The sequence below is a fragment of the Myiozetetes cayanensis genome, unplaced genomic scaffold (assembly GCF_022539395.1).
Source record: "Myiozetetes cayanensis isolate MyiCay16 unplaced genomic scaffold, myiCay2020 scf29, whole genome shotgun sequence".
Taxonomy (NCBI): domain Eukaryota; kingdom Metazoa; phylum Chordata; class Aves; order Passeriformes; family Tyrannidae; genus Myiozetetes; species Myiozetetes cayanensis.
Genome location: NW_026087510.1, coordinates 6705487 through 6843538, shown reverse-complemented (window position 1 = coordinate 6843538; position 138052 = coordinate 6705487). Strand labels below are relative to the sequence as shown.

Here is a 138052-nt window from a genome sequence, read left to right as displayed (position 1 = left end):
TTTATTATTATTTTAACAGTGTTGTTCAAAAAAGTACATGATTTATCATTTTAAAACCCCAAATATACACCAAATATTGTGAATTACAAGTTACTAACATTTTCCCCAAATCTTGTTGGCTCAAGTTGTGGTAAGGGTTTAAAGTTCCATCTTAATGGAATAATTCTTCATAAACCTCAAATTCTTGCTCATCCTCACACATTGACAGTTAAGGTTTTAAAGCTTTAAGTGTCTCTTCATCCAGTACTCTAATTATAAGGAAAAAAAAAAAGCATAACAAGCTTCTAAAAATCAACCAAGTAACTTTTCATGAGGCTCCTATTTGTGGTTCCCTCAGAAAGGTACCGGACACACAAACTCAGGAGTTACTGCCAGCACTCTCAGGGGACTCTAGTTCCAGTGTCTAGAGCCAGGGAACATTCAAATACTTAAAACATTTTGTCCTCTACCTTGAAATCCACTCGGATTCTGTGGACTCCATCTGTAGGTGGCTTTTGCTTCGAACTGCTGCCGTTAGTCAGAGTGCTGAGCAAGTTCAGCGTGCTGCTCTCTGGCTTGCTTAGAGGAAGGGGCTTTTCCTGGTCAAGCAAAGGAGCCTGCATTAATCCCGACCCCGGACATCAGAACTTACCCAGCAGTTATATCCGATGCTGTAGGTAACTCACAGACAAACCCCCAAAGCAGCACAGAATTAATGAGTGTGTCGAAGCTGCAGGGAAGTGACCATTCTGCAAACCATTCCCTAAGAGCATTCCACACGCAATTACAGTTACAATTCCATGTACTGCACTTCCCTCTACCATCACGTTGTTCTCTCCCACCAGAGCGTGGGTTGGCCTTTTACTGCAGTGGGGCAACTCTGGGTGTAATCAGGCCTTATGCACTTCTCCCTCATATTTAAATAAGACTTTTTATTTTTTTTTTTAAGATGGAGCTGTTTCTGAGACAAAGGTAGTTCTATTTTTTAGGGAAAAACTAGCCTCCAACCCCCAAATGCACAAGTCTTAGAGATCAAAATAACACCTAAGACGAATCTTAGGCATAGACCGGGTTTTTCTGGTATCCACAAACAGCCAACAAGGAAAAACTCAACATCTTTAAGAACCAAATAAAAAAAGGTATCTGCAAAGGGTTATGCAATATGGTTCTACTTTCTACACAGAGAGAAGTTCCAGGTCCTTGATATTTTATTGACTGTACAAAAAACTGTATTCACCTTTTCTTTTGGTTTCTGTTTCACAGGGAAAGTTGGACGGGGAGCAATTTTTTTCTGTTTGCTTTGTTCTGTGCCTAGGAAGGGGGGGAAAAATTATGAGTATTTCAAGTAACTAACAGCCACCTGCAGAGAAGAAAAGGGAAAAAAATCAGCTGGGTAACATGCGATGAGTTTCAGACTAGAACTTTTCCACCCTCTTCTGTGGCTGCACCTCACCAACTATGAGCAGTCTCCTGGAGGCATGACTAGGAGAGTTTGCTCTGCTAACAATCTGGAGCACTGTGGGTGCAAAGCCACAGAAATCCCAGAGCTGCCTGGCTGGTCACTGTTCATGCTGCTCTGCACTACATGCAATAGAGGACTACGCTTTTGTGTTAAAGATTACATCCTCCTGGTTTCACATTCAGATTGGGAAGCTGACAGACTTAACAATACTGAAAACATACTTCCAGACTGCCGCAGCTACATGACTCAGTTCCAACCAGGATGGCCACCTTTCTGCCTGCCTCAACATACTCTGTGGTTCAATAAATAGGAAGCCAGTTCTAAGCAAAATTCTCAAAATAATCTGCTGTACTTTCACCACACCACAAAGCATTTATCATATTTAAAACCCAACAGTTTTTACTGGTATTAATATTGTTACTTAACATGACTCAAACATATTGAGGATAAATAGTCCCATTTACCTATTTCTGGCTGGAGAGTCTGCTTTTTCTTGGGCTCAGAAGTGCTAAGTTTAGGTGCTTCTTTTTTCAAAGTTCCTGAGCTCGGTGGCTGAGAAGGAGGGAGCTGGCCTTGCTGGGATGTCTGTTTGCCAGTCTTTCTGGTACCAGATGTAGGGACCTGTTTGGGTTCCGACATGGGAACGGAGGAATTCCCATCCTCATGCTTTTCCTCAACAGGCTTACGGGCAGGCTCACCACTCTTCTTCCCAGCACTGTCTTCTCTTGGTGCGACAGCTTGAGGACCTTGTTTCTGTCCAGAGTCCAACTGGGTTTTTCCAGAATGGCTTTCTTTCTTCTCATTTGTCTTAGATTTCTTCTCTTTCTTTTTTGCAGCTAGGAAGAGGAATCACAGAAAAGCAAAGAGACAAAATGGTGTGCCTTCAAATAACTTGCTGCTTTTTAGAAACAAGGATACAGACACTTTGATTCAGAACTTTGTCATTCTGTCATACAAAAGAAGAAACTGTACTCAAAAAACAAACTAATGTACTTGGCTTGTGCTTCAGTCTGTATTCTTATACCTTGGACCCCTATTCTGAGACAGCAGTAAGCAACACCCTCCTGCAGTACCACAGATTCAGAGCTGAGAGCAGACTTTGTGAGGAAGGAAGGAAAAGGAAGCAAAATGAATCAAAAGGAAGGAGGCAAAACTACCAGTCCAGTGCTGAGAAACACAGGGGAGTACAAATGCTGTCAGCACCCACACTTCTCCTGCCCCTTTCACCTGCCACCAGCAGTGCAGCAGGGTGGCTCCCTGTAAAATAACCTTTATAAGCTCAGTGTAGCCACAACAACAGCACGGAAAGTAAAACCTATGAAATGAAAACTTCCCTCTTGTGCTTTAGCCTACCTTTAGCTTGCTTCTGGAGATAAGCTTTTGAAGGCATCCACTGTAGATTTTGACACTTCCTCATTCTAAAAATAAAGAAAACATCATGAAATCAGATGAAAAACGCAGACATTAAGAGGGCAGTCTATAAATATTCAACATGAAGAACTGTAAAAAAGATTATCAATATAAGCACTAATTTTGTTCAGACAAAATCAGGTAGTCTTGGAGTGTGCCCGGTTTAGGAGACCAAGACTTTCGTTAACTTTATTCCCTATTTGTCTTATACTTAGCATGTAATGCCTTTTGTATGCTGGGCCAGGATTTGTTTCTGCATCTGTTTTTGTAGCAGGGCCTGTGGCTCTGAAACCCAGCCTGAGGCCTGGGTAAAGCTGCTGAGAGCAAGACTCCTTCCAGCTTGCAGAGTGCTCTCACACAGCAATTCTCAGAGCAAGGCTTTATGAACAGCTCTCATACCACAACAATCTATTGGTGTTGCTTTAGCTGCTGTCCCTTCAGACAGATTATCTAGCCTGGTAAAATCAATTTATTGCAGCAATTTAAAAAAGGTTCAGTCTAAGGGATATGTACAAAAAATGACAGGAGAAATCAAAGAAGAGTAGTATTTCTTAATGATACCTAGAGACATCTTTGATATACAAAGTGTACATAAGCCAGATAAGCATCATCTAGAAAACACAAGCTCTTCATGAATCCAATTTGGAAAATAAGAGATAAATATTTATGTGTACATTGCCTCCCTTGCAAAATCCCACAACAGAAGCCACTGGTCTCACACCAAACAATTCTCAATGCCAGTTTTGTCAAACTGGAGAGAATAAACCAGAAGTGAATTCCAGAAAAAGAGCTCATAACAAGCTCACCTTGATTTTGGATCTTGACTCCTAAACTGTTCATAGTCCCCTGCTTTGATCCAGCCTCAGCCTAGGCCAAGCTTACTCCAAGCCCATACTACAGGGCAAATCTGCTGTTCCTGGCCTGGAGCGAGGGTACACTTATCCCAGTTAGTGCAGGGATAGCTTCTCACTTACTTGCAGCACTGCTTCTTTATATTGCGCCCACCAAACTTGGGTTTGTCTAGACAGTTAGTGCAGACACCACAGTCCTCTGGAACTTGACAGCCCGAACACTGCCCGCAGCGCCTGGAGCGCCGGCCTTTCTTCACCGGAGGTTCTTGCTGTGCCTTGTTTCTGGTAACTGGCTTAATGGGCTTGATAGGTGGAGCAAGAGGTTCAGCCTCTTCTGAGCCAGCTATCGATGACTTATCTGTCAAAAGAACATTTCTAATGTGAATTTGCTGATGTTAAAGAATGTTTCAGGAGTGTCTAATTTAGTCCATGAAGCCTAAGTTCATGTGCAGAACCACACAAATGCATGTCAGTGTGTGTATACACAGGTGTGTAGATGTGTATATGCACACACACCTCTCTGCAGAACACAAGTTTGGTGCAGAACACAGATATTTGACACAATTCCCAATGGATAAAAGGATTAACCCTGCTTGAGTGGCACTGTAGTAGAGAGCCTGGAGCTCTGTAACGTATTTTCCATTGTTAATCACTTGAAGTCCTCACTGTAAGCAGTCAACAGAAGCTGACTTTGTACAAACCCACAAAAACTAGAAATCCCAACGCACCATCATTCCCCATGGAAGACAGTATCTTCTCCCGCTCTTCCCACGGTAAGGCACTCAGAGTGGGCATGTCATCAGGAAACACTGCTCGCTTGCGGCCCAGCGCAACAGCTGCTCTCCTGCAAACATGTTTTATTCGTGGTCCTCGGACTGATGTTTCTGATGAATCACTCTCTTGCCCCTAGATTTCAGAACATGAGAACAGAGAGCATTCCTAAGAAAGGTACCAAAACGAGGCTGAGAAACATGTAATGGAAACTTCTAAGCAGAAATAAACTACATCTTAGCTTGCACTTTGTAAGAATCGTGATAAAAACAAAGATTCAGCCTTCTAAGCCTCAGCTATCCAAGAGAGGATAAATGCAAGAGAACACGAGGTTTTACTCAGGTGGGAGTTACAAGGTAAGTTTCTGCCCACTACTGGAAAACCAACTTATTCATGAAGCCACGTTATCAAGGCACTAACATCACAAATATCAGAGTGCACTAGATTTGGACCTGCACTCGGTGCTAACTGATCCTGCAGAAGCCAGAAGTAAATGAGGCTGTTTGAGAGCTTTGCAGATGCTGGTGTTTCAGATGGGGGGGTTGTGTTTACTAGGTGCTAAACAAATGCAGCATTTTAGTGCCATTTTCCATGTTTTGATCATAAGATTCTGGAGTATCTCCCAACAAAAGAACTACCCCAAACAAGCAACTGTGAGGGCCTGGGCTTCTGCTACACCAGGCCAGACATACAGAAGCAAACACTTTTTCATTTTGGAGACACCAGATGGAGAATTTTCTATTGAAATATGTGCTAGTGATTTTCAACACTAGTGATGTTAGGAAAAGTAAAAGTTTAAATAAAAAGTATTCCCTGAAAGTGTATCTCACCTCCCTTTCTGGCAGGTAAAGAGGACTGCAGAAAAGGGTGGGTTTGGTGTGGGGGAAAAAGAAAAGAGGAAAATGGTAGGAAGCAGTCCCCCAAATCAGATGTGAAATCCCAATGGATTTTCCTCTCTCTCATAAGTGACAGATCACTGTGCAACACTAAAAAACAAGAGACTAAGCAACAACTTGCTCTTCAGAAGCCAGCCTTACACTCAAGGAGGGTCCACAAGAGAGACACTGCATTTTGCTGAAACTGCACTTTTCAGAGACAGTACTACTCTAGACGATCACTTTGCTTAGATTTATTCTGAGAAACTCAATAAGCAGCTATGCCATACTGGTCTATGAAACACACGCAGTTCCCCCCTGAGTTCACTACACAGCAGTTTCCTCTTCCCCTCAGCTTCTGCCCAGGGCTCCTTGTTTTCTGATCATTTGCCATCTGTTGCACTACAGCTGCTTCGCTTGGCACATTAATTCTTCTCGCTCAGGATACAAAAGCTAATTGTGACTTTCAGAGTAAGTTCAAAGTAAGATGCACTCTAGCAAAAATTCCAACTTGGAAAAAGGAATACCTGTGCTTTTGGCTGATCCGCTTGTTTGAGGGACTTGCTCTTCTCAATCTTGTACAGCTGGGCTTTTGCCTTTTTCAGAAGACTGGCCACCCTCTTGTCAGTCATTGGCAGTTTGTCTGCTTGAGCCAACATAGAGCTGATGGAGGAAGTGGAATGTTTAACAGTGCTTGATGAAGGAGCAGAAAGACGCAGAGCTTTTTCCTTCTCCAAAGATGGTACAGTGGGGCTGACATCCAGGTCTGATTTGTCTAATCCCCCTCTACCTTTCTTGGATGTTTTGGTTTTGACAGCTGCCGTATCTACCAGAGCAGCAGTGGAAACATCTGCTGTGGGATCTACTGCTGTAGACTTCTTCCGCCCAGCAGTTTTTTTGGCAGACGATGATGCTGCAACATCTTCGCTGACAACTTTTTCTTTGGGCATTTTACCTACAGGAAACAAAGCAGAGCTACTCTGAATTTCTGACCCTTTTCTCCTTTTCTCTTTCCTTGACTCCCGTTTGTTCTCCTTTTCCCTCTCTCTGTCTTTCTCTCTGCTCTTGTCCTTCTCCAGGCTTTTGTCAGCATCTTTATCTTTGGAGAGTTCCTCTGCTGCCCTGTCCTTGTTTCTGCCTCTCTCTGTCTGGGGACTCGATGGGAACCAAGGGAAGAGAGGAGTAGGGCAACTGGATGAGAAAGGTTCTGCTGGAGCGCTTGTCTGCTTCCTCGGTCTCTGGTTTCTTTCTGCTGATTCGCCAGACTGTGATAAGGAATGAGAGGGAAAAGTAAAAGTTGAATTTAAGGCACTAGTGGTGAGAGAACTAACTGAAATGCTAGTTAATGAGGAAGAGACAGAAGACTGTGGGGTGAGAGTTGTCAGGTCAGAGGTACTAAGCCTCCCACTCCTTGTCCTCATGGAGTGTGAAGGAGATCTGGGTTCTGATCGGATGGGACTGAATGCTTTCCTCTTCCGCCTTCGAGAGGACACACCCGCAGCAGAGGTCCCTGTAGCGGCACGACCGACTGATGAGGGCAGAGTTACTGACTCGAAGATCCGGGAGTGGGCCTCGCTGGGCGTGAACCGGGGCGCTCGCAGCAGAGGACTTCTCTTGTGCATGTCAAACCTGGCTCCAGAGTGAAGCGAAAACAGACGTGTGGGAGCTGTGGCACCTGGTGTCGAGAAGCCAGATGCAAATCCAACGTCCTCCGGTGTCAGCGGCGGGGGTCTGAAGTTATCAAATATTGGTTTGCGAATGAGACCCTCTTTGGCATATTTTGCTGATGAGAAGTACTGTGGCTCTGACCTGGAATGTTTCAAGGAGGTCCACCTAAATGTCGGTTCTCGCAGAATTGACTTTCGTTTCTCTTGCATGGGCGCAGCAGAAGCGGGAAGAAAGGGTGAGGCTAATGGTATAGTTGGAGGCATAAGCCAAGGGGTATGGTCTGAGATGCTGGAAGCAGGCTGCAGTGGTGGGGGGGGAGTGAGCAAAGGGGGAGGAGGAGAGGAGGAGGATTGCTGCTGTGGCACACTTGGTAAGGCCGACAGCTTTTTTGCAGTCCTCTGGCCAAAACTTCTTTCTGTTATCGAAAATCTTCTGTTTCGCCTATCACCCTTATCATTTTCAGGGGACTGAGAAACAGGCAGTGGAGTGTGAACTTCTGGAGTATTGCTTCGCTCCTCAGAAAGTGTCTGCAACTCCTCGGAAGCCTGGGAGTCCGTAGATGTATCCACACTGGGGCTGCTGGACCGCGAGGAGTCCGAAGACATCTGAGATGAATGTTGAGAAGCGGCACTGGACTTTTCACTGGAGCCACAAGATGTAGCGCTGAACCTGCTGTTTGGTGTGGATTCTAGTCTGGATATTTTAATAGGAGGATCGTAGTCTTCATCCTCAATAAACCGTTTGGGTGTTTTGATAATCCGTGAAGAGATCGCACTCACAACTGGCATGATGAACTGTCGGATATTTTTGAGTTGGGTTCTCCCCTTCCTGCCCTGCAGTTTGGCTGCTTCTTTCTCAATCTTTTTTTGTGCTCCTTTTTTAGCCCTCTGCAAGAGTTGCTTAGCAATTGTGGCATCTGTCCTTTTGGTGGAAGGTATAATCCTAACGGGCTTAATCCTGCGCGGGCTCTGTCTGACAGCGGTCTTCTCTTCCTTTGTGAGAGGCGGTGTGCCATCCTTTTCTTTGCGAATCCTCTGAGGCTTCTCCAGCTGGGAATTTATGACTAAAGTTGAGGAAGTCTTTAACCGTTCAGAGGACGGCGGCCTGCCTCTCCTGCGCACAATCTGAACGCTCTTCCTCCCAATCTGAAGTTTTGCCCCAGGCTTAAATTTAGATTTCAGTGGGGAGAGCTTACTAGTTCTTAATTTCTTGATTTTAGTTGCTTGCTGAAATGTAGTGGATGGTGACCTTTTGACTTTTTTCAGACTCTCTTTTTCTTCTTTGCTGCCCTTCTGAATGTCTGATGTGTCCTTCTCTTGTGACAATTTGAACTTCACACTTGTAAGTGTTGGAGGTCTTCCTCGTCTTTTTTCCCCACTCTTCGACTCCTTCTTCTTTACTTTCTCCATAGATGTGGTTTCAGACTTGCTCGAAGGGGAACACACAGACGAAGAGTCTGACAGTACAGCTGAACTTCGGTCAGAACTGCTCCGGGGCCTCCCACGAGGTTTCCGTGGACTAGATTTAACTGAGAGGGAAGTAGAGAATGCAGAGTACATATTAAATTGCTCCAAGTGTGGGAACAGCATTACCCAGGTCACACAAGTATTTACTCAGCATCAGTCACACTGTCTGCACAAGTTGCCAAAACATTTCAGATAATCAACAAACAGAAATACAATTTTATCACTACATGTAGAGAGTAACTTACCAACAAACCTCTTCTCCCACATAAGATATCATGGAGATAACTTTCTTAAAAATGCAAGCTTGCCTTTTCCCAACAACTAAATACGCAATGGCACAAACCCAGTACCAACCTCATGTTGGGTGGGGGCAATAATTCTCAAGGGCACATGCCACCTTTTAAACACATTAAAAGTTTTTTTAAAGCAGATCACAGCTGGTTGAAAAAAAAAAATCCTTCTTCTCTAGTATGAGTCAAACCTCTGACATGAGGTTTACATGAGGTTTCAAATAGTGGTTTCATCAGTATGACTCTTTTTCTCAAAGTTTCCCTGATACTTTACAGATCAGACATACTGAGTCCAAAACCAACTGTGCTGAATCCAAAGACTGGGGTGGCTTTTATGGTGGATGAGATTTGATGGAACAAACAGAAGAGGCACAGTAAAGCCATCACAAAGGAAAACAGAAAGTCAACACCCAATCCTGCAACTTGAACTTACCTGTGGGGGACCTGGTGGGACTTCGTACTTTGACTTCTTCATCTGAACCAAAACCTAGAAACTGTTCATCCTGCAATGAGAAAGCGGATGGAAGTTTGAAGACACGGATGATAACACTACAAAGAACTTCCCTGTGATCAAAGCACAAAAGGATTCTACAGGATTTTCCTTCCCCAAAGAAAATACTGGCATTTGTTCTTCTAACAAACAATTGCTAAAATAGGAAAAACAACTTTTATATACACATACAGAGTAGCTACAGTTTACAGCTACAGAACAGTCAAAAAGAGTTACGGTGAAACAAAGGACAAATACATACAGAAAAAAACCCTTAATACATAAAATCTGCTCCTCCTATCAAACCACAAAGCTCTGCTCTTGTAAGCTATTATTCAAACCACCCTAAAGACATAATTCAGCAAAAGAAGTGTTTCCGTGTTTATTATTCTAGTACAAACATAGCTCAACTTCCTGCAAACTCATGTAAATCCTCTCTTTTCACTTCAGATTTGATCTTTAGGAGAGATGAAAACATGACTTATGCTGTGAAGCTCTTCCCTCTGACAGAGGTATGAGGTTAAAGCCTCCCTGTCTACATTGGGCAGATGCATCAGGGAGTCTCTTAAGTGTCAATCCCTTTCATCTGCCACCCAAATTTGTAGTGACACTTTTTTTTTATATATGTCGTTATACCTTTCCTATTTTCACCTCAAGTATTTATGTTGGCTAGTCTTAACTTTCCTATCAGCTTTTAAAATGGAGATGTCACTTGCTGCTCTTCCCTTCAAAGCACTGTGCGATGTGGCCGCATGCTGAGCTTTGATAAGGGCAGCCACTGTGACAACAGTATCCTTGAAGTGAAAAGGGGCAACACTGTGAAAGGTGAAGGTGATCTGTGCAAAGAAGTAACATTGTTCCCTCATGTTCTGCCTCCTGCTTTCTACATGGAATTCCTACTTCATCTACTTCCAGAACAGACCAATAAAGAGCATCTGAGCTACTGACTACAGTCTGGTTTAAAAAAAATTGAACCACCTGCACTGAGACCCACACCTGCGTCTATAGGAGAGTTGTGATGTGATGAAAAGCAGCAAGGTTTTAGATCAAAGTATTTCTCAAAATTTTCTGCCTGGTTTCTGTCTGATGAGCTCCAGTATAAACAATTCAAATACGGTAAGTGTTCTGACCAGGCAACCATCCAGGTTCTCAATGCAGATAACTGCTCTGGCCAGTCAAATACAACATGGTAAGCACTCACACGCTGCTGAAGGAGGGGGTGGCCCTGCCCTTCCTCACATCCCTGCTGCATACCTGCTCTCTGCACTCGCAGCAGTGATGCCAAGGAAACCAGAAAAAGCAATGATAAAGCAAAATAGAAGAAATAAAATTATGCCAAAAGGCATTGCTTCTGCCTGAGACACTTGGCATCACACAGAACCCCTGAAAGGTATTTCCCAAAAGGGAGAAGCCAGCACTTCCCAACTTCCATCCTGCAGCAACGCAAGTGGAGCAAGAGCAGCTGCGGGAGCACGACTGCCCACTTCCAACACTGCGGATCAGCCGCCGTCACGCCTGCCTGCCGCTCCTGAGCACGTGGGCTCGCTGCAGGATGTAAACACTGCTGCGCTGCACTGTGCTGCTGCGCTGCCTGCGTGGGCACAGGCAGGGAAAGGGTCCCGGCCCCGACAAAGGGAGAGGCTGCCAGTGGAGACAGGTGCGGGCTGAATGCTCTGAACGCTGAGAAGGCACGCAGAGAAATAACAATCACTCTAAGAACAGTCAGGTTTGGAAATGCAAAGGGAGCAGCCGCTCACCCTGTGCAATTTCCTGACTTGCACCAGTCTCCAAGTTCCTGTGGCTGCCATGGATCTTTTCTTCATTTTGTTATTCTGGGTCCTACAGTCATTATTTATCTGTGGCTTCTGAATCACTACTTGCCACATTTTTGACAACTGCCTGTCATAATCCATAGATTAGAACTGGCATTATTTTCAAACCGAGCTCTGTTACTTTTCCAATGGGATACATTTATTCTGGCTTTGGCCTGAGAGTCTGGGCATGATAGTTTTTTCCCCATTGCCTATCAAGCAGTCACCATAATTGTCTATAGCAAAAAGGCTCCCTCCACAAAACAATCACTTTTGCTTCATTTACAACCACAAGTAGCATGACTGAAACATCACTTCCATTTGCTTGTTCCGTGACATTCATGAGTGTATTGATGGCCTCAAAGTGGTCACTGTCACCACCTGAGAAGGCAACCCTGTCAGAGATCAAGAAAGCCACTAAGTACCACTATGTGTTTGCCAAGCTAACCCATCCAGTTGGCCATCACATATCAAAATGCAGCTTTGAGGCAAACAAGGCAGGAACAGCTTCCCTCCAGTTTTTCAGAAGTGACTATAAAGCATGACAGATGGAGAGTGATTAAAAAACATAATGATTTTGAACATGACCTCATTTACCTGAAAAAGGATAATGCAGTACAAAAAAGGTCACTCATGATTATAAATAAAAGGACAAGGGCAGGTGTGCCTCATGCAACACATGAAGCCTAACCAGGTATGCACAGGACAATCTCTCTGGGCAGCAAAGCTTCCATGTACATCTCTGACTCAAACATTACACTATCCCATCTGGGTTCAACCTCAGAGTTGTGAGCAGATGAGGAAAGGCTTTTCCCCAGCTACTAAAGAACAGAGAAGTCGTAAGCAAATGTCTATCACAACACTTTTGAGCAAAAGTATGTTTCAAAGAATTTCCAAGTAAAGATCTTGGAGGAAAATCCACCTTCAAAGGAGAAACTACTCTGCAGGTACTGACTGAAGTTCTGATCTCTGTCTGAGGAATAACAGTATAACACATACTACTACAGATCTATGAAGTTGCAAAGGACTGTCACCAGCACTAAACCAGCAGTGCAGCTGCTCCAATCAGCACCAGAAAAGGTTTATTTAATTTTACAATAGATTCACCTGACCTATACTTCTCTTCCCATTCCTCATCCTGGGTTTGGCCCCAATTAGGCAGACCTCACCTTCTCCTAAAGGGATAAGCTATTTTTAGAAGCTCATTCAGATGCCTGCTTAGTAACTACAGCACAGTATCTACCAGACTCCTCTGCTTTCAGCAGAGTAAACACCCTTGAAAGTTGGCAATTCGAGACAAACACGAGGTACACTCTGCTGGTGTTAGGAGAGGAGTGGAGTCACCTGGGAGTTCAGGGAGATGCTTCCTAAGCCACAGCTTGTGATGCAGCTTCAATAATAAGCAGCAGAGCAGCTGGGGTGACCAATATGCATGGACTCAGATGAGGGTCCACTCATCCTTTCATTGTTTAATTCAACAAAAGCTCAGACCAAGAGTGATGCACAGACTTTGCTGGGGCTTCCCCTCGGAGCAGCAACAACCTACAGAGCACATCCTGAGAGCACAGGAGAACTCCTGGCTGGTTCCCCCCCACATGACAACCCCCAAATTACAGTGCTGCAGCTATGCCCTCGGGAATCACGCACAGTAATACAACGGTGATTAGGATTGCAGCTTCCGGAGCCCCTTGGATGACACCTAATTTTAGAATTTGAAAGTGCATGTTGCTCTTTATGGGGCTGAGGCTCAGAGAGCGCCTGTTCTGACAGTATTACTGAGCATACAGACCTGTCTTGCCAGCTTGCTAGAAGGAAAATGAGAATATTCAGTGTTAGGAAGTGACAGTACATCCAGTCTCGCTCTCTGGTCAAGCTGCAAGCAGGAGATCAGACTAACTTACACCAGTAGCCCACTAACAACACAACTGGTCCTTACTTTCCATAGAGTCCCGGTTCCATCCTGGATGAGAAATTCTGAATTATGTTTTCTACTCTGAACACAAGAGAAATGCTTATTAGAGCTCCTAAAACACTCTCATCCTGGTTACAACAGGCTTTCAAGGAAGAGGGTCAGTCAAACCATTACCTAGAAAGATTCAGCTTGCAGATGACGAGAGAAAAGCCTAGAGCTGCTGTACTGATGCATTAAAAAAAGCCTTTTGTAGTGGCAAACTCATCTTTCACTCCTAAAGAAATATATTTCCTAAAGAAATATTATTTAAGTCAAACTATGCTTCAGCTCAGCTCCGGGGGAACTGTAAACCCCTTTCTAGGAATTCCGCATCTCCCTCACCATGTGCATGTACAGTGGCACTAGTGACAGGCAGGGCTCTACATCTTCACCTCACACATTAAACACCTGGGCAGTTTTACAGCAACTGATCAACATAACACTAGGAGAGGAAACTGTGAGGCAAACAGAATTTTAATGCCCTGGAGGAAAGAAATTATCCATACTTCCAGCTCAGGCGTGACTGTGGTGGCAGTATGGAAGCTGCTCCTCCTGCCCAACACATGGATCTAGTACCATTTCCAAACAAGCCAGCCATCAGCAAACATCCACAACCGGTAGAAGACTGTGCCTATGTGTAATTACAGTAGCGATACCAGAGGCACCACCATCACTACCACATCCCACTGCAAACCTTGGGCATCTGCAACTTTCAGCCAATGCAACTTTTACTTCAGGTATGTGCAGGAAGCTCTAAACTGACAGGCAGACTAGATATTTAACAACTATGTGTATGCTTCTTGTATACCAAACACTGACATAACGAATCAAGAAAACACAATCCAATTTTCCTTATTCCTACAGTGCCACTCACGGAGAGTTGAGGGGCCAGTACACAGTACAAACGCTGCTGTTCAAGCAGTTACAGCTTCACTGTGCAAAAAGTCCTGCTGGCAAATCTTGTGGTGCTAAAATCAAGTATCAGAATGTCACTCCTTTAACACAAGCTGGTTTTAAAATAACTCAGCACAACACTGAGCTACAACAGAAGACAAGAATTTGTACAAAGTGACCTGAACCTGGGGAGAATGTCCTGACACCCCAAAATTCAGGTATCTTTTAAACGAGAAATAAAGTTCTGCTATGTACTGTGGCTAAGGAGACAAGGGAAAAACTGAGTCTAATACTTGTTCTGGACTTCAACATTTTTCCTGCATCAAACTTTGATGGTAATGCCCAAATTCAACAGGTGCCTATGCACATGGGAACGAGGTCCAAAAGAAAAAAAAAAAGCACATAGAGGAGAAGTTGCACATGAAAAGATAACAGAGTATTTCCCCTAATCGCCACAAGCTCCTGACCTCCAAGCAATCGCTCTAAGCTTATTCCCAATGCAGAATGCCAACTCAGTTGAAGACTGTAACTGGCCTGGTTCAGGTAAGACCCTCAACCTTGTGGAAGTGAACAGTGTGAGCACCAGGCAGTTATTGAGAGGGCATGGTGGGCCCTACTACAAAGGGATCTTCTGAAAGCCCCCTTCTAGTAGAACATCTCCGCCCAGAGCGGGTACCACACAGGTTCCCACACAGCTGCCCTGTCCTCTAAAGAGACCACTGGTGGCACCCATGTGCTGACTTCCTACATGTGCCAGAGCTCTTTTCACAACCCTACTCCCACCCCACGGAAAACTTGTACTGCAGGACAGAAAAGCTTGTGCTACAGCTTCTGGTGACCAGCAGCGGCTGTGTGTTCTTCACTAGGACCACAGTAAGTGCAGAGTAACTCACTGGACCAGAGAACTACGTCCTTGGATGCAAAAATGCTTTGTTTCTTGAGTATCACCAAAGGAAAGGAACCAACTGAGTTAACTCAATCTGAATATTTGTGAGGATCCGCTCTCTGAGTACACCCGAGAGCAGCAGCACATGCTGTAAATCCAGAGTGAGGGAAAGCACCTGGGGTCTGCCCCTGCCTGGCTCACAAGGGGTCAGGTAAAGCTCAACCTACAGACACCAAGCCACAAAACAATGTTTATCATTACTTTCCACTGTATGCAATGTTATTAGACAGAAGGTTTTAGCAGCTAAATAGAAAAGTGATGAAAGAAGCAGAGTTCTTAAGATCCAGGAGACCCTGTGCTCCATAGCTGCCACGCCTAGAACACATCCAAGCTATTTGATTTTAATGCAAAAATGCCCTAAAGGCCAAACTCACACATATATCTCAAATATGTTTTGGAGCTTTTTTGAAATGCAAAAATAAACTTTAAGACAATTGAAATTAAACAAACAAACCACAGACCAATGTCATCTTAGAAAACAAAGAAAAAAAAGAAACAAAGCAACTTGCCTACCCCCACATGAAAACCTCCCAGGTTGTTAAGTCTGTGGTCAGCCTGGTTAGCCAGATCTCCATCATTTCTGCCCCTGAACTAGTGCTGGTGAGATATTAACTGCTTCCCAGAGGACCTGGTGAATTCCACCGAGCCATGTCTACTGCAAACAGCAAAATGGACAAATATCCCAAAGCACAGCCCCTGAGAGGGCAGTGCGATCCACACCCCAAAGTCCGTGTAGGTGAGGGGAGGACTGTCCCCACGCTCAGCTCTGCCCGCGCAAACACAACCCCGCTCCTCCCGCACCGCGGGAGCTGCTGCTCTGCAGCCCAACAGTTCCTTCAGCTCAGCCGCGAGTGAAGAGCTCCACTTCATGGCACCCAACAGAAAATGCCAAAACGAAGCCGGAAAGACACAGGAAAACCGTATTTTTATGTGTGTTTTAATAAACTCTGCTTCGGCCAGCGATGGAAAAGGAAAGCAACAGCTCTTTAAATGGACAAAATACAGACAAAGATACGCTCACCCACCCTGCAACTAACATGCTGCCTGGACAAGAAGAGACAGAACTGGCCCTTCAAAACCCCATAGAGCCTCCTGATACAAAGGACCCAGGGAATTCTCTTGCCGGCGCAAGGACGCAGCCAACGAGCGACGCAACACAAGAACTGGGGGAAAGGAACGCTGCAGCTCGTAGTAAGTAACACACCCCCATCATGTCTTCCCTGTTCTGTCAATAGGTGGGTTGTTGTCAGACTCCCGCTACGGCTGCCTTAGAAAGGCTTACAAAAAAAAAAAAAATTAAGGCAGGAAGAAGAGCAACTCAGAAAAAAAAAATAGAAAGAAAATAAAAAAGGAGAGCCAGCCTTCCGTGTGCCAGCAAACGGCCTCGCATCGGCCCGCCGCCCCGGTCTCCGCCTGGGCATCCACGGCGGCGAAAGGGAGGAGGAGGATGATGAAGAGGAGGAGAGCCGGTGCGCGGCACCCACCGCCGGGCCCGCAGGAGGGGCTGACAGCGCGGCCCCCCCGAGCGGTCGAGCCCGAGGAAGGACGCGTCACCCCGCCGAGCATCCTCCGCACGAGGAGCCCCGCGGCCCCATCCATCCTACCTCACTACCGGCGGCGGGGTGCGCGCTCCGCATCCCATCCCCTCCCGCCCCGCCGCGGGAGCGGCGGATAATGGAGGCGGCAGCGGGGAGGACGCACCGGCGGCAAGTCGCGTGCGCGGGGAGGGACCGCGGGGGCGGCGGGACCGGGAGCGGGACTAGCACCGCCGCCCGCCAGGTCCCACCGCCCCCCCCGCGGGGCGCGCCCTTTGTGCGGGGCGCGGGAGGTGTGTCCGGCGGCGGGCGGGCTGTGCGGGCAAGGCTGGGTGGGTGTGCCCGGGTGTGCTCGGGCCGCCGCCGGGGATGCTGTGCCCGGGACCCGCCCGCCCGCCGCGCCCCCGCCCCCGCCCCGCCGCCCCGCTCACCTCTCCGCTGCCCGCCTCGGCGCCGCAGGCCGCACGGAACCGCCGCAGGTTGATGCCGATGGCGGCCGAGACCTGGAGCGCCGCGTCGAAGCCGGGACCGGCCGCGGCCGCGGGGCCCGGCGCTGCCCCGCCTCCGCCGCTTCCCGCCGCCCCGCCGGAGCACGGGCCGCCGCGCTCGCCTTCGCCCGCCGGCGCCGCCGCGGGCTCGGCGGGTCGCAGGCTGTGCACGGCCGGCACCCGCAGGCGGGACCCCCCCGGGCCGCGGCGGCCCCAGCCGCCGCTGCCGGGCCGGGCGGGGAAGCGCCACCGACCGCTGTGCGCCATCTTTACTGAGAGGCGACGAGCCAGAGAGCGGGGCCGGGCCGCGCCCCGCGCCCTGCATATCGCCTCGCCGGCCCGCGGAGGCGCTGCATAACGGCGGGCGCAATGCAGGTTGCGGGGCTCCGCCATCCCGCCGCCCGAGCATCTGAATAAGCCATGATCGATCAGTGCTACCCCGGCATAACGCTGGGCGATATACAGGGCCCTGGGCCCGAGACACAGCACGGCCCCCCGTCCTGGATAGCGCAGTCTCCGGCCGCCGCGACCCCTCATAGCTCGCAGGGCCATGCAGGCGCGGGGCTGCTGGTGGGCGAGCCCCGGAACCTGCGTGCCGTATAACCACTTCGCAAGAAGCCGGCATAACTCCGTCGGCGATGCAGAGCGGGAGTGCGAGCCGCCGGCGCCCGGGACAGCGTATACGATATAGGCGGCTCCGCCTGCTCCCTGCATAGCGCCGGGCCGTATGCGGGGCGCGGGGCGGCGCGGGGCGCGGCCCCGGCATGGCGTGGCCCGCAGGCCCGGCGAGGGCCCAGCGCCGCCGGGACCCTCCGGTGCCCGCCCGGGACATCGCGGCGGCCCGAGAGGAGCCGCTCCCTGCGGGGGCACCGCGGGCCCGAGCTGTGGGACCGCGGGTGGATGTCTCCGCCCCACTCTCCCAGCCCCGGCCGTGCCCTACCTGCGGCCCCGCGCCCGGCCGGTGCCGCGTCCCGCCGGGTGCCACCCCCGGGAGGGAGGTGACGGCGATGGCGGCTCCCTCCTGTGCAGCACTGCGCGAACAGGGGTAACAGCCAACAAGTGCCCGCTGTATTCCCTGAAAACAGCGCTGCAAACGCACGGATCGGGTGTGAAACCCTCTGCTTGGGAATATAAAATACCTATTTTCCTTGGAAACCCGTCAAATAAGGGCAGGGAGGGACCAAGGAGAGGAGGGAGGCTGTTTGTCCCTGGCAGAGACAGGACACCCAGCAGGCATAAAGACCCCCTCCAGGGTCCCTGTCGGGCCGTGCCAGGCAGTTGTGGTGCCCTGGCCAGGCTGGTGGGAGAAGGGAGTGCAGAACCCAGGCTGGGCAGGGGGCTGGAAGCACAGGTCCTGTTGCTGCTGCTGTTGCAGACTCCCTCGTGGAAGCCTGGGGAGTTCACTGAGCCTCAGTTTTCCCATCTAGGGCATGAAGGTGACCTATAACTGGTTATGACCCAGAGCTGGGACAGGAACCCTTCTTTTTAACAAGAAAAACTGCAAAAAACAAAACCAAAAACAAAGCTAAAGCTTTCCGTTCATTGATGCTACACCAGCCTCCTGGTCACCACATCTAAAGAATGTCAGATCACCTGCGCTCCCTCTCAGCAGGTCACAAGGCTTCTTCCTGCTGAGATGAAGAACTGAGAAGGTCAGTTCTGCTGCAGGGAGAGGAGTAAATGACCTGCTCCTGACACAGTCACCCTAGAGACATCAGGGTCACTGGTGTGCACAACTAAAGGCCCAGAGGAGCCAAGGAGCAGCTGAGATGATAGCATCATCAAGGAGCAATACTGACTAGAAACCATCTCCCAAGACAATAAAATCAGTGAGGTCCCATCCAAACTGTCTGCTGGCTTCAGAGAACTACAAATTACTTTCTGAAATGTGTTATAGTGCAGGTGACTCCCCAGGTTTTGTACAGACCTCTACAAGACCTGGCTTACAATGAGCAAGGTGGTGAAACCCTGGGCAGCTCAACATCCAGCTGGTGGGGAGCAGAGGTGACACATGCAGCAAAGCTCTGCTTACCTTCACAGGCTTCCACTCCACCAGTCAGACCACAGACCTGCAGAGCTCCCTATAACCATGCTACACTCTCTCTGGAATAAGCCATGGAGATTGCTTTTGATAGCTAAAAAGTACTGGCATTTCTCCTTGGTTCCCACTAGCTGATGGGAAGTACGTTCAGGAACAAATGGAACATTTTCTTTTGCACTCTGCATTTGAATTGTGGTTCTCAGGCCTCCCCCAGTGTCGCAGCCGGAGCACAGTGGGTGCCCCAGAGCAAGCAAAGCGGTGGTGACCAACAGTGATGTCACTAAAGCAGCTCTGGTACCCTTGGGACTGGCCCTCAGAGTGCCAGACATGGACCACAACAGCTCAACATGGGCTTCTGGCTTTATTGTGGCAGACCCTGTGACAGACCCGGCACCGCGGCGCTGATGGCACTGCCCAGGTGGCTGTTCACACGTTGTACCCGATGATGCCGCCCTTGCCGATGATCTCCCCGATGTAAAACCACATCAGCACCTCTGTGGCCACCAGGCCGTTCCTCAGCGCTTCCTGAAAGCAAACAGGCACTGGTCAGATCCCAGACTCCCAAAACAGCTCCTCCCTTGCTCCCACAGTCATATCTATGCCCTCCAGCAGGGCTGGGACTTTAGGAGTTCTCAAGGTAATAACCCAGGAATGGAGCAGAATGTTTGCCCTGTTCAGCCACCCCTCAACACACCAGGCCACAGAGATCTTCTACAACACCCAGCACAGTGTCAGCTGTCGTTTGTGGGTTTTTACAGTCCTTTCAAGAATCAGAGCCCATTACACATGGGAAGAGCATTAATTTCAAAGCCAACCGATGACACGGCTGATCCAGCTGCCTAAGGATACTCCCTTCCCTGGGAGAGACAACTGGGGGCCCGAGGAGGGCAACCACAGCCTGGTCAGGGCAGGGAAGAGTTAAGGCAAAGCCGACAAAATAAAACACTTTAAACTCTCGGGCCCTGAATTCCTTCAGCTTCAGGTATCATTGCCAAAGGCCGCACTGCTTCCCAGGCCGATACCAGGGCACGGCCGCACCCCATCGGCCCCGGCGGTACCTTGACGGTGAGCTGGGCCAGGCGGCCGCTCTGGAAGGCCCGGACCAGCCCCTTCATGCCGTCGATGGCGCGGGGGATCTCGGCGGGGGTCGGTGGGACCAGCTCCACCTTGGCATAGTGCCAGAACGTGGCCAGGCGCGGCTTCGAGTAGGTCACGGCGGCTGCGGGAGGGGACACAAGAGGGGACACAGGAGAGAGGGGAGGGTGTTTTCCCAACGGCGGGAGCCCGCGGAGCTTCCCCAGGCCCGGCCCCCGCCTCCCGCAGCCCCTTTCCCCATCCGCGCTCCTCGTCGCCCCGGGCCGTTCCCCGCTCCCGTCCCCATTCCCCGTCCCTCACCGCCAAGCAGCTCCGGCCCGCGCTGCACGAGCCGCTGCACGAGCCCCTGCGCGGCCTTGGCCATCGCCGCTCGCTCAATGTCACCGCCGGTCACCGCGCACGGCAAGCGCCGCGGGCAGCCCGCGCCAAGGCCCCGCACCACGTGAGCGGGGCGGGCCGGGGCGGGGCCGCGGGTTCGAGTCCCACCCGGGGCCAGCGCCGGCCCACTCGCGACCCAGTCCCTGTCTACAGCTCCCGGCGCTGCCAGACCTCCACCACCAGCTTTAAGATCATCTCTAGGTTTTATTTCCAACGCCTGCCGTTACCAATGATCACTTGGGAAGTATACCCTCCTACACCCCTGGCCTTTACAAGGTAAACCGTCCCCCTCCAGTCTGTCCCCACATCCTATCCTGGGGGCAGCTGGAGGCATCACTTTCAGGTAGTGAACGGATGGTTACAGTTTAAACACACAGAGGGAGGCGTTCGGTGTCACTGGAAAAGAACGTGGCCAACACCAAGAACAGGTAATAGAGGGCGGGGGCACCAGGCCATGAAGAAGAGGCTGTGGTCTTGCCCCGAGGCAGAGGCTCAAAGCTGCAGTGCAGTGGAAAGTCTTAGTATTAAACAGTGAGTCTGGAAAGGAAAAGAGAGAACATGGGCTGGAAGGGAAGGTCCAAGGAGAGACTCCATAGGTGGTGGCAATGCACTAAACGTGGTCGTCATCAGGGTGGCAGCTCCAGCCATTTCCCCTGCATGGCATTGATCTTGCCTGTGACGGGAGGGCTTGGGACAAGATCAAGGGTTTCAGTTCAGCGTGTCCTCCAGCTCCTCCTTCTGCTTTTTCCTCTCTGCAAGCCACCGCTGGATCTTCTCTTTTAGCTCTGTGTTTGGTCTGATCTGGTCCATAGTGAGGGGGCTCCGATTGAAAGGATCCGTCTGATCGCTGAAAGACAAAGCATTGAGGAGATTATTTGGATACTCCTGGCACTAGAGATAAAAAAAAAGGGAGACAGGCCAGGAAAAGTCATTGGATAAGTGAAATAGACTCCCACAAGTATCAAGCAGGAGGGCTGTGTCACGCACCTGAGGAGGTGTCGGGCTATAGTCGAGCGGTCCACAGTGACGCGGGAGGAGGGCAGGATGACGGGGTCTGACATAAGTGTGCTCATTATGGGATCCAGGAATTCATCGCAGGCATCTGCATAAGTCTCCTCTTCCTGCTGCTGCCTGTCTGCAAGAGACTGGAGAGCACAGGGACTTTGAGGGACTTGGCCTCCCTGTTCTTTAAATACCAGGGAGCACTCACAAGTCTGTACGGGCAGCGTGCCCTCCCAGCTGCCCCATCTGAACAAAGCCCCACTCCCAGAAATCCACCTCCACAGCAATACGCAGAGGGAAAAGGACACAGGGAACCAGCTCCATCTTTTTTTGTACATTAAATTCCCTCCAGTGCTCACCTTGATCCTCTCAGCAAGGTTACTGAAAGACACTATCATGTTGCCAGGCTTGTTGATTTTCTTCAGAACCCGCACAGTCTGGGCAAAGAGTGTCGGTGAGTAGGAGCGGCCATCCTTGGGGACTGTAGCACAGAAGTTTTCTTCATCCCTGCACCACAGGTTACAAGACAGCAAAGGTTTAAGAATCCATATTTACAGGGCTGAGAACCAGTCCCCACAGCAGCCACTTTCCCACAGCAAAAAACTCAAAGCTAGAGGAAAGCTAAAGCATAACTAAGCATTTCTCCCACAATACCCCCAGGATGGTCCCAGCCACCCCACAGGCTTGCACCCCATCATCACCTACCCAAGGTTTAGGTAGATCGTGCAGATGTCAGACACGAGCTGCTGTGGCTTGAAGTCAAACTCACTGAAATCCTTCACTTTCAAAGCTCCCATTTTAGGCCCAACCAGGTGTTGCAGAAAGTAATTGAGCATGGAGATGATGCGCTCGGCGAGGAAAGGATGCACGAACAGGGACTTGATTTCTGGAAAGGAAAACAACAGTTCCTTCACAGCAGTTCCATCCTGCTCCGACCACGGTGAAACCAAGTTCCTGCCCACTCTTTCCAGGTCCTGGCAGGCCACTCTTCCTACCTGAGGTCAGGAAAGCCAGAGTGCCAATGGTTTCATTGGACATGATGTTGTGGAAGCGTGCCAGCTGCCCAAACATCTGCAGGCTGGACTCCTTCTCCCGGCGAGCCTCTGGGGACAGGCTGTCCCACTCACCCCGGTCCTTCTCAATCTGCTGCACTTTGATCTTGCTGAGGTACTGCAAAACAGAACACTCAGGGGGCTTGGTTGGATGGCAAAGCCAAGGAGGTCCATAAACACTCAAAACAGACAGGCAACACCCACATAACCAGTCTTAACTGCTGGCCTCAGGGCAATCAGTTCTTGGGCAGGTAAAAGCTCCCCAAAAAAGCCCTTTCTATTAGCAACAGCAGCTCTAAAAGGAGTGAGAGACAGCCATTGCACACCAGGGACATCAGGTCACCTGGCACTTGCCTTGTAACCCCAAAGGACAACTGCCTGGAGACAAGAGGCTTTTATTAGGATAAAACACCTGTGGAAAGGCCAAGCGGAATTGAGAATCAAAACTCACAGTGATTGTTTAAAGCCTGAGTTTGTCCAGATTAGCAACAGTCAGATTTTCCAGCATGCTTTCTGATGGATCTGAAAAAGCCCTTTTGCTCCTCTTGGTTCTGAGCTGCCTCTTGAGCCCAAAGGAGGGAAGGGTGACATGCAGCCAGGGCCCCAGGCCCCCTTTCCTCCTGCCTTCCCCCTTTCTCCCAGGGCAATGGCCACACCAGCCTGGAATTGCTTCCTGCAATTGTCTACCACACAGATTCACCAGGCAGGGCCAGGCAAGCTGATCCTGTTCTGGAGGTCAATACCATACCTGGCCGTCTCCAGGGAGTGAGAACTTGTTTATGTGATGCTGGTGATGCTGGAAGTCCTACCTGTATGGCTTCATCCAACAGGAAAATGGCATCATTCATGAGCAGGTTAAGGAAGCGCAAGAAGAGAGGGGGGTTCATTGCCTCCAGGTTCTCTGAGGCATAATCAGCCAAAGCCTGCAAGGAGTGAGCAAACAGTGAATTCTGTGTGTTCCGGTGGCAGGACACGGACTCACGTGGTCCATACAGTGCTGCACACGCACACAGACACACACACATGCACCTCTTGCCTCACCTTTATGCTCTCCCGGTAGGAGTCGGTGCCCCACATGTACCTTAGGATGGGGTACATGGGACGGCGGTAGTTAAACTTCTGTTCGAACTGGTGTGGGTCACCTGGGCACAAGCCAAAGAGCATTACAAGTGGACATTCCCCCACAAGTGTCCCAGGCGTCCCACAGGGAACACAACTCTTCCCCTTCTGTGCTTACCTGTGAACTCAATGTCCACAAAGACCTTGATGAGTGCCTCAGCCAGGTGGGCGGCGTGCTGGTAGGAGCAGAACACCCGCTTGCGATGGAACACGCTCGAGACCAGCGGGTTCTGGGCCTGATCCAGGTGAGGCATCACAGCTTCCAACACCTCTGCCAGCTTGGCTCGTAGGTGAGGATTTTTCATCCTGCAAGACGAAAAAGAAAGTGAATCCATGATGGCATGAGGGCTAGTGTGTGGAACTGAGCTGTTCAGTAATCATTCCAGGAGCTGCACCTGTCTGCGCTTGAGTGCCTGCTTGCTGCAGACCATCTGTAAAGCCAGCCCTGGGTCAGCAGCTCACTCGCATGCACTCAACAGCACAGTGAAATCTCAGGCAGAGGCCATGGAGCTTAGGAACAGCCAAGCTGCTGCTCCCACCCTTCCACAGCAGCTTTCCCCGCTCACAGCCCACGGCCGCTCGTCAGCTGGAGCTCCTGAGCAAATCCCCCTGACCATCCCAGCTGCTTTCCCACTACCCAGGGTCCTGCCCCCTATTTATCCTGCCAGTTCAAGTGCTTTGCCTGCTGTCCAGCACCAAACACTGAGGCCACGGTGTAACTCTGTTGCACCTGTGCGGCAGAAGCCAAACTACCTGCCCCAGGTGACACCGTAGGGCACTGCCAGGAAGAACTACAGCCTCCATCTCCCAGGGACATCAGGAACAGTGAGAGCTGCCTACCAAGGGAAATCTCCAGCTGCTCCTGCTGCTGCCAGGAGCTGTGTTTACACACGTGAGCATAAACAAATGAACAGCAGAAATGCAGAGTATAGAGTGATACCTTGTCAGGAAGATCGACAGAACTACTCAGTTCTGTTCAGTGGATATCATAGAGACACTCCCAACAGATCAATCCCAGGAGCTTCCTTTAACAAGTACAAAATGGCTGTAGCTGTCTAGGCTCCTGCATCATACAACCAAACACATATTTAAACCCCAAATCCCATGTGCACCTTGCATGAAAGCACATGGCCTCCAGGTAGGGCTTTGTCCCCTTTGTGCCTCCTGCGGGCAGAATTCAGCATTTCCAAAGAGTTCAACCTGCTTGTGGCTGCACAAACCAAGCCTAAAAACAGCTCTGCAATTTCCACTTCCTTGTTCCCCGTGGGTGTTCTGCAATGAACACCCAGGGCTGCAGCTAGGGCTGTACCTACCTCTCCACATCACCCATGAAAACAGTAACGAAGTGAAGGATGTGCTCCAGGGAATCAGCCGAAGTCTCCAAGATGTCATCAGCGAAACGCCGCAGGAAAATGAAAAAGTCACCCAAATTATCAGCAAAGAATTCTGCAAACAGAGATTGTAGGTGAGCTCCTCCCCAGGCAGTTCTGTCCTTTTCCACCCTCCTATCTACTTTCCCCTCACCACCTTAATGCTGATTAAATTTCAGTAACTAATGAGCTGTATCAGAACCTGCCACAAAGGAAGCCCAGCCTGACAACATCCGTAACACCTGCGATTCACTTCAGCTCTCCCAGAAGTCAAGTTCCTTACGGGGTCAAGCTGGCAGCTGTCTGCTGATCACATACTGTCACACAGCAACCCCCAAGGGAACAATCCCAAAACACACCCTGAAAGGACGATTTTGAACGGAGAGAACAGTAAATCAATGTGGTATGTTGTGAAACTTTGCCACTCGGCCATGAGTAGGACCTTTAAAAGGTCAGCAGCCTCACTACCCTCAGGATGGCCCTGAAACAGCCCCCAGTTTTATACGAGTGAGCCTCTTCAAAGGTTGTAGCGCCATGTCCTGCCCTGGTCAGAGAAGTGCTTCCTAAGGCAGCTCTGGCAGTGCTCATGGACAGCAGGGGTGGCACAAATCCCCAGCAGGACACACCTGGCACGTAGGCCAGCGTGCTGTGTTCCACCTCGGGCAGTGGGAAGCTCAGCTCCAGCGGCTCCGTCCCCTGGTTCCCCATGGCCAGCTGCACCAGCAGCACTGCCATGGACACCTGCAAGTTCAGGCAGTTCTGCAGCATCTGTGGCTCTGTCATGGCTGTCTTGGTGGAGAGATAGATGGTCATGAGGCGCTCAAACTGCTCCCTGAGGCTGTCAGCAGCAGGGCTGGAGCTCTGCTGAGCTTCTCGCCATGCCACTTGAAGGCGGTGAAGACTTTGGTTTATCTTTACCATCTGGTCGTGCAACCTGCACAGGAAAAAAACGCAAGGAGGAGCTGAGAAGACACAGACAGACATCCTGCCTCAGCAATGCATAAGCTGTTGAGAGACTGCTCCATGCCAGCAAATCCAGGTAATTTTCCGCAGGTGCTTTGGTGGGGGCTCTGGCAGTGCCTTGGAGAAAGGCTTGTCAGAGCCTGGGAGAATAAGAGATTCTGTGAGGGACTGTGGCACCTACGGAGTGGCCTGGGGACCTGGCAGAGCTCTGTGCAGCACTGAGCTCCCTCAGGTCACCAGTCAGGGATCCAGCACACCCGAGCCCACATGTTCAGTTTCCCAGCAACGAGCCACTTGCATAATAACTTTTTTGTCAATTTCTATATTTAGAGAATAAACCAGAAGGGGACTCTGCTTGGATCAGCCGTGACCTCACAGTATCCAGGCAACGATTTGCAGAGGGAAGCTGAGAAAAATAGCGAGTTCTGGTGTCCAGAAAATCCTTTCCTGGAAGCAGACATCCACCTCTCATTCCTGTTTTGTGCACAGTTCAGTTACTGGGACAGTTTGGGTCACCCCCAGTGTGCAGGTGCCTTTCCATCAGGCTACTCTCCAGGAGAAAAGGGAGGTGCCAGAGGCCCCTGCCCCGAGGAGAGAGAGAATGGAGCAACCCACAGACACTCAGCACTTGGCTGTTGGTGCCTATAAATAATGGGGAGCTTGTAAGATTGTGAGCAAAGTGTTTTTCTGCAGTCAATTAGGCTGAGGTTCAAACAGCAGCTCAACTGGCCACTCTGTATTAAACGTATTTACTAAAATTTCCATGGCCAAATGCAGGTGGAAAACAGCCCTGGGGCAACTGAGAGCAGGTACCTGTGAAACCCCAAGTGCAGGGTGTACTGCGTGAGCACCAGGTTTTCTGTCACCAGGTTGTAACTGTTTGCAAACTCCGGCTCTTGCTCACTCAGAGCAGGGATCAAACATGTTTCTTTTTCCAAACCTGGAAGGAAAAGCAGCTCTGTGTCAGGCCCTACCCAGCAGTGCTGATAAGGAGAGAGCTTGAGATGGCCTCTGCTGAGAACACAAAAGGGCTCCTAGTGATGCTGGCAGTGTTTTATTTGTATTCAGCTCTCTCCTATCCTCTCTAATCACATCTGTAACTCTCCCTTTACTAGCATCCATTAAGAGAGCACTACTGGGAGAGGTGAGGATCTGAGGAGTGCCCCCTTCCCATTCCCTTGCTCCCCAAGGTTTGGCTGTAATACCTTTCATGTGTACATTCTTACTCCTCCTCTCCTCTTCATTCAGCTCCTTCAGGGCACAGTAGGTAGGGTTGAAGGTTAGCAGCCTCGGAGATTTGGGTTTGCAGAAGGGCTGGCACAGCTTCAGGAGGGCAGCCCCCAGGTTGAGGAAGAAGGCATCTGAGGCATACATCTGGAAGAAGATCTCTGGCATCTGGTTAGCCCAAATTTTGGTGCGGCCCGCGTTCGCATGGAGGCAGTTTCCCAGCCAGGAGAGAATCCTGTGCTTTGTCTCTGGAGACAACTGCAACAGGTTCTTCAGCATCTGGTAGATCTTCTCATGGAATTGGGCCATGAACTGTTACAGGGAACAGAATACAGTTGAGGGAGTCTAGCACCTTGAGTTAGGCACTGGCGTCTGTTCCACAAATGCCACCCAAACCTCTTCCCAAAGCTCAGGCCAAGGACTTTGATAAAACAAAGACACGAGTTACAAACACCTGAGGCAGCTGGCAAAGCTATTTCCATGTTCCAGCTGGAGACTCCAAAGCATTTTTGGGACTAGCCTACTAACAAGTCAGGTTATTACAGAGCCAGCAGTAGAACTCAAGCCCTGATACCATGTCTTGAACCCTCAGGCAAACAGAGGCCACTAAACACGGTGGGAAGCAGTACTGCCCTGCTTCATTCACCTGATGGATGTTGGATTCCTGCACTTTGATCTCCTGTGGGCTGGATCGGGATGGATTCAGAAAGTAGCCATGATTCTCCACCACGCCAGGGGTCTTCAACAAGCAGGAGATGCTTAAAATGGCACCAAGCAAAGTCTTCTGGTACATCTGCCCGTTGCTGGGATCCTTGGGCTGGATGTAGCCTGCAAAAACCTGGGAAACACGTCAGGACATGCTGACAGTTGTACAAAATCCCAGTAAAAAAACCCTACAAACTGATAGGTTTGGGACAGGCTATGAGAAAGGAGTAGAGGGGTAGGATTACACACACCAGGTGTTGTACTGCTGGTTTGGCCTCTGTAGGTCCTGTAAATGAGCTCCCAGTAGGGGCTCCTGCCCAGGCCGAGGCACCCACCTTGGCTATGTCCTTCTGCTTCGTGAAGTAGAGGAGCACATCGAGGTATGTGTACAGCAGGATCTGGCAGAGGTCCAGGTCCCTGATTCTTCCCAACAGGATGTCAAACACAGGAACCATGACCTCCCCGAAAGTCCGCACCTCCTCGTCCATTGTTAAGGCCTCTATGACCTCCTCGAGAAACTCTGCCATGTCTTCAAACTCTGGCAGGGTGTGACACAAGGCTGTTACTCACAACACTACAACAGCCAGACTGACCCAAACACAGCCCTCCCTTCTGGCAACTCCACATGCCCCAGGGCAGCCTCGCAGCACGGAGCCAGCAGCACGGCTCGGCCACACTTACGTGCCCCCCTCAGTGTCTCCAGCATCAGGTCCACCAGCTGCTCGTACACATTCTGGTTGACATAGATCTCCGGGGTGAGGAGCACCGTGCGGGTGTTGGACACGGTCAGGTTGCGGCAGCGCACAGCGAAGGGCAGCAGGTTCTCTGGGACCTTGGTGATCTGTGCAGGGAGGACAAGGCAGTGCTGGGGCCCGGGTTGTCACTCCCTCAGCTGGGTCACCCCGGAGCGCAGGGCTGGGTGACGGAGCTGCCCTCCCCCTCGGCAGGGTCCCTCCTGCCCTGCCCACCTCCTCCCGTGCCCTGCGGAAGCAAGCGTAGAGGTAGCGCAGGATGTGCCGCTCCCCGGCGTCGCGGTCAGCAGAGAGGTTCTGAGTGCTGGCACAGGTCATGTGGATCAGGTGGCTCCCAGGCTCCGGCAGCAGCAGGCGGGTGAACAGGGCCTGGAAAGCGGAGCAGAGACAGGCACAGTGACACAGCCCCACTAATTCTCCTGGAGGAGGGAGCCCCACCCCGCACAGGCTGACTGATTCCTGCTGGGAAGGGTTCTCTCTAGCCCTTGCTAAGCAGCAGAGTGCTGGGCTGAAAACCCTGTGCAAATCCTCCAGTCTCTTATGCAGCAACAGCAGCCCCACCAGGAGCCATTTCTACTGAAAACCTCACCAGGAACAGCTGACACAGCCACACACAAAACCAAGCGTGTGTGTGGACACTGATCACCAAGTTTTGTTTGGTTTTTGTTCCCCTTCCCACCCCCAGTTGATCTGCAGGGCAGCAAACCCCTGCAGCCTCTGGGAGGAAGGTCTGGATTCCCCAAACTCTTCACCTTTCTCAGCTTCATACCCCAGAAACCCCACAGGCATTTCCATCAAAGCTGCGAGCGGTAGCTCCACATCAGGCTTTGGGAAGGGATTTGGGACGTGTCCCATGTGCACTGTGAGAAAACACACTCAATTCCTGTGGCCAAAGCCTGCAGGAAGCCCAGGGCCCCACCTGCTCCACGTTGTCCATGTCCAGCCAGTCCTGGTCATCCAGGTCCGCGGCCATTTCCTCCAGGTAGACGCAGCGCGCTGGGATCCCGTTCCCGCTCTTCATGCTGGGGTCACCTAGAAAGGGCAGAGGGACCCGTTCCACCCACAGGGATGGGGACCCTGCAGGCAGGACCTGCCCCTGGCACAGCCCCAGCTGTGCCCCCTCCCCAACGTGCCCTCCCATGTCAGGGCTGAGCCAGCCCACCCACGGGGTTCCCAGGCTCACTGTTGTCCAGGGTGATGAGGAAGATCCTCTGGATCATGTGGTTGATGTTGAGCTGCTCACAGAGCTCCCGCTGCGACCGGAACGAGCGGCTGATCTCAGCCACCGAGTAGTCGCAGTCGTCCAGGCTCTCAGAGACGCTGTTGTCGGAGTCATCCTGGCTGATGGACGTCTCCTCGCCTGCACGGCAGAGCCCTCAGCGCCCCGGGGGACAGGCCTGCCCCGGGGGCAGCCTCGCCCCCTCCCCAAGGGACAGCCCTGCCCGGGGAAGCCGCTGCCCGGGGACAGCCTCGCCCCCCACCTGTCAGCTGCCGCAGCTGCTGCTGCTTCTGGATGGCGGCGAAGTGCTTGGCGGCCGCGACGGAGCCGAAGAGGGCGGCGAAGGGATTGCTGGAGATGCTGTTGTTGTTCTCCTGGTCGGTCATCTCCTCTCAGGGTCGCGCCATGCGGGGGGGCCAGGGCAGGGCTGCAGAGAGAGCCGCCGTCAGGGCTCGGGCGCGCTCCCCCGGTCACGGCGGGCCCGTCCCGCTCGCTGCGGGGGCTCCGAGCCCGGCCTGGCCCCGCTCCGCTGCGGCCCCGCCGGTCCCGTCCCGGTCCCGGTCCCGTCCCGGTCCCACCTCGGCCGCCGCCGAACAGCGCTGCGCGTCACCGCGTCGCACAGCAAATGACGTCACTACAGCGCGCCGGAAGTGGCTCATAGAGATGTATTCATGGTTCCTTGTTGGGGCGGCAGCGCCCCCTGGCGGCGCGTAGGACCAACGACACCTGCGGGGAGGGAATGGGAAGGGGAATGGGAAAGGGGATGGACAGGAATGGGAATGAGGATGGGAACGGGACAGGGAATAGGACAGGGAACGCGGATGGACAGGGAATGGGGATGGGAGTGGGACAGGGAATAGGACAGGGACACAGGAACAGGACAGGGAATGGGACAGGGAAACAGACAGGGATGTGGACATGGACACGAGTCTATCCCTGCTCAGTGGGACCCAAGTGTGTCCCGTGCTGTGAACCCAAGTTTGTGTCTATTGTTCGTCCACTGAGCTGCATTTGAATATTAATGACATGTGAACAGCGTGATTAATATGCAGATTCTGGTGTTCTATGTAATCAGTGCACATATTGGCCCTTACTGACCTTGCTCTTACAAACACCCGTTTGCAGCTGCATAAACACGGCAGAACTTGCCCCCTTTTTTTTTCCTTTGGTGGAGGTTGTGTCTGTGGGGGATTTGGGCTGAGGCCGCAGGGGAGGGTGTGTGAGGCCCCTGATGTATTTGTTTATATATGTTTATATCGCAGCCCCTCCCCTTCCATCAGCCCCCCCGCCCCCCAGACAAACGCTGCCGACGGCTTGGGCGCTTTGTCACGAACAGCCTTTACTCGCCCGCCGCTCGCGTCCCGCCTTCCTCGGTACAAAAGAACATCTTAACAAAAGCGCCGCGGGGCAAGGGCGGGGGGCTCGGCCCCGCGGGGAGGGTGGGCTATGGCACTGTCGGCGTGGGCCCCCCCCGGGCGGGGGCTCAGGCAGGGAAGCCCTGCTCCGGAGGCTCGTCCCGGGTGCCCTCGGCCACGCTGCCGGGGCCGCTCATCCTCCCCAGCGCGTCCTCGCCGGGCCCCGGCAGCGAGCAGGGGTGCACGAGGTGGTCCCAGTAGAGGCTGAGCGTGGAGTGCTCCTGCTGCTCCAGCTCCTTCAGCTCGTGCAGCTCCTTGGCGCTGGCCACCGGCGTCTGCACCTCGAAGGTCATCTCGAAGCGGCTGTAGTCCACGTGGAAGGCGCCTTTCTCCAGGGACATGCAGGGCTCGAAGCGGTATCCCCAGAGGATCTCATCCTCCGTGTAGGAGGTGCGGGCTTGGCACGTCATTCCTGTGGGGAGACAGCGGCTGAGCTGGGCCAGGGCACTGCCACGAGGCCCCTGCTGCCCCACGAGAGGCTTCCAGCCCTGTATCACCCACTGCCCGGCAGAGCCAGCTTCGGCCCCGGGCATCTCTTGGGCGGGATGCCAGTCCTGAGCCCAGTTTTGCCTGGCATCTCCAGGACTCCAGGAGAGCCGCCTGTCCCCACCCTGATCCCCGCCCCGGAACACTTGCCTGTGGCTTCCACGATGCCCTCGAGGATGATGATGATTTCGAACTGCTCCCGGCGCAGCGACTCAGCCGACATGTCCCAGAAGGGGCTGTGGCGGTTGATGACATGGCAGATGATCTGGGGCTCCACCAGGAACAGACGGTCCTCCCCCGTGTCGTAGCCCAGGTTCAGCTCTGACTGCTCCAGGGGAATAAACTCCCCCTCGGCCGTCTGCCGGGACTTGATCAACTTTGCCCGGATCTTGGCATCCACCATGTGGCTTTCCCGCAAGTCCCCCACGCGGAACATCAGGCAGAGCTTCTCGTCACGGCGGGAGATGACACAGTTCTTGCTGAAGATGAGGGTCTGGGCGCGCTTCTTGGGCCGGGAGATCTTGACAAACATGCAGCCCACCATCATGGCATCGATCATGGAGCCCACGATGGACTGAGCCATCAGCAGGATGACACCCTCGGTGCAGTTGGCCGTCACCATCCGGGTGCCGTAGCCGATGGTCCGCTGGCTTTCCACTGAGAGGAGCAAGGCAGAGATGAAGCTGTCCACGTTCTCGATGCACGCCTGCCACTCGGGATCGCCCTGGTGCCCAACGTCGCCCCGCACCCAGGCGTCGAAGAAGTAGATGAAGCCAAAGACCAGCCAGGTGACAATGTAGCACATCATGAAGACAAACAGGAACCAGCGGTACTTGAGGTCCACGATGGTGGTGAAGATGTCCGAGAGGAACCTCTTCTTGTCCTGGATGTTGCCCAGGTTCACCTGGCACTTGCCCACCTTTGTCACGTAGCGCTGCCGCTGCCGCTTGCTGCTCTGGACCATGGGGTTGTCCTCCTCCAGCAGCTTGCAGCGCCGGTTCTGCAGCCCCTCCGGGGTGGGGATGGTGGAGCTGCGGGCGGAGGTCTTGCCACGTGAAGAGTTGGGGATGTTGGCCATGCTCAGGGCATGCAGTGGATAAAAGCGGGCACCTGGGTCCTGCGGGGCGGGCGGTGGGCACCAGGACGGGCGGCCACGGAGGTGCTGGGTGGCCAGGCTCCCGCGGCTCAGCGGCAGGGACGGCTCACTGGGGGCGAAGCCGCTGCGGCGGGGTGTGGACGGGTAGTTTGGCATCGGGGTGCTTCTCTTGGCAGTGGCAGTGGCAACGGTGGTGGCAGCTTGCTGCCGGCCGTCCTCCACTGGCACCCCGGGGGCAGCTGGGACGTCGTGCTGTGGAGGGGGAAGGAGCCCATCGGTGAGAAATTGCCTCTGACAACAACCGCAAGCACCCGGCGGCACCCTGAGCCGAGGATGCCCCAGAGCCCCAGCGCGAGCCATACCTTCTGGGGGAAGGTGCCGTACCGGCTGGTGTCGGTGGGCGGCCGGGGCAGGTAAGCCAGCATGTGCTTGGCAGTGGGGGTCTGCGCTGCGGGGATGGAGTTGCTGCGGCCGCGGGGCTCCTCCGGGGCCCCCCAGCCGCCGGCGCCGCCGCTGTTGCGGGCGTAGGGGAGCACCATGGCGGCGCCGGGGCTGGGGCTCAGCCCTGGGCTGGGCGTGGGGTCCTGCCGTGGGGGACACAAAGTGGGGGGTTATTTTGGACACAGAGGGCAGTGCAGAGCTCCAAGCCCTCTCCGCATCCCCAGGGTCTGGGGGGAAAGCCCTTGCCCAGAAGTGCATGTGCCAGCCCCGGAGCTGTGCCAGGGCGGCTGTGGGCTGGCTCCAGATGGCTAAGCCCATTAGGGGCCATGATTGCATTGCAAGGCCGGAGAAGGAGCCATCCTCCTCCGGTGGGAAGCTGCCCTAGCAGCCGACAAGCTCCGTGTGAGCGCCGTGGCTCTGCTCCACACTTGTTCTGGGCCATGGCTGTGGCTCCCGGTTCTCTAAGGAGCTCTGAGCAGAAATGGATGGCCTCAGGACAGCCTGTGATAGAGATACAGATCCCATAGCTGGGCTCCTTGGGACAGGCTGAGTCCAGCTGGTCCCTGTGGGGAGATGTGATGAGAGGTCACATTCCTGGAAAATCAACCTGGAGTGCAGTGACCCACGGGGACAGGGGTGGGGATGGGGTGGGAGTGTGGGTGCTCTACCCCCTCCAAGCATTCCCTGCTTCTGCAGAGCGGCAGGACCAGCAGTGCAGTGATGGGGGACGTCAGCCTCCAGACCAACCTCCCAGCTCCCCAGACCCCTGGGCGCAGGGGGCACCCACCTCATGTCCAGGCAGAGTGGCTGCCAGCCCCAGAGACGTCGTTCTCGGCTTGTGGCTCCTGCTGCGTCCTGGCCACTGCCGGGCATCTTCCCACCGGTCATGGACAGGAATCCTCTGCCAGGCTGTGCCACTGTGGCCGGTGGGAGGGAAGAACGGAAGGACAGGGAGCTCGGCGGCGGCCACCAATCCTGCTCTAGCGGCAGAAGGTCACCCGTTAATCTGTCTCAATGACAGGCACAATTACCTTGAGACGATTTAATTGGAAGGAGCAGGCGCCCCAGTGCCTGAGGGAAGGAGCAGGAGGGGTTTCCCAGCCGATTTCCCTGTTCTTGCCCTTAGGATGATGCTCGCTGTCTGTTCTTTAGGGATGGGATGGTCAGCAAGTGCTGGAAAACATCCTCCCTCTCCTGCCTGCTCTGTGCCTCCACACTAAACGTGGTCTGTGCTCCCTCACCCTCTCCTTTTGGGAGCCCTCTGTTAAGGTCCCCCCTGACACTCACTGGGGTGGACCCCCAGAGCCAGCAGGACTCAGTAATTTCCAGTCTGGCTCCCAATACCAGATAAGAAAGACGCGGATGAAGGAGAGATTAGTCGCTAATCTCCCAGGGAAGATGAATCTGCAAGCTGGACCCTGCGGAGGGGACGCACGTGGGGGTGGATGGGAGCTGAGCGCCAGCACAAAGTTGGGATTTTCCTGATGCTGTGGCCCATCCTTTTCATAGAACCCCAGAATGGTAAGGATTGAAAGGGCCTTAAAGATCATCCAGCTCCAACCCCGCCACGGGCAAGGACACCTTCCACTGGACCAGGCTCCTGTAGGTGGGTTTTCCCCATCCTGTTTGCAGCAGGGAATCCCCTCCCAGACAACAGTTTCCTCACACACAACAAGCACCACAAGCCGTGTCCTGGGTGAGGTGCTGGGCACGGAGCAGGGTGATCAGTGCCCATCTGCAACCCGCTTCCCTCCCTCGGACATACTCATCTTCGACGCAGCTCTTAAAGGCTCCTTTGCATGTTTATTTGGTGACCGAATGAGAGTCGGGGCCTCCAACCGAGGCACCGACTCCAGAGAAGAGCCCGATGCCTCCTGTCCGCTGCCTGCATCCTGCCCCGGGTCCCCTCCCTGTCCCACCGCGGCCGGAGCTGCTGGTGCTGCTGAGAGGCGCCTTCCCTGGCAAGGCTCTCGCTTCGGGGTGGCCGAGGCTCGGGGGATTTGCATGCCTTGGCTTAACCCTGCCGGGCACGGCGAGGCAGCGGCGGGACCCTGCCCAGAGTCACGGCGGGGATGCACCCGGCTTTTCCTGCTGAGCCGGGCGTGCTTTTCTTTTAGCGTGGAAAAACCAACAACGGCTGAAAAACGACCGTGGCCACACCCCGGCGTTGGAGGAACAGGCTTGAATTCGCCCCCCCGGGCGGCAGACGCGGCCGGCGGCCGGGCGGACGCTGCTCCACAAACGTTAATGCCCGCGGCCGCCGCTCAGGGCGGCTAATCTGGGCCCAGAGGTTAGCTGGGCGGCAATATCATGGCCGGGGGCTGGTGGGCGAAGGCGCAGGCGGGGGGGATGCTGCTGGCTCTCCTCGGGTGGGTCAGCTCTTGCGTCACCACCTTTGTGCCGCTCTGGAAGAACCTCAACCTGGACCTGAACGAGCTGGAGGTCTGGAACATGGGGCTCTGGCAGGTCTGCATCACCCAGGAGGAGGGGGTGGTCGAGTGCCAAGCCCACGGCTCCTTCCTGGCGCTGCCCCCTGAGCTGCGCATCTCTCGCCTCCTGATGTGCGTCTCCAACGGGCTGGGGCTGCTGGGTTGCCTCCTCGCCACCCTGGGGCTGGACAGCTGGAGAGCCTGCGAGGACAAACCCGGGCAAAAGCAGCGTCTCCTGCTCGCCGGGGGAGCGGTGCTTGGCACCGCGGGGATTACCACCCTGGTGCCGGTCTCCTGGGTCGCCTACAACACCGTCCTCGACTTCTGGGATGAGACCGTCCCCGACATCGTGCCCCGGTGGGAGTTTGGGGAGGCCACCTTCCTGGGGTGGTTTGCCGGAGCCTTCCTCGCAGCTAGTGGGCTGCTCCTCGCCTGCAGCGCCCGCTCCACGAGCACCGCGACACCACCGGCCCCTGCCTGCCGCCAGCTCTCCAGCCCCGCGGGGTCCGGGCGGGGGCCACCACCCACACCCCAAAATCGCAGACCTGGTCATCTAGGGCCTCGCAGTGCCCTGCGTGCCTCATGGCTCTTCCCCCGGCAGGGAGGGGTCCTGCAGGGAGGGCTCCTGCACGTTCCACAGGATGATTTGCTAATTGCTACGGCAGCCCTGCCAGTTTCTCTCCTTTCTCTGTGTGCCTGCTTCACTTTTTCTCTGTTAAGGAGCAGCAGGTTTCCCCACAGCACTCGCTAAGCGAGTGTGGGAAGGCAACAAGCAACTTCGTACTGCTGGTGACACCGATGGGTGACATCGTGGTGGCAGCTCAGCACAGCAGCTCCTTCCCTGTGTGTCTGTGTCGCTCCGATGTATTTGCAATAAATTATCGCGGCCGTCAGCAGCGTGTGTCTGTGCTCTGAACGTGCAGCTGCATCTTGCACGAGGGGGATGCAAGGGTTGTGAGGGGCAGCGCTGTCGCTGCAGCAGTGCTTTCAGTCCAGGAAAGACTGGGGAAAAAGAGAGACAAAAGTGGAAAACAAGGGGGAGAGGGAAAATTAGAGACAAGGCAGCACCAAGTTTTACTCCTGCTGCAAAGGCAGGATGGCAGCGGCCGCGTGCCCTGCAGTAGCCTCATCTTCTCATGGCTAAGATGATAAAGCCGATAATTGACACAGACCTTTGTGTCAAAAGTTCCTCGACTGCATCATTTACCTGCACAGAGAAGGTAAGACTGGGGTTCTGTGGGTCTCCTTAACTGTTCCTTCCACATTTTCCTGATCCAGCTGTAAAAATAAAGGCTGCTTGCACACCTCTGCGACCAAGAGCACGGACCATCAGGCTGGATTAGTACCCAGTGTCCTGACAGGGGCCAGCATGCTGCTACAGCACTGGTTGAAAACCGAGTTCACCGCTGGTTTAATCCCTGCAGGCTCAAAGCCGCGGGCGCGTGACCCATCTCAAGGAAGGCCCAGCCGACAGTGGCATTCCTGGGGGAAGCAAAGTCCGCTCGCCTCTAAGTCCGTTTTGAAACCTGCACTTTGCTCTGCTGAAGAGGAGAGGAAGGAACAGGTGGGCAGGGATTGGGAACAGGAACGATTCCTGGCAGTTCTGATGCTTCAGCATTCAGGGCTGGGGGTAGAGCTGGTGGTGCCAACAGCGAAGGGGGAGAGATGAGTGCTCTGTCTTTCCGAACAAGAATCAAAGGGAGGTAGAACTGAGGGGTTGGCATTCCTGGCCATCGCCTTCCAAGGAGCTGCAACCCCTGCCAGTTGCCCTGAGAGGGCTGACCAGTTCAGGGAGCAGAGATGCTGTTTTGGCTGTAACTCCCTTGGGAAAGGGGAGGACAAGACAGAGAGCAAAGGATTCCAGCCTGGAAACACTCCTGTCCAGCCCAACCCAAATATCAGGAATGGACCTGGCACCACTCTGTACTCCTGACACTCTTTGTTGTTTTTTTCAAGCAGGCTTTGGGGCATTTCAGCTCCTGGCAGCAACACAAAGAATGGGGCAAAGACACTGTGTCATGACAATCAGAACAAAAGGACTCTCCTACTTCAGGAGTCTCTCCCCAAACCACATCCTTTACTGCCTGCAAGTGCACAAAAGCTGCCTGGCAATGCCAAGCGCTGTCTGGAAGAGAGAGTGCAGCTCTCAATAGGTCACAGCCTGGGGTCTGTGCTCAAGAGCTCCATGTTTTCATCCATCACAGGCTGAGCACCCTGAGCAGTGAGTTGGGGGCCTCATCCCACTGCTCGGTCATGACAACAGGGGAAAAGCTGAAAAAGCAGCACCCTGGTGCTACAGCACCCCAGTCCCTGAGGAGATACAGGTCACTGCTAGGACACCATCACCACCATTACTGTGGACAACAACAGTTCTACTTCATCATAAAGTCACTGGGAGAGTGCAAGATTCTCCCACAGGAGCGATTTATTCCTAACAGAGAAATGCACACCAACAAAATGGTGGGACCATCCCCAGGCAGCTCCGCTAATGACAACACATTCTGTACAGGAGGAACCTTAAGGCAGAACCCCAGAGTGAAATAAAGACACAGAGGGAGCTTTTTCATTCTAACATAAAACAAATGCTTTTATTGCACTGTTAGAAAACTCTGCATAGTCCCAACAAACAGGATCCCCCTCCACTGACTCAGAACTTTTGGCTTACAACAGCTGCCGCAGCTCAAACACAAGCACAGGGCACCCGCAAAAGGAAATGCCAACAGGGCACTTCGTTAACAAAGTCAACACAAAAACCCACCACCAAAACAATGGGCTGATCTGAGCCCTCACAGTTGTCATCGACACTAATCCAGCCCTGACACTCCACCCAAGGGGAGAAGAAAGTTTGCCTTCCAGTTGTGAGGGGAATATCCTTTGGGGTGGTGTGATTCCCCCGAGCCAGTCAGCTCCCACCCGGCAACAAACCCACAGCTCCGTCCTGGCTCCTCACTGCCAGGATTTGCCTGTGCCTCTCTGAGAAAGGCTCCAGCATGGTTTCTGGTGCCAGCTGGAATACAAAAGGCAAAAAGCCTGCTTGGCTTGACCACAACACGCAGCTGCGCGCACGACTGCCCACACGACAGTGTGAGCTGCCGCTCCTCGCTGCCTCCTCCTCACTCAGCACAGGCTCCTGCAAGCAGAAGCCTGGCTGGATTGGAACGTGCAACCTCTGGCAGTGACCATCCAAGGAGCTGTAAAAGCATCTGACAGCCCAGTAACAACGCGGAGCACTGCGCACAGAGGAGCCGGGCTCTCGTGCCATCACAGGCCCAGGGGCCGCCTCTAGAAAGTTGTCAGGACAGAAGAACCTCTGGAGCTGGGCTGGGCCCTGTGGTGCTGCTGGGGCCTGTGCCTCATGCTACAACAGGGGTCCAGGTCCTTCGCATTACTGCCTCACTTTCTGCCTCAGAAGTGCAATACTGCTTTTTATTCGCTTGTATTTACAAAGAACACAGCTCAGAATCCAAACTGTCCCCTCTCCCGCTCCAGCACTACCCAGTGGAGGCCCCGGGCAGGTCAGCAGTGTGACACTGTGTCACAGCAAGTGGTCTGTGGGCTATTTCACGGTCACGGTCGAGGCCCCGTGAATGGACTCCATCACGGCCGCAAAGCGGCTGCAGAGGTCGTAGGGGGAGTTGGGCCGGATCTTCGGGGGCTCTTTCAGCACAATGACCTCGGTGGAGCCGTCCAGGAGCCGGGGCAGCAGCTCGCCCAGCTTCAGCTGCAGCTTTGCTGTCAAGGGGGAGAGGAGGAAACGGTCAGTGGCAGCAGATGGCAGAGGGCTCCAGGCCATGAACTAATGGTCTGTGCCACTGTGACGCCTCTTGCAGACTCCTGTCCCCGCACCCAGAGCCGCCCAGCCCATCACCAGGGATGAGCAGCGCCTGCTGACGCAGAGGAGGCGTCACACCAGCTGCCGCTCAGCACGGCCAGTCCTCGTCCTGCCTGCCTACCCAGGGCTCTGCGAGGGAAGCTCCACTGCCACCTGGCTGCCAGGGGCCACGGCCACGTCCCACTGGGACACAGGAAAGGTGCTGTCACACCGGCTGTCAGGTCAGGAATCACTGGGCAACACTCAAATATTGACTGTGCATTTGAGGAGAACAGAACCTTCACAGCCTGTTCTCCTTCAGACAGGGCAGCTCAGCCCACACCGAGCAGGCACTGTCTGCTCCCAGGGAAGGTCCGTGCCTGGGAGCAGACACGTGGATGCCTCTGGAGTGCACAGTACAGCACAGGCACCTTGGGTGAGAAGAGCCAGCCAACAAAGCTCAGACAGCTCACGCAACCCAGGCAGGGTGAGCACTCAACTTCTGGTTCTTTAAAAACCTCTGGAGGTCACAGCCAGCCCAAGAATTGAACACTGGTATACTGGGATAAATGTATCCAATTTTAAATTTTACAACAGTATTCTGAGAATAAACCTCTATGTTTTTGCATTATTTTCCTTCAGCAAGTTTACCCTCTGCTAGTGATAAAAGCCTCAAACCTTTTTTACACACAGATCAGGGCAGGTCAGGACCAATTTAACTGAACAGAAATGACCTGAGGGGAATCACAGGAGCCTGATTCCAGAAGGAATTACAGAACAAGAACAGCTGCCCAGAACCAACGTTCAGCTCTACGACGACATACCTCTCTTCAAAACACAGAGATGCTCCGAATCTGCTCCCCCGCCACCTTCCACAACCCTAGTCTCTGATAACACCTGCTGCTCCCTCCTGAAGAGGAGCGTGCCATGCCACTGAGCATGTCCACATTCACCTGCCATCCCTGGGTACCTCCAGTCAGGGAGAAACCCTAGAGAAGACCCAAGCCCCCTGAGGGAACACTAAGACATCAGCTGTCCCATTTCATGGAAGAGAGATCCTTCTGCAGCTTGGTTTAGTGCAAAAGATTAAATTCTTCTATAACAGAATGCAATGGGTGATTCAAATTGATTTCTTCTCCCACAATGAGAAGGGCTGCTAAAGTGTGGATGGCAGGAATTCAAGGAAGTGTTTTAAATGGTCCTTTAATTCTTTCCCGGTTGAGATCCAGACACTGCCCTGCCCATGATCAGCACAACAAAGGTAAGGCCAGCAGCCATTCCCTACCGTCCATGTCTTCTCGTCCCAAATAGGAGCACCAGTGGTTCCTCATGACCTCGATGGCATCCATGTCCTCTCTGGAGATTTCAAAGTTGTTCATGAGGTGCATGCAAGGGATGATCAGCTCATTCAGGATGCTCACGCCCTCTGACACACGAGCTTCTTCAGAGCTGACAAACAGAGAGGCTGCCACCTCATTCAGCTTCTGGGGGCAAAGGGAGAATTGGAGACAGACTTGTAAAGAGCAAGCATGGACCATGGATAGCCAGGAAAGGTCCAGCTCATGCCCTGCACCAGCAGCCATGCAGAGAACAAGGACTAACAGCACCAGGTGCTGGGCTGTGGTGGAACAGCTGCCTTTAATCATGGGAACCACACCACAGAAAGCAAACTCGTAAATGTATATATTCATACACATACATGTAATTTTCTGTATCTACATACAGAATGCATATGGCTTATATACAACTCTGGTTTTAAGATGCCAAGATCTAGATCTGCCTTTTCCTGAATTTCCTGAGAGCTGTATGGCACGTTCTTTCATTGCATTATCATTATTATTTCCAAACTGCTGCTGGTACTCAGCAAGGGGCAGACCCACAGCAATAGACACAGGAAAGACAGTTACACTGGTCTTGGCTACCATGGTGCCCTGGCTGCTCCCTCCCCTCCTCTCCAAGAGTGAGTGCTGAGCTCCTCGATACAAACCAGGAGACACTTCCTTCTGTACAAGGCGATCAGTGACTCGTTCACACCTCGGTTGGTTCCCTTCAGCAGCAGCTTGGTGTTACTTTGGTAGGCGTAGACCAGGTAGGTGAGCGACTCCTGGTACCTGGGAGAAGAGGGTCAGCTCTGCAGGCCTTGGGCTCTGCCAGGGCCATGACTGCAGGCAGTCCCTTGGCTCACCGCAGGAAACCTTTCCCGCTGGGCCCAGCAGCACCAGACCTGATGGGAAAAGCTGTATTTCCTTGCAAAAGCACAAATGAACAGGTGTCCCATGACGAGCCATCCTTTTTGCCCACAATGCCTAATGAGCATCTTGGTAGAGCCCCTTAAAGCCAAGTTCAAGTACAACATTTTTGTTTGTGTTTATTTTCTGCACTGCTCCAGGAACTGCACTTTGAGAGAACGCTTCAAGTGCAGAAGGTCATGTTTTCAGGTCCTTCACAAATTTCTGGCTTCTAAACCCGTGCCCCAGGTGAGAAAACAGAACTGCTAACAGGGACTAGGTCAATTCAGGGAAGTTCTAACCTGCTCTTGTCCAGCCTCGTGTCAATTTGCCCACCTGAATTTGGTAGCTTGTCACTGTGTATCACCCCAGAATTCAATTCTGTTTCCACCCAGGAATAATTTCTGAAAGCCTGTTTATTTTCTGGATTAGAAAAATGGCTTTTCTGATTACAAATCTTTCCTAAAATGACACTGTTCTTTTCCATCCTGCACAATTTATGTAAAATACAGGTTCTAGAGAAGCAAAGAGGAAACCAAGGCCCTTTGGGTCTAGAGGACTCCAAAGTTCGTGTGTTTACACAAAGCATAATGTCCATTTTGAGACAATTTAATTTTAATACAGGGGTCCGAGGTGAAAAATCCCAAAGTTATGGCAGTCATTCCTGAAAACCCATCTCCGGAAAATAAAATATAAAGCTCAACTTCCCAGAGGAAAAACTTAGGAAAAACTCTCAGAAACTGTCAGACAGCTGGCCAGCAGCTCAACCTCATATTTGAAGTGTTAACCAAGGTCAACTCTCAGTTCAAGAAAGGGCTTTTAGCAGGTCAAAAAGAAAGCCAGTCCTGGCCTCAAACACAGGACTGAACACAAACTGGCCACTGTCAGTTGGAAAGAAATTCTGTCAGAGTGGCCTTCACTTTTAGCTACAGCTTATCTTGTCCAAACACACAATTAGAGGAACTTACTTTCTATTCTGGTAGAGCTCCAACCCCGTCAGCAGGTATATGGACACCTTACGAAAAAGGCTGTAGTCCTCGTGCCATCTCTGTCAGGAGCAGGAGCGAAGCAGAGCGTCAGCCTCACCCAGAACACCCACACGCAGTTTGGAGTACCCTGTGACTCTAAAGTGTGTCAGATTTTACCCTCTGAAGTGATTAAATGTCTCTCATAAGTGATATGTAAATGAATTTTGCCAAATGCAGACACTCCTCCAAGCTCAGGAGATTTCGAGTGTATTCCTTCTCCCTCAGCCCCCTCCTGCAGACCCCCACTGACAGCTGTGCAGTGAACCCTGGATTTGCCAGCACAGCTCCATGCTGTACTCCCCATTCCTCACTTCGGACAGTGCCAGTTGGGATAGTGTGAAAGATCAGAGGCAGCTCTCTAGTCCCTTACCTTATACTCTTCCATGTCAACGTCGTCAGGACCGATTTCTCTCAGCTTTGCTCGTGCCACCTTCATGATGCTGATGGACCTGCTCCATGTGAGCAGAGAAGAGGAAAAATCAGAACAGTGGCCCCGGCTGCATGCAGGTGGGAAAAGCCTTCCCTGGAATCCTGGGTACCCACCGCTCGTCATAGCTGAGGTTTTTGTCTGCAAACTGCTCAAGGAGGGTCCGTTCCACCACCTGCTGTGGAGCGTTGTTCTGCAAGAAGTAGATGAGCACGTGCTGCAACCGGGCGTCATTTTGGGGGGTTGGGGTCTCTTTGGAAAGCAGGTACAGCCGGGAGTACTCCTCGTGGAACGCCTGCCGACGGAACACACACACTGACACATCTACCTGTCTGCCTGTGGGAATGCCGCAGCAGCCAACAAGGAGCTCAAACCTGTCCTATTTGATGGGATTCCCATGGTGACACCAAGCCTGGTGATATTCCAGTGGTGAACGGAAGCCCACGAACATCTCAACTACAAACCAACGGCCCCCACAGCCAAGCAAAGCCTGCACATGAAGTGTGCGCTTCCAAAAGTGCTGAGGAGTCCAGATGACTTTGAGAGCTGCCTCAGACAGGTTTGCTAACCCTCCTTCAAGTGCTCAGGTTGCAAAAATCAACTGCTGCACACCTGTACCTGGAGGAGGTGCAAGAGTACCTCGTGATTTATATTCCCATAGATTACCAGCACAGGTGATTCTTCCCATCATTTGTGGCATTTTCAGTTAAATCTACCTGCCTGTAAAATCTAACATCAGCTTCAACATTCAGCAGTGCTTATGCTCTCAACAACCTCTGTTCATGCAGACATTTCTCGAGGACACATTTGACAACAGAGGTCACAGTAAGGGAGCATGTTTGGGACCAAAAAACCAAATTTCACAGTACTAAAAGAATAAGAAGGAAAAAAGTTGCTGTTTGTCCTGGGAGGAGTGAGTTCTTTCTTGGAAGCTCTAAAAGTTGTTTTGAACACAAAGATATGTCATCACAATAAGACAGCAGGAACTAAAATGCAGGACAAAGGCCATTAGCTAGAAGAAAAACTGCACAAATCATTCCCTTCGCATTCTTGATCTGTCAGTACAGCACAGATTCTCCATTCTAAGAAAACAGATACCCATACTATTGGATTTAGCAAACAAATCAATACCTTAACAAGCCCTGCTTCAGACCCATCGCGATCAAAGGTCTGGCGGGCTTTTGCAATAGCCAGGATGACACCTTGCATGGCTGGACTCAGCATCACCTACCACGAAAGCAGGAAAACAGACACAAACAAGAACAAGGAAAACAGTAACGGACAGAGAAAGAAGAGAAAGGCATGGTGAAGAATGGAAGAAACTTTCAAAAGATAAGGTTTAAAGGAAATCATATGAGTACAGGTGCGATAACTGGGGCTGTGACTTGCTTGCATTCTACTGACTCTATCGATCACGTGCACTTAACATGCAGGGCTTTTCTCAGGCATTTAAAGATCTAAAGGATGGTCACTCCAGGCCTAGAATTTGTAAATTAAACAAGTGAGAAGGTAAAGCCTGCTGGCCATGTCCCCTCTGTCCCAGTCAATCTTCCTAAGCCATATAAAATGAGAGCAGCACCTGTGGCACAGCAGCTCCTTGTGCCAATTTCACACAAGCATATGTCAGACATACTCAAGGAGTGACAGCCTCACTGTATGTGTGAAATTCAGCTGCACTTGTGAAAGAGAGAGAACTTCCAAAACACTGCTTGAACATGCGTGAGAATTGTTAAATGTTCAGATCTAAAAATATCAGTGGGTAGAGTGTGTAAGTTCTGCTGTTGGGGGTAAGGTCTTTCAGAGAGGGGACAAAACTGTAACTACAGCCAGCAAAGAAGCTTGTAAAGAAATTAACACAGGTGGGGTTAATTATGATACAGTTGTGTTGGAAAAAGGACTTAGGACCAACGTGCAGATCAATCAATCGAGCACTCTTACAGAGCTGCTTTTCTAATGGCATTTAGAAGTCAAATTATGGAACAATTTGGTCTGTCCAGTTTCCTTTCCACAGTGGGAAAATGCACTTTGTACAGGGCATTGTTCCTGTGACAGGCACTATCACACCCACCCTTAGGGCAGCTCAAAGCCAGCTAACTACAAAACTATGGACTAACAAGCAGCAGTAATTAACCCCTGCACTGGGATGTGTACCTCCTCATTATATCCGTCTGCATCAGATCTAACGGGAATCTTCCCCACACTGGGGATTTCCACTTCAGAGACCTGTGAACTAGTTTGGGCAGCAGCCTCTGCTTCCTGAGAATCCTGGGGCTGCTCTGCCTGAACTGTGAGGGCCGTTTCTCCCGCCTGGGCCTTCAGCGGCTCTACCTCCTTGGGCTGTGGCCAAGAAGAAAAAGAAGAAAGAGAGTAAGAAAATCCAAAGCAAAATACAGGAAAGCCAAAGGGGACTGAGTTTAACGTGGCTACAGAACTTCACAGAAATGGGAAAAGCAAAGGTCTGTCAAGAAGACAAGAGACAAGGGGCTGGGCCCTGGGCCAGGGCTCATCTCCTACCTCGCACAGAGCTGCCTCGACGCCGTTCTTCTCGTAGGCGTCGGCGGTGTTGGCGATGGCCTTGGCAGTCTGCTCCTTGGCAATCCTGGCGTGCTCTGAGGACAGGGAGTGCACACTCTGCTCACAGACCGATGACTGATCTGCCAGGACAGAGGTGTGATACTAGTGAGCACCAGCTGCAACACTTCTCTCTTGTTCTAAAACGTTCTGCAGCTTGTCCATGCAGTGTTACACAGCTGCTGCCTTCATCCCAGAGGTGAAGGCACTTCACTTGAGTGTGTGCATACCCCTTTCCAGTGGGAATGGCACATGTCATCAGGGATTGTCAAGTAATGTTTCCCACTCCAGAGAACAGCACTTGTCCACTCGGTATTTATGAAAAAAAGCTGGAAGTGAACTGAGATTAGCCCATGATGATTAAGTGAACGAGAAACAGCATTTCTGGGGACAAGCCTGGAAGGATGCACATGCAGAACCAGAACAGCCTTTTGTACTGCAAAGGCAAAGCCTCCAGCAGTTGCCTTTGCTGCTTCGCCCACAGCTTCTCCTGCATTCTGAGACATTTGTGGAAGGCTCCAACACAACGGCACTGGCAACCAGCTGGCTGTTACCGGTTCCAACAGTTTGCAAATTCAGAGTGGGACTACCTGGTCCTGACTCAGAGGAGAGGTCCTGCGATTCAGAAGCAGGTGAAGGCTCCATCTGAGGAATCTTGCAAGATTGCTCCTCCTCCCACTCCTCTGCCTCCTGCTCCAGGCGCCAGTTGTCCTCCTGGATGTAGTGTCTCAGTTCTGGGGTCAAGGCTTCCACTTCTTTCTGGATCTGTACAGCCTCTGGGCTCTCATCCTCATCTGGAGGAAATACAAGACTAGCATAAAGAAACACATTAGGGCAGGACATCACCCTTAGGGACTAAATACACACACAATATTATGGGCAGCCACAAGCAAATTGCCTGAGGGATAAATGGGGAAAACCCCCAACTTTCTACTGGCTTTGTAATGTAAGGTGATCCAGAAGCAAAGGTGCAAAAATAATGACAAATCTACAGAGTTATCTGAAACAAAACCTAGTTTTGTTCAACCGCTGGACAGCATTTAACACAGAGCAATTCCAGAAGCAGTGCCTGTTGATGCAGGTCGGACACATCCTGATTCAAGGGCTCCAGTCATACAGGGACCAGCACTGAACTGTCAACTGTCAACAGCTCAGCCAGAGGTGTCACACCTGCAGCACTGCACAGCAGGTGAAGGTAAGGATGTGCGTGGGTTTTATAGTTTGAGTGTCATACTGGTATTTCTCAAGGCTTTTTAGATCTACTTCAATATTCACTTTTAAAATAGCACAAAACCCAAGCAGCATCAGCTTCAGACAAAATCTAAAATTTATCAAAAGCAAATGGCAATTCTCTACAGCAGATATTTCTTATGCACCCATTGTAAAAGCAAAGTGTCTTTAAAAATCAACAAAAATTGCATTAAATAGGAGAAAAAACCACCCCACGGTTTCATTTCAGAATTGTCATAGGAAAACAAAGAACGAACTCTACACTCTCATCAGCCACATTTAGCAATGAACAGAATGACAGCTCTCCATTGTTTCCTTCTATTTATTACATCAAAATGAGCCATGGATGAAATTATTGGGTTCTTGTACAGCTGTTTGCCATGTCTAGTGCCGCGTGCACCGCAATTTCTCCACAAAACTATTTATACACTGGCATTGCAAACACACTTGTAAGTCTGAGCCACTCAGATACTGTTACCTCACACATGGGGAAAGGCTGCACAAAACCAGCCTGTTTACGTTCAGTGTAATGGAATCACCAAAGACCAAGCAAATCAGTCAGGAAACGTGATAAAAATGGGAGAAATAAAGAAGCAGGTGTTTCACACACCCTTGGTAAACAAACACTGCCACGGGAACTCTACAAAGAGTCAAAGCAAAGAACACCAACAATTCATGCACGTTGATCATGGCAAAAGGGCAGCCTGAGTTTGTATGCACATTAATAATGTATGAGGTGTTGTTCCCAATCTCACCTGCGTGGTTCTCCTTTCAGTTTTCAGCCCTATCAGGGATTTACAAATTAACTGAGTACAAAGCGATTATATCACTCCTATCTGAGGCGAAGTTTTGTGCTTTGTTGAAAGACAACCAATGCCATAGGGAAGCTGAGGAACACAATGATCACAACACGCAAACATCTCATTAACCAGTGGCTGTGGCTCAGTACCTGCACCCACACAGGACACCTGGTCACTGATGTACATCAGGCAGTAGGCACTGGCATTCCTCAGGCCTCCAAATGACTCTCGCTCCAGCTCTTCCCACGATGAGTCTGTCACCAAGATGTCGTTGTATTTGAGCCACCTTTTCCGAGGCTGGTTGTATATGAAGGCCCAGTAGTGCCCAGCATTTGCTTGGCCTTCATGGACCAGGACTGCGTGCAAACGATACGGAACCTGTGAAGTGACATCGACATTGTTCAGATGTGCTGCTGGGGACTGACTCTGCCTGATCTCTGTGCTGAAACAGCAGGGGTGTTCATAGGTGTAGCCTGGCACAAGAATCAAGCAATTTGATAAATTTTCCACTACAAACTAACTTTTAACAAAAGAAGAAACAAGATTTTCATAAATAAATCGTACTCTGCTTCATCACTAGAAACTTTACAATACATTGAAGAGGGCAATTTAAACTGACAGCTACTAACAAAAAGCAGTATCAGCAATACTGGTTTAATGATTAGGTACTGAAGCTGCATTTCCTACCTGTCGTAGGAGAGGGTCAAGGTACATTTGTTCGATGGACAGGTTGGTTCTGGCAATAGACTCCTTCAGATCTGCCAAGAACATCACCAATGAGAGAAATGTCTAAAAATTAATGACTACTCCTCAGGCTATTGCCAGCCCCTTTCATACCAAAGAGTTTGAAGCCAGCCTGGAACTGTAAGATATGCTCAACACAAGAGCTCAAACAAGGACAAGATTATTTGTGGTTCAGGCTGTATCCAGCAAAGCAACAGAGGGGAAACCAGGCTGGTATTCAGGAGAAAAATCACTACAAATGCATTTGGGGCCAACCTTGCACATCTTGTTTGATCTCATTTCTCCATCGCTGCAGACACGTCCGAACCAGGTTCAGCTCCTCCTCAGAGACCACGTGGGGAGCTGGATGTTCAGACAATTCTGCTGGTGGAATAGAAGGCTGGAGCTCCATATTGGAGTTTTGCTGTGGTGAGGAATTTGCCAAAAAGAAAGCTCCATCTTCAGTACTAGTATCCGTCCTTTCTAATATGCTGTGGAGCAAAATCCAAGAGTAGTGGACAGGTTTTTCTATCTTTCTCTTGTTTTTTTCTTTTTTTTGAAAAGAATACTAAATAAACCAAACAAAAATTACTCCTGAGCTGGAGCAGGAGTTCCCTTCCAGGGTGGTACAAAATGTAAAGGGAAAAGTACACTGAAAGGTGCTTCTGCCTTCACAGACCAAATTAAAATATAGGACAAATACAAGGGAAAATTCTTATAGAATTCTGTAAACACAGATCCACAATGAGCAATTTTTAAAATTCCTTCCATTACTACTAAGAAACTCACTCATGTATTTACTCAGCTTAATTTAGATTGTTAAACCAACCATGCTGGCCAGGGATATAATAATCCAATATTGCTGTAATTTACTGGTTGACGAAGCAAAAAAATGAATAGCCTAACCAAAAAGAGCATATAATTTAGCTCAGAATTGCTGCTTAGACAAGGAATATGGGGATGCTTTTGGACAAGGAGAAAGAACAGACTAGATGCAGTGTTCTATTTAAACCAACAGAACCAAATGACCAGCAAAGCAGGGACCCACTACCTGCACAAGCACTTGTACATTAGAGCACTGTGCTCACCAGGGCCCAGATAAATAACCCACTTTTGGAATGCCACCCAGGAGCATTTAGCTGGGAGTGAATCCTGTGAATCCTTTTTATTTTTGTTTACTGACCCATTTGGCTGTGAAAGCACATCCAAAACATGAGGCTTGGCTTGGGAGTGCAGGAGTGTTGTCTGAGAGCCCTGAGCAGAGGAAACAGCCACAGCTGGCTTTGTAGTGATGAACTCGAGCACATATTGCAGCATGTCAGGCAGCGGAAAGCGGGCTGGGCCAGAGCCATATTCCATGTACCTATGGAAAAAGGCAAGGAATGAGACGGGTTAAACCTCAGGGGACAAGAGAAGAGCAAGAGGGGAGAAAACTGCTGGGTTGGGATGAACACAGTTTAGCGAGGGAAGGGAGAAGAAGAAAAACCCAGGTGACCTGGAAAGCCTTGAGGCTGTGGGCACTGCTCAGCAGCAGCCACAAGCCTCGTGCTATCAGCAGGTTTTGGCCACAAACACAAAACACAGCACCAATCTGGAGACAATTAACCCCCTGCCAGCCAGAGTCTGTGGGGTGCTGCCCATGAAGCCTGGTTACACCCTGGCCTCTCGCTGCCCACCAGATGGCACCGGGGCTGCTGTGACACAGCACAATCCTCTGCTGCCACTTGGCCACAGAGCTGGCACTCTAAAATATCAACTGTAAGCGAGTTCCACGCTGAGTAAAAGGATTTTTACACAAAGCACCCGGGACATGAAATCTTCTGATTGTCCCCAAAGCAGGTCTTCCCTATCGATCTCCTTCCTCATCCTGTCAATAATGCTAAACTCTAAGCACGAGGGGATCTCTAATATGCACTGTGCTCTTTAAAGAATTCATTCCTGTAACAGTATCAGCAATATTCAGAAACCATAGCAGCCACAGGTTTGTTTTTGAAACCTCACTTCCCCTCTCCACACTTCTCAGAACAAAACCTGGTGCTGTTCCTCCTTCCTCTACAAGTTTCTCTGCTACTGGAAAGCTCATTTAAAAGGAAACACTTGCATACTTCCAGAGGGCACAAAAATGAAGCCAGCTAACTACTCACCTTTCTAGTTTCTGTTGCAGAGTCACCATTTTCTCCTTCAGTCTCTTCATTTCTTCTCTCTTTATTTGAATAAGCTCTTTATTGCAGTAGAGGTACCTTAACAGAAATATAGAGCCCCGCCAGTAGGGTTGAGATTTGTTTACTTCTAACATCCACAATTCTTCTGTAAATATTTTAGAATCTTTCCTTGCTCATCCAAACAATCTTTTAAATTTCTTCATTTACAATAAACCAATAGCTTTAAACATACCATACAACAAGGCAACTCACCTGTCCATATAAATAGTCTGGGGAAACTCTAGCTTGGTGTGAATTTTCTCTGGCTGTCCTAGTGACTGATTGAACTCAAATCGGGAGAGTTCAAAGGTCAGAACTGGTGGGAGTTTTGTAAACCAGCGCTGTAACAAAAGCAGAAATGCCCCCAAAGGGACTTGTTTTAAGATGACTGCTAATGGCACATTTTAGACTGATACCACATGATTATAGACTGATTTAAATGTCTCTGTCCTTAGGCACTGAATCAGGTTTTGTTTGTGAAGTCAAAAAGCCAAATTTTACAAGTTAAAAATTTATGCTTCCATTTTACAATTTTACTGTGAAAAAGCCTCAGAATTGCTCTCAAAGCTACTTGTCCTTGTCTGATGCATCCAGCTTGATGGATTACTAAGAAGTCTATCACCAGATTTCACAAATTAGCAGAGGCTACACACACTCTGCACACCAGCCAAGAGCCCACAAGAGAGCTCTTTTCTGAGATCATGTGCAATGCTGGACAAACCAGGAGTCCTCCCACTGCACTGTATTCCTTATCCTCTCTCACTCTAATTATAAACTCCTTGATTTAGGGGATTCAGAGATGACCCCCACTTTCTGTAGCTTCATACACTGTTTCACAGAGCCATGCTGAAAGAATAATTAACAGTTGAATTTACACTTCCTCTCTCTCCTCCTGGGTTCACAAATACTTTCATCATTCACTGCCAGAAACTTTTTTCACCTATTTTAGCTTGGCACCACCCATTCCATGCTCCCCTCTGGACTCGGGATGAGCACACTAAGCTCATTTTCCTTTGAGGGATTCATGTCAGGTGTTCTGCCACAATAAACCTCTCCCACACTAGAGCTTTGTGAGAAGGAGCCTACAACCAAAGAGGAGGAATGATTTACAGTCCTGTTGTCTGAAAGAAAGGTAAGCTCCCGTTAATCTCAGTGTTGCTTTGAGCTTCAGTACACTTATTTAGGTCCTCAGGAGACAAAATCACCTTATTCCCTATGTCTCCTCTCATGCCATCCATTAGCCACATCCTACGAAGTGAAATTATGCAGTCAGATTTCTCAGAAATTAGGCCAGACCCTTTTCCTTCTATCTATGCAGACAAAGAATGATTAAAAAATAACTCCACGATCGGTCAAATGTCCCTTAATTTTAGACAAAGGATTTGGAGGAACTAAAAAGGTTAGATTGAAATGAATCTGCCCAATGAGCTGCTACGTCCCTTTGTCTCCAGTGCCAGCCCACACCAGCTTCACCCACATCCCCTGTAAAAACACCTGAATGGCTTCAGGCAGGAACCAGGAAAACCCAGAACAAACATTTAAGTCCAAAGTTGGAACAGGGCTCACCTGCCCAGGACTTCATTTCTCCTTTGCTATTTTAAACCACAACACAATTTTCAGACATTCTCACAGAACTGAAACACCTCTCACTGCCCCACCTGCACCAGACACCTTTGCCAATGTCTTCATGTGGTTTCCCAGCCTTTCTCCAAGCTAACTGCAACTGCACTTACACACAGAGGATGCTAAATGTAATGGTGCACCTTCTAGTTTGCTGCAACTAACTATTTTATGACTGGTTTGTGATTAGTGAGATTAAAAAGAAAGAATAAAAATCATCACAGTCAGAAAATACGAGTGAAAGAAGAAAAACCCCAAACCACACACCGTATATAGAGAGAAGGAGACAAATTCCAAATGGCATACCATGGAGTTAAGCACTGTACTTTTACCCTCCGAAAACATGGAGGCAGTAGGTCTCCCCCTACTCAGGTACAGGTAGGCTTCAACAGAAAGAGAGAGACTTCATCACACTTGATTCAGAAGCAAACACTGACCTTTGCAATTCAAAATAAACTCCTTGAACTGATTACACAGGACAACATGTCTTTACAAATCAGCAAAGACTTAGTGTCTCACCATGAAACACTAAAATTTGAAGAGATTCTAGGTATCCAGAAATATTTTGTTTTTAATTCTTAGGGAACACTCACAGTTGCCATTTAAAGTTATCAGAGATACCTCTGTGCTGTGCGTGCTGCAGTTTTCTGCAGCAGGCAACCAAAGGCTTGACAAAAAGAGGTAAAACTAACCTCCTGTCCATACTTCACTGACTGAGATGCTGTCGCCTCATCCATCTCTCCCTCCACCATGGCTCCTTCCAAGCACTCACTCAAGTTCCGATAACCATTTACCTGAAGGGGATACTGACCAAAGGTCTCAATCTTGGAAAAAGTGTTGCCTGGATGATGGAAACCACACAAAAACCATGAGCTAACTCAAGAGAACAAAAAACTCTGCTTAACTCTGAAACACTCAAATGAGTAAAAAAGTTGAGTCTACCAAAGCCTTAACTCACCCTCGTGGACACCCTCAGTCAGGAAAGTCCCATAGAACAGCTGCACCATTGGGTTTTCAGATTTGTCCCCAGGGCTCCTGTTTCAAAAAGCAAAAGCATGCATTCATTTGCAGCTGGAAGGTGCAAAAAACCACAAGTAGTAATCTAAGCCTCTGCTTGGGAGTCTACAGGCAAAAGTACAGTTTTCTATTGAAGCACAAAATAGAGAGGAAGCTCCTTATCCATTTTCATGCTCTAAAGCACATTATAACACCTGCACCGGCAAGGGGAAAAGATGATGTTAAGGCACCAGCTTTTGAAATACAGTTCCAAAAACCCAGAGTGCTTTCCTGTTCACCAGCTCTACCAAACTCCCCTCAAAAGCTCATTTGCTCCACAGGCCACATAGGCACTGAGTGAAATCCCAAGCTCACAAACAGGAGATGTGGACACCATGGTTTGTAAGGACATTTTGAGCTTAAAGAGCCTCACCCACAGCAAATAAAGAACTCTCATTTGCTCAAAATTTTCATGTAAAGGCCTCTTATTTATTAAAACTCTCCTTAGAGTCAGGAGATCACACAGAACTCACGTGACATTCACAGTGAGCTGGAATGCATCCTCCAGCCAGTCCAGTAGTTTGTGCGTGAATTCACTCACATCTTGCTGGAAGAGAGACAGAAGTGGAGAGTCAATTGTGACACCCACGAGAAAGCGTTCCCCTGGTCTGCTGGTGTCACAGACCCACTGAACACAACCCGACTGGTACTGCTGTACCCACTCAGCTGAATTACGTGTGAGACTGAAGTGCTGTTTGCTGATTTAGGCTGATAATGAACACTCGGCTCATCCGAACACTAGATCAGAAGAAATTATCGTGATTGCTACCCGACTACGCAGATGGCACTGGGTAGTGCTACGCTGGCTGGTTAATTAGCACACGCGTACATTCTGCCTAAATGACACAGGGACAGCTGCTTGTCGGCTGACAAACAGGGGAAGCGGCCTCTAGAAGCACCAGCAGGATGAAGTAAAATGGGATTGCTGTGGCTGTGACTGCTGGTTCAAAGAGAGTAAAAGGCTTTTCAACGTGGTTTTACCTGCGGTTCTTCACCGGATCTAAACACATCCCTCAAGAGTTCCAGTGCTGCAGAAGGGTCTACAAACTTACGCCGTGTCCCCAGCATTAACGCAAACAGACACTGAAGTTCTTGCATGAATTTGATGTTTCTTTTTCCCTGCATTGCAAAAAGAAGAAAAGTCAAAGCCTTCCTGCAACTCAAAAAAGCAGTATCTTAAAACTAAGTGCTACAGAACACCACATGCACATATCGTAAAAGGTACCCAACCACCAAGGAAAGAGGTGGCATAAAAATGGGCAAAAGCAGGAAGATGTGGTGTCATTTCTGGTAATCCCAATCTCTTCTCCCAACAGACACACAGGAGAAAAAAGTTAACCAAAACAAAACCTTTAGGGAAAAGAGTGCCAGAAATTACAGTTGCTAAACCAGAAGGCAAAAGCTGGTGAATTTATTCTGTCTGCATTTTAGGCTTTTTAGAGAATCAAGAGCACACACAAAAGCAAGTAAAGCAAACTCTCTTAAACGGTGTAGCCATAAGTTGGAATGATATAAGAAGCAAAGGATTATCCTATGTATGCCTTTTTCTCTAAATATTTTCTAAGCACCTTCTGCTGACCACTCTCAGAAGGTACTGGGGCTAGAGGGACCTGCAGACTGCCTCAAATATTGGTTTTTCTATTGTGTATGCAAACCAGTGAACAATTTGAAGTTGCCAAAGATGTTTTATGAGAAGAATTTCTCCCCATATGGCAGTTAAAAGCTCTAAAGGACAGTGGTGCAAGAAGTAGCTCTTTTTTTCCCTATCCTGATTCTGTCTTTGAGAAGTATTTCCCAAATTTGTCTTTAACACAGCCAGATGATTTTAAAGCCATTGACACAGGCACAGGAGTCACAGATGGCCCCAAATTAAATCTGCTTACAGAAAGAGCAGAATACTACACCACAAAAGAGGGAAACTTGACAGTGTTATAGAATCAAAAACTTACAGTGTGACTACGACAACTTTCAAGAACATTCTGTGGGATGGAGTACCCCAGGACCAGCCTCCGGAATTCTGGCAACTGAAACAGAGACTGAAAGGAGAGGAGAGATAAAACCCAGTCAGTATCTGCAAGGATTGGACTCACTGCAATTTGACGCCCTCTGTCACTTTCTGAACCCACAGCTTTATTTTGTAAACTTCTCCCTCCCCAGCAGTCCTGTGTTACTGAACACACGTTAATGTTTACAGACCCTGTGCTGGAACAGTGCGTTCGTAGCCACCCAAGGACAAAAATCTCATCCTCCCATTTCTAGGACAGAAATAACCATTTTAGGAAAGAGCATTCTATTCTGCAGAGGTAGGCTCAGAAAAGCACCCAAGAATAAGCCATAGTGAGAAAGGCCTACTTGCAGCTTTCTTACTTCCTCTCAGAGCTGGAGACAAACGATTATTATCTCTCTGCTGATGTGAAACTGTTAGGAGAGACAAATCTGCTCGGTTCCACTTACTGCTGTCTTTCTTTAGGTCATCACTAATAATATACCTGCCTAGTTGTTCATTTGTCCAAGCATCTATGCCTGTGTATTCCATTAAATGGAATACGATACACCATGTGTTATGAAGCCAACAATAACTGCAGTAAAATTAAATTATCGGTTCGTTTTGCCAAGCAAGCTTCTATCATTCAGTAGGCACTTGGCCATTGCTGCACAAAGCCCTGGGTATGGACACATAGCTTCTCTGTATCTGTAGCTGCTTTTAAGCAAAGCCTATTTAACTGCTCTTTGGCTCTTTCTGTGTGGGCCCAGAACACATCCACTCACATCACATAAACCCAGAAGTTTCTGTGTTTGAGCAGGGTCACATTCACTCATCTGCATACGATGATCCCTTCAGAGAGTTGCTGTATATTTACTTCTAACTGAGAAACATTTTGACTCCAAGACCGCAGCAAGTTTGTTATCAGAAAAAGAGAACTTTTCTACAGGTTACCTGTATAACAGCACTAAACCAACACGTATTTCCTATGTTTTTCATTCCAACAGGCCAGTCACCCGCTCTTCTCCAGTCATTCTGCTTGGAGTTCTCTCCCCAGACTTCACAGCGCTTCCTTTTGGAGCGGTTTTTGTTTTCAGCGGAATGCGTGTCCTGTGGTCTGTCACGAGAGATGAACACTGTGCTGCAAAACAACCCCTAAAGATTCCCAACAGCTACGTGAATCAAACTCCCCTCTAGCCAGTACGTGTCCACCTGGGAGGTAATCCATGTTTGCTCTGCAGTTATCAGCCTAAGAACCCATTCATGATACCTGGGAAAACCAGAGCCTGTTTACGGCCCCACTGACCTTTCGGCTGCATCCCTTTCTGCAGCCGGAGCTTTTGGGGATTCCAGGGGTCTGACGGCATTGGCTGTGTGGAGGTTGTCCTGATTGTGAGGGGCAGGCGCAGTGCTAACATCTAGAAGAGAAGGCAGCATTCTGATCAGTTTCCCACCACCAGCTGCAAACATTCTCTTTGAAAGGAACCTCTAGAAAACATCACATTTCACAAATACAGTTTTTCAGTTGATATGAGCAAAATTTTCTAGATCAAGTTTTAAACAGAAGTCCCCATTCAGATCATGCCAAGCAACCCAAGAGCCACCGAGTGCGCTGGATGAGAACAGGGCAGAGCATGCAGCTGTGTTCTGTGCCCAGATTTCCTTACAGCCAAATCCAGAGCTTGCGGGAACAGTTCAGAGCTCTTGAAATAATGAAATGGGAACTTTGTAACTGTGATGTGTCATCTACCAACATTATTAGAACACTATTAAGAGATCAGTACTGGCAAAATCAGATCCTCACAGGAGCCAGAGGGATGTGCTGGCAGAAGCAGGGGGACAGATATTTCCCCTCTGAGCTCAGACAAACATGTGAAGCTGTTAGGGTGAGCAGAAGTGAAAGACTTACTCTGTGGGACCTGTTTGCCCACTGCGCTCCCTTCCCAGGCAGACGGCTCTGCAGCAGTTAGGTCCTGCGCCGGCTCCTGAGCATGCTCCTCTGTCAGGAAGGTGACTGCTTCCATCAGGTCTCCATTAGCAGCCTGATAGAATGATAGTGCAAAAATAAAGCACCAGTGAGGAGAAGAAAAGCAGCAAAGGATTTACCCTTTGCCTCTCATGCATCCAGGCTGTTCCTGGATAGCTCCCACAGGCCACACACCGACCATTCTAACAAGGACCAGCTCATCATCAGCCCACAGACACGCCAGCAAACATCTGACCTGTGTACTCTGTTTGGAGAGAGCCTGAACCTGCCTGACTTTTTGGGCAAATTCAGAGCTCTCTTTGCGGAGAACAATGACAATATATACAAACCTTAAGAGCCGCGAGCAGGAATGCTGAATCCTGAATGCCTGTGATCTCTTTCATCTGGTTTAAGAGCATCTGGCAATCCTATGTGCAAGAAATAAAGAAAGGTCACGTTAAAAGGTGACCAGGATGGACATCAAGCTGTTTCTGCAAGGCTTGCTGAGGGCTCACTCGAGCACTGTTTCTTGCCTTCCTTTCTGCTAACAGAGTGACACACAAGCCCAGTCACACTTGCTTGATGGAAATACCAACATCAGCTTGAACATCGTACTCAAGTTTTTTCCCCACTAAATTCACAGACTAATGTTCAATCTGGTGTATCCTCAGGAAAATGCAGGCAGGCCCGGAAGGACAGGCTACCCTTGCTGTCGGATGTGCCACACCTGCGGTGGGAAGGGGCTCCCCTGCCCCCCCGAGGCAGCAGCATGTGCAGCAGGACATATAAGGATCCCAGGGCACTGGTGGGAGCTATTTTCAGTCTGGTGGCACATGCCATTTGTGGGTGTCACGTCTCACTGACAATAAGGTGTCAGACTGGGGGCCTGGGAGGCTGTTATTGCTCCTCCTTCACCCTCCACACAGGTTTGGTGAGACATTCACTGCTCAAGGCCCCAAGCTACAGTCCACAACCCATCCTTTGGCCAGTTCAGCCACTTGTAAGACTACAAAAATTCTCTTTATCAGACTTATAAAATCTTTGCAGCCTTAGCTTAGTACAGGGTGGTCACTGCCCTTGCCAAGCCACAAATAACCTCAGTCAACAGCTATTGGGAGAGGCAGCTCTCCCCAGTGCTGGAGGTCCCAGTACCCCCATTCACAGCCGATGCAGTTCAGCTGACGCTGCTGCCAATGTCTCAGCCTGGGTGACAACCGAGGTACGGCTCCATAACACTGGCACCGCATGTGGTATGGGAAAGACATTACACTAGGAACAACTGCTGAGACCATGTTGCATATCCTGATTTACAAAGGCTGTCCAGGATCCTGCTGTCAGCACAACCCAATCAATCCCAGCTCCTTAAGATCACATATATAACTAATCTTAACCAGCAAAGAAACAAAAAACCTACTAGATTATTTTTGGTGGGAATAACCCCAGCATTCATGCTAGTCCCACCTAAAATACCACTCAACTTTTAGAAGAAAAAGCACATGCACATGTGCACACTCCCCCAAGTTGTCCCACACACTTTATTCCTGAGAAGAGCTGAGACACACTGAATGCCTCAGCAGCCCCATGAGGAGCTCCCTGATGAGGAGCCACCGCTGCGAGGCTTGGGGCAGGGCACACTCTCACAAAGGCAAACCACTTAAATCATGTTGCTAATTTTGCTGTCTTAGCGTGTTGGCTGATCCCACCTTACGCCTCAGGGCGGATTTTTCTAAGTGAAGAAAAAAACACACCCTTGCTAATAAACTGCAATACAATAATGAAATCCAAGGCAGGACAGGGCATGATTTTCTGGGGTTTTTCTGCTCCACCAAAAGGAGAACTCACAAAGGCTGCTGTAAGCATAAAAGCCAATTACTGATCCTGTGCTCTAAGTTACCACTTAATATTCCAATGATTCCAGTGTGATTTTATTCAGCCTTTGAGAAAAGATTTGTGTTAACAGCAGAGAGCTTATCCTATAACAGTTTTAAGAGGCTTGTGGCTGCCTACCAGCCCACAAAAGCCACTGGGAACCACATTCTGTGCAACCAATTTGTTAAGATTTTGGGGAGTTCATGGTTTTGTTGCCATAACTAGTCTGGTTACTGCTGTTTGAGGTTACACGCCATGGGGTTATAAAACAAGCTCCATAGCTGGTAATTAACACCAGCATGCTGCCACTGCTAATATACCCTGCACTTGGAAACCCAAACCGAACCACAGCCCTACCTGCTGAAAAATAACAACCCAAACAAATCCTATTAGTATTAAATTACAGCAACAGGAAATGAGTACAAAACCAAGAAGCTGAGAGGAAGGAGGGAACTATAGATAAAAATTACAAGGCTGGCCAGGAGCAATGGAATAGAAAGGTTTTGCATTTTCCTCGCTCAGAGGTGACTCACCGCGCTCAGAAGTTTGTTTTGATGAGAAGCAGTGAGTGGGGAAGGGAGCAAGTACAGTGAAGGAGTTTAAGGGGGTTCTAGAAATAACCACGTGCGAGGAGGAAGAAGGTGGTGGCACAAAGCGGCACCCAGAGCCTCGGCCTTCAGTCTCCACACCTTAGACACGCTTTTTATCGTGGGGGAAAATGGATACAGAGAGGGCTGAAAACACGCAGGCAGCAGGAGGAACAAAGCCCGCATTCCTGGCCGAGGCTTTCACAAACCAGTGTTGGTCACGGGAAGAAGCAGTGGGCAGCAACCTCCTCCTGCAGGGACAGGCATGCGACACATACAGCGGGCACCGTCCCCGAGCGACCAGGGCACAGCTGCCACACTAATGCCACTTCTAACACACAACCAAAGAGCTGATACCCTCATCCCACTCACGGCTGCAACTCTGACCTCTCTGACACGCATCTCTCGGGTCCTGAGAGCACGGAGATGCTACAGCACAGCGCAGACCCCAGTGTCAATTCGGGACGGTCCGGCAGCAGCTCCCTGAGCGCTGACACACCCTCGCGGCCGGGTCCGACTCCTTTCTGAAACAATTTACGCAGAGCTCTGAAGTTTGAGAGCAAGTTTTTGATAAGGGGTGGCGGGAGATGCCGTTCAGCGGCGGGGAGCGGAGAACACGCGTTCCTGCCCCCTGCAGAGGAGCTGGGTGTCTGCGCGCCCGCCGAGCCGCCCGTGCCCTTTCCCGAGGCACCGGCGTTACCGCCGGGGCGGGGGCGACCCGCGCAGGGCCCGTTATTCCCAACGAAACACGCGCGGACCGGGACCGTTGTCCGGCGTGACGGGGCTGGGGACCGGCCCCAAGCGGCTGCGGGCCGCAGGCTCGGGGGGAAGCGGGGCCGCCGCGCCGGGAGAGCACAGCCGGCAGCAGCCCCGGCCCCGCGCGAGAGTCGCCGCCCCCCGCCCGGCCCCGCGGTCTCCCCTCGCTCTCACCCCGCCGCCGCCGCCGCCCCCGGGCCCGCAGCTCGGCCGTCATGGGCCCGCCGGCAGCGGCGTCCTCGCCGCACAGCGCACGCGCGGCCGCCCCGGTTCCGGCCGCGCCGCCCGCCGGGGCTGCGGGGTTTGAGCGGTCGGCGGCGCTCCTGTGTCCGTCCGTGTGTCCGTCCGCGTGTCCGTGTGTCCGTCCGTGTGTCCGTCCGTGTGTCCGTGTGTCCGTCCGCGTGTCTGTGTGTCCGTCCGTGTGTCCGTGTGTCCGTCCGCGTCTCCGTCCGTGTGTCCGTGTGTCCGTCCGCGTCTCCGTCCGTGTGTCCGTCCGTGTGTCCGTCCGTGTGTCCGTCCGTGTCTCCGTCCGCGTTCCCAGCCCTGTGTCCGTGTGTCCATCTGTGTGTCCGGCCATGTGTCTGTCTGTCTGGCCATGTACTGTACCCCACAAACAGCCCCCGGGCATCCCCCGGCCATGGGATCCGTTCTCCCTGGTCCCCACCCCAGCAGCTGGGGACACTGACCGCAGCCAGCGTTCTGCCCCTGCTGTGCCCCTCTGGACAGATAAAAATGAATTGTTTTCTTTTAATTACAACAATAATGGGAAAAGACCATTTTCCCCATTTTGATCCAAGCTGCGTCTGACACGTGTCCACCGGTGCTGGCCCGGTGCTGCCAGGGCACCATCCTACATCATCAGGAATGTGTCACTTAAGTTACCAGCCTGGGTTTGTCCCCCATTGTGCCTCGGAGACCCCAGTGGCCGTAGCACTGCTGGTGTTCCCAATGGAGCTGTGTCACTGTGGGAGGGAGGACAGACAGTGGCAGGAGACAGTGCGACCACCATCCCCTTTTTGCCAATTCCCTGATGAAGAAGCCCTTTTCCAGCTGGGTGGGCATCTCATACCTGGAATTTCTGTGGGCAGGCACAGAGCATCCCTCACCTTTTTTTTTTTTTTTTGGAAGAGGTATGGGGAATCTCAGTGTGGCCTGTTATGGGATTGTCTCAGCCTCCTGGTTCTCAAATGCACTCCAGCTGAGGAACTGGGGAGGCGAGAAGGCAAGGACGAGGAAACAGCAAGGTTGATAAGGAAAAACTGAAGAAGCCAGCAGTGTTATCCAATTTCCTTGATAATGCAAAATAAAACAAGACGCCCAGTGAAGTTAAAGTGCAACAAAGTAAATTCTGTTCCTTTTGGGAGCCTGCCAGGCTATTAATAGTGAAAGATAAGGAGGCGGTGCAGGGCAATGGAATTTTTGCTCTAGGATCCCCGTGTGCTCCTGAGGGAATGGTGCTTTGTCCCAGCTTAGTTGCTCAGGGAGGGGTCCCCAGGATTTCCCTACCTTAAACTACAAACTGTAAAAATTCTGAATGTCTCAGTTACAAAGATAAGCTCAGCTTTGTATTTTTAGCTCCAGGTTTTGTCTAGGCTGTGTTTAATGTTTAGCAGCCTGATTAATACTATGGTGGCTAATTAGGGTGCAGAACAATTTGTTTGCAGCATCAAGTGCAGTCACAGCACCGTTACATCCAAGATAATTTAATACGGGGGGATTGTACACTCAGACAGAACAAGCTGCAGACATGCCTTCACCCCGCTCTTTCCACACCTTGAGAGCTTTCCACAGTCTTGACTTAGCAAAAGGAAGCAATTTGCACTGTAGGTGCTTTAAAAATAAAAAACCCAGAATGGACAATGTCTCCTGCCACCACGCCCTCCAGGGCTATCCTCACACACTGTGCAACACTGTCCAACCTCTCCAGCACTGCCACACTTCTCCATGTGCTGGATTCCACCAGAAACAAGAGGGAGAAGACTCTTATGCATGACTTTTTAAGATGTTTCACACTACAAGCTAATAGCCTTTTCAGCCCAAATTAACCTTTCCAATTTGCTTGAAATCTTTCTCATTTTCTCCAGAAAATGAAGGGAAAAATACCCACCTGTAATTGACAGTGTGGTTTTGTTGAAACACAAGGCTGTTCCTGATTGGAAAGATTTCCCAGAAACTCCAGCCACAGAGAAGAGCTGGGTGAAAGGGGAGGAAGGCAGGCACAAGTTTTTACATCAAGGCAGCTGGTGTACAATCCTTGCTACAAACAAGCCTTGGGTATCTCCCATGGTAGTGGCACTCAGCCACAACAGTGCTGGAGCACACCATCCCTCTCTCTGCAGTGAGCCTCCGGCACAGGCCTCCTTTAAAAAACAAAAGCAGAAAGGAAAAGGCAGCCACAGAAGATGAAACACCAGTTGGGTCCGCTCTCAGCAAGGCAATTCCTGCCTGACTGGATGGTGCTGAGCCTGCAATGTGTGGCTGCTGTCCCACTCAGGATGAGCAGGATCTCCTTCATTAACAGCAATGGGTTCCAAATACCTTCACATACATATTATTACCTGGCTTTAATGGTAGTGAAACAGTGGCAGAATATTGCAAACACCTGAAGGGTGTCTAATGGAGGAGAGGACTGAAAGGAAGGAGATCCCTTCCCTTTCTTGGGGGATTTAAAGGCATTGGGCTCTTTCACTGGGGTGAGAACATGCTTGGTACCTGCCACAAGCAATTTTTGGCTACTCTGTGGACTACCCAGTTTACACCCACAGGGCAAAGCTACCAGCATCCCCTAATTAAGTTAAATTATCCAGGGGCATGACACTGGGCAGCCACTCACAGCATTTGGTCTGTGCTTCTATCTTGGAGCTGCACAAGGCCGATGCTGGAGCAAAGATCCCATGTGTCCCCCTGACTGCTTACAGCGCCCTGGGGGTGCAGCGAGCTCGAGCATCCCTGAGGACCACTGCCCCACAGGAGAGTCCTGCATCCCCTGGCACGAGAGCAGGGGCTGCCGAGAGCCTGGCCATGCCTGCGCCACCAGCCCTGCCTGCCTGTGGTGTTTATTTCATGTCTCACAGCGTTAAATCATAGCAGACATGCAATTCGGGGAGAGTGAGGCTCCGTAATGGGCGGCCTCGAGTGCGTGCTGGGGCCGGGGCTGGCAGGAAGCCGCGTTACCAGGGCTCCTCACTGATGCTTTATTGCTTTTGACGCTCCAAACGCACCCTGAAAGGCGAGTCTTGGCAGCCCAGAGGAGGACTGCTTCCCTCTCCTACCCGCTCTGTAATGTCAGCTGAGGCCTCCCTCCCCATTCCAACCATGGTCCCCAGCCTGGCTGCAATCCCCCATCCTGTGCAGAGCCCAACTACGCTCCTGCCACAGCCCCGGCAGCCCCCAGCATGTCCCATGGCATGGGGTGGGAGCTGCCAAGGTAATGTGGTGTGTAATGCTGTACATTGGAGTGAGAGGGCATGTATGGAGCATCACTTGTCCCATCACATGGTGGGAACCTTGTTCCTGTGCCCCTGTGCTTTCCCCAGTCCCTGAGATCACTGCAGCTCTGGGCTAAGCACCCAGAGAACCTGCTTGCAGCATGGCTGCTCTAGGAAAGAGCCCCGAGTCTCCAACCCAGCACAGAGACGCTGCCATGCCTGGCTGCAGCAGAGCCCAGGCAGGATGTGGGGCCGAGCTGTGGGAAGCCCCAGGCGCCAACCACTTTGATTCCCAGAAAAGCAATTACTGTGCAGCAGATTACAGGGATAATAAAATCCCATTATGCCATTTTGGAAAGTAAATCTGATCCGGGCGCTGCCGATTGATATCAGCCATCCCACAAAATGTCCCGCAAGAGCCCCCTGCGCGCGCGCGTAACACGAGGCTACAGTAGATCACGTTAATTAGATATCCAATAACAGGAGGGCTGATAGGAACTACATTAAAATCTCCTTAAGATGAAGACGTAAAACCCAAGGGAGAAAATTGAGAGTTAATGACGCTGCAGCAGAGGCTCCACTGGAGCGGTCTGTGCCCCCTCAGCCGCATCCTGCCCGCTGCAGACACAGGAGGCCAGAGGAGAGGGGGCAGAGTGGGGCACAGTCCCCGGCGCCGTGGTGGCGCTGCCCGTGATTTTCATTACCCAGATTCAATAAGGGGAGAGCGCTCCGAGCTGCCGGCGTTCCTCAGGAGGTGACTTGCCAGCCACTAACGGAGCTGAGAAATCAAATTAGCCCTGGCTCTGCTCTCGCTCTCTCCCTGACACCGCTGTTGGCAGCCAAGGGGGAGTTCATCAGGGGCCCGCACTAATTCTTATCTCGTTTAAGTGAGTCCATGCTGGCATCTGATGCGATTTGCTCTACGCCACTGCCGCAGGCTCCAGTCCCTGCCCGCCACTTCCCCCGCGTTTCCAGCAGCTGGCAGCTTCGCAGGGGCATGGGAACCTACAACGCACACAAGCACAGCATATGCATACAGGAATACTGAGAATTACAGTGGCTGGGGTCAGGGGGAGGCTCCCCTGCCAGGCAGAGGGATGTTGTCCAGCCGAAGGCCACGGTGATGTTACATGGAGGGACAAATCTGTAGTGAGTAGGGCACCCATGCCTGGGTGGACATCAGGTGCCTTTTGACTCTCAGTTATACCAGACCAGCCTTTGTTTGTGGTCTTGTCTTTGCTTGCGTTTGCTTATGTTTGCCCAAAGGTGTTAAATATTTGGGGAAACTGAAACCCATAGGAAGCACTTTTGTTCGTTTAAATTTACAGCAAATGCAAGTTGTTGCAATGAAAACAGACTCCAGTGTTGGTGCAGGTCCTAGGGGTCAGGGAAAGCTGCTGCTTCAGGCCAGGGTACTGAGGGCTGGCAGCACATGGTGCCACCACCTGTATCTGTCAGATTCACTGTCAGTGGGACAGATCCACCCACCACAGAGTGTGAAGGGCAGCCTAGTACCTCCAGAGTCCCCTGTTCTCCTCCTGATGGAAACCCACCCTGTGCCGGTACCACATCCTGAGACAGACCCCCTGATTCCCACCTCTCAGAGGGTTTCCCCCATCTTTCCAATTGCTGAGGATCTCCTGGCACAGCTCTGGCACCTGCAGCACCCTTTGCCCCCAGGTCATGCTCCCCACTTCTGCTGCATACTGGCATGATGCTTGTACCCCAAAACCCACCCTGTCATAGCCAGGTGCCTGGGCAGAGGATGGGGGTAGCCCTGGAGAAACCAGCAGGGGGGGGGGCTGGGTGGGCCCCTCTTGCATCCTCCCATCCTGAAACTTGATGCAGTGGGAGAGGCTGATCGCGAGATTAACTGGGCGTTCTCAAAAACCCAACGGCGGGGGGAAAGCCACACGAGTGCTGCCTGCCTCCCTGCTCCACTCACTCCTCTGCCGAGCAGGCAGTGGCTGGAGCCAGCAGAGCCATGACTCCCACCACTCTTGGGGCACTCCTGGCCCTGCTGCCACTGGCCTTGATGCTGCAGAGCCCAGGTAAGTCAAGGGACCTGAGGGCAAGGCTGGGGAGCTGGGGCAGGGCAGGGACCTGGCATGGTGCAATGCCTTCCCAAAACCCCAGCAGTGCTGTGTGGCAGCCTAAGGCTACTTTTCAGGCAGACCTTCATGCTATTGGGAAGTGGTGCACCTGGGAGAAGCTGGAGCATGGGAAAGCTCCGGTGTGAAGCCTAGAGGCACATCCTGCCTGGGGAGCACGAGCAGCAAGGCAGTGCGGTGTTTGACCCCAGCTCTGCACTGAGGGCTCATCCGTGTGGGCTTTGCAGTACTCTGGAGCTGTGCTGAGAGCCCTGAGGACAGAGAGAGACACAGGGGTCTCCTGCTGCATGAGCCCCCCACCTGATCAAGAGCTTTCTCCAGACTAATGTTTCATCCCTTATAACCCGGATCTAGGTTTTGGGGAGGATGCTCTGCAGCTCTTCATGGTGCAAAACTGACCATCAAAATATTCCCTTGCTATCATTGTTATTTTATTGTTTTCTTGTTTAACCTTCCTGGGAAATAGCACAAAAATCCTTGTGCTGTTTTGCACCAGCACAGCTGGAAGTGTTCAGCAGGTTGGTGACTCAGATCTCTGGATGTGTCATGTAGCTCCTGTCACTGGGGCATCATTCCCAATTCCCAAATCTTCTCCCACTGTTACCACAGCAAAGGTATCAGAAAAGGAGCAGAAACAATGACACTCTCACCCTGGCAGTGCTGGTTAGGAGGCAGGAAGGGCTATGCAGACACGCCCTCATGTGCCAGGGCTGTGCCGGGTTGCATCAGCACAGATTTGGGCCAAGCAGACCAGCATGGTGCCCGCAGCAGGGTCAAAGAGCACTTGGGGTGAACTCAGCCCAGTCCTCCCTCTGCAAAGCCATTTTTCTCCTGCCAAAGTATCTAGATGCAGAGCTGGGTGGTATGGGTGTGAGGGGGAGGAGAGGGTGCGAGGAGGAGGAGAGGGTGTGACGAGGAGCATGAGCGAGAGCCAGCTGCCACCAGCTGCAGCAGGAAAGGCCACTTGGCCCCAGATGATGGCAGTGCCTGTATTTCCTCCCCTCACCCTAACTGCTGCCTCTCTCCCCCACTCCCACTGCCTCTATCAGTTTATACCTGCCTGGGTCAGGGTCATGTGCCCAGCCAGCTCCCTGGCATTACCAGTCATGTGCAAGGTAAGAGGGGCTGAGGTTGCAGGTTTTTTCTTTTTTTCAGTTTAAAACACAGATTAAAGTTCCCTTCCAGCAGCTTTCCCCAAGTTCCTGCAGATCTATTCCAATTAGTCTCTTCCATTAGATGGGAATTGGACTCTGGGGCTGGGTGTGCTGCAGAGCAGAGCCAGGAGCACAGCACTGCTGCCCTGGTGTGGCTGCGGCGTTCGGGCTGCCTGGCAGCGAGGACAGGGTACCTCAAGCAATTTGCCCTCGACTGACGCTGCCAGTGTCAGCCCAGGGACTGTTTCCATAGGAAGCAAACACCAAGATACCTAATAAATTAATTTAGCATCTTGTTTCCTCTCTAACCTTCTCTACCTCCACCTGCTGAGCAAAGAGACACCCCTGGAAGGAGTGAGAAGTAGGAAACGTACCTGGGGGCAGCAGGTCCCTCATGGTCCCCTGCTGCTGCTGTCCTGGCACCTGTCCAGAGAAACAGAGACTGGCAGCTGTGCCCTCTGACGCTGGAAAGGTCACAGCATCAACCACCTGCACAGCAGAGGACATCAGGAATGCATTAGGTAGTGTTTCTGGTGGTCAGGCTTGTTTTCCATCAAGATGCTCCTATTTAACTTGGATGGGAAACCCCAACTGGTAAGTGTGGGCTGGCAGCTGGCAGCATCCTGCAGTCCATGGTACACTCCAGGGTGATGGCAGCTGCTGCCCGAGTGTGAGCAGCCTCCCTCCCTCCCTCTGCTAGGAGGTACTCAGCGTGGCGGCCGGACACCAGAGCCCTCCGAGCCCGCCCTGCACCGCCTGTCCCACTACCTGCTGGCCCACTACCAGAAGGGCACCCGGCCTGTGCGGGACTGGCGAACGACTACCACTGTGGCCATTGACCTCATGGTCTACGCCATCCTCAGTGTGGTGAGTTCCTTGCTCTGATCCTGCATGTATCCACAGGGAGGGGAATGGTACCTGGCATGCAGCACCCTCCTGGCATACTCTGCCCATCTTCTGGAGTGCCAATACCCCCATTCTGAAACCATGTCCTCTTCTTCCCACAGGATGAGAAGAACCAGGTGCTGACCACCTATATCTGGTACAGGCAGGTGAGTAGCTGTGAAACCTCACCCCTCCCTTACCAGGCTCCCCTGGGATCAAGCACCCCTGAAAACACAGGTTTTTCCATGGGAGGGGTGTGCAGCCCTGCAGGAGAGCAGTGAGGGGGAACCTATCCCAAGGGCTGGCAAGACCTCTGTAGCATTCATGTTCTGTGTTTTGCACTGCTGGGTGTTGTAATAGCTAGAGGATGAGACTTTCCTCCCTCCCATGGGGGGAAGATTGCTTGGTGCAAGTCTGGGGTCTGTGTGCTAGCAGGGCAGAAGGGACCTCGTGCTTCAAGTCCTCTCTCTGTTGTCCCCAGCACTGGACAGATGAGTTCCTCAGGTGGGACCCGGCTCGCTTTGACAACCTGACACAGATCTCTCTCCCCATGGAGAGCATTTGGGTGCCTGACATCCTTATCAATGAGTTGTGAGTACGGCCGAAGTCTGGGGGAAGATGGCCTGGGGCTGGACCTCCCTCTCCCATTGCGGGCACGTGCCATCCCATGCTTTGTATTCTTGGCACAGAGCTGGCAGCCTCCCCACAATGGGGAGATGCAGATGGGGATCGGCTTGGCAGTTGGGCCATTTCCAATGCTGGCTAACTGCAACTGCCGGTAATTATCCGCGCCGTGCCAGGGGTGGGATCCAGATATCTGGAGAAAGGCTTTGTGAAGGCAGCACAATGCAAGGGCAGCTGCTAGAGCTGCTGGCCCTTCCCACAAAGCCAGCCGGTGTCCTTCCTGCTCTGTGGGGATTTAAGGTGTTCTCTGTGGCTCCCGAGGGCCCTGGGACAACAATACAGACACTTCTAGGGCTGGCAGAAGGCAGCAACCCAGGCAGTCAGAGGTGATGCCAGGCAGAAATGCCTGCATGAGTATCACCATAAAAGCAGAGGAGGGGGCAAACCCCCTGCTCCTGGGCAGTAGCCTCCTGAAACATCACTTGGCAGGAAGAACCCCTGCCCAGAGAGTTCCTCAGCCCACATCTCTGTCCCTCGTGTCTCCCAGTGTGGATGTTGGAAAGTCCCCCCACGTCCCCTATGTCTATGTCAGCCACCACGGGGAGGTGCAGAACCTTAAACCCATCCAGGCGATGACCACCTGCAGCCTGGACATCTACAACTTCCCCTTCGACGTCCAGAACTGCTCGCTAACCTTCACCAGCTGGCTGCACCACAGTGAGTGCCGGGATCTCCGCGGCTGGGGAGGCTGAGGGAGCAGGCAGGACCTCTGCCGGGCCGGAGCTCCGTGCAGAAGGCAACTCGTCCCTCTAGATGGCCCCAGCGGATCGGGGAAGCGTGCGGGGAGGGCAGGCACCCAGCCCTGCGTGGAGGTGCCGGCAGTTGCCTGCGCTTTGGGCAAGGCACCCCTAAGTTCTCACCTCTCCTCCGACCCCCCAGTTCGTGACATCAACCTCTCGCTATGGCGGCAACCGGAGCTGGTCAAGTTCGACCAGAGTGTCTTCATGAACCAGGGCGAGTGGGAGCTGCTCTACGTCCTCAGTCACTCCCAGGAGTTCAGTGTCAAGAGCAGTGACAGCTACGCTGAGATGAAATTCTACGTAAGAACCTTCAACCACTGCGTTTCTCAGAGATGTGGCACGAGGGAATGGTCTTGCCCCTATCCCTGTCACTGCTCCGTGCTGCAGTGCTCCTGCCTGCGGGTGGGAAGTTCCTGGCACTGAGCCCTTCCTCTGGCTCACCTTAGTGCCTCCAACCGTCCTCACGTGCCTTGGTGAAGAGCCACTACAGCTCAAGGCCTTGTTTCAACCCTTCACTGAGCCTTTCCTGTCTCTCTGTCCTGCAGGTAGTCATCCGGAGGCGCCCCCTCTTCTACACTGTCAGCCTGCTGCTCCCCAGCATCTTCCTGATGGTTATGGACATTGTGGGCTTCTACCTACCTCCCAACAGCGGTGAGAGGGTCTCTTTCAAGATCACTCTCCTGCTAGGCTACTCAGTTTTCCTCATCATTGTATCTGACACGTTGCCAGCTACTGCCGTTGGCACCCCATTGATAGGTACGGAGGTACTACCTGCCCATCTGACTGCCATGGCAGTCCTGGGTTGAGAACACAGGGCCCTGAGAGCTGGGCAGGGAGCACTCGCTTGGGCCTGTGTTCTGTGCATAAGCCCTTGCAGGCCACTCACCTCAATGACACCTCCACAGGCATCTACTTTGTGGTGTGCATGGCGCTGCTCGTCATCAGCCTGACAGAGACCATCCTGATCGTGCGCCTGGTGCACAAGCAAGACCTGCAGCCCCATGTCCCTGAGTGGGTGAAGCACCTGCTACTGGAACGAGCCCCTGTCCTGCTCTGCATCCGGGACAGGGAGAAATTCAGCCAAAGCAGGACACAGAGCTCGGACATCTCCAGGCAGGCAGAGAACAATGATAGCACAGGTAAGGGCTGCACAGAGAGGGAACTGAAGGGGTCTAGGTCTTACATAGCCATCTACATCAATGTAGTCAATGTTTGTATAGACTGGATGCTCACTTCACTCACAGAAATCTCAGTTCTCCATCTAAATAGGATTTTTATACTTGCCTCTCTTGATCTTGCAGCCAAGCTGACACCCTATGGCTGTGAGGACCCCCGTGAGTGTGGGGCGGTGGGGGGCACGAGGCCTGCTCTGACCTTTGCCAGCCGGGCAGAGGGCTCAGCGGCACTGCAGGGGGTCCTGCGTGAGACCACGGCCATCCGCCAGTTCCTGGAGAAGCGCGAGGAGTTCCGTGATGTCGCCCGCGAGTGGCTGCAAGTGGGCTACGTGTTGGATGTCCTGCTGTTCCGGGCGTACTTGGTGGCCGTCCTGGCCTACAGCATCACACTGGGCACCCTCTGGTCTGTGTGGCGGGATGTCTGAGTGGTGCCCGTTGTTCAGGGTGGGAGAGTGGGGACTGTGGACATTGCCTCGCTCCGGCGGGTGCTTTCCTCCTGTCCACCCAGGCAGGCGCATCCCTCACATCCCCCAGCTGAGCAGCGGGAAGGTGGAGCCGAGGAGAAGCCCCCTAGCCCCCCGATCTTGCCCGAATCTCGCTCCATGCTCCTTCCGCCATCCCCGGTGGAGCCTCGACCCGGCCGCTGCTTCAGCACCGCGGACAGCGGCCCCGCCGCCCGGCCCTGCCGCCGCCCGACCGGGGTCCCCCGGCCTCGTGGGCGTCCCCGCTGCCCCGGGGATCCCCACCGCCCTAGGGGTCCCGCTGCCCTCGGCTTTCCTACCCCTCACCCCGGATGCCGCCCCCGGATGCCGCCTTTATTCCCTGTCCCGGACCCCGAGCACGCTTGCTGCACAGATCCCCACCATGCTTGTGCCCAGCAGTTTCAGCAAACTGGGAGAGACTCGGTGCCAGGCAGCAGCCAAACGATGCCAGCGGGACTGGTTTCCTGAACACGCAGAGGTGGCAGAGACTCGCGGGGTCATGACTATCACCACAGCTGCAGTCGGTCCTCAGCTCCTGCTACCCATCCACCCCTGCAAAGGGCAGAGGCACGAGGCAAAGAGGAGAGGAAAGTGCTGGAGATGCCAGGAGGGCCATCCTGTGCTCTAGGAGTATCCCTGCCTACAGTGGGCCTTCAGGTGATGGGGAACAGGTGGGTCGACAGCACCTGGCTCTCATACAGCCATCCTCAAACCCACTGGTCCTGGACCAAGACTCCCACTTGCCATCCCAGAGCCATCACCTGCAGGAAAACTTCCTGCTGAGTGATGGGGGCTGAGGACGGGTGGAGCGCACTCCTGCCGGTGCTGGCCCGCACTAATGCGCTGATGGTCTGTAAGTGGCTGCCTATTGATGAGGTGTCCAGTTAAAGAGTTCGCGAGACACTAAATCAGCCCATTGATCCTGCCGAGATCGATGGTGCTACAGACCTGATCAGTGCAGCGGGCAATTAACACCCTCTGGAATGAGCTGCCTTCATGTAACATCAAACGCTCCAACAGACAAATCCAATGGGCCCATTGACCCGAGCGTCCGATGCCACTCAACCCATGTATTCAAGGAGGGGACAGGACAGCAGGACCCCCAAGTCAGCCTTGCCATTCCTCTCCTACTGACTAGGACCCTGGATGCTCTCCTGGGCTGCACTGTGAGATGTTCACCTCTGCTGCTGTATCCCATGGAGTGTGTTGATGGTCGCCTGGTCCTTGTCCTTCCCTGTGCTAGGAAGCATTCCAAACCCAAGCAAACTCCTTCGTGCAGCTCAGTGGTCCTTTCCCCCTGGAAGGGGAGGCTGCCTATGCTGAAGGAAAGATCCAGATTCACCTTTTGCCCTCTCACTACCTTGGGAAGTGCTGCACGTGGGGAAAAGTTCCAGGCATCTCTCTGAGAGGAGCCTGGATTTTCCTCTTAAAAAAAAAAAAATCAATAAATCTGAATCTAATCTCCTAATAAAGGTTTAATGAGGACATAATGTTGATGGAACAGAACATTGTTGCAGCATAATCGCTCCCAGCTGCTGTGCGAGTGTGCACACAAAGGCCCGGTCCTACTGCGATTTCCCTGTTATTATAACGCCTTTGTGCCAGGCCAAATGCTGCAAGGGCCTTCACTCCCCTTCTACCAGGGTACTGCAACCCCTAGGTTGTTCACAGCAGGACCACCTCTGCTTGCCCCAAACCAGGACCAAAGTTCCCCACCACTTGCCCAAAGCCTTCTTGGAAGAGCTGTGCTGGGGGGAATGGGGGAGGCAGGGACCACCATCAGGACCTTGGAGTGTGCATGCAGCTCCCCAAATCCACTGGGAAGCCCTGGGGCAGAGGACAAGCCTGGCCTTGACACTGGCACACATGGCCACCTGGCACACCCCATCCATCCCTCATAAAAACTAAGCAGCATTCTGCGCCCAGTGACTCCAGCCATGGTGCCACGATTAACATCTAACTGCACGACGACACCCATCGGGCACAGGCATGGCTGGGCAGTGCTGGCAGCACCCACCTGGCTCCGCCACGGTGTGCGGTGCTGTGCGTTTTGCCACAGCACAAAAGGAGAGCAGGCGCTGCTGTTAATGTAGTCAGTAAATAAATAAAGGAGGGCTTAAGCTTAGTGTACAGCAATCAGTCGGGAACTACAGGATAATTAACGCAGCAGGGGGCCGGACGGCTCTGCAGGCAGGTTTAAATGAACGAGCTCACTTTCATTGAGGCAAACTTGCTCCGCTCCCTGGTGAGCCACGCGGCAGTGTGCCATGCGCCCTGGGGCGAGGGCTGCGGGATGCTCCCCATCCATTGGGACGTCCCAGGGGACCCCCACCCACTGTGGTTGGTTTAGGGATAGAAACCCCCTCACCACCCCTCCAAGCAGGCACCCCCAAACTCACCACTGTGGGTTCCCCTGCAGCTCACCCCAAGCCCCTGGGATGCATCCTTCCTCCTCCTCCTCCCAGCTGGCACAGGAATGGGAGACGGCAGGCCGAGACAACGTAATTAACTTTATTGGTTGCTTTTTTGTTTTCTAACTGCAGATTTCAAGGTATACAACTGAACATTGCTATTTTCCTTATGAGACTTATAAATAAAAATACAAAAAATGTTCACTACAAAAAAATCTACTGTTAGTAGGATGTAAAAAATATTCTCTTTGCTATAGAAGGCACGAACTTCACTTAGTGACACATGGAGAGAAAAAAACCTGCAGCAGTATATTCTTCCTTTTTTTTTTTTGTCTTTTTTTCCTCTGTCAGAAACACTGAAGTCTTACAAAGAAATGCATCTGAATCTACACAGGACGAAGGCAGGTGCGGAGAGCTGCAACTAGGAGACACCACAACTGGTTTTTTTTTTTTTTGTATTTTTTTTTCTTTTTCTTTATTTTTCAGGAAACTTAGCTAATGGCATCTGTGGCTAGAGGACAGAGAGGACTCACAAGCAGAACCGCAGGGGAGCAAACGGCAAGGGCAGACGGGCGAAAGTCGTACAAAAAATAGGAGCCGATAGATACTCTGAGAAAACCAAAGGGGATCTTGGGCACCTTCTGCGCCCGGGCTCAGAGAGGTGCTGAGGTAGACGGAACGAGGACAGCGACGGACCCGAACCACGAGCGGCAACACAGAGCAACGGGACGGGCAGGCGGGCGCTCACAACACTGACGACAAGCCAGGGGAGAGGGAGCCTGGGGCTGCGGGGCCCCGCGCGGCGCTTGGTCCTCACTGCTATGATACACATATATATACTTATATATATATATGGAGGGGTGGTGGGGGCTGTGCCACGGCCAACAGCGCGGGGATGCACGCCTGGGACACGACAGCATCACTCCAACACTGACCTTGATGCTGTCACAGCAGGGCCTGTGGCACTAAGGGAGAGGAACAGCAGGATGGGAGGGGAGGTTAAAGCAAAAAATAAAAAAAGAAACCATAAGAGCTCAGCCACGTGCTCTGCGGCACTGTGGCACCCGTGTCCAGCAGTGCCGAGGCACCACGGGGACCTGCCGTGCGCGTGCCAGAAACTGCAGCAACTTTCTCTGTGAAAGAACTGTTTTCTCTTTTTAATATTTTTTTCTTTTTTTTTTTTCTTAGGCACAACAATTAAATGAGCCGTTCTCCACAGTCACATCCCGGATTGTACAGCAGTGGTGTCCATCCTGTGTGGAGCAGCAGCAGTCCCACGCGCAGGGGCACATGCACGTGCAAAGCCAGACCGGGGTGCGAAGGAGGATGCTGTTCCCATAGGCGTATCCCTGCTCGGCACCAGGAGAGGTGGGACAGGCACCCAAACCCACAGGAGCCATCAGTGTCCCTCCAAACTGTATCCACATACCATCCCGCTCCCCACAACGCTCTTCTCCCCTTTTTTACCCAAATGCAGCAAAATGACAAAAAAAAAAAGAGCGCCGTGGGATGGAACCACCGAGCCCGCGGCCGCACAGGAGAAACACAACAAAAACAAACACAAGAGGTAGCTTCAGAACGAACACCCCCAGCCCCGCAGGGCCGGGCAAAAAATACCAGTTTTGGTAAGGATAATGCACAACGGGAGGCTGGCAGGGACGCCACCACCACACCGCCCCTCCACCACCAACCCCTGGGCACGCAGCTGGTATATCCCAGCCATGCCACCCCCCGTCCCTCCCAAATCAATAAAAGCTCATGAGGTCACAAAAAAATGAGGTAATTTCAAGTAAAATGTGCTAAATGCAAAAATATCCCAAAAGAAAGTTCAAAAAACCAAACAAAAAGCAAAAAAAGAGGCGAGCGAAGCCGCTTGCCGTGGGACACCACTCACTTGCAGGTTCCTGCAGCTGAGGGCTGGGCAAAAAAAAAAAACCACCACACTTTGCACCTTCCCGGTGCCCCAAATCAGCAGAAGAAAAGAGGATCCCTCCGTTTGGAGTGATACCACACACTAGCAGCCCCCATTTCGGCACTGCCATTAACCAGGTGTCACCAAACCAGCTGCATCTCCCCATGGGGGGCTTTGCCATTGCCCTGGGAAGGCAGGAAAGGAGGGGGAAATGCATAGAGAGGTCTTTGGTCAGGGGAAAGCAGCAACCTCCGGTGCCCCTTGCAGCTACCCAGATGCCAGGCAGCACTGTGAGGCAGCCTGGCTAGCAGCTGGCTCCCTGCCCCAAACACCCTCCTCTGGCCAGGATCGCCCAGGACACTCTTGTCAAAGCACCTGCAGCTCACAGGGCACTGGCACTCTCCCACCTGTGACACCACAGCCTGGGAGCACAGGAACCTGCTGAAATGGGGGCCAATCCCCACGCAGGAACTCGGGTCCTCCACAGGTCATCCATGGTGGGATCAGCAGTGATGGAGGACACTGGCAATTAAAGCCTTTCCCAGAGCACCAGCCCTATGCACGCTTCCAGGAAGCGCGTTGTTCCTATACAGTCTTCCCAGCAGTGCCAGTAGCCAGTGCCAAGGGTGATGGAGGGGCCATCTGGGGACTGCAAGGGGTGAAATCTGCCCTTCAGCAAGGGTGTGAGGGCAGTGGTCACACAAGCAGCTGGGGTGGCGGTGCAGATGGGGCTGGGGAAGGGGCTGCTGCGTCCCCCACCTCGGCATGAGCCACAGGATTCTTCCAGCAAGAAGCAACGAAAGAGAACAGAAAACAAACAAGGCCATGGACGCTGCGGGTTTGGTGTTGTTTTTTTTTTTTTGCCCAGTCCTCTGCCACTTGGCCCTGATGACCCTGAGCCTCCTTCCTCAGACGTAGCAGAGGTAGAGATAGGTCTTCTCTATCCGCCAGTCGGTGGGGATCTCCTCTGGCTTGTGGCCCTTCATGTGCTTCTGCATGGCGGAGAGGCTGGGGCAGTACTCCAGGCAGATGGTGCACTGGTAGGGGGAAGCGCCGTTGTGGGTCCGAAGGTGTTTGATCATGGCCGAGTAGTCCCGGGAGCGCTGGTGGCACAGCTTGCACTCAAAGGGCTTCTCACCTGAGGGAGATGGGGGTGTCAGTGGGGGCTGAGGGCCTCCAGGCGGTAATTAACTGCCCGGCATCGATGCTGCCGCGGCGGGCACAGCCGATAACCAAGTAATGAACAGCAGAACCGATGTGACTATTGATCCCCTATTTACAATAGTTACGTGCCGATGCATCCAGAGGTTCGTTATCCCTGGCTGCCACCCTGCTCCACGCTGCCGGCATCTCTGCCAGGGTAACCGGTCTGACACTGCCAGACTCACCACAGACCCCCCAGCACGTACCTGTGTGGACCCGGTAGTGGGTCTCCAGCTGGTGCTTGAGGCTGAACTTCTTGCCACAGCCGTTGCACTCATAGGGCTTCTCGCCGGTGTGGATGCGCTTGTGGCCCTTCAGTGTGCTCTCGTCCCGGAAGCAGCTGCCGCAGAACTCGCACTCGTAGGGGTGGTCGCCTGCAAGGACACATGTGGGTCAGGGCAGCCTTGTCTGCTGTGCCACACCAAAACCAGATTCCCAGCCTGTTTAGCCTGGGCACCCACTGCCATCCCAGAGACAGAGCATTCCAGCTGCCCCAGTGGTAGCATGCTGGCCCCTGCATGGCTGCGTGGAGAGGATGCTTGGGTCTGTGGCATCCTGAGAGACTGGAGGGCACTGCAACCCTCCTGCCACCAATTCCCAGGTTTTTCACCTGGCAACACTGGCACAGACCCGGCCCTGGGCATACCCCATGCTCCAGACTGGGAGGCTGATAAATGAACTCCGGCTCGGCACCAAAGGCAGAATGATTTGAAGGAAAGGTGAGGGCTCCAGCTACTTATTTATTACAGCCGCGAAGGCAAGGACAATAAAGATAGATTGATCGTCCGAGACTTTGTTCATGAATATTTAAATATTACTGATTTGTCTTGTCACTGTAATTACAATTTCTCTGTGCCGCATATCCTACAAGCACAGTTTATGGTAAAGAATGGCGAACTGTATTTCACTTGTCCTGCTGCAGATGTGCGGAGCTGCCAAGCGTGTAATGTTCCCCGCATTTCATACATTTTCTTCAGCTGTGAAGGCTTAAGTCATCCACAATGACCTACGTTTTTTCATTATCCCCGTGTCAAACTGCACTCGTGCCTGGGCATAAATTGTCCTTCTCGTTATATACTCACATGCCTGTGCTTTTGCTTCCTCTTTAAAATGATATTTTACTCTCTCCCCGTGTGCCGCAGCCCAGCCCTGCAGCCCCTTTCCCCCTTCTGCAGCTGCTGCCTGGCCACTGGAGGAGGAGGATGCTTGGGATGCAGTTCAGAGCTCCCCTCTGAAGGTGAGGCAGGTAGTGCCTGTGGGCAGTTGCCTTTCCCCTCCCCATGCCCAATTCCAAACTGTCACCTTGGCTTTTGATCCTGCAGTCAAACCCAGCAATTTTGCAACTGGAGGCAGCCAGCATTTCCATTTGCCCAGTTTTTAGGGGAGCCAGGGCCCACGGAGTGTCCCGGCCCTGGGAGAGCAGGAACATCCTGCAGCCATGCAGGATGGCACCATGCAGCACGATTAAATGCTCCTAAAGTGCTGATGATCCCGGTATTTTTTCACAACCGGGAGCTGCTAAAGCAGCAGAGGTTGGGGTGGGACACGCGCAGCCCGACCCGCAGCCCAGGTCACCGGATTACTGGCTATAAATAGCTCCAGTGCTCAGCATTAACATGCTTATCATCAGCACAGGATTCCTGTTTCCCACACTGGGACCCCAAGCCCACATGTGAGTGTGGCAGCTGCCAGCTGCCAGCCACAGCCTGGACAGAGCAACCCTCCATGACACTGCCCACAAGACTGCCAGCAGCCACCTCTAAGTCCCTTTTGGAGATTGTGTGAATGCCCGCTGCCTGACAGGAGAAAGGAGAAGGGGTATCCTGGTTCGGCATACATTTTCCTCCCTGCTGGCAACAGTCGTGTCGCCAAGGAGGTCACACGAGCCTCCTCTTGTGCGGGCAAAGGATGATGGGTGAGGAATGCTTCACCCACGTGGCTGTGGAGGACCATGGCACCGGCTGCGATCCCGCACGACCCTGCTCTTTCTCCAAGGATCAGCTTTTTCAGGGGTGTTTTGTGGCTGGCTCTGAGTGATGATGCTGACGGTGTGGCCAGGACCAGGGACCTGCCTGGGGATGCCGTCGGAGGAGCTGAGGACACGGCGCGGGCGCTTTGAGGACACAGCGTAAGGCTCTCCCACTCGGCAATCCCGCAGCCAAGCCCTGCCCTGGTTGGGGCCACGGCAGCACCAGCTACACGTAGCGCAGGTCGCCTTAATCCCATTAGGGCTGAGCACCAGCTGATTATGTGCATCTACCGCCGTAAGCTGATGAGGCGGATATGATCACACACCCACTAAGAAGGTCACGTGCCACCTCAGACCAGATCAACTTATTACACGCAGCTTTCTTGTTTCTGTTTTGGTTTTAAACTCCAAGCCACTTCAGTCACCTCCATGCTTTTAAGACAATTCACCTTTCTTTCCCCTGTTTTTCTTTTTTACACATGGAGAAGGAGCCTGCCCTGGCCACCCCAGTCCCGAGGCCCCACAGTGGTCCACTGTACCTGTGTGGGAGCGCAGGTGCCTCTTGAGTGCGGTGTGGCTGGGGAAGGTGCGGTTGCACTCGCTGCAGATGTAGCTGCGCACCCCGGCGTGCACCTCCATGTGCTGCTGCAGCGCGCTCTGCGTCTGGAACCGCTTGCCACACAGCAGGCAGAAAACAGCCATGTCAGTACCTGTGGGAGAGGGAGAGACACCGCTTAGGCACGGTCTGGCATCCAGGACCCCTGGCCTGCTGTCCCATCACTCCCCTGTGGGGGTTCCCCACTCCCACATGGCAGCAGGGATACTCTGGCAGCAGGGGGGACCCCAAAAGCTGCAGGGCTCTGGGTGTTGTTGGGGTTCCAGCAGCAGGACCGGCCACCCCAACCTTGCTGCCACTGGTCCTCCCAAGGGAATTGCTGAGGAAGACAAGTGGCTTTTATTGTATTGGAAGCAGGTGGGAGCCCTAAGGATGCCCACGGATGCCCAAACGCAAGGTAGCTGTTGGGTGATCACTGCATCTCCCCACCCCTGCAAAAGCTGCTGAGCTCAGACCTTGCAATGCCCAGGGGAAAGGGTACTCCAAAGGAGCCTCCCACAAAGCTGCCCTTGGGAGCAGAGGGTGGTATGAGAGAGGCAATGCACCTACCCCTGTGCTGCAAGTGACCCTAAACCACAATGCAGACCCAAGCTGCATCCCATTGCCTGCATGTACAAATCTGGCTGCAGTGACTCAATAGGGACAAAACCCCAACCTAGGTGCTTGTACACTGTCTGTAAACATGTCAGACCTCTGTGCTGTTAAACAGTTTGTTTTCACTTATGCATAGCTGATTGTTCAGAACCTGTGAGTCACTGCAAATTGTATTACGCAGGGAGATTAAGCAAATAAATGCTTGCTTTTTGGAGACATTAAAATGTGAGGACTATGGAAATAAAATTAGCTAGAAAATTGTATTAGCAATTCATTAGCAGCACAAGATGTTCAAGGTAACCAATGGATCCTTGCTGCCTTCAGGAACAGCAGGGGTGGGGAGCTGCTTGCCATGCTGGCAAAACCAACCCCAGGGGAACCAGCAGGACCATGGCACCACAGGGCAGGGACACAGTGGGCAGTAGCAGTGTCGGCATCATGGTTCTGCCCAGCATGCAGGCAGGTGCCAGGGGAGGATGCTCCTGGGCAGCCCCACACCTCCAGCCAGGCCCAGGGGCTATGGGCATCCCAGAGAGCATCTTGGTTCACATCCTGCTCTGACACTGCACCATCACCCATCCAGGCGTGGTGGCACACCGCGGTCAGCTCTGCCCTACTGGGGATGCGGGAGCCGCCCGGGGGGATGCTCAGTCCCATCCTTGCACTGGGCTGCCCAAAATCGCTTCAAAATCTGAAGAAAACCCCAAAACCAGTGAAATGGGAATAAAAGCGGCAAGAGAGGCGGCCCCTTGCGGGAGTAGCTCTTCTCCCTCCGCAGGGATTTATCCCCGGGGGGTGCGGGCTCATGTGCCCCCCACGCAGCTGTGGACAAAATGCTCCCGAGAAAAAAAAAAAAAGAAGCAAAAAAAAGAAAAAAAAAGAAAAGAAAAAAAAAAAGGCAAAAAAAAGCAGGCAGCCCCGAACGGTCCGCGCAAAGCAAATCCCGAGAGGTATGTGGCCCCGCAGCCCTCGGCGGCCCCGGCGGTGACAGCAGGACGGGTCAAAGGTCCCCGGGGCTGAGCCCCCAGCGCCGCGGCCAGCTGCGGAGCGGAGGCCCCGGCCGGCGGGACGCCGGCCCCGATAAATCTGCCGCCAGCAGCCCCCGCTGGGGCCGGGGACAATGGGCTCCCGTGGGGGTGGAGGGCAGGACAATGCCGCCGGGCCGGCGCGCGGGGCCGTAACAAATCCTCCCTGGCACCGTAGGGCCCTCATTTGTGAAACTAATTGGCCCCCGCTTGAATAAAAAAGTGGGCCGACTCCAGCAGCCGCAGCGATGGGGACAAGCTGCCTTGTGCACACACGGGGGACGGGGCTGGTCCCGGAGCTGGGCATCCCCTGGGTGTTGCTTCCTAGGACCTGCAAAAGGCGGATTTTAATTTCTTAATTTTTTTTTTTCCCCAGGTAATGCATCATTAAGTAGATAAACATCTTAAAGTGGGAGGTCAAGGTGCACTGGTATGGCCTGTGGAGGCACCCAGTGCCAGCTGCCCTCTGAGAGTAGAGCATCTGCAGAGCACAAAGGCTGATGCCAGCCAGGTGTGGAGGTGGAGGATGTGGGAGATGGTCCTGCGTCCCAGCATCGAGCCCACCAGTGGGACATGGAGCACTGAGCTCAGGCACCACTTGTTCCCAGCTCTGAGGCTCCACTGATGACAGTCTCCAGCAGCCAAGGGGCGCAGAAGGCACCATGCCAGGGCTCTACTGGGCACCGCCTGCTACCGGCCTTCAAGTCACTTGACTTTTTTTTAAGTGACATGTCAACTATGTCCCATCCTTGCAGAGAGGATGGGAGGTAGGAAAAAATGGGAAAACTCACGAGAGGGTGCCACACTGGGCAACACTGGACTCGTCCCCTTGTCCTGCCATGAGTGCTTCCCCGGGCTCCAGCCACAGCAGCCCTGAGCCAGCCCTCAGCCATTGGAAGAAAAATCACCTCTGATAAAGAAACGCTGCCACCCCAAATCAGTGAGAGATGGATTTATTCATTTCTCTGACGTTTTAATGGTTTCTCCCCTTTTTGCAGGAAGATGATTACAAATTAAGCAGCATTTAAACGCTTTTTACTGTCAACAATTAAAAGGGGTGAAGGCGGGCGAGCAATTCATTCCCCGGGAAACACGCCGGCTCTCGGCGGGCGCCGATGGCCCTTCCCTCTACTGTACACCGCACAATGGCCCCGAGCGCGCCATTAATTTTGCAGGACGTTCAAAAGCAAATTAAAATATAAAAAGCCCCCAGGCACAAAGATAGATACTGAGGGAAGGGGCGGCGTAGGTCAAGCTCGCAGAATTAAAGTCTTAGCAACTGGGGAGGTTTAAGTGCAGCCCTGCATGCTGCATTTGGCCACTTTTGGCCACCACCTTTGCCCATCGTCCCTGGCTTCTGTGTTCCTGCCAGACCTTGCGCTCTGTGTCGTAGCCGTAAGCTACCGAGTTGGGTATCAGATGCTCTTTGGGCGAGCACATTGACCATGTCTTGCAGGACATTTTTTAAATAGGAGGTGGTCCCAAAACCAGTTTTTAGGGGAAGGATGTTTGCTGGAGGAAAAAGCCTATAGCCTCAAACCTGGGGATGCACATTGCTGTTCTCCAGCAGCTCCATCCCAAAGCAGTGCCATCACCACAGACATGATGATGAGCAAGATGTGACGTGTGACAGTGTGCCCATCCGAGTCACGGTGAGGGATGCTGCAGCACCGTGGCATCTAGCACAGCACCACTTCCTGCCTGCTGCCTCTACCAGAGCAGGGATTAAACTAAAAACCAGCATGACAATGGGCGAGGGAGGCAGCGTGGGGTGGGTTTCCCTCAGGACCAGACTCTGGTGGAGTTATGGATGCATGAGGTGCGCCAGTGGCAGAAAGGCGACACGTCCCCTTTAAAAGGAAATATAATTTACAGTGTGCAGCCAGGCGGGCCATAGTTTCAATCTCGTTTACTATAGAGAAAACTCTGCTAGCTGTTCTCTATCCCACAAATCCGATTTAATCAGACAAGCCAGCCAGCGTGGCTTGAAGTAAAAACGGATAATTAGTAAACAGAGAGCTACTTCAGTGCTTCATTGGCATTCGAGCCGGGCTAGTGTGTCGCATTTAAAATGCAGTCTGATGAAGTTTACAAAATCAAACCATTTGTTACTCCTATTGAAGAGGCTTCAGGCCACTTGCAATTAAATTGGAATTAGTGCTCAGAATGAGATACAGCAAATTCATACTAAAAAGGGATCTGACTTTCAGACATTTGACTTCAAGTTTTTCCCCCCATGCTAGAACACGAGTCCGTGTGCTGTCCCGCTGGCCCCCCAGAGCCCCTGGCAGCACCACTGAGCGCAGACCCGCTGCACGGGTGGGCGTGGGGTAACCTGGGGATGCTGCAGCAGCAGGGGAGGGGGTCTGAAGGGGACCAGTGCCACCGTGCTGCTGAAGCAACCCCTGCTGAGCCCCAGCTGTGGCGGCACGGGGCCGGCAGTCCCCAGGCACGTGGCACCGATGCCGGGATGCGCAAACCAAATCACCCCTCTCTGAGTCCTCCTTATAACACTGCCATCTTTTCCTGCCTGTCCTCAGAACTGTGTTATCAGACTCTAAAAATGAGGTAGATTCACCCACTACTGCAATAATCAGGAACCCAGAACCAAAGGTTGCAGAGGGGTATGCCAGGAAGGCATTACTTCAGGCACAAGGGTACTTGTGTCAATGGATGCTGATGATGCTGCCTCCTGCATCCACCCTGAAACCCCCAAATCCTCGACTTCTGTCCTGCCAATTTGGGGTCTCCCACAAGGCTCCCTCCTCCTTCACTCTTCATGTTTAACATCATCTCTTATGTAATGCACGTGCCAAAGAGGTGATCTGATACTACTGCTGTCCTTAAGATGGAAGTGAATGGCTCCAAAACAACCTGACCACGTAAAGCAGAAGCCTGAGGGCTGTTGGTTCTCCTGAGATGAGATTTCAGGGATGTTTGACGTTTTTTTGTCAGTGTGTCAAGGGCTCCCTACCAACCTCCACCTCCTGGCCAATGCTGCTGGCTGCCACCGCAGGGGAGGCTGCAGGCCCTGGCATGCAGGAACAGCAGCACCATTAGCAGTGACAGCCAGAGAGAGGCAGATAACTCTCCCTTTCAGCCCTGCCCATGGGAAGGCTGGGAGAGGCACCAGTGCTGGCAAGGGGCACATTGCCTGGAACATCCTGTCACAGCTCAGCACCTGAGACCCAGCACAGCTGGCCTTAAGGACAGCCTGAAGGCACTGGGCTCAACTTGGCACAAGGCTATCTGGGGACATTGCGCATGTCCTGCTGCCATCGAACTGAGGAGGAAGAGGATGGGTGATAAAGGACAGGCAGGAGAGTGGGCACCAGCATTACCTGGGGACATTGGCGATGGCACCAGCACCAAGGCTGCATTTTGCCCCAGGAGGGCAGTGGACGCATGTGCAGGGTAAGAAGATGATGTCTGTTTTGGGGATTATTATGAAACCCAAAGTAATGTTTTTGGTGGCTGCACTGAAGTGCACCTGTGGGGCATTGTGAAGGACCCCTCGAGGAGGAAAACCTGCACATGCCTGCCTGGATAACTGGGTTTGTAGGGGTGTTTGTAGAACCAACCCTTTGCAACCCTCATCCGCTTCAGTGCTATTGAGGCATGATGGTGGCACCTGTTTCTGTACTGAGATGAACAATCTCTACAACCATCATGGTTAAGTGGAGAGACGAGGGAAAACCCTGGATGATAAACAGAGATGTGCATGTTTCGTGCCAGAGTCACCAAATCATCCTGGTTTCAAAGGCTGCCTCTGGACTCCATGGCTCAGCTTCCACGCTAATTAACATCTTTATGGAAGGCAACTTCTCCCAAGGGGGTATTTGTTTGATTATTATTATTTACTCAGAGATAGTGCAGCTTTCTTCTCAACTTAACTGACTACGGGAAATTAATTCTTAAAAAGCAGCCGGCACTGCCTGCTCTTCTACCAGTGCTGCTGGTTTTTCCTTGCAGGTTGCATGTGGCTGCTCCAGCTGCAACAGGAGGGCAGGGCATGCTCCCAGCACTGCCTGCTGTCTCCATGCCCACTCCCCCTTTTACCAATGCCAAGGAAAACTCAGCATTTCAGAGCAGATGTACAACATTGACCTTGCGAGCACGGGGGATTAAAAAAACCCCTCAAACCTTAATGCCTCATTTTTTGCTCCTACAATGGTGCACGGGGTTACTTCTCATCCGGCACACTCCTGCTCGCCCCATTGCCTGGGCAGGATGCACATGGAGGATGCTCGAGATGCAGGTACCCACAGCATCCTGGGCAGTGGGTGACACCCTGCCCAGAGCTGCAGCTCTGGCATGGGCAGCCCACACCTGATGGGGGTGATTTATTCTGGGGGCCATCTGGACCTGGGGGACAATGCAGTCCTGCATCCCGGTGACCCAGCACGTTAGTCACAGCCTCCCAGCTCAACCTTTCTGCCTCCCTTTGAGCACGGTGGGACAAGTGCATCCCTGTCTTGCCTCCATTTTGGGGAGCCCGTTGCTCCCCCCAGTCCCATCGGTGGCACCTTGTGCCTTGCCCCACCACCCTCCATCACTGTCACCATCGACATCACCATCACCTTCCCTCACCGCTTCCCTGCGATTGCTAAGGCAGAGCGATTATGAGGGTGCACGCGGGAGGGAAGGAGCCTGGCGACGATTAGCAGCGGCGGCTTTATGGCAACAGGCACACAACTCATTCGTTTCATGTTTTGCGGAATATAAAAGCGCCGAAACATTTTAATTTTAAATTCTTATCATTGAATTTACTGCTTTTCTCTCGCAATGATTTGTGTTGCTTTTTAATTTTTACAGTCTCTACAGAAGCCAGATGCTACCGCCTAGGGCCAAAATAATAAAAACCCGCCGCAGTCGCGAGTTACAGAACAAAAAGGAAACGCGTGGCTGACAGAAGTTAATATCTCAATTTAACAGTGCTGCTCTGCTAATGATCCTTTGATATGTGTTTATTTAGAAAGGTCTGATCTTGACCTTGAAAGCAAACTAAACTGCAAAGTCTTTATGAGAGGAGAGAAAGACTTTATTTATAGACTGGCTTTGCGTCAATCACGGCAGCAGCTGGACCCACACTGGGTGAAGTCCTGTGGCCGCCCATAGGCCTGAACAGGGTGTTCAATGAGGGATGTGTTTTTGGGGGCTGTGTGGGGTTGATTGCTGAGGAGGACCGTGGTGTGCACCCCATCTCCAGGGCAGGATGCTAAACCCACTGTGGAGATGCAATCCAAGGGATGCGGGCAGCTCCTGGTCTGCAAGGGATGCTCCTGAGGGACAGCATTGGTCCAGACATACCCCTATCCAGAGCACAGGGGACAAGCCACCCTGGAGAATTGCATGTGCAACCCCATCCTGACCTCCCTGAATGCAGTCCCCAGGCTTTGGAAGGAAGGGACATGCTCAGCATCACCTCAGCCCACACTGGCAGAGCCTGAGCTTTTTTCCTCTTCCTGAAGAAACTGAGTACTGTACAAATCTGGCAGAGGGAGTTTTTAGGAGCCAATCCCATTTACTGCATCTCCACCTGCCAGCTGGGGAAGGTGGGAGGTTCCCAAGCTCCTAACGCCATGCCATCCTGGGAACGCACTGCGGACACTTCACAGCTCTGGTGTGCAGTACTTTCCAGCCCAATTTCCATTTTTTCAGGCCAAACACTTGTTTGAAGCTGTTTGCAATCCCTAAAACCTTCTGGACAAAGCTGGAGGCACATCCTCCCTGCAAAGTTGTACTCTCCAAAGCCTTTTCATTGTCCTGAATATCTATCAAAATACATCAATATGTATCAAAACCATTCAGGTAGCCTCAATCCTGATCAACCCTGGAAAAAAACAGCACTCAGTTGTTTCAGCCCTAAAGGTACCAATGGAAAACTGCCCCTGTTCCTGTCAAAGCATACATACCACCTGGCCAAAATGGACTAATCTGGTATTTGAGTGTCCATGTGCAGCACCTTCCTTTTGTGCTACTTTCCCCTAAGCTGATCCTATCACTCTCAGTCCTGAAGAATGCCAGATTCCCCCCTGCTGTTCCCAAGGAAGACATGTTGAAGGATCATCCCTGCCCTTCCTGAGGACCAGTTTCACTGGGGCAACCAGAGGAGGCCTTTCTGGCGACTGCATCAGATGGGAAGCTGCCATCTACATCCTTACTTGTCTTCACCACACTGGCTTCCAAAATTTCCTCTTCCCAGTTGGAATTTGGAGTGAAAACATCTGAAAAAACAATTTGACTTTCTGCTGAAAACCCAGCACATTTCCCCCATTGCTTCTCAACCATAGTTCAACTGATGTGCTAGAAACTGTTCTGTTTCCCACTGAAGAGCTTTGGTGAGGAGACTGAGGGGTCTTCCCATGGGAGATCACTATCACCACTGCTGTCACCACTGCCACCATCCCACCTGGCACAGAGTGGCACCCGCCCACTGCCCACTCGCTTCACTCAGGCATGTCTCGCAGCCAGGGTGGCACCATTCTGGTATCCTCTGGCCCCATGGAGCCACTGCAGAACCGTGGTTCACATCCCATCTGAAAAAATGACCCTTTTGGCATTGGGGCAGCTGCCCGGCAAAGCCTGGCCAGTGGAGTGACCGGCTGCCGCAAGGCACAAAGCCGGGACTCGCAGCATCTGCTTATTATTCCTGCACCCCCATCATTAAAAAAGGAGAAAAGAAGAAAAGGCCCCCTCTGCAAAGCCGGGGAGATGCGGAGCGGCACTGAGCGTAGCCTGGCCCCCAGTTCTTGGGGGGTTTTTGTAAAGCAGGGAGATGCGAATCCTGGGGGACAAAAGTAACTGCTAAGGTAAGTTAAACCTTGTCGAGATGAACTTTCCTGCTACTTTTAATTAAAAGTTCTTTGGAATTAAAAAGGACACTATTCAGGAAAGGCTGAAAAAAAAAATTCATTGACACCAGCCCGCCCCCCTCCCCTTTTTCCCAAGGAAAAGAAAAAGCTGTTTTTGTGTGTCTGCTCACCCAGCCCGCACTGTACAAAAGGAAGCGGATTTGCAGCAAGACACATGAGATGACCCCCTGACCCCGAGCCGCTGAAAAGTCCTCAATGGCATAAATACCAGATAATCAATCACATACCAGGAGGGCCGGTCCCCCTGCCCTCGCCCCCGCCGCCGGGTTTATGAGAGATGCACTGTAAACGGACACCGGCTCCTGACGGGAGGCCCCTCTCGGCATTCCTCCGCTGGACCAGGAGACCCCGGCTGCCTACGAGCCCGCGTTTCATCCCTCTTTTATAAAGCCCAACATGGTAGTGCCCAGCATCCTCAAACTTGCCGTAGCTGATCCCTGTGCTCCAGAGTAAAGGGGGATGGAGGCATCTCTTTGTGCTCCAGAGGGACAGCCAAAAATCCTCTGTGCCATCGTAGGCAGGCACGTGCCAGTGCTGAGGTGGACATGCAGAAACCAGGGAGAAACCAGTCCCATTTACAGAAGACTTTGCTTTTTTGGGGGCTGGCTACGTGCTGGCTTTGTGAAGCCTTTGAGGGTTCTAGCAGTGACTGTGCCATGCTGGGGTCCCTTATGAGGCTCTGACCAGCATCCTAAACACCAGTAGACGAGGGTTGCCAAGTCCCTGTGGTGCTACAGGGCAACAATGGATGTTAAAGCTTTCAAGGGAGGGAAGGTAAAAAACTTGCTGTGATACTGCACTGGTTCGGTTAAATGGGGAGCCACTTGGCAACTAAATTTGAAAATGCTTTTGTCTGCGGGTCAGAGGTTAAATATGTTCACACTAATCCCCTTCATCTAGAATTAAAGGACAAGAAAGATTTCTCTGTAGCTTAGCGAGAGGGCTTTTCTCATCACGCTTTAAATAGTATTTGCACAGCAAAATTAAAGGCGGACCACTGCCCCAGTGCTGCTGTGGCTGCATGGCTGTGCCATGTTCCCAGCTCCTTGCATGTTTTGGTGAATCCACCGGCTTGGATGCCGCCTGGCCTCATCACACCTCCCCATGTGCCCACCTTGGAGTGCAGGGAATTCCTGCTGCCATTTGCTGTCAAGGTGGCAGAAGCAGCCGTGGTCTGGAAGGCAGGGAGATTCCCGGCTGCAGGAATGCGTGCCAGGACTCAGATTTCAAGCACTGTCACAGGACATTACTGTCAGACAAAGGGGCTCTGTGCTGCGCCCCCAGGACCTGCTGCCCCCAAACCCTGTGTGAGCTGGGGCCAGTACCTGAGCATCCAAAATCCACTCTTGCACCCAACAGAAAATCTGCAAAGCACTGACTGGACATCACGGCACAGCATCACTGGTGCTCCCTTCCCCTGGGACACGGAGCCAAGGCGAGCACAGAAGGGATAATTACCTCTAAGCATACTTAATACTACAGTGCATTATCTCTAGCTATGGAGAAAAGCATGATCTGGAGGTATTTCCCCCAGAAGCCTCATCGAGTTGCTCTCAGAAAACTCTCCTGAGTCCTGTGAAATGGTAATAGAAAATCGCAGACAGGCCAGGAAGATGTCAGGTCGGTGTTGGTATGGAAGCGTGCCGGCTGCTTGTGCTGGCTGCTTGTGCTGGGCACGGCTCCGATCAAGCCACGGGAGACGATGCAGCAGGACAAGAGGCACCTCCCAAACCTGTGCCACTCACCATCAGAGCAGGCACGTTGCAGACGGCTGTTGGCAACCAGTGCCACCACCAAGACAAGCCCTAGCCTTTGGCAGAGTCATCCCAAGCGTCCCAGCAGAGTGCTGGCCTGACAACAGCTCGTGGCACCACACTGAGTGTGAGGCAAACAGAAATCGTGTTTCAATGTGATTTACAGCTCTCATCACTAAACTCGCATGTAAAGTTCCACTTGCTCATAACCCTTCATTTCCCAATGAAGGGAAGAAGCAGCATGCTGCATACCTGCAGCACTGCTGCCAGGTTTTGGGCAGGGACCATTCTGAGGCAGCAAAAGCGAAATAAACATGAGGCAATAAGACAAATATGCAATGAATTGGACTCAATGTACATTTGCCAAGAATGGGGACAGCATGTGCCTGTGTGACAGCGCAGTTCCAGTGCAGTCCCCCCTCTGCCTCCTCCAGGCTCCCATGCATCCCTTGGCAAACCCAAGCCAGTAACAGACTTCCTGGGATGCTCTTCCACAGAAAAGCACCAAGAGCTCTAACATACAGCAAAACAAATAATTTAAAAAATTTTTAAAAATCCCTGTGCGGCCATCAAGCAACATTTGCCATGGGACCCAGTGTGGGGACATCCTGCTGCCTCTGCTCCTGGGTTCTTGCTCTCACCACTGGATTTTTCTCCCTTTGTACCTCTGCTTATACCACACGACTGTTTTGAATCTCTAAAATAATGTGACAAGTTAATGATGGTACAATTATCTAAATGTTTAACAGACATGTTATCTAAGTGAATCGGATTGAGATTCCATCCCGCTGACAATAAACATCAATGGGAGAGCAGAAAGTGATAGGCAAATTATCGCCAACCCTGCAATTTCAATGCTATTAAATTTGGAGGAATAACAGCCCTGAGGCCTGTAAACTCTGAATAAAATAGACCCTTGTGTTTGGCCAACTATTAAATCAAAACACTACCAACATCCCAGCAAAAGAGAAAAAAAGGGGGGAAAGAAAAAGGGGGAGAAGATATAGAGCTTTTCAATTTTCTCTTATATGTTGGTTTTATTAACTCTTTTCTGCTACTTGTGTGTCTGGGCAGGCGATGTGAGGGATATGAGAGATGTGGGTATGGGATGAGGGAATGGGATGCTTATGGGGCATGCAGGCAGGGGATAGTGAAGGGTCCTGTGCATCCTCGGTGGCGCGGCCGGGGGCACGCTGACCCTACAGATCAGAGTCAACTACACCCCAAAGCAAATACGCTCTATATTGGGTGTTGATCATGCCCACGTGAAATTGGGTCAGGAGCAAATCCATGCCGTCCTGGGGACTGACACCGGCTGCCACACGCTAACTGCCTTGGCACACGGGAGGAAACTCAAGACAAGTCACCTCTGATATTTATAAACATCGGCGCGAGCCCAAAACCCGTTAGCACGAACACTGGCTGTGTGCGCATCCCGACTCCCAAAGGTGCTGCCTGGGGGTAGTCAGGCCATCTTCTCAACACACTGTTTTTTCCTCTACATTTTAGGAGAAGGGTAAGGAATTTTCCATGCTCTCCCCCCTGGCATGGCACCGAGCTTGTGCTGCTGGAAGATGAGCCAAAACAGTTGCTGCTTTTCCTATTGTGATGGGATGGGGGCCAAGGACAGCGCACACCCGGAGAGGGCGTCTTGGCCCTGTGTCGATGGGGCTGCACACAGCACAGCCAGTGCCGTGCTTACAAGCAGGAACCATTTTTTTGTGTCTCTTCTTGTTTTTTGCCTTGCTTTGAGAAGTGAGGCATCAGTTTTCTGCAACAGAAATGAGCAGTGCTTGATGCAGCATGTGAAAAACAACCTGGCTCCATGTTGTTGTTGTCATTTGAAGCACCAGGGAGGGCAGTGGGAAAGGAAATAGGATAAAGGGGATCCTAGGTGCTGACTGTGCACATGGGAAACAGCCCCATACGCTGCAAGGAAACTCCCAGAAGGAATCTACCTGATTCCCTACCAAAAAGGTCTATTTTTTTTTTTTTAACCTGGAAAGTTGTAAGGTCTTTTGGCAACCAACCTGCTGCTAAGGGCAAAGGGAGGACATCCAAAATGAATGTGTTCTGGGAGATGCCGTTATTTGGGAAGGGGGTTAATTATAGCGAGGCAGGGGAGGGATGCTTTCTGTGCCAGGGTAGGGCACTCTGTGTGGCAGCAGAGGAGAGGAAGCGATTCATTTCAGCTGCCCTCACCACCCAGCCCCGCTCTGACATGTTTACAGCCAGAGGTGGTGATGACAAACCCGCTCTGCTTGGGTCACCGTGTCCCCCTGCTCTGGTTGCCTGTTGCCCTTTGATCTTTGGCACAGTCCAGGCCCCAGAATTCACCAGCCAAAGGGGGTTTAAGCCCCACAGCTATGTCAGGTTTGTGAGCCAAACCACGTTGCTGCTCTACATCTGTGGGATGTTTTTGGGTGCAGGCATCATTGAGCTGCATGGCCAGGCTCCCACCAGCTGCCCCAGGATGCTCAACCAGTCTAGGAAATAAAAGGAAAGGGGGAAGCAGCCACTATTTGCTCAGCCACCTTGAACCCCCTGCTTGGGCTTGGGTCTCTCAGCCCTGCACAGTCAGTTCCTTGCTGTGCTGACTGCCCTGTCGCAGCCTCCTCCTCCTCCTCCTTGTTCTCACCCTACAGCACATGGTTTTCAAATACACCCGGAACGGCAAAGCTTGGCCTCCAGCCATACAGCTCCAGACAGGGAGGGCAAGTACTTTGGGATTTATGGACTGGTGCTGGGCCAGCACAGCTCCATGACCAGATGACGGCCGGAGCCATTCCCACCTGGTGACACAGCACTTTGCACCGATCCTCAAACCCCCAGCGTGAAGCTGGAGGGGCTCTCTGTGCCAGCCCTGAGCACAAACTCACCGCCAGTGGCATTTATCAGGGCTTTCAGCACTGAAAGACAACACTGTTCTCGGTTAAACTGCTCCCGATATAGCGTGGGAGGAGCTGGTGCTCTGCCCTGCTCCAGCCTGGCTTTGTGGGCTGAAAGGCTCCACCTGGGACTACCTGGCCATTAATTTCCCCAAACCCCACAGCAAACCTTTCCTGAGCACAGTGGCCTTTGCAAGAGGCATAAGGAGCTCCTTGTGCTCCCCATAGCAGTGCTGCTGAAAGGCTGGGAAGTACCAGAGCAGAAACATGGCAGAAGCCAACTGCTGGGAGCTCTTTGGACAGGGATGGTGTTTGCTCACAGAGGGAACAAATGACCTCACATTTGCTGCACCATCGCTTCCCACAGTAATGCCGAGCAATGGTGCAGTGGTGCAGTGCCAACCCGTGCCTAAATCTGTGCTTTACTGTAAGAGGAACTGAGGCTGCCCGGGCAAGGCAGAGGCAGAACTGCAGAGGGTCCAGCTCTCTGTTGGGCAAAGGGTGACAAAGGCAGCCCAAACGTTAACCCTGTGCCTAAGAGAAGGATGGAAGGGGAGTGCCACGTACCAGTGTGTGTCTGCCGGTGTGTCTCCAGGGCATCTTCCTTCGAGAACTGGGCGCCGCACTGATCGCAGACCAGGGCTTTGGCACCCGCTGGGGAGAGAAAGAGGAGAGGAGGGTTATTTAGGAGACAGATGGACACCCACCTGAACCTGCACGGGGACATTTGCTGAGGTCACCAGCAGCATGAACACCACAGGACTGGTGCCATGGAGGGGTTTCACGTTTAGTGTCCCCTGTGCAGACACCAAAAGCAGCACCTCACTTAGCCCTGCACTCCCATTCCTTGCACGTCACAGTAAAATACAGAGTTGCTTGCCAGGAAAAAATTAAATTTATTTATTTATTTATCTTTTAAAAAAATCATTAAACATCAATGCGTTTCATTAGCACTGTAACTGATCCAATTGCAATTGGTTTCCTGCCCCTTCCCATCACGGCTGCTGTTTCCAGTGCCCAAGGACGGACCTGATCAGGGATGTGGCTGGAATGCTTCAACTGACTGAGGAAAAACCCAGGATTCCCAACAGCACACAAGGACCTTTCAGATGAAACCAGATTAACAACACACACAACATTCAACAGCATCTCTGTGGGACAAAGCTGAGGCCCTATTTCTTAGGTTTCGAGGTTTGATTCATCTGTTGTGAAGAGCTAAATGTGACAGAGCAGCCTTCAAGGCAGGGGTACCACCCCACAGAACTCTTTGCCGCACATTTTCAGGGGTCCAGACTGTGTCTCTCACCCCCTTCCCACCCCTCGAGCCCTCTGTCCCACTGTCAGGGTGGGATTTGGGGAAAGGTATGTAGAGAAAGCAATAGAGAGAGGTATCATGACATGCATTCAAAAGAGAATTCCTTTGCCTTTAAATTGTCTCAGTAAAGGCTGGCTTGCAGGCAGAAATATTTGGCAGTGGCGAAATTAAAAGTGATAAATTTTCTCGCCAAGCGCTGATCGATAATAGAGGTCTCATCTGTTAATCAATATGACAGTCTGCCTGTTTACTGTGCATATGTTGTTCCCCACCGCCCTCGCTGCGATGTCAAGTTTGCATTCAAAACAACCTGAGTGTGCCTGGGCCGTGTGGCTGCTCCAAAGGGGCAAACACACCCAAACCTTAGGGCACCATGAGAAGGTGGTGGGCAACTCCCCCTCACCTGCTGCTGGCCAGGGGACCACTGTGCCCAGGATGCTTTAAGGGATAGCCAAGATGCAGGTGCTGACAGTGGTCCCTTCCCTCACCTGTGGCAGGGAGAGGAGCATGGCCATGAAGATCCTGGAATGAGGAGAAGCTGCCAGGCAGGAGAGGGTCGGATCAATAGGGCAGCGGCGTGGGCTGCCCTCCGCTCGGCACACGGTGCGGGCGATGCGCAGCCGGCAGTTGCCAAGGCAATGGCTCTCCATCGCCACTCGAAGCTCTGCCGGCCCCACCACGTCAAAGTGTGATCCATGAGGATACAGCAACCCATGATTAGTGAGGATATGGCAAGCCATGGCAGCAACAGGTCCTCCCAGGGCAGGGCAACTGCCGGCACGTGCTCCTTCCCTGTGGCCATGGGCACGTACTCCTTCCCTGTGGCCATGCACCGGTGATGCCAGGGGTCCTGTGCCCAGGGGGGTTCTCGCTGCATCCACGGGCTGAGATGCACCAGGGCCCTGCTAAACACAGGCTTTGCTTTATCACCCCCCACTTCCACGTGGGGCGAGGCGGGGAGGACGGACATGCCGGTGCTCTCCGCAAGCTGTGGCCGGAGGGGCCACAGAGCCCCAGGGAGGCACAGCCAGGAGAGGCAAAGGCGGCCAGCATCTGGCTGGGGGGCGGGAGGGGGAGGAAAAATTCCTGGCGAGGCGAAAATAAACAGGGCGAACGCCGGGAGGAGCTGGGCGCGCTGGCTTACATAAGGAAGCACAGTGTGTACCAAAACAGCGGACCCAAAAAAAGCCGGAGCTGTCAGAACAATGAGTACAGACGCGGGGCATTTACAGCAGGCGCTGCCGTACAGTTTTATTTACAGTACCTCTTATCAGCGCGGGAACAGCACGCCGCCTGCCAATTTCCAAAGGCCAGGACTGCGTGTTCTTTCCCTCAAGTAGATGTGTACTCCAGGCGAGGGGAATTTTTTTCTGTCTCTCTTTTTTTTTTTTTTCTCATCAGCAAAACAAAAACTGATACGGAGCCAGAATTCCTGTAATGTACACACGCCGGCGGGGAGGGGGAGGAGGAGGAGGAGGGCGGCGATTGAATATGTAAATAGTTCAAGGTTAATTTTACTATGTGAGTCACCGGGAAAAATGTCATCCAACATCTGAGCTTATTATAACAGGGCTCAGAAAAAACCCACCACGGTTCGCTGTTTGTTATGAAAGGGAGTAGGACACGTTGGAAAGCGGAGCTCGTGGCAGGGCTCTCTTCTCCCCCTCTCGCCTTCCTCCCCGCTTTAAACAGAAACCATCAGCCCCTCCGAACGCACGCGCGGGTTTGGAGAGTATATTTAGCCAGCGCCTCATATCGCCTACAGTGTATAGATATCTCCGGATGATCTTCCCGATGGGACGGGACAGGACTCCGCGTGCTGCCAAGTATCGGCTGCATTTCGGCGCGAGCCTCGCTGTTGGCACCAACCCCCCTGCCGTACATTTATATCCTGCAAGCAAATTTATGGTCCCTACCTAATAAAGGTCCCTGCTGCAAACGGGTGAGGAGCCTCCGCTTGCTCCATCCCATGCAATCTGTGCAGTCATTGCTGCCCCATGCCCACTCGGAGCTGCCCAGATCTGTGGTGCCCCCAGCAAAGCCACAAGGAGGGGCAGATCTCAGGCTGGACTTGATCTTGAAGGTCTTTTCCAACTTAAAGATTCCATGACTCTATTATTTAAGTTCCTCTCCAAGAAATGGAAGGGAACAGTCTGATCCTGGCTGGGCCAGGCAGTGCTGCCAGGGTATACAGTGGCTCTCGGGAGCGGGATGCCCCACGGATCGTGGTGAGCATCCCTGTGGGTGAGGCAAGGGCTGCAGCTCCCTCCCCACCAACCAGGCTTAGCTCAGTGGGTTGGACAACAGAGCTCATCTCATTTCAGCCACCATCACCCCAACAGTCCCTCCCAGAGCCCATCACTTAATGACTTTATTGGGGAAGAGAAACTTCCGTGGGGCTGGAGGCTGAGCGGCTGTGGGAGAGGCACTCTGAACTCTAGCCCAGGAAAAGAGAAGGAATAAAGCAAAAAGAGAGGTCACCAGCATCCTCTGAATGAGAAGGAGGAGGATGGGTAAGGGAGGAAGAAGATGGGAAATTGGTGAGATCAGTGGTGGTGGGGATCCAGCCCTTCCCCACCACCATTTCAGCTTGATGGTCCCGCTGGTACGATGTGACATCTCCTCCCCCAGCAGAGGGGATTAATAAAAATTTGGGATTATATATTATTAACAGCCTGTAATTGGTGAGAAGGTGAAGATGGGGGGAAATATGGATTAAAAAAAAAAAGCTAAGTAAATTTATGCACTGCCGTCGCTTTACTACCTAATTAATTCAGTAATTTCAAAAACAATTTTATTTATGTTCCGTTTACCACATCAGAAGTGCAAAGAAAAAAAGCATCAAACCACAGTGATGCTAAAATAATACCTCAAGGCATCTATTTTTAATCAGGGAAAAAAAAAGAAGAGCCGGCCCTGGTTTCTATACAATCTCTGCCGGGCAGACCACCAACTCGGGGAGCGCAGCAGCCGAGCCCTCTGCGAGTGCCTTCCTGGCTGCCGAAAACAGAGCTTGTCAAAAAAAAACCAAATCCATAATGGCCTGAGGCTCCTCTCCAATCTATTTTCTGCTCAGCTGGTTTTAAATGAAGTTATTATGAGTCATTAAAACACCCGCAAGCCTGTGGAAGTCAGCCAATTACAATTTTAAATTTAGCCTGTTCTCTACCCCATTCTCTTGTTTTCTGCTTTTGCCCACATCAAGCTGCTTTTGGGTTTTTATTATTGCCATTATTATTATTATCACTATTATAATAATAATTATTATTATTATTATTTCCCTTTCCCCCTGTTTCACCCAAGTGGAAGAGACAGTCGTGAAAACCTCTGCACTAAAAAAATACAGCAGAGAAACCCAAGAAGGGCTGAAAAAAGAAGGAGCTGCAGAGCAGGCCCAAAGAGCCAGCTTCAGTTCCTGCTTCCCAAAGTGCCATCGAAAGGCAATAATTGAATATCAGAAAAAGCACGAGTGTTACAGGGTGAGGAGGGACTGCAAGCTGGAGTGACAGAGGCTCCACTGGGAAGGATGCTGTAGCATCACCTCACGGGCTGTCCTGGTGAGCCTTGGGAAAGCCCCTGGAATGACAGAACAGGGTCTTGGGGGTCGGTGAGGTAGCAGTCACAGGCAACACCATCACCCAACCTTGGTAAACCAGTGCCACCGACTCCCACACCACGTGGAACAGGTGGAGCACGGGGTATTTTAATTTTAAAAATAATAATAAAAATGCAAATTTTTAGCTTGGGAGCCAAAACCGGCAGGTTTTTACATAATCCCCCCTTTCTGCCACCCTGCCAGCACTGCTCTCTCCAGCAGCCTTCTCTCCATAGGGAAAAAATGACAGACCCCATCCCCGGCAGCCCCGCACGGCGAGCGAGCACGGCGCGTACTGCACAGCCCATAAAACTCCAAACAGCCTCCAGACACTCCTGCAATCGTCCTCCATCAAAACACTTTGTCTTGCATACAGAAATGCGGCGGGGCGCCGCACGGAATACCAAATCAGCCCGTGACGGTGCGGGGAGGCGGCTCCTTGGCAACCGGGGGGGCTTCGCCACCGCCACCGCTCGACAGGAAACAAAATCTGTCAAGCCTGTTGGGCAAATGATAAACATTAGTGGTATTAAAAAAAAAAACAACACAAAAGCTGTGTAAAGGGCTGGTGAGTGCGCGGGGAGGGGTGGGCAGGGGTGGGGGCGCTCCTGCCCCATTTACCCCCTCAGCCCAAGGGAGGGGGGTCCGCAGCACCACGACCTTGGGGGAAGTTTGGGAAGTTTCCCCCCTCCAGCAGAAAGCAGGTGAGTGGTGATGGCTGCAGACATAAGGAGGGAACAAGACAGATGGATGGACATTGGATGTGTCGGGCACGGGGAGCTCCACAGTGCGAGGGGTCCTGGAGCCCCTCTCTGCGCCCCACCTTCAATAATGTCAATAATGTCAATAACAAGGGACAGTCAAATGAGGGGAGTGGAGAGAGGTGGCGGTGGGTGAAAATAAACATATTTCATCAGGTAAGGGCAGGGGGAGCAGGCAGCTGGCTCTGACCCAGCAGCCAGGTCCAGGAACCCGGCCAAAACAGGAGCTAGAAAGCAAACCATATTCTTCTGGTCTCAGCTCAAGCTCTCAAGGCAGAGAGGATGGGAAGGGGGGGGGGAGGGGGCGAGAGAAATGTATTTTTCATCAGCCAGTGTATAATTTATAAACAGCATTAAACAGTTTTTGTTTTCTTTCTTCCTCTCCCCCGTGTGCGCGGCTTGGCCGGCAGTCAAGCCTGCATTAATTTCTGCTGTGGGTACAGTGTGTTCTTGGATGCACATCTGCGGATGATCATAAACGCGGGAACGCTGGCAGAACATCCAGACCTGCCGGCAGGCCGCTGACATCACCCGGGACCGAGCGCGGGACGCCGGCCAGCCGGGGCGGGGGGGCGGAGGCCTCCCCGGGGAGCCGCCGTGGGTACTGGCCGGGGGCAAGGGGGCCAGAGCCGCCGTCACCCCCGCCTCCACCCTGTACGTCCCACCTGGGGGAGACACGCAATGTTTCATGGAGGTGGATGACCTGGGGTGAGTCCCCTCCCGTAACATCGGGCAGGGAGAGCTGAGGGTGGGATTCACCCTTCCCTCCTGCCTGAGGTGCCACCCTACCAGCACGCTGGACCACACTTGCCCAGCAGCCCCTGCTCCTTCGACAGCATGTCCATCACCCACTGGGATGTTGGGGCTTCTGTCTGCTCCTCCTGATGACGCAGGAGCATATTTGGGTGGGAAGGGAGGGCGTGGGCCAACAGGGCAGGGGTCTGCAGGGCTGCTGCCTGCACACTACCCATGCTGCCATAAGCATCCGCATGCATTGCTGGTTATTCCCAGTGTTCCCAGCCCACAGTAGAGAAGGGCTGCACAGCCATCTCCATGGCAGAGATTTCTGCTGGATAGAGAGGCAAAGTGAGAGGGGGCAGGCAGAAACCCACCTTCCTCCCTGTCCTGGGGAACACACCAAGCTGACAGCAGGTGCTGAGTAACCGGCACCCCAGGCTGTGAATGAGCACCCACTGAGCACCAGTTCTGGAGAGGCCATGGCTGAGGGAGTGGTGGTGCTGGGACTAGCCTCCTCAGTCAAACCAATGGTGCTCCTCAACCACAGCACCAATGAGGCAGGTCTCCCATCTCTCCTTCCCTGGCAATTCGCTTTTCTGGGAGCGGGGTAACTCTCAGTATCATCCTTAGAGGTGTCTGAGAGCTCAGCCGCCAGCAGCACGGGCAGCACGTAGGGAAAGGTTTTACATGGTATTAAAGGCTTTACATTTACGCTTTATATTGAGAGTCAACATGCACCTGCGAGGCTGGTGCAATAACAGTTCTGTGTGCCCACCCTGCTGCAGAGCACCACACCCCCCAGGGTCGGTCCCTAAATGTTCCTCAATTGGGAACCTTTACCACAACTCATCAGCTCTTGGATAGGGAAGCTGGAGATGTCAACCCCCTCAAACCCTTCGACACCACAGCTGGAGGTGGGTGCCAGGGGACACAAGCCATCCCACCACAATGATCTCCTAAGGGGTAAACTCCCAACTAAACACATTATCCATTAGTGCAGATGCAAGCTGCCTTTGGAGCTGAAAACAAGCCCTGTGCTGCTGCTCCGGCACAACCTCGCTGCATCCCGGGCTGGCGGCGGGGGGAGGTGAGGGAAGAGGTGCAAAGGTCTCCTGCTTTAATAAATAACAGCACTGGAATTTGCAGCGGCTGTTTGTGAGTGAGAGGCAGAGCTCTCCCCCACCCTCGCTGGAGTCACCAAAAAAAAAAAAAAAAAAAAAAAAAAAATTAATCCTGCGCAATGACAAGCTTGGCTCGGTGTTCACTGTACATACTGTACCCACAAAGCTGGCTGCCTGCCAGGGACGGGCTGCGAGCCAACACGACCATAACAAACACGAGCCGCGTGCACCAGCGCTGTGGGGAACCAGAATCCTGCACCCCAGCACTGGGGGGAACAGCATCCTGCATCCCAGCACTGGGGGGTAGCATCCTGCACCCCAGCACTGGGGGGGAACAGCATCCTGCACCCCAGCACTGTGGGGGGGCAGCATCCTGGGGACCTCTCCCAGCAACCAGCTACTGTCCGTGGGCACCCTGAGGAGCCAGTGGTTGTCCCAAAAATGGTGGGATGGGGATGAGGTCAGGGCTAGGTTCAACACCCCAAAAAGCAGAAAGCAGCACCTGGCCAGAAGGAGCATGGGGGCAGTAGCCCCCACCACATGAACAAGGGGTAGTGGAGAAAAAAAAGGGAAAAAGGGTAGAAAATAGATAAAAGTGTACAAAACCATATAAAATATAATAGAGCTTCCCTGACATGCTACCTGCAGGTAGAGCTGTGGTTGCAGTACCTGTCACCCCCCAGCTATCTGTCCTTGGAGTGGGGAGGACTCCCAGCTGTGTTTGAGTGCAGGAGTCTGGGGGCCATGCCCAGTTCTCCTCATCTGACTCCCAGCTATGCCAGGGGCTGCACCTCCAAGGGAAAGGCTGGAGCTGCCATCCACTTGCAGAGCACAAGTCTTCCCTTCACTGCAGCACTCAAGCCCTTCCCTATCTATTTGATTAAAGGCCTTGCAGCCTGTGAACCCGCTACTCAGATTCATTAGGCAGAGAATGCCTAATTCCACGGTTTTGCTAACAAACCTGCAGCGGGGACCTGTACACAAGAGCACGGCACTGGGACATGGGTGCCAAGGTGGAGGCGGTGCTCACACTGTGAGCAGGGTTGACCACGAGCAGCTGCGTGGCATGTAGAGTTTGTTATTCTGAGCTGCTTAGCCTGGAAAATATTTCCACAATTAAGGACTTGAAAACAAACTCCAAAAAAGAATATTTAAATAAATCAAATTACTGGGTACTGGAGAACAAGTTTGCAACATGCTGCCCAGGGAAGGGTGCAGCCAGCTCCGCATGCCTGCTCCAGACAAGACATGTGAGCTGAGCGGTCGCAGCACCCCTGAGTGGACGTGGAGAGCAACCCAGCACCCCCCTCCCAACCCACCTGAGTGAGCCAGTAAGTGCATTCGCAGCCGCAAGCTGTCCAGGAACCGCTTCCCGCACAGCTCGCATCCATACGTCTTCATCCCGCTGTGCAGCTTCCTAGGGGAGAACAGAGTGGGGTTAGTCCTGTGCCGGAGGGAACTGACCCGAAACAACGCCGAGAAACCGCCCCATGCTTCCCGCAGCCCACGTATCACCCTAAGTCAGTTCTGGCTTGAGAAGCCCTGCAGGGAAGGCATGGACGGGGCAGGTCCTGTGTGACTTCCCAGCACTGAGGAGACAACCCTCTCCAGGTCAATTTTTGTCATTGTTGCTGTTGTTTGAGTCTTTTGATAAACCTGATAAATCTGAAATCTGGAGTTCAGGCAAAGTCTCTGTTGGCAAACTCCTTCCCCATGCCCTGAGCACTTTTGAAAAAGGGCAATGTATGCCAAAAAAAACCCAACCACTTTAAGAGGTTGTTTGTGTGCATTTCTAACCAAATCCCAATTTCCATCCAAATTCAGCGCGACACAAATCATAAGCAACAAACGCAACCACCAGCTCGCAAACAGGAAATTTGCCACTCACTGTTTCCTGGCAGCCCCAGGTACGCACTGAGCTACGCCCAGGCAGCATTGCACAACCTCTGACCGCGTCGCCCACCCCGCAGCACGCTGTGGGGTTGAGCATCCCCCACATCCTGGGGACCAGTGGGGCCCCTCCGCCCAGGGCACTGGCCATGGCAGCAGGTGCCAGGCTCGGCTGCAGTGACCACTCCCTGCATTATCACCCAGTCTTTGCTGCGAAGACATTGATGCTCCATCTTTGGGTAGCCAAGGCTGGAGCTCTCCACCAAATGGAATGACCTTAAACAGGTAGCATTAAAGGAGAACTGTCCAAGTCTACAACACCAACGAATCCAGTTTAATCTAATCTCACTCCCAAGCCATCACTGCCACCCCATGGCAGCCCCTCCAGACCCATTCTCCCTCCCCTTTGGGGCCAGCCATTGCTCAGCTCCCACTGTGCTGCACAGGAGTACCCTGAGGCTCGCTCCCCACAACAGCCTCTGCTGCTCTGGGCGTGTGGAGGGATGCAAAGCCTGGAACATGTGGAATGGGGGCTTGGTGCTTTATTTCACCACCTCAGCTGGTGACAAACAGACTCTTTGCAAAGCCACCCAGCTCTGCACTTGACAGCCATGCTGGTCAACGTCCCCAGGCCCCAAACACAAGGGCTGCTCCCTCCCAGCCCTCGGTCACTGCGAGCCGCTTGGACCCGTGGCTGGGGAGGACTCACAACAGCAGCACGTGCAAAATTTCAACATCAGATGCTGTAAACAGAGAAGTATTTGTGTGTGTTGAGGAGTAACAGCCCATCACTGTGTGCCGACCTCTGATCACAGCCACCATTTATCACCACTCTGCAGCAGGACAAGCGTATTTCTATTGCCTTATTGCCAAAGACAAAACAGGAACGGTCCTGTCCAGGGCTAGATGTGGACCCTCCCATGGGAGGGCTCAGCACCGGCTGTGCAGGCTGCGAGAACCATGTGTCTGTGCTGGGGGGAGGTTCAGCTTTGTCTGAGCTTTACTTCCCCTGAAGTGTAAGTTTTATTGGCACGAAGCTCCTGCTGCTCTGAGTCCAAGCACGATCACCCCTCACAGCTGCAGAGAGTCTCGAGCTCCAAATCTACCCCTGACACATGGGGCACAGGGGCCTGTTCCCTAACTGCCAGCCCTGCATCCCACCTCCCAGGATGCTAAATGGCAGCACAGGAAAAGTAGGAGCAGGAGGAGACCCTGTGATGTTCAGCAGTGAGTGACTGCTGTATAGCAGGAAGGAAAGGAGCAGGAGTTGGTTTCAACTCTCAACTTTGCTGTATAATGTAATTATTAATCAGGCTTGTCCTGAATTCACTGTGTCATAGCGGAGGATTAGGAGTCATGCACGAATTCAGGCCAAGAAGGTTTACAATCCAAAGGATTTATCCGCCTTGCAAAAATAAATAAAACACCAGCCTCCTGACAGGGCTCTGCTGCCAATGAGCAGCTCAATAAGTGACAACCTTCTCATTTTGCATTTTTAATTTGAGACATGCCTGTCACACTCCCTGGCTCGGGCTGCGCTTGCTCCTTCACTTAACATCGCGTTAAAGCCACTTTGTTATGAAGAGCATGGCATCCCCAGGGCCCACGCTGCCCTCTCTGAGGCCAGAATGCCTTTTCACTGAATTAAAGTCCAATTAGTTAATTAGTTTGAGCAAAACATGAAGGTTTGGGGTTTTTTTAAGTGAGTCTCAAGAAACAGAGAAGTGGAAGGACAAGTTTCCTTTCCCCGCATCACCAAAGCCTATGGCAAACCCAACACAACTTCTTCTCCCACCTTCCCCAACACAGAGTGGGGAAACAAAGCCACAAAGCCCCCCAGCCCTGCTGGTGCCAGGGCACCCTGGAGATCCACACCTGCCACTGCCCAGGGCGCTGCGGCGTCCCCGAGTCACGTCCCCTCCACATTGTTTTGAGGGGGCGCTGGGGTGCTCGATGAGTAATTTAGCTGCAATATCTCTATCAACAAATTTCAGCGGTAACAAAAGTTTTCTGTTTGGCGCCTGCTTCTAGGACGATCTTATCGCTCGCCATCTTGCACAGTCCCTTTCAACAAGGTCTTAAAGCGCTTTATCTGCTCTGTTTCCCGGTAGCGAAATATGATTGAAATGTTCTATTTCTGCTCGCCGGATTAAGGAGATGTTGCAAAACGGCACAAAAACCTGGCAGATGTAAGCAAGGTATTACAGCTGCTCGGGCTGTTAAGATCTGAGGGGAAAGATCAATATGCGCTTCTGAAGTTGTACCTCCAGAAAGGGGGGGCGGGGGACTGAAGGGCGTTAAAATACATCCGTGCTTGGCAGTGCTGTCCAAACTCCGTGCCAAAAGATAAACCACGCTTTATTATTCTGATTTGAGGCTGAAATTGCGCTTCTTTCTCCTGAAAGGTCCCTACAAGCACATCAGCTGAGGATGCCCAGGGCAATGAAGATGCCCGTGGCATGGAGTCCCAGGGCTGGATCCAACCTTCCCAAGCAAGCTTTGGTAAAGGGCTGTCCAGGCGGAATACAAACCGAGTGATACCCCCTCCCCGCCCAGCACCGGCAAACAAAAGCCAGGCAAGAGGCTGGCCCCTCGCAAGCTGACGGTAATTAAAAAGGCCTGTAAATGCCCCACAAAAAGCACTTCAAAGGGACGGCGACTCCAGCGAGACCACGCGGTGTAAAAATTATGAGTTTTCCCCACAGGGTGCTTTGTGTGAAAAGGCCGGGGTCGGTGGCAAACGCCACTGCCCGCTCCAGGGGGACACAGGGGCTCAGTGGAGCATCCCAGGGTGTGGGTATGGGTGCAGCCCTGGTACCTCAAGAGCACTGTAAGTGTCCCACTGCCACCACAAGCAGATCTCTGCTCTGCCTGCTTAAAAATCTGCCTAAAACGGCCTTCTGCTTTTTTTTACTTGAGGAGCTCTCATAGCCCAGCCCCTTCCTGCCACCCACTTTTGGAAGCGAGAGGAGACCCACTCCCCTCCCTCCCTACTGAACAAGATGCATGGCTCTTGGCCGTTTGATTACTTTTAAGTGTATATTTTCCCCCTCAAACAGAGTGAATACAATGGTTAGGAAATTTGACAGAAAACTATTCCGAGCCATTTATTGCCTTAATGCGCACCTTTGTCCAACAGGCAGTTTTGACAGGAGCGATAAATTCCAAATTTATGTCAACAGAGCATATGTTGAACACCTCATTTCTGAGCTAAAGCGGCATGCTGCCCCATAAATCACCCTTCTGTTTGAAATGAAAGTAGATTACGGGCCCGTGTTATTGAGCAGTTAGAGCCATAGTCGTATAAATCAGAACTTTTAACTCCAGGCGATCCGTTCTGCAATTAACTAAAGGGCACTTTGTCATCTCCGGGCCAGGGCGCAGCTTGGCAGGGCGGCCGGCTACCGAGGGGAAGCAAGAACCCGTCGCTGCCGAGGAACGGCGCCAGCGTGGCCGAGGTTCTCTTGGTACCTGTTAGAGCAGTGAGTCCTGAGACAAAGCCTGGAGCAGCGTGAGGCTGGAATGCAGCCTGGCACGGGAGATCCAAGGCAAGGGGCTGTGGGGGCTTGCACATCTCTGCCCACACCCTGCCTGATCTGTGTTTTGGACATCAAACACAGTGGGGGAACTGGGAGGGGTGTGACACAAGGAAAGCAGCAGAGTCCTGACAGGTCCAAAGCCAGGCAAAAACATGCATGAGTGCAGCACTCAGAGTCCTGCACTGACAGAAATCAGTCCTTGGGACTAACACAGCAGTTTTGCTGCATCTCCCAAAGTCCATGCACCAGGTCGAGATCCCCATCCCACTGATTTCCCCCATCCACCCGGCTGCATTTCCCTGCTTCGTTCCTCTGCAACTCCCAGGGATGTGGGGCCATGGGATGCAGGGCAGTGGGACCAGTGGATGCTGTGGGACCACTGGATGCTGCAGGGCAGTGGGGCCAGGGGATGCTGGGGGGACCCAGCCCTGCGAGCGCTGGCGAAGGGCGTGGGTGTGAGGGGCAGCTCACCAACCGCGGGAGCGTCAGTGCTATAAAAAGATTCAGACACTAAGTATTTCCTTTCCTATAAAATATTCATTGCTGTGCGCGAGTGCCAGGGAGCACAAACCTCCAGTGGTTCTAACTTTGTGCCGCAGCAATAACAGAGTTTTATGGGAGCCTTCTGATTTTATTTATACTGGGCTGTAACCGCGGTGCCCGCCGGAGGGGTGGCCACCAGCCGGCATAGCCCCACCATGGCACACGTGATGCACCAAACACTGGCCAGGCCAAGCGGGACTGGCACTGTTTTGCATCCCAGCAACATCCCCCAAACCCTCCCTGCTGCCCCACTTCCACTCATGTCACCATCGCCCAGGTAAATTGATATGAAATTGATTCATCCCTGATCTATTTTATCAAGACTGAGGCAGCAGTGGCACGTCTCTTTTGGAACAAGGGCAGAGGGGGAAGCCAAGGTCAGTGGGCAGCAAGCGGTGGCAAACCTCACGCTCTCCATCCTCTGACACCTCTGTCATGCCCGAGCTGCCGGTAGGGCGATTCTCCCTCTGCCGTGGCTGTTTATGATGCTCAGGGACTGATACCGGAGCGCGCGGGCCACGGTGCTGGTGGCTCGGCTCCTGCAGTCACTGCTCTGCCCTCAGCTCCCAGCCCGTAGGATTAAAATAGCAGGGAGAGCTATTAAGGGCACGGGGAAGGGGGAAGGGAACTGATTCCATCTTTTCGCTTTAATAAACTAAGAAGAAAAAAAAGAAAACACCGACAAACACCTGCCCTCAAACCACCACTGCTGCTGAAAATAAATAAATAAATAAATCTTACAGAAAACAGAAATGGAAATAAAGATTTTACTATGTCTGAAGGTTTTGATAAAAAAAAAACAGCCAGGGGAGTAGACAGCTATCAATAGAAAGCCCTGAAACTCCCTGCCTGTACAATATTTATATTTACCCTGTGTTAATTTATGAGCTCAAACCAGATCCTGCGGTGTGACATCATTCCAGCACGATGCCAGCCCTTCCCCTTCGAAAAACGCCAAGAAAAGGATCCTCCTGTCCTACCACACCTGACACAGAACCAGGACACAAACACCAAACACACAGTTACAATCTTTTTTTAGACCCTACCCACAACAAGTATGAACCAATACTGCCAAAGAGTAGTGACTCCTAGTTTGCCACTGGCCTGGGCTGAGCACATGTGGCAGCATCTCCCATCGGGCACTCCCAGCATCCCACCAGAACAGCACTTCCAGCATCATGGCCTGGGAAAAAACTGGCCACAGAAAATAGGGCAGCATATAGATTTTTTTTAATGTATTCCAAGGACCTGGTTTCAGATTCATATTCAATATTCATTATTGAATGGGATTCCCCTGGACAGAGCTTTATCCCTGCCAGCACTCCCTTTGTGTATCCCAGCCCCCCCATGCAAGGGAGTCCATGGACTCAGGCCAGATGGGACAAGCATGGATGGGAAACCATCAGCTGCATCTGAGGGATGCAGCCAGCAGTGGGGAAGTATCTCCTGTCCGTCACAGACAGGGGCACAGATGCTGCCCCAGCTCTGAAGCTGGAGAGATCCGCAGCTTTCAGAAGGGGATTCGGAATGCAGCCACTGCACACTTTACTGAGCAATGGTACCGGGTCTCAGCAGCTTCTGCTGGCCCAGGGAACAGCCTTGCATCTCCACTGCACCACCTGGATACTGATGTAAACAGAACCACGATTCCACACTGTCACGGTGGGGATGGAGCCCAGGCACCGAGGGGTTAACGCGTGGCGATGCACGCAGTTCTGCCTGGAATAACTGGCGCTAATGTGCCGTCCAAAATCATCATCCCCATTCTTCGGGCATCTGGTGACACTGACATGCTGAGCACTGGAAGAGGAGCGCTCGCTGGGCTGGGCAGCCTCGGCCCCAGGCTGCGCTGGGCATCGCTGAAGCGGCGCGACACGGGTGTCAGAGGCATCAGGCAGAGCACGGGGGGAGCTGCTTATTCAAAATAATACAAGATCTCGACAAAAAGGCAAAGTGACCTTCGTGCCGAGTACATCTGCCGCAGCAGCGGCGTGATTATGCAGATGTTTTGATTCCTAATTCAGAAATAATAAGCGGTTCATGGATTCCAAGTTTAAAAATATATTCGTCATCTGGTTTCTGTAGCAGCACGTGTGCCACTGGAGCACCAGCGAAGCGCCGGCCTCAGCCGCTCCTTCCTCCCGACCTTCGGGATGGTTGGGACACCTGGCTCTGAGAGCCCGGTATCATGCAAGGTGTCCCTGCCCCATGGCAGGGGCTTGGAGCTGGATGAGCTTTGAGGTCCCTTCCAACCCAAACCAGTCTGGGATTCTGCGACAGACGGAAAGCATTCAGCACGGCGCATCAGATGGTTTCCAGGGACAACAATCCCAAATGGTCCAGGCAGCATCATCCCTCTGCTCCCCTGTACGTCCCAGAGCCCTGAGGAGACGGCAAAAGTCCCAAAGGAACCAAAAGCAGGGATACAGGGAAGAATGGATATGCTATTGGGATGCTAGATCACAGAGCAACTTAAATGAGTGGAAGAGTTTTTTAGGGCAGGGAGAATTGTCTGTTAATTTCCACTCTCTTCGATGATCTGACCACAGGGCTGAGGCTGGACACATATCAGAAACAGAGTGGTACCCATGTGGCTGCTGCAGGGATGAGCTGGGATGGGCCCAGGAGCCACTTCCCTGCACTGAGCTCCCCTTCAGGGAGTGGGAACAACCCCCCGGTGCCAGATGGAATCAATCAGCAGCTCGGCTGCTCTGTTCCATCAGGGAGACACATGCTTCCCACCCCTCACTCCCCTATGGAGATGATGACGATGCTGATGCCCCCTCCCTGGTGCATCCCTGGTTTCTGCCCCGGTTCCCCCTCAGCCCACCTGGGAACTGCAGCCAGGAATGGGCACAAACCACAGGCAAATGCCACCACTCCCACGAGCAGCCCAGATCCAGAGGAGTTTTATAAGGTAATCAAATATGCAAGAGATTCAACAAACTAATTTCAAGCACACACCTGGGGTCCTCTGATAATGTCGGTTGTGCCTATACAGCACAAGGATTAAAATTTCATAGAGTCATGATTTCATCAGTCGCTAAACTACAAAGGATTAATTAACAGCCAGGGAAGAGCTCATGGCTTGGAAATACAGTCTTAAGGAAAATATCTATCTCGGCTCTCCAGATGTCAGCACACAGACGAATAAAGCTTTGATGAAAACACTTTCTTATTATTAGCAACTCCAAAATATTGTGTTTTTGTAGCTAGAATTAAGAATGCCTGATTCCAATCTGCTGCCGCCTGGCTCTATGAATAGTCATGTGCCCTCCTGGAGGACTGGTTTGGGCTCCTGGGATGGGACCACTGGGTGCACACCCAGGTTTTATGCCTGAATTTTGGGGATGGGCAGAGACACCTCCCTGGGTCAGGGGATGGGAGAACCCCAAGCGTGCAGGAGTCTAGCCAGGGGTCTCGCCTCTGCTCTGTGCACACTGCCTGCCCTGCACTCACCGACTCCCAGATAGGCTCCCAAAGCACTCCCCACACCAGTTGGGCTTCAAAAGTTTGAGAAGGAGCACAGGAAACGGCCGCAGCATTGGCAGCGCAAGCGGTAACAGCAGCACGTCCCCCCCCTTCCCCGGGAAGATGAATTAGGGAGCTGTCAGCGAGGGACAGGCGCAGCACCGATGTTGCTGTACAGGGGCAGTGGAAGTGTCTTTGATTAATGAAACCGTAATGCTGGGCTGTTACACAGCCCTTCTCTGGCAGCAGAAATTCCCTCGGACAGGCTGGCGATGCCACGCTCCCCATGGATGCTTCTCCCAGACATGGGCTGGTCTCCTCCTCCCCTCTGCCAGTGTCGCTGCCTTTGCCCAGCCTCACACTGCCTCCTCAGGAGTTCCTGGGGCGGACAAATAACTAATTATTTTCAGTTGGAAGTCGGGAGATGAACATTATGCACCTTGTCAAGGCAGTAATTTAGTGTATCCACACTGCACTAGGCTTTGGAGAAACCCAATGTGCCCAGGGCGAGGAGGTGGCAACAAGGAGAGTGCCCTGGCAGCTCAGGGACTGAGGCCACCGCTGTCCATCCAACTGCAAGATCTCCCTTAGAAAACATATACTTTGGGAATGACTATGGAAATGGGAGGTGTCAAAGGAGCTCAAACAGCCCAAGCCCCAGCAGAGCTGTCAGCACAGCACGGTGTGGCACGTGGGGCTGCATCGCATCCACCGTGTCCGAGCTGGCTCTGCTCCCGAAACCACACAAACATCTGCGCAGAGGGAGCGAGCGGTGCTGGCTGGAATCGCACTGTAACCTGTCATCTCATGGCAGAACAACATGGGCAGACGCTGCTGGGCCTCGCACAGGGGGACAGCAACGGGGGCACAGCACCGGCAACTTTCCCCTGCAGTTTTTCCCTCCTGCACCCTTTTCAGCACTGGTGCACTAACAGGAAGATGCTGCCTCAGCTCTCAGTAATTAGTTTTGCTCAGCCTACAACATGTTTTGCTGAAAAATAAATAAATACCTTCCGGGCGAGCCAAGCTCTGAGCAGGACGCCAGCACTGACGGCACGCTCCGCTCCCCCCAGCCCCAGCCAAAAGTACGCGGTGTCCCAAACCCGGGCGTTGCTGAGCCATCCCGGCACCGTGGGACCTCCCCAAGGAGGCTTGCTCATGGTTAATTCATTTACGAGCAGCCTCACCCCCCGCCCCAACATGCACAACAGGTTCCATGCAAATTCGGGAGCTTTTAAATTATACCGTTAATGAAAGAAAATAAAGGCAGTTAAAAGGCAATTTGCTCAATTGGTGTTAATATTTAAGCACAGCATGTGCAAAAATGAGATCGCAGAATTCGGTTTTTCCATGAGAAAACTTTTGGTTCAACTTTCCTGCAGAAAGGACAGAGCATGGCAGCGAATGAGGTGCCCAGGGTCGGGTCTGGAACCCCCTCAGTAGCAGCCAGCCAGGCTTTTTGTTAAGGAAACATCCCCCATGTGCCCCAACAGCTCCCCAGTAACCATGAGACCAGCAGTTCCTCCTCTGCCAAGGGCTGATACTGCCACTCCCTTGCACACCAGTATCCCCACATCCCTGGTGACTCCCTGTAAACCTTTCCTGAGGGCAAGACAGAGACAGGGGGAGCCCTGAACATCCCTTGCACCCGTGGGACTCAAACTATCTGTGGGAACTGGAGCACGAGCAGGCAGAGGCACCACCAGTGTCACTCCCAGCACCACAGCCCCAGTGCATTCCCAGCTCGGCACATCATTGCCACCAAACGTAAAACATAAACACATTGGGAACACGGTGGACGCTGCACCAGCAAACAGCCAGGACAAAACCACAGGAAAGCACAAGGTGCCAGGGGACACCTGAGCCACAGCCAGCAAAGCTCTGGTCATTGCTTCCCACGCCAAAGGGCGATGCTGGTGCCACAATGATAACAAATTCTTACAGCAAACTGGAAACAGTGACCTGGCACCAAATTATTGCAGGCAAAAGCAGCTGACGCTGCCCTCGGCTCAGTCCCACTCCTGGCCCTGCCCTGCCTGGGGGTTACGACGCTTGCATAAATTCGCTTTCAAAACAGGAGCCGCTGGTGAATGAGACCTCGATTTCTAATGGTTGGAAATATTTTGTACACTCTGCTGCTCCCTCTGTACCCCTTTGTCGGGGCTGAGGGCTGTCGGTTAAAGCGGGTACCAAAAGACCATCTGTAGCTCCCGTCTTTACAGAGAAGTTTAAATAGGGGGATGAATGAGCACAGGAATTAATGAATGATAAAGCCGTATGGTCCCAGTCAGCCTCCTACGCTGGGATGTGGCATTCAAACCCTCCCAGCCTTCTGCCACAAAGAGATGTTTCTATGCTACAAAAAAAAAAAGGAGAAAAAAATAAAAGGGGGAGTTGGTGCGTGCAGGTTTTTAACAAATCCAGCGATTCACCTCCAGGTTCCCACCCGTTTTCCCTGCGCCAGGCTGGGGGAAAGGCATTTGGGAGGGGAAAACAGGGGGTTCCCTAGAGCTGCCTGCAACCCCACTTGACAGGGAGGGAAGTCAGAGGAGTTGGCTCTGGGGCTCATCTGTGCACTGGGTGAGGGTCTTGGCCAGAGTACCCTGGGGTCTCACACCAGCAAGGGTGCACAGGTTTTGGATAAGCCACCTAGACTGACCGTGCTGCATCCACTTAGACAGCCTTTGAAGCATCCCCCCACCTTATCCATTTGGGACAGCTTAAAGATGCCTGGTAAAAAGTAAGGAACTTGGAAAGGCCTGAAGGGCATTTCAAGTGAGGGGTTGTGGCAAGGGTGTGCTCTGTTCCCAGAAGCACAACCATTATAAACCAGTTCTATAAAAAAAGGTACAAAAGAGAAACCCAAGACTCAAGGAAAGCTCACAGAAATGAAGGCTGCTTGCCAGTGCCAGAGAGAAGATGCTCTAGCTCATGGTGGTGTTGGCTGGAGATTAACAGGTGACATCCAGGGAAAGACAAAGACATGCAGGAAACCACTGACATTGCTAGAGAATGGCACCTGACAGCCCAGGCCCCCTGAGAAGGCAAACCCAGGATCAAACACCCCAAATCTGTTCAATTCCTATTCAAGGATCCGGAGCTGCCGGGGGGGGAACATTTGTCTCCAAAACAAAGCACAAGAGGCAGAGGGAGCACGGTGCAGTACTGGAACATTACTTGTATTTTAAGAGCCGTCATGTGTAAAGCATTAGCAGTTTTGAAATTGCATTCTCAAGTTAATTAAATGGACTATCTTTTATACATAAAAAGTGAAAGCACACAATCAAAAGCTATTAAAGAGGAAGTGTCTTTTTGGAGCAGGGTTCTGCCTCTCTGTGCCCACTCCCCCGACCTGAGCATCCCAAGGGAGCCACTGTCCTGGTGTGCCAGCACAGTGCCAGGGAGGCCATCTGAGCTGTGCTGAAGCTCAGGTACAGCATTGAGCTTCGCCAAAGCCCATGCTTGGGCACTGCACTGAGCTATCCCATGGGTCCATTTTCCCGCAGGAGCCATATGCACTCCATTCAGGGAATTCCTCTGTACAGTGACATTTGCTGGCTGGTAGTGGTGTGAAAACCCATGGCAGCTATCTTTGCTGCAGTAAAACACTGACCTTCAGTTTTAGGCAGGAGGTAAAGTTCACCATTGATTGGACCCACCATAAGCTGTTGATAATTACTATTATCTCTGAGTTAATCTTGTGAGAGGTCAACAGTTTTATAAAAATCTTGCAAGCTGTGTCTTTTACCTCCCAACTTCATATCTGGGTCAAAAGGTCAATTACTGCAGCTTGCTGACTTGAGATTTCAGAAAAAAATGCCCGGCTCCCACCTGAAAAACCCACGGGAGCAGAGGGAACATGGGCTGGTGCCCGCCATTGTGCAGGCAAAGCACCCAAACCCTTGGGCTGTGAAGTCAAGGGGAAGATTTTCCCAGGTCAGAGTTATCCCAGTTCATGAGCTGAGCTGGGGTTGGTTGCTCACAGACTAAGGAGTTGGGGCATTCCCCACACTCTGGGATACAGCCAATGGGTCCTGCGCATTGCGCTGGCAAATGCACAGTCCCTGCTTCACTGGACTGTGTGGCACAGGGCTCAGAGGATGCCAACCCCCACTGACAAAGTGCTGTGTGTGTGGGCAGCTGCCTCCCTGCCCAGGCACACAGAACGAGTGTTTAAACTCCTGGGCTCCACTCCCACACCTACCCATGGAGGTGACAGATAGAAGCAGAGCAGCAACCCACGGAGGGGCTGAGAGAAGCCCCAAAGATGGATGAAGGTGTGACCCTCTTTGTGATCCTTCCTGCCTCCCCATGTTCTGCATCACCAAATATCATCGCTCCTGTTATTTTACCCCCCTGACAGGATGCTGCAGGGCAGCTCCAGGCAACACCTCACTCAGGGAGCAAAAAAATCTGTCAGTGTTGCTGCAGCCTCTCCCGCGAGCGCAGCCCGGCCCGCGGAGCATTGCTCAACTGCTCGGCAGGCAGGTGTCATAAACAAGCAGGCACATGGCAAACATATCGATTTCCCGGAGCTTATCGCGCAGCAACCAGTGCTCAGTTACCAGGCTACTTTAATATGTAATTTACTGCAAGAAGGGAGAGCAGGGCTGAGAGCGGCTGGAATATTTACTGTGGGACGGACGGGGAGGTGGAAGGTGTGAGCAGGAGGGAGGTACAGTGTCTCTTGCTTCCAGCAATACTTAGTATTTTCTAACTATTAAAAAAACCTCACCCCCTCACCACTGCAACAGAGTGTTTACACAGATGCCATTAATCTTCTTCTGCAACTGTTTACACTATGAAAATACAGTCTCAGCTGCCCAGGCTCTCCATCTCCTTCATTTAAATTCAGATGCCTAATTTCTGTCAAAACAGAGCCCACCAAAATTACCTCCATCCATTTCTGGTGCTCAACTTGCCTCCTCTTCTGAGAGCCATCTGGTGGAGTGTGGACTGACCCCAGATGAGAGCGTGGAAAAGCAGGAGAGAAGCGGCATTTCAAAGGTTTTTCCTCTCCAGCCTATCTGGACCATGAAATTCAAGACCAAAGCCCAGCCTGAGATAACGCTGCCACCCTGATCCAGTCACCCACCTGCACCTACCTGCCCTAGTCCCCAACCAGGAAGGAACCATCCTGTCTCCCTCTGGCCCTGTCCTGCATCCAAGGGCATTTTGCAGATATGACCCTCGAGGGAATCCTGGGACCCGCAGGAGGTTGGTGATTTCAGAGCACAATATTTTAAAAATCCCCCTTGTACAGTGCCTCTCAGTAGATCTTTTGGAATTTACAAGATAAATAGTGGTAATTTGATTCTTATCTTCTTCAAATCCAATTCTAAGGCAATTCTGTGTAAAGGACACTAATTATAGCCCAAGGGGAAAGAAAAGGTAACCCATCAGCCAGAATACACTGGAAACATTTAAAGGGGTACAGGGTGCTGAAAAGTCAAATAGATTTCAAATCTGCTCTTGCAAGAACAATAATTTCTTGGGTGAAAATGATTCTCGGCACTGTTCCCACTCCCCAGCTGGTCCTTTCGGTGGGCAGCTTGCTCCACAGACCCTTTCAAGGCTGCCTGGCTGCTCCAGAGCCAGCCCAGGACAGGCAGCAGCACAGGGACAGCCCCATCTCTGTGCCCAGACAGTCACGGTGCTTTTCATCCTCATTTCCATGGCATTATTTACTAACGAAAAGGCAAAGTTTATACACACAGGGGAATGTGATCAGCAACAGACCCAAAGGTGACAAAACCATCACTCATTAGCACAAATATTATGTATTTTTGAACACACATACACCTAAACATGGGATATTCTAGCTCCAAAACACCTCCAGAGGCCAGGAGCCCCCGCATGCTCCAGTCACGCAATGGTTCCCTGTTTGCTGCTGAAGAGCACCCTGAGGAGGAGGAGGATGGTGGTGAGAGCACACCAGCCACTGCCAGACAGCACAGCCTGAACATTACACCACCTATAAAATAATAAAACCCCGATGCCGGGATGTGGAGCCAGGATGTGGCAGAAGACGATGCAGGAAGAATCAAAGGGATTTGGCAATCCAAATGGAGCCTTGTTTAATGAGCGCTGCCGTGGGCTGTCGCTCCACAGGCATTAACATCCATCGTTACTGTCCCTCCGAAGACGACACAATTATTCCCTTTATCACGGTGACACTTGCAGCTAACTCATGTCTGACCCTGCCCGCCAGTGCAGGCGCCGTGCGAGAGGTGACCAGAGGTAATTGAAAAAACACGCACCAGAGACCGGAACAGAAGAGCTGCCTCAGCAGCGACCCTCGGCACAACAGGTGACAGCGATGGCACCTGGAGGACGGCCTGCGTGGGCACACGGGACATCACCGCTTTGCTGAGGTGGCACGTCAGGCTGGCCAGGGGCACGTGGGACAGCAGAGCCACGGTCCCTGGAGCACACGGTCCCCGGAGCAGCCTGGCTCTGACACATCGGTCCCCACGGCCGCGCACCGCAGCACTGTACGAGGTGGCGATGGAAGGGCCCTTCCTCAACACACGGATCACTGGCAGGAAGCTGGCCATGCAGGGACGTTTTGTTCACTTAGCAACAAAGGTGCTAATCAGGGAGCGAGCTGCTCTCCACCTCCAGTCGGAGGAGGATGCGGCACAGCTGCCCGTGCCGGCAGCAGCCAAGCCCGTGGTGTGTGGCCAGCAGAGTGGACTCTGCCATGTGGCACCAGCACTATGGGATAAGGAGAAAAGCATCCCAAGTACCATCCTTGGGAGACGCACATCTCTGTGACACCCTGCTCAGCCCCCCAACCTCAAGGTCCCTTCTTTTACCATCCTCCTCCCATCTTCTCGCTGGGCACAGCTGGACGGGTCCCTCTCCCACAGCAAGGGCCAAAATGTGAGCTCTCCTCCCAATGATGCCCACCCACATCCTCAGCACACAACCCACCAGAGCCCCCAGCTCCCCCCACACATGTGCTGGGTGGTCACAGCCCCTGCTCCAGGGCAGTCCACCACAGCTCCCACCCTGCTAAATAATGCATTGGCCAGCGCTCACTGCTGCAAAGGAAGGGTGATAAACATTTCTGCACTGCTTTAAGTTACGTTTGGTTGGATGCTGAGGGAAGAGCTGCCTCCAGCTAAAGGGTCAGAGAAGCCAGAAATCAATACAAGCGCTTGCATCTGCATCCTGAGATCCCAGTGCCCCTCCCCAGCTCTGTGGGCAGGGCTGGGCTGGAGGCATCCCCCAGGCAGGGCTGGGGCCATCCCCCGGCAGCCCTGGTGCTGTCCCACTCTTGGGTACTGCTGACTCAGCACCCTGTGGGCTGGGAGCTGCCGGTGGCCCGGTTCCCACCACGGCACCTGCCCTATATGTGATCTTCCCCACAGTTCCCAGCAATGCAAAGCCCAAATTCCCCCCCAAAACCCAAACCAAATGCTGCCCTTCAACCAGCATGACAGTGAACTGAAAGGACAGGGAAGACACAGTAAAGCCAGGATGGTATTTCCCCATCCTTCACCCAAAAGCATGGGAAGTTGGGGACCTGGGAAGAGAAAAACCATTGCTTTTCACTTTTTTCCATTGGAAATATTTTCATCCAAATTAAAATGTTCCTGAGGTGATTCCTGCTGGAGGGAAGGGGGCTTTCTACCAATTCATAGCACACCACTGGTTCCCACCAAGGCAAGCCACGTGCAAGAGAAGCGTGAACCAGGCTCTGAGCACCCCAGGGAGGCAGGGCAGCAGTGGGGGCCCCCTCCACAGCCCCCCCAGGGAAGGGCAGCGCAGGCAGAGCTACCTAAAGAAGCTTTGCGTGCGACAGGTACCTCTGGTCACTGCTCTTATTCGCAGAAGCACCCTGCCCCACACTCAGTGCTCGGGTATCTTTTCTACGAACAGGGGGAAGGTAAAAAGAGAAGAGGAAATCACCACGTTCCTGGTAAAAATAGCAGAACGCCCCGGAGGGAGGGAGGTACAGAGGGAGGGTTTCGGTTCCGAGCGCTGCGCTGTTTCGTAGAAAGGGGCCCTGGTGCGTGAGCCAGCGGTGCCCTGCTGCACTCTGGCCACCCCATGCCATGTGCCGCTGGCAGAGGGTCCCCGCCCCAGTGCTGTGATCCATGTGGCACCGTGACCCACGATCCGGCTGACCACGGCACGGTGTAAGTGGGACCGTGTGCCAGTGCCACGCCGGTGCCGTGCGGCACGGGCGCAGGGGGGCTGGCAAGGGGCCGGTGATGCGTGGGCACTGCACAAAGCCGGCGCCTTATCTCTCCCACGCAAAGGCCGTTTGTGTGCACGGCACAGCCGGCTGTGACCGCAGCCCGTGCCCAGCTGAGATAAGAGAACTGTCACCAGCGCTGCCTGCGCTGCCGGCAGCCAGCCCCTGCCCGCATTCGCATGGTCTGAGAGCCGTTGGCAGGGTCTCTGCACCAGGCATCCCCTCTGCACATCCCCTCACTGCTTCCCCTCATCAGGGAGCCCTTTTCTGCACCAATTTGTGCTTCCCATTCCAGACCTGTGATCATAGAATGTCTTGGGTTGGGGAGTACGTTAAAAATCATCTCATTCCACCTCCCTGCTGCAGACAAGGACACCTTCCACTTAGACCAGGTTGCTCCAAGCCCTGTTTAACACGGCCTTGAACACTTCCAGGGATGGGGCATCCACAACTTCTCTTCTACTGTTCCAGTGCCCCAGCACACTCACAGGGAGGGGTGATGCCTGTGCTTGCAGTTGTCCCTGCTCCTGCACCACAGAAAAGTCTTGAGAAGCCAAAAGAACAGCCAAAGACACACAGTGAAATCTGGAAAGCAACGGGTCATCCCAAAAGCCTTGTGTTGCCACGCACATGCCCTTCCAAGAAGGCCAGCGGGGTTTTGGTTGGGTTTTTTAAACACGCAGCCTATGCTGCAGTGAAATGAAATTTCTTGGAGTCATAGCCTTCTCCGGTTTACTCTGTGCATGCCAAAATTAGTACAACCTGCCCCTAAATACCATAATAAAAACCACGTAGTAAGCGCTTTGCCTTTATGTCAGCGCTGGTTTCTAGGAGGATGAATCATGCTTCCTCCTTAGTGCTCCTTTCTAATATGATTTACTATAAATAATGTGTGGAGAGAAGAACAAGGGAAGGCGACCAAGGGCAAAGCATGTGGAGCCCAGCACTATCCCCAAACTCAGTGGCAAGAGGATAAAAGCAATTCTAGAAGTTGTGATGGAGTGGCAAACAGCACGTGGGTTGTAACTGGTGCAGTACCTGGTACAGAAATTATAGAATCATAGAATACCCTGAGCTGGAAGGAACCCACAAGGATCATTAAAGTGACTCCTGGCCCTGCACATGAAAGCCCCGAAAATACCAGCACATGCCTGAAACTATTGTCCAAATGCTCCTTGAACTCTGGTAGGCTTGGTGTTTGGGAAGCACCAAGCTTGGGAAAGATGTTCGACAGCATTGAGTCCAACCATTCCCTCAGCAGTGCCAAACCCACCACTAAAATATGTCCCCAGGTGCCACCTCTACATGTTTTTTGAAGCCCTCCACCAGTGATGGAACTGGTCTGGTGCTCGGGGCTGTGGGATTTTTCAAGTTTCTCTTTGTTTTTCTGCTCAGTCGGTGTTTCCCTTCTTTATAGGTCACCAAGGTGAGCACAGGCATCTTCCTCCCCACCACAAGTTACATTTGCAGATGGATGGAGGTGTATTTTTTCAAAAAGGGGGTGCACAGGTCCCCTCTGCAGCACACAAGGCAAGCACCACAACGTCGCCCATGCCGGCATCCAGCGTGCTCCCCCATCACTCTGCCGCTGCAGCGAGGCAGCTGCTCCTCGAGCAGCACTAAACAGAGCACGGGGTTATCAGCCCGGCTGATACACGCCGATAACCAGCCCATCTCCCGCGCTGACACCGGTAACAAAGCAGGGTGTTTAACGCTGATTTATGGCGGGCAGGCGGCTCTAGCCAGGCTCTTGCAGCGCTCGTGCCTACGTGAAGAAGCGTTTCCTCAATCGCACACTGCCGGCTTGTTTGCTAAACAGCACGCCAATAAAACAGCAATGAGACAACGAAGGCCAATGGAAACCTGAACCAGCACGGCAGGGCACGTATCCAACCATAATCTACTTAAAATCAGTTAAGAACACTACAGCGAAAATGATCCGGGCGGCCCTGGCCCCCAGCCAGCGCGTGAGCCTGCGCCGCAAAGGCTCGCTCCCGCAACCTGAATTTTAGGGTGATGATCCCTCCTTCAGCTGCAGAGAGACCAAGGCAGTGCATGCTCTTCCCCAAAAGAGAAATCCACCTTCTTTGTGAATCATGTGGTCCAACAGCACTTGTACCCTCCCAAAGGTACCTGTTGCTCTCCTGTCAGCACAGAAGTTACCCAAAGCAGTGCCAGTGCAAACCAGTGTGTTCCAACTGAAACCAAGTGGTTCAGGCACGCCTCAGCCTGGATAAAGATTATCCAGAATAGATACGCAGGTGATGCACCTGAATGCCCCACAGCAGGTCTGGGCAACTGGGCCTGAGCAGGAACAAGAGCAGATGTCACGACTGCACTGGGAGCTCATGAGCTCATATTAAAAGGTGTCTGGCCACACGCAGACTCCCCTGCTGTGTCTGCATTTATTCCAAAGGATGCACAAACCTTTTCCTGTTGCTCATGTTATAGGAATTCATCCTGTTTGAAATTCCCTCCCTGTTTCAGCTGGTACCCATCACTGTACCAAGTCCCTACCAGGGCTGGGGCACATGCCAAACTCTGCCCAGGGCACCAGCAGCAGAGCAGGATGCATAGCCCTCCCCACGAAGGAGGGAGTGATGTCCCGTGAAGGACTGATCCCACCATAAAGCGCTGAGCCAGGCCAGGGGGAAGAACCCCTTGCCGGCAGAGTGACACAAGCCAGGACTGCTGGGAGAGAAGGAATGAATGGAATAGGCTAATTTACACAGGAAGTGAGCACTTACCAGACCCTTCATCCCAACACACAAAACCCTCTGCCATATCTGGAAGCAATTACACCCAGTTAACATGATCTGCCTGCCACTAAAATTAACTGCAAACAGAAATATTTTTCACTTTTGCAACAGGAGATGCCATGGCCCCGTGTTTGGCTGCCGGGAAATATTTAGTAATTACTCATTTAAAGCCTCTCTTGAAGCTGTCAAGGGGTGGGGAGGGGGGGAGTAAAAGAAAAATCTTGCTAATTGCAGGCAAAAAGGAAAATGCAGATCATTTTACTCCATCCAAGGAAAACAGATTTACACACCAATATAACTAAAGAGCCAACACCCCGTAGAAGTGGGGAAAGCTGTGGGAATGCTCTGTCACCAACAGCCCGGGCTGCTCTACACCACTCCCATGCTCCACGGGGAAAGGAAGAAAGGGTGGACAGCATCATCCCTGAACCATCACAAGCTCTCTGAGGGGCCCTCTGCACAGCCAAAAAGACATTTTAACCAATAACATTCTGCGAGGTGTAACGGGGACTGAGGAGGTTCTGCAAATCTCACCGAGCTGCTGCAGCACCAGCCAGTTCTCTGGGGAAAAGCCACCCAAGTGTCCTCAGCAGGGCAGGTTTCATGCACCAGGCAGGCATAAATAAATAAACAGAAATAGGTGTTTACTGGTGGGAACCTCAGAGCTTTGCTTTCTAATGCAGCACACGCATAACTGATGCACAATAATGGATGGAATAACGTGAGAGCTGAAGGGGGCTTTTCCCCCTCTGCACTTGGAGCTGGGCATGGAAATGGTTAAGTCCCCCACTGAATAAATCAAAAGTTCAAGGCTGCAACATACCACGCCATATTCCCCCTCTGCCCATGACAAGAACCAGAGAGCCCCCGAAATCCCAAGCATCCTGCGCAGGGTCTCGGCCGGCGCTCACAGGTTACACGCTCGGGGTCAGCGCCGTGGACCTTAGCTGCAACATTCATTTCCTGAGCGGGGCACGTCCCCCTGCCCATAAAGCTAATAAGAGCTTCCTCGCCCGGCCGCCCCGCGCTGCGGCCCGGCAGCCAGGAACGCTGGTTTCCATTAGCCCCTTATGATGCCAGGTGCCGCTAATAAGGCCCATCAGCAAGAAACAAGAGCTGCCAGGTCGTCCTCGGACTCTGGAAGTAATCACGGTCAGAGTTTGGGGGGCTGCTGCCTTGGCTTTTCCTTCCCTCCCCGCCTTGCTTTCCATTTTTTCTCCATTTCCTAAAGTTTCCACTGCAGCGGAACATAAATTGCTGAATGCTTAAAATAAAATAAAAACCTACTACTGTATTCGGCTACCAAAATTAACACTAATAACATCTCACAAAGCACTTGGGATCCGATTTATCACGTTTATTGCTTTAATGGTACGCTGCATCTGTTTCTCACTGTGACATGCCGAGCAGTGCCAACGTGCCTAATGGCATTAGCAGTACAACGCTCAGCTAATCCAGGCGGAGACGGGGGAGTGGGGCTGGCAGAGGAAGACCCAAAGGCTGGATCCCCATGGGAAGCTGCTGTATTCCCAAGTAGGAGCACCTTCCACCCAAACCCACCATACAGGGAGCATTCACCCACCGCTGGCCTCCACTGGTCTCAGGACACCACCAGCACGAAGCACTTTCGTTTTCCAGGCCAGTATCTCCATCTCACACCGACACACGTGGCGAGCGCTGCCAGCAGCCACACGGCTGTGGAGGGTGAATTCCTGAGCAGCACCAGTTGGGATGCTCGGCTGTGCCACAAATGAACCATACAGAAGCGCATCCCCACCTGCAGCCTTTCCAGTCACTATCATTTCATAAAAGACATGGTTTAATTTTTAAAAAAATGTTAGGGTATTTAACTTCCCAGTGACAAATTATGCCAGGCTCTGCTGGCAGCTCAGCACGGCTCTCACCTCACAGCTCGGAGGTTTTCCTTCACAAAACAACCCCAAAAAGGGCTGCTGAACTATGGCTTTTTTGTCTGCAATTAGAAGCAACGATCGATACTAACATTAGATTAAGTTTGAACTTCGCTGAACCCAGAAGGAAATCTTTTATAAAAAAAATTAAAGACTCGCCGACTCAATCTACACTCAATTAGTCAAAATCATAAGCTTGGTAAAGGATTAAAAAATGGATCAAGCAGCAGCCGCCGGGTTCAGGGACCCAAAAAACCTGATCAGAGCTAGTGCCGAGGCTTGTGGCCACTCGGCCACCAAAAGGTCACAGTTCAGCACTCTTGGGTATGACACAGCACCAATGATGCTGCCACGAGGCTGAGGAGCTGCACACGGGGCCGGGGTAGATGACTGTCACTAGGGCACTGTCTGTCACCAAGGGCCAGTGGCCCCCTGTGCTTGCCAAGGCCAGGCCAACCCTCTGCTCTCCTTTTTCTGCACATGCTTCCCATACTAATGAAAACAGAAACAACACTCAGAAAGCTCCAAGACTATAAACATATATATTTACAGTTCTATAGGCATGTGTGTGTGTAAACAAACAGCCCCACCATATGCATGGACTGCCTGTGTGCTGTAAACAGGCTCGGCACACACCAGCTCATGGAGCTCCCTGTGGAAAGCTGGCACTGGGTGGCTTTGGGCTCTCTCACCTGCTGGGTGGAAGCTGCCACGCTGGGCAGCCTAGCACCCCACAGAACAGAAGGGTACCCCCTCCCCACAAGCTGCTCCCAGCCCCCAGCTCACCGCAGCTGGGAACAGCTCTGGTCAGGTACCTCCACGCTCACATCAGGGTCGGAAAGCAAAACCACAGCAGCGACTACACGGCAGAAAGAGGTCAGCGAAAGCCAACAAGCGACACCCCGGTGCCCCCGGCACATCCTGCCCCCACCACCGGATTTCTCAAGGAGTTGGTGTCCAGAGCCCGGTGTGGGACACAGATTCCCCAGACCCTCCATGCACCAGGAGGAGCCCACTGCCAGCACAGTGCAGCTGGCACCAGAGCTGCTCCGGCAGAGAGCTGCAGATCCCAATCCAGCGCAGATGCTGGTTAACAGCTCCACGAATACAATAGGATCCCACAAATCCTTCCCCAGTGGTAATTCTCACGATGTATTAGAAAGCAAACACTATAAAAAAGCCACATGAGACCCTAACTACACACAAACCACCTGGGATTTAGACTTGAGGAGGCGGGGGGTGAGTTCATTGGACTGTTGCCGAATGCCTTTCAACATGGACGGTCTAACAGATCAGTTTAAACGCGGCTCAAAGGATTTGGCTCACCCTGCAAAGTTTGTCAGTGCCAGGTAATTGGTCTGAAAGCAAGAACAGGCAAACAGAGTTTGGCACTGGCTTAAGCAATTGCCTTCAAGGTTCCTCTGGCAGGAGCCAGTGCTGAGCTCCGTGCTCCGGGCAGACCCCGAGCCCCTCGGAGCATGGTGTGTGCCCAGCTTCCCGATAAGGATCATGAATAAGTGAGAAATAAGTTACGGCTGAAGCCACGGCTGTCAAAACAAGCCGAGTCCAGGAAGGCACTGTGAAATAGGGGCTGTCGTGCTGGACAGCTGGGTCACGCTCTCCCATCTCCCGACTGCGCGGAGAAGGATCTGACCGCCCAGCCTTCCCTCCTTCCGGACACATCCACCGCCGGCGAAAGGAGCCTCCGGGCAGCCCCAGCATCGCCCTCTCCTGCGGCCGCAGCACTCGCTGCTCTGGGCTTGGAGGGGGAAAGGGAGAGGCTCGAGACCGTGGCAAAAAGGCACGTTAAAATTCTCCCTGAGCCCTCACTGCAGCTCTCCCGGTGACGTTCGGTCTGCATCACCGCACGGCCGAGGCAGCTTCGGGCACGTAACCAGCGCCAGCCCCAGCTCCGCCGCTCGCGAGAGGGGGAACAAAGCCGAAAGCGGGTGTGCACCCACACGGAGCCGGGGATCCTGCGAGGGGCGAAGGCTGTCCCGGCAGGGTCCGTGCGGCACAGCGAGGGGCGATGCTGCCGACGCTCGCAGACCCGCGCGGGGCTGGGGATCCCGGCACGGCAGCTGCCGCCTGCACCGGGAGCGTTCGCGGGCTGAGCGTGCGGGAAGCCGCTGCTCCGGCACCCGGCACCGGCTCATCCCGCTGCTCCGGCACCCGGCACCGGCTCATCCCGCTGCTCCGGCACCCGGCACCGGCTCATCCCGCACCGCTGGCGGGCGGCGAGCACCGGCAGCACGGGCTGCCCTGCCAGAGGCGCGTGCCGGCACGGCTACCGGCCCTGAAGCGCCTTGTGTGCATCAGAACTAATTAACCTGTTGATTCACTAAAAATCTGTCAGAGTGCACTGCCCGGGGAGGCAGGGATAAGCTCCGGCACCGCGCCGGTGCTGCCTTCCCCAGGCAGGACGCTGCCGTCCTGCCGTGGGGCTGCAGCCACGCTTCGGGCCAGCACAGTGCTCGCCAAAGCACGTCCGGAGCCATGGGATTTGACCGGCGAAGCCGATTTCGGCGTGGTAATTAACGTGGTCCCCCATTCCCCAGACAAATCGGAAAACGAGCTCTGGTTCCCGAGCCGCGACCAGGAGGCGGTAAAACAGCAGAGCACCGAACTCACGTGTCAGTAACCACCACCACACTCCCACCCTGCAGCAGGTCCCCGGGGTGCAGGGCTGGGAAGTGAGCACACAGATCGCCCCTACCCTGAGTGCAGGAGCCCCAAAACTGTATCCACAGGCGTTGGAAGTTCAGTCCTGCACCCATTCCCGCAGGCACAGACCCGCGGCTCTGCAGTTGCCTGAGCCTCTGTGCTCGCCCCGGCATCACCCAGCCTGACTGTCGTGCCACTTTGCACAAAGTGCAAATGTTTCATAAATCGGGAAGTCGAGCGGTACAAAACCCCCTGGGCTGGCAAGTCACTACAAGGTGGAAGCCTAAGTGCCACTGCTGCCTGCACTGGTGTGCCCAGCCACTGGCACAGGAGGGACTAGCTCTCAGTAAAGGGTGGGCAAGAGCTGCCTGACCCCACAGCATCCCTCTGCATGCAGATCTCTGAACTCAAAGGGTGGTAACTGTGAGCTGCTTGGGAATGCCAACCAGGGAAACTGATGGGGTCTGTGCTAGTGGGAAACACCGACGGCCCCAGCCCCATCCAGTCTGTCCTCCCCAGCAAAGCACTCACTGGAAGGAACCTTCTGGTACAGTTGCCAGACCTAGGGGAGTTGCAAGAGCCATTCCTCTGAGCACACTATTCCACAGCCTGGTTTTAGGGTACACGGCAGAAACTTTGCACCAGCACACACAGAACGCCCAGCCAGAAACTGAAATCCTCTGGCAAGATCCGGGTGCCCGGTGCAGCATACCACAGCACGGCCTCGGCACTCACCTGTGCTGCTCGAGGGTCTCGTTGTCTGGCAGCTCTGCCCCGCACACGCTGCACTGCTCACCCAGGGTTCTGCTCTCCGTCTTCATGCCAGCTGCCAGCTCCCCCAGCTTGCTGAACAGCTCCCGCTGGATGAAGCCCTGGGGCAACAGCCCCCCATAGGCACTGAAGTCCATGGAGACAGCCAGGGCTGGCTGCACGTGCAGGGCGGACGCTACGGCAGGCGGCACGCCGAGCACTGGCTCAGTCTTGTGGTTCGGCAGCAGCGAGTAGATGCCCAGGGGCTTCTCGCCTGGGGTGGCAGTGGATGGCTCTGGCCCCAGTGGCAGCCCCTGACCAGGTTCAGGGGGCGGCTCGGCGCCCTCCTCACGGGCATAGTGCAGTTCTCGGGCGCTGGTGATGACGCTGCTGCGGGTTGGGGTGCCAGGCCCTTCCTTGCCCTTCTCATCAGGCTTCTCCCCACTGGAGGCACCAGGCTCAGCTGTCCGGGGGCTGTCATGACTGGAGGCCTCATCCACCTGCATCGCTTCGGTTTTGACCTCTGCAAGGCCAGGGAGGCGGCGGGCGGTGGTGGGGTGAGAGTCATCAGGGGCACTGGGCGGCAGGGTGCCCTGCAGCAGCGACTGCCCAATGGTCATCAAGCTGTCCACCGCTGCCTTGGTGGGGCTCATGGCAGAGAGGGAGCAGTAGGACACAGAGGCAGAGGGGCTCTGCTCTGCTGTGGCTGCCGGGAGGCTCTGGCCGGTCGCGCCAGCATAGCCAGCCTGCTCACCAGTGGGCTTGGAGATGAAGAGGCCCTTGATGTACCTCGACTTCCTCTCCTCCTCTTCTTCGGCGGTGGCACCTCCGTCAGTCATGGAGACCTCAGCATCGTTGTCCTCAGAGGCCTGGATGGTCTCCAGGATCTTCAGGCACTGCTCCTCCAGGTACTCAATTTCCAGGATCTCGGCGGCATAGAGCAGGTCATCCAGGTCTTCGACCTTGGCCTGCAGGGTAGCGGTGTATGCGTACTCCAGGATCTGCTGGAACGTCTTTGGCGAGAGGAAGTCCAGGGTGTAGTGCTGGCTGTTGCGGTGGAAGAGGATCTCAAACATCTTGCTGGTGCAGGCCAGCACGGTCCGGTGTGCATGGAACTCCTGGCTGTCCACCATGATGACCACGTCACACAGCGTCCCCGCCAGGCGCATCTGGTTGGCTTTGTGCAGCAGCCCGGTGGGGTGGCAAGGGTTCTGCAGCTGGATCAGCCCCATCTTAGTCAGATCCATGGTGCGCCCCAGGCTCGCACATCAGGGTGTCTCGCCGTCGCTCAAATCTGGGACCAGCTTTGTGTGCCGACTATCTGTGAAAACAAAAGGCGGAGGGGGAGAGGAGTGGAGCGGGAAGGGGGAGCAGGGAGGGAAGGGGGGAAAGAGAGAGAAAGGAGAAAAAAAGATAGAAAGGGGGGAAAAAGAGGAAAGCCGGGAGGGAGAAGGGAGAGGAAATAGGGAGAAGAGAGCAGGGAGGAAAAGGGAGCGGGGAGGAGAGGGAAGTTAGCCCGCAGCCCAGCAGCGACTCGCCCGAAACTTTCTGCGCTGCTCGGCGGAGCCGCGGCCGCCGGAGCCGCGTCCCCGCCGCCGCCGCCCGGAGAAGGGAAGAGACGGGAAGGAGCGCATCCCCCGCCACCGCCCGGCTCCCGCTCCGGCCGCCCCGTCCTGCCGGTAGCGCGGCCCCATCAGGTGCGCGGCGAAGCGGCAGAGCCCCGGCCCCGCGGCGGGGGGGGGGTCCCGGGGCGGGGGGTCCCGGTGCCGCCCCCCCTCGCCCGCACTCACGGCGGCCGGCGGCTGCTCCGGCAGTTCGCACTGCCCGCTCTCATCGCCGCCGCCGCCGCTCGCCGCGCCGCGCAGCAAATCACGGCGGCGCCGGCCCACGGGCCGCCCCGCGCCCGCGTCAGGCCGCCCCCACCCACCCACCGCCCGCGCCCCGCGCCCCCGCGCCGCGCCGGGCTGAGTGCGGGCGCCCCCGCCCGGCCCCGCCCCGCGCAGCCCCGCACCTTGCGGGGAGCGGAGCGGGAGCGGCTGGACAGCGCTGCCGACAACAAACATGGAGGAGCCGGAGGCGGCGGCGGGAGCCCGGCACCCGGAAGCCTCGCGGCCCCGCGGAGCGGCCCCGGGGAGCGCCGCGCGTGCCCCCGGCCCCGCTGCGAGCGGGGCTGCGCGCCCCGACGGGCTGCGCCCAGCGCCGCGCCCGCCACAGACAAAGCCGCCCCCGCGTCGCGCCTGGGCGGACCCCCGGCCCCGGGGGAGGAGACGGCAAAACGCGCTCCCAGAGCGCAGCTCGGGGTCCGGCCATGCGTTCCGGCCGGGAACCGAGCGGGGTGTGACACGATGTGACACCGAGCGCGCCTCGCCCCGACGAAGCTGATTTCCCGCCGACGAAATGCCGACCCTCACCGGCGCCTTTTGTACGTAGGGACGCGCAGGGTGCCCGCGCCCCGGGACGGGCCGTGCGAGTCTGCGCAATGATCGGCCATGGTGGCTTCGGACAGGGAGTGAAACACAGCAGGGAGACACCGGCAGCACCGTGATTCCAACAACAGCACAAGGCAGTGGCACGAGACACGGGCCACGAGCCGAAGGAGCTGCACCCCGAGCATCCTCGACCAGAGAGGTGTGTGCACCCTGGCTCCTTGCTGGTGTTCACACTCGGTGAACCCAAAGACCTGTATCATCCTCAGGGCATGGCAGGGTGCAAGCCACAGAGAGCTCTCCCTCCTTTTCTCTCTCCCTCCCTCCCTCCCCACACCACCCATGGCACACCACAGCGCAGGGCCCGGCATCGTCAGCTAAAACAACAAACACGGACGGCATTAGTACAAAGATACCCTTGGGGTAAAGCAGCGCAAATGTAATCTAAGGAGAACGTTATGGGAAAGTGTGTTTATAATTATAATGGGATTTAATGTACTTTGGGACCAGATGATAGCAGTCATTTAACGAGAACAGCCTAATAACGGAGGCCTCACGATGCACGGCAGCGCTGCGTGGGTTATTAGATGCATACGATAACATCGCGCTCACCGTACTATAGTTAAGGGTGAGGCATCAGTTACCCCTATTTTTTCGGGGGTTATAACTCTGTTGTTGTAATTGGCACAGAGTGAGGACGCAGTGCGCAGGCAGCCAGCGTGCCTGTTGGATGGGGTTTTTAATTGCCTCAGACTGCTTGAGTTCCTCCCTCTCCCAGACTTTAAAATTTGAATGGCTAAGAGGGGGAAGTAGTGAGACATTGTGGTTTCAGGTGTTTGTTTACCCTCCTCTAACTTTTAAAAGGCTTGATTTCAGGACTGAAATTTTGCAGGTGGTTAAGTGTACATTTTTAGTGTAGCTCACATGAAATTAAGCTGCGTGAGTCCCATTAGCAGTAATGGAAATCCCATGGCTAAATTCCCAGGCAGCATCCTGAAAATTAACCCCCCAGTCCTTCCTGTCAACTGGTGCATTGCACTTATTATTGCTCCTCTAATACATATAGTAAAAGCTACTGAATTGTTTAAGAGACCTGCTTCCCACAGCCACCTCTCCCCAAAGGCACCAACTGGCCTGGCAACCTCGAGCAGGGAAACCCCACATGCCCTGGCAGTGGGTGTCCAAACCCTCCTGGCATCCATAGTGTCAGCATTATGGGCAGAGAGTGCCAGTGCCTTTGGGAACCTCCCTTAAGAGCGGAAGGGCTGCACAGGAGGGTGGTTTGGCTTCCAGAGGCAAGGCAAGACGATGAGCTGGGTTAACAACTGTGGCCAGAGCATTTTTCCACTTGAGCCCTGTTTTCTCCCAAACTCTTTCTGTCCCTCACACCCTGTGCACACATGGAGCTGGGAGATGCCTTCCTGGAAGGAGGCAGAGTGACTGTAATGCACATTAAGATGTGAAGAAGTCCAAGCCTCTTTTCCGTGACCTTGAGCATCACCTCCCTTTCCCCAGCAATCCCCCCAGGTGCTGTGCAGGGAAAACACTACAGAAACACGAACTTCTCCCTGTGAAGCCTCAGCTGAGGTGCCCATCACCTCATACATATCAGGTGCCTTGATCTGGAAGGCAAGGACTCATCTGGACACATCCACCAGCCTAAGAGGAGAAGCAGAAGCAACTGCTTTCCTTAGTGCCCTGAGAAGGGAAAGAAAATCATCCCTGGGATTGGGTATTGAAGCTGCAGCAGGCTGCCAGCCCTGTGACCTTGAGGAATGAGCAGGTCTGCAGGGTAGGGGGGCAGCTATGGGGCTGCCTAGCACCTGTGGCCCCTGGGTGAGGCCCATGGAGATACCTGGGAAACCACAGCTATGGCCTTCGGGGTCATTTCCCCTTGCTCTGGAGTGGGAGTCAATTCCTTGTTGCTCCCTGCTGGTACCTTCCATTTCCCTCCCATCTCTCCCCATCAGTTTCCAATTTATTTACTTTTCTGTTCTTAATCCCCACCTTGTAGTGTAACGTGTTTATTAGAAAGGCACCAGCAGCTAAATGAAGCCAAGCTGGGCTCCGTGTTAAGTAGCAGTCACGCCCAAGTGCCTCTCCATGTGCCATTACTCCGAGTGATTGAGGCAATTTCTTCCTCTGCCACGAGTTTCACTTGTAAATCTCTCAACCAGATACGGGGCAATGATGTGCTGCCTGGTGCGATTATTATTAACCTCCAGCAATAAACCCCTGAGTCGGTGGCTCCTCGGGAAGGGCTTCCCGTATGAGGACCAGGTGAAGCATGGACATCCTTCCCAGGAAACCAAGGGATCCCTTAGGATCCCCTTCTAACCCCCAACCCGTCAGTTATTTTGGACAGGGAGACTCAAACGTTTGCTTTCCCAGTGGAAATACCCTGGTGAGCAGCACTGGGCCTGTGTGAAGAAAAGCTCCACAAAGCATGGATCAAGCAAAGCAGCAGCCTGTAAGTATTTCAAGAGACAACAGCAAGAGCAGCATCAGGATACTCCTCCAGGACATGTGTAGGTACATGGAGAGGAGAGGAAAACAGACCAGCTTCAAAAATTACAGTAAGAAGGGAAATTCTTTGTTCAGGATGCTTAGTGCCAAGAAAAACATGGGAGACAACTTCAGCCAGAAGGTCTCACCCACCCTGTATGAATTGGAAGGGAAGAGGAGCAGCTCCTTTCCATCACCCCCAGAACAGGTGCTCCTACCCCTCTCCCTGGGCAAATGCCCTTTTCCCTCACCCACATTCCTCCAGTGTCATTAGACTCATCATGCCCTGTTCCCTACCCCAGAAAGAGATGCAACAGCATGGCTCCCACTTCTTCAGCTTGGTGGGCCCTGACTTTGATTGCCCCCCACCCCAGCTCTGCCTCCTGGACCTGTTCTTCCCTCTGCTGCAGAGAACCAGCTGTGCACAGGATAGGGGACAGGCACATTCTCATGCTGCTATTTGCACATTTTTCCAGGAATAGTTGGTGTATTTGGAGTTTTCCAGCCTTGGTGCAGAGCTGAATTACAAAACACTGGAGCAGGGATGCTGTGCAAAACGAGATCTGTTTGAACTTCAGTCAAAAATCCACGACTTTCAAAAACTGGTTTTTGATCTCACCCCAGACCCTGAGGGAAGTTCACAGCTCCTGAGCCCTAATGTGCACACTCCCTGGACCAGGATTTCTCCGGCGCATTTGCTTTGCTGGGAGCCAGGGCCGAGCGCGCTGCTCTGCTCTGGCGCACGGCAAGCTGACAGCTTATGAAAAGATGATTAAATGTGTTAGACTTTACTTAAAAAAAAAAAAAAAAAAAAGCCTAAATGCACAAAGCTGTTTGCAAGGGGGAGGGTGAAGCCCCGGGAAGGCTGCTCCAGCATGCAGCCACGGCGCATTAAGCTTCCTCTGAACTCCATTGATTAGCACCGGGTTCCGTCTGAGCGTGCGGACACCGGACCAGCGCGCATTGTGGCGGCCTGGGGGAGCGGAGGGGCTGGGAACAGGCCCCTCATTGTGCCCCTGTGCGCTGCACAAAGGGAACCTGAGAGTCACGGCAAGGATGCAGCTGGGTTGGGGGCTGTGGCGTGGGGCGGTGGGACATTGGTTACCCACATTGTGGTTGATCCCAAAGTTGCTGCTGGAGGTCAGCTATACCTAGCCCCACCGGGGCTGCACAGGGGCCACCCGCTGTCATGGAAAAGGGGAACATGTGCAGCCTGATAGTTCACACAGAACTGACTGGCCACATGTGGGCTGTCACCCTGCAGAAACCCTTGTCCACACTTCCCCCGGTGCCTGCCTTTTCCCTCCAACCTCCCGGCCCTGGCTGTGTGCGGGATGCCACCTGGCCACGCTCCAGCACGCGACAGAGGCACGACACCAGCGACGAGAGTCACCGTGTCACCACCACGTGAGCGAGCAGCCAGCGTGTCACTGTGCACATCCGTGCAGCTCCCAGTGAAGCTGCTGCACACTGGCACCCGTGAGCAACCGGCAGCTCCCCAGCCCCAAAATCCCTTTTGTCTCTTTTTTTCTTTAAAGCAGGCATACAGCATCCGAGCAACACATGGGGGGGCACTAAAATCCTTCCTGCTCTTAGGCACTGCTCTGAGTTACAACTTTGCTCACTTGTAGGGATGAGGGAATTGATGCTGTCCCATGCAAGGAGCAGATTAGCATCACAGTGGGATTGTTGAGAGGTGGGCTGTGACGCACAGAACACGAGTGCAAGGCGATACGTGCTGCTCATGGGCTTCCAGGAGCGTGTCCCTCCATCCTCCCCCCTGCCAGGTTACAGATGCTCCAGCCCTAAGACAATGAGGCTAATTAGTGGCTTAGGGCCCTGAGCCTGCCAGGGCTGGAGGATGAGCAGAGCGGTGACTCAGGAGGGCAGCAGCCTGGGCCAGCCTTCCCACATTCCTCCCCTAAATCCCCCACACAAAGGGGAATTTAGCCACAGTGACTCAGCGAAGGAGCACAAACTTTACAGCCGGGCTTTGAGTGCTGTGTTTATGTATTTCCCCCCAGAAACACACTGCCGGGCTTGTAATTAAATAAAAATGTCTCTTTCTAGCAGGCTGTGACCCAACCATTAGTACAGGACCTATTTTTAGAGTTACCCTTTGTACGTATTCAAGAGAGCTTGAGCCAGAGGTAGCAACTTTTGAAGCCCTAATAAGCAGGAGAGGGGTTGGCCTTTTTTAATTCACTGTGTAACTATTTTTCCTCTTCCCCCTTCTCTTAACCTGGCATAATTGACATCCTGCATGGGACAAGGAAAGAGATGTGCTGAGGCTTTAAATGTCAGCCCTGACTGTACAGTACTGGGGAGGCTAGACGCATACTTGGTAAAGTTCATCCCAGGAAAAAAATCCTCTAAATAGAGCAGAATCTACACTGGGGCCTCAGCAAAGAACTGCCAGGGGCTTGCTCTGCCTCCCAAAACAGGGGCTGCTCTAGTGAGGGACTGTGTCCTGGTTTGATCCTACTTTCCCTCCATCTCCCTTTGGTTTTGGCTGTCCTCAGGATGGATGCAGTGCTGGGGACAGAGCTGGTCTCAGTGCTTCCAGACACCATTCATAGTGGCTGGTCCCCCAGAAGCGGGCACTGGGCTGCACCTCCACCCAGGGCTGCTCTTTCTCCAGGAGAATCATGCCCAAGTTCAGACACTAACAAGAATTCCAGGAGAGTTAAGTACCCATCACATGCTTTTCTGAGCACGAGATCAGCATATCATTAACATATTGCTTATACCTCTCCCTGCCTTTAACAGGATTGTTTGCAAGAGCCTGGAATGACTTTGTGGTTTAAAACCAGTAAGTCATGCAGGACCACAAGCAGCATCTTTGGTCCCACTGGAAGCAGCTGGTTTCTGTGCCCTCGCGATGCTCAAGTTCATTTAGTGGAGGGAGCGAGCCACGTCCTGGATCCCAGTCACCCAACAAACACCTTCAGCCCTAATTCCATCTTCCCTCTCTATCAAGTGCAGTGCTCCATGTTCCTTTTCCAGCTGCATAGTCATCTGCTCCCCTTTCCAAGGGAGAGGATATTTATATGTATTTATGTACTCTGTGTGTGTGCACAGAGAACACATTACTGCTTCTGACAGGGCAAACAAAAGCCCACACTCTTCCCCCCTCCCTTCCCTGCTCTTAACATATCTATGCATTAAATAGTCACAAAAAATGCCTTCACAGCTGGGGAAACTTCTGCCAAAGGGGCTCCTCCTCCTTGCCTTTCTTGCACCAGGACAAAAAGATCGAGTGGCTGAATCACACATGGCAAAGACCTCGTTTCTGAGATGCTTGAGCTGCATAATGATGGTATTTTAGGCTCAGATTAAATTCCTGTTCATCTCTTCTATCATTCCTAACAGCCTTCTAAAATGTACAACTCCAGAATGTACAAGAGAGGCAGAATGAAGTCTGAGGCCAAACATTTTGGTCTAGGTTCAAGGTTAGATATTAACTGATTCTATTTTCTTAATAATTGCCAGAAGATACAATAAACCCCCGGTATCTTATCTGGTCACAGATTCCTCAGTGAGCGAATCCTCAGATAACATTGGAGCAGCAAGGCAGCTCACAAACTGCCCTTTCAGGGCAGAATTTATGAATCCTTCCCAAAGGTCGGCAGGAATCGTCATGATCCGGCTCGGTCACAGCACACGCATCTATTGCCATGAGTCCCATGTCCACAGGCTTCACATCCCAGCTGTGAGCGGGGTCGGCGCTGGGAGAGGGAGGTGAGCACTGTGGGGGCTCTGGTGCCCTTGGACCGTGCAATGTTCATGCTGAAGGGAGCTTGGCAGGGTCCACCTTTGGCCAGGGCACATTCCCGGCTGGAACGGCTCGATCAGCCTCCCAGGAATGAAAGTAAACACTCCTGCAAAGCCGTTCCTGGATAAGACCTATCTGCCCAGGGCCAGAGGCTCCACGTGTCCCAGAGGCCAGGGATGCGAACGGGGGGAGGCAGCACAGCGTGTGACATGGCTGTCACTGGGGGTGCAGCTGCTTTCACCACCACCCAGCTCCTCTCCAGGTATTAATTTCCTTTGGAACCCAGCCTGCTGGTTCTCACCCACGTGCCTCTTTTCCACTGCTTCTGCTGCCTTAGGTGCTCCATCCTTCAGCTGGGAAATGCCAATTCCACCACAAATGAACTCAAATTCCATTTCTGCCTGTCATCTGGGAAACAGTTCTCCACTCACAATGAGTTCTCCACGAAAGGCTCAGTGTTGGAGAGCTGGCATCAACGTGCTCCCTACAGAACTGGGGTATGTCATCACTAGATGGCCGAGGGCCCCTGGGGCTGTGCAAAGAGACTGACAGAGTGTGGAAACAGCAAAGGGGGATGGGGGGAAATATCCCAGACCCAGAGGCCCCCAGAGGGGGCACATTTTGAAACATCTCTTCAAGGGATCCAAAGGTGCAGAAAAACAAATTATAACTTTTTTCATGAAAAAAGTAATTAGCTGAAGGGAGGGTGACACAGAATAGGAAAAACCTAAAGGTGATGGATGGCAGCCTCTGGAGAGGGGCACAGAGGCCAGCAAAAGGCCAGCAAAAGGCCAGTGACTGTCTGGGGGCACAGAGCTTCATCTTTGACCACATTCATCCTCCTATGGAATACTGCCATTCTCAGGACCAGGCTCTGCCTGCGGTGCTGTGTGCCATCCACTGCAATAAAAAACAACACGTGGGGGCTCCCAAAGAAATGGCTTCATTCCCAGCGTGAAGCAGTGCTGTGAGAACTGGCAGGTGGAATACTTCACCCACATTGCTTGAGAGTTCAGCTGAGGTGATGAGAAATAATCCTTGCTGGCATAAAAGCCTGTGAGTTTTGTAGCAATACAGCTCTCTGTCACATCCCTCCCTGGGATGGGCAGTTCCAGCAGGACACAGGCAGCTCTGGATTGGGCACCGACAGAGCAGAGCATGGTGAAGCTGCTGCAGTCACTGCACACAGGTTGAGCCCAGTGCTGGCCAAGCACCTCACTGCTGCCACTGCCCACAGGAAGAGCAGCTGCCCTGTACATCAAAGCATTTTTGAAGTGGCCATTGCCATGGCAGTTATCTAAGAGCATCCTACCCCACATCCTGGGGCACCAAGCTGCCCCAGCCTTGCCACTGGCTGCTCTCAGCAGGAGGGCATCAAGTCCTGACCCACTGGACTCTTGGCAGGGGAACTGGGGAGCTGGCACTGTGCTGCCACAGCTGGCCATGTACAGACCCACCTGCATGCAGGAGCCTCAGCTCACATGCTGAAAGAATTGTCTTCTTGCAAATCAGAAAGCTGAGCAGGGAATCAGCAAGGAGCAGGATCCAGGAGAGCATCTCAACAAGACATCAAGTGAACATCACCCAGGAAATTCAGCAGCAGTGTTGCGTGTGTCTCAAACCCGGCTTTCTGACCCATTTCTGGAAATTCAGAGGTAGTCACGGGATACTATAACAGGATCACAAATTCTGGTTTAATCTGTGCTTTCAGTACTACTCTGATTTAAGTTACACTTTACCAGAATCCTCCTTTTGACATGTTTATTCCAGGGGAATCCACTCACAGAGCAGGAATGGAGAAGTACCTTTTCCTTATGTGTTGGCCACACAGTACCTGAGAGGAGACAACCTGAGTCCCTGTGACCTGAAATGCTGTCCCTCGCTCTCGTAATCCTAATCCTGCTGAAAATAGGAACCAAGTACAGCATACCCTGCATAACACTCGCAGCCTGGGCTGTAGCAGGTCCTGATCTCCTCTGAAAAGCACTGAACTAACTGCAACTGAGATTTTGCCCTTTTCAGAGTCAGAACACCTCACTTCGTGCTCCATCATCGGGCTCCCAGTTAGCTGTGTGCACTGGTGCAGCTTCACCCCTTACACTCACACATATATATATTTATACCCCCACTCTTTAGGAAGTGATGCTGTGTTCACTCTCCGGCACGCTGCATGCCTCAGTGAAGTGCCCAGTGCTGCTTCTGCAGGGATGAAGTTTGGATGGTAATAAAGGACGGTCCTGGATAATTAATCCTGTCCCCAAGAGCTGCAGATACCAGAGAGCCAGTGCCATCAGAAGAAATAAAAATCAAGAGGCATAAACATGGCACGATTAGATGGAGGTGTGTCCTTCCTGTCAGTGCTTCAACACCATCCGTGCTCGGAGGGAGCAGGGGGAAGGAAAGGAGATGAGTGAGCACGCTGCCTGCTGCAAATATTGACAGAACCATTATGGGCATGTATAAAACTCCCATTTGCGTGATGCAAGCGGGATATTCTTTGAATACTTCTGTCTCGAGGAATTCTTTATTTTGCCATAGAAGAAAAATGTTTTCATATTCTCTCCTGCCGTGCAGACCTGCAGCCCAGCGAGCCCTTTTGCCCTTGAGAGCCATAACATTATTTGTTAACATTTTTATGATGCCAAATGGTCTGTGCTAGAACGGGTGCCATTCTTTAGCTGGGAAACCATATGGCATGCCGAGTAATAAATAAGGTATTGTGATAGTTAATGAACCTAATTGCCAGCAAAGGCTTTAATACAGGGAATGTGCTGCTGAGAATTTAGCACCACATTAGAGATGCAGCAGAGCTCCTCTGACTTCTGAGGCTTAATTTAAGTTCTATATTGCAAACTCCAGAAAATAATTCCAAACCCTCCTGCTGGAAAAGCAACCTGCTGGTAGACTGTGATTATACTGAATTACTAAAATCGCAATCAATTTTATACACTCAGTTAACCCTTGCTGGGGAACTTGGCTCTCCAGAAGTTGAGGGGATGCCATTCTGAAGAGGTACTGGAACCAAGTGAGTGGGAGCATCATGATCACCCTCCTCCTCCTCACTATGACTTGTCATCTCTCCTGCCATCTCTTTCTTCTGGGAAACAACCCTTTCCCAGCCTCTCCACCTACCAGCCAAGCTGGCTGTGGGCAAAGCAGGGTAAAAAAGCCACAATTATGAACTGTCACCAGTATTTCTCTCCATGACCAACCTAATAACTGCTGCTCCCACATCACGGTGAGCCAGTGCAGCAGAAAGTGCTGGTGCTGGTGCTGCCTTGCAGCTCCCAGGGGCAGAGCTGCAGGAGCAAACTTAAAAACAAAGTTAAACTTGCTTTGGCTCCCTCGGCCTTAGAGAGTGGAGAGCTCTTCTGACCTAACAGAATCCTTGGCACTGCAACAGACTGTGAGGGTGACAATGAGAGCCCCTGCAGCCCAGAATGCCCTTGGGTGACTTGCACCTGCAGAGACACCAAGGTACCACCTGTGCATCCTGGTGTGGAGCTGCTGCCCCTGCACAGAACCTTTTAAAGCTGCAAGCAGGGATGCAGGACACCAAATATTCCTGCTGTGCAGCACATCACAATCCACAGGAACACAAGAAGGATATACTGGTGTCAGAAGCGCTATTTTGGAAGACCTGT

At 52.6% G+C, this 138052-nt stretch overlaps 8 protein-coding genes across 16 annotated transcripts in view; 2 read left to right on the top strand and 6 right to left on the bottom strand.

Moving 5' to 3' along the window:
* The window catches only part of KMT2A (lysine methyltransferase 2A), a 41025-nt gene extending 23871 nt beyond the window's left edge, over window positions 1-17154 (bottom strand). For both annotated transcript variants that reach the window (XM_050323254.1, XM_050323255.1), the window contains exons 1-9: window positions 16831-17154; window positions 9206-9275; window positions 5876-8544; window positions 4431-4608; window positions 3826-4060; window positions 2795-2859; window positions 1906-2277; window positions 1217-1290; window positions 450-578 (exon numbers count right to left, since the gene is read on the bottom strand). In XM_050323254.1, coding sequence (XP_050179211.1) covers window positions 450-578; window positions 1217-1290; window positions 1906-2277; window positions 2795-2859; window positions 3826-4060; window positions 4431-4608; window positions 5876-8544; window positions 9206-9275; window positions 16831-17154 — 4116 coding nt within the window. The remainder of the gene's footprint in view (window positions 1-449; window positions 579-1216; window positions 1291-1905; window positions 2278-2794; window positions 2860-3825; window positions 4061-4430; window positions 4609-5875; window positions 8545-9205; window positions 9276-16830) is intronic.
* A 2122-nt stretch (window positions 17155-19276) lies between these two features.
* Window positions 19277-20489, bottom strand: ATP5MG (ATP synthase membrane subunit g). Its single transcript, XM_050323033.1, has 3 exons — window positions 20324-20489; window positions 19987-20147; window positions 19277-19453 (listed from the first exon to the last, which is right to left on the bottom strand). The coding sequence occupies exons 1-3, from the start codon at window positions 20385-20387 to the stop codon at window positions 19355-19357; spliced, it is 324 nt and encodes a 107-aa protein (XP_050178990.1). The 5' UTR covers window positions 20388-20489; the 3' UTR covers window positions 19277-19354.
* A 96-nt stretch (window positions 20490-20585) lies between these two features.
* On the bottom strand, window positions 20586-30422 carry UBE4A (ubiquitination factor E4A). 2 transcript variants are annotated; one of them, XM_050323032.1, is made up of 20 exons: window positions 30389-30422; window positions 30073-30237; window positions 29775-29951; window positions 29511-29623; window positions 28808-28960; window positions 28521-28680; window positions 28175-28377; window positions 27781-27972; window positions 27113-27446; window positions 26721-26847; window positions 25571-25878; window positions 24888-25020; window positions 23693-23880; window positions 23497-23597; window positions 23265-23378; window positions 22399-22573; window positions 22109-22289; window positions 21763-21910; window positions 21389-21546; window positions 20586-21248 (listed from the first exon to the last, which is right to left on the bottom strand). In XM_050323032.1, the coding sequence occupies exons 2-20, from the start codon at window positions 30194-30196 to the stop codon at window positions 21110-21112; spliced, it is 3228 nt and encodes a 1075-aa protein (XP_050178989.1). In that variant the 5' UTR covers window positions 30197-30237; window positions 30389-30422; the 3' UTR covers window positions 20586-21109. The 2 variants fall into 2 exon arrangements, with proteins under 2 accessions (XP_050178989.1, XP_050178988.1); XM_050323031.1 differs by lacking the exon at window positions 30389-30422 and having other exon boundaries at window positions 30073-30365.
* An 871-nt stretch (window positions 30423-31293) lies between these two features.
* LOC126643987 (G protein-activated inward rectifier potassium channel 4-like) lies at window positions 31294-34206 on the bottom strand. Its single transcript, XM_050322780.1, has 4 exons — window positions 34036-34206; window positions 33170-33391; window positions 31862-33059; window positions 31294-31637 (listed from the first exon to the last, which is right to left on the bottom strand). The coding sequence occupies exons 2-4, from the start codon at window positions 33344-33346 to the stop codon at window positions 31294-31296; spliced, it is 1719 nt and encodes a 572-aa protein (XP_050178737.1). The 5' UTR covers window positions 33347-33391; window positions 34036-34206.
* A 1352-nt stretch (window positions 34207-35558) lies between these two features.
* On the top strand, window positions 35559-36338 carry CLDN25 (claudin 25). The gene is given in 2 exon segments (XM_050322988.1): window positions 35559-36164; window positions 36166-36338. Coding segments are annotated over 2 exon segments (675 nt in total). The 3' UTR covers window positions 36235-36338.
* Window positions 36339-38236: 1898 nt separating this feature from the next.
* Window positions 38237-60565, bottom strand: USP28 (ubiquitin specific peptidase 28). Of its 4 annotated transcripts, none has more exons than XM_050322918.1 (26): window positions 60166-60565; window positions 57673-57750; window positions 57266-57398; window positions 56663-56774; window positions 56311-56473; window positions 55322-55408; window positions 54354-54491; window positions 53846-53919; window positions 53275-53351; window positions 53009-53157; window positions 50910-51037; window positions 50640-50735; window positions 49679-49858; window positions 48772-48986; window positions 48460-48530; window positions 47922-48150; window positions 46333-46536; window positions 45686-45825; window positions 45323-45508; window positions 44303-44398; window positions 43288-43466; window positions 43115-43193; window positions 42685-42764; window positions 41476-41599; window positions 40774-40969; window positions 38237-39409 (listed from the first exon to the last, which is right to left on the bottom strand). In XM_050322918.1, exons 1-26 carry the CDS (start codon window positions 60178-60180, stop codon window positions 39234-39236), a joined length of 3405 nt encoding a protein of 1134 aa, XP_050178875.1. In that variant the 5' UTR covers window positions 60181-60565; the 3' UTR covers window positions 38237-39233. The 4 variants fall into 4 exon arrangements, with proteins under 4 accessions (XP_050178875.1, XP_050178874.1, XP_050178876.1 ...); XM_050322917.1 differs by having other exon boundaries at window positions 40774-40972; window positions 60166-60557; XM_050322919.1 differs by lacking the exon at window positions 45323-45508 and having other exon boundaries at window positions 40774-40972; window positions 60166-60556.
* A 5309-nt stretch (window positions 60566-65874) lies between these two features.
* LOC126643986 (5-hydroxytryptamine receptor 3A-like) lies at window positions 65875-71136 on the top strand. Its single transcript, XM_050322779.1, has 9 exons — window positions 65875-66013; window positions 67928-68094; window positions 68235-68279; window positions 68594-68703; window positions 69284-69453; window positions 69676-69836; window positions 70082-70292; window positions 70442-70675; window positions 70838-71136. Exons 1-9 carry the CDS (start codon window positions 65947-65949, stop codon window positions 71134-71136), a joined length of 1464 nt encoding a protein of 487 aa, XP_050178736.1. The 5' UTR covers window positions 65875-65946.
* Window positions 71137-73684: 2548 nt separating this feature from the next.
* On the bottom strand, window positions 73685-127730 carry ZBTB16 (zinc finger and BTB domain containing 16). Of its 4 annotated transcripts, none has more exons than XM_050322819.1 (7): window positions 127714-127730; window positions 125688-127023; window positions 101290-101387; window positions 93008-93094; window positions 79228-79398; window positions 76926-77093; window positions 73685-76654 (listed from the first exon to the last, which is right to left on the bottom strand). In XM_050322819.1, the coding sequence occupies exons 2-7, from the start codon at window positions 126947-126949 to the stop codon at window positions 76425-76427; spliced, it is 2016 nt and encodes a 671-aa protein (XP_050178776.1). In that variant the 5' UTR covers window positions 126950-127023; window positions 127714-127730; the 3' UTR covers window positions 73685-76424. The 4 variants fall into 4 exon arrangements, with proteins under 4 accessions (XP_050178776.1, XP_050178774.1, XP_050178775.1 ...); XM_050322817.1 differs by lacking the exon at window positions 127714-127730 and adding an exon at window positions 127493-127594; XM_050322818.1 differs by lacking the exon at window positions 127714-127730 and adding an exon at window positions 127493-127593 and having other exon boundaries at window positions 125688-127019.
* Between the last annotated feature and the right edge of the window lie 10322 nt (window positions 127731-138052).

What these genes read in the sequence shown, in the direction of transcription:
- ZBTB16 (XM_050322819.1), bottom strand. Translation starts at nt 126,949, where the DNA reads ATGGATCTGACTAAGATGGGGCTGATCCAGCTGCAGAACCCTTGCCAC. An exon ending in GCACCTGCGCTCCCACACAG is followed by an intron (nt 77,094 to 79,227) that starts GTACAGTGGACC and finishes GTGTCCTTGCAG; the next exon opens with GCGACCACCCCTACGAGTGC. An exon ending in CCACTACCGGGTCCACACAG is followed by an intron (nt 76,655 to 76,925) that starts GTACGTGCTGGG and finishes CATCTCCCTCAG; the next exon opens with GTGAGAAGCCCTTTGAGTGC.
- USP28 (XM_050322917.1), bottom strand. An exon ending in CTGCAACAGAAACTAGAAAG is followed by an intron (nt 49,859 to 50,639) that starts GTGAGTAGTTAG and finishes CTTTTTCCATAG; the next exon opens with GTACATGGAATATGGCTCTG. An exon ending in ACAGAAGGAAGTGTCTCCTG is followed by an intron (nt 40,973 to 41,475) that starts GTTTGTATCGAG and finishes CTTTGCCCCCAG; the next exon opens with AAGCTGAATGAGGTGGCAGC.
- UBE4A (XM_050323032.1), bottom strand. Translation starts at nt 30,196, where the DNA reads ATGACCGACCAGGAGAACAACAACAGCATCTCCAGCAATCCCTTCGCC. An exon ending in GCAGCTGCGGCAGCTGACAG is followed by an intron (nt 29,952 to 30,072) that starts GTGGGGGGCGAG and finishes TCTGCCGTGCAG; the next exon opens with GCGAGGAGACGTCCATCAGC. An exon ending in ACCTTGCTGAGAGGATCAAG is followed by an intron (nt 21,547 to 21,762) that starts GTGAGCACTGGA and finishes TGTGCTCTCCAG; the next exon opens with TCTCTTGCAGACAGGCAGCA.
- ATP5MG (XM_050323033.1), bottom strand. Translation starts at nt 20,387, where the DNA reads ATGGCCAAGGCCGCGCAGGGGCTCGTGCAGCGGCTCGTGCAGCGCGGG. An exon ending in CGGGCCGGAGCTGCTTGGCG is followed by an intron (nt 20,148 to 20,323) that starts GTGAGGGACGGG and finishes CCCCTCCCGCAG; the next exon opens with CCGCCGTGACCTACTCGAAG. An exon ending in TGGCCCAGCTCACCGTCAAG is followed by an intron (nt 19,454 to 19,986) that starts GTACCGCCGGGG and finishes GTTTGCTTTCAG; the next exon opens with GAAGCGCTGAGGAACGGCCT.
- LOC126643987 (XM_050322780.1), bottom strand. Translation starts at nt 33,346, where the DNA reads ATGGTGCTCCCCTACGCCCGCAACAGCGGCGGCGCCGGCGGCTGGGGG. An exon ending in ACGGCACCTTCCCCCAGAAG is followed by an intron (nt 33,060 to 33,169) that starts GTATGGCTCGCG and finishes CCCCCTCCACAG; the next exon opens with CACGACGTCCCAGCTGCCCC. An exon ending in GGGCATCGTGGAAGCCACAG is followed by an intron (nt 31,638 to 31,861) that starts GCAAGTGTTCCG and finishes GTCTCCCCACAG; the next exon opens with GAATGACGTGCCAAGCCCGC.
- LOC126643986 (XM_050322779.1), top strand. Translation starts at nt 65,947, where the DNA reads ATGACTCCCACCACTCTTGGGGCACTCCTGGCCCTGCTGCCACTGGCC. An exon ending in GACATCCTTATCAATGAGTT is followed by an intron (nt 68,704 to 69,283) that starts GTGAGTACGGCC and finishes CGTGTCTCCCAG; the next exon opens with TGTGGATGTTGGAAAGTCCC. An exon ending in AGAGAACAATGATAGCACAG is followed by an intron (nt 70,676 to 70,837) that starts GTAAGGGCTGCA and finishes TTGATCTTGCAG; the next exon opens with CCAAGCTGACACCCTATGGC.